Here is a 125,310-nt window from a genome sequence, read left to right as displayed (position 1 = left end):
CCTTCTCTTAGATGGATTGCCTGACAGGGCTGACGAGCTCCATCTGCCTGGGGGGACTGGGAATCGAACCCGGGTCGCAGCGGTGAGAGTGCAGCACCCTAACCACTAGACCACCAGGGGCCCTTTGATGTATTTTTGAAGTGTCTGATGATTTTAATTTATTTAGACATGTAATCAGAATTTATTTTTCAGGTTATGGGATTCCATTGTCCTGGGTCTGCTTTTCTCCTTATATCTGGAAATCTGCTCTTTTAACAGGAAGGATTTGTGCTTAAATTAGTGATATACTTCATTATATAAAAGCAGATAAATAGGAATTCGAACATGTAGGCATTATGTCTGACATTGATCTTGTACTTGTCACCATGCTGTGTCACATTTTTTGCTATTTTAAAATTCACTGCCTCCCTTTAAAAAGGCTGTAGGAGCAAGTGCTGAATTTTGTTACCAGGTTGGCTTTTAAGAGTGAAATGTCTGCTATATCAGTACTTTTTCCCCTTTATTTTACAGCTGAATTAGTAGATTGAAGTCTAATGTGCTCGTTTTCCTCTTCAAAAAGACACCCATACCTATTTGAGCTTTAGAACCTTTCTGAAGCAGTATAGGGTGAAGTGTATTACCTGTTGTAGCATGATTATGATTATTTTTTTAAAAGAAACCACTTATTTGCAACACCTTTACAGTTTGTTTTGCTTTGAGAGGACAAAGTCTGACAGGAATCCCACCTGTACTATTGCTTTTAGCCACAGCAAGCCTAACAGTTGCCCTCTGGGAACTGAACTGGCTAAAATACTTCAAGAATGAATACACAGATCTCTTGAGAAATCATATTGTTTTTGTGCCCCAACACTGATAGTGACTGAATCTGTGTATGTCTTGTTATGTCAGCGCTGAGCCTCTGAGTACTTCTGCAGATGATCCAGAAAGGAAGGGCAAGAAAATAGTCAAGTGCATAACAATCAGTGGTGAAGTATAAACAGAATAAAAATTTGCAAGTATATTGTCTCCACAATAGCTTCTTTATCACAAATAAGCCTTGCTCTTCAGTTTTGTATATCATCTTGAAAGTACTCCCTAATTTTAAAAAGTCATTTAGGTATCTACCATTAATAAAAGATGGGGAATGGAAAACTCTGGTACCATGAAATATTCCAGACTTCCATTATACTTCTTTCCTAGGACTGTGCCTCTTCTAGTGATACCCTATTCCTCTCTCAAATAGCCAACACACAGTGAAGCCAATGCCCTTAAATTGTGACTTATTATTATTCATTAGACAGAGTTGCCAGTAAGGAATTGTAAGGGATGTAATCTGCTTTCATCAATGCACAAGTGTAACAATGCTTTTCATGCTTATTGAAAAGAGGCTACATCCAAAAGAATACAACTGCCTGCCAAGTTTGGTAAATGGTATTAACATAAAAAATAATATATTTTTCACTTAGCTATTTTTCTAAAGCATTCTTCCTCCCTTTCTTCAAAGAACCATTTTTTCCCCAGTCGTGTACAGGTTGAATCTGACCATCCCAACAAATAGCTGCTGTTTGGGTTTCTTTCCCTAGCTGGCTGTTACTTCACATGTGACATCTTTGTAAAAGAGCACTTGTGTACCAGGCTGGTGCTGAGCTTTCTTGTTAAAAATAGGCTTATCCCAAAAGAACACTATAAACCTAACTTGTGTCTGAATTCACTTTGCTCTACTGATGTGACATGCTTGGAAACAAACCTTCAATGAATATTTTTGTTTTAAAATATTCTTTGTGTAGTCACCTAAAAGCTCTTTATCTGAGGTTTAATTATTAAGATATATTAATAAACCCTCACATTGACAGTATTCCTGTACAGTATGCTGTGCAGGGTAGAAGCTGAAGCACAGAAAATAAATAGCTGTTTCATGGTTGTGCATGAGTAGAGTTTGTTACTACACATTTCTGATCCTATGCTGTTTCTGTGTGAGTGTGAAGTGGGGAGTCTTGGTTGGGCTTAATTTAAGGCAGAGTCAGTGTGGGAAAAGAGGCTTATTAAAGGGAAGTGAGGCAACGGGAGTGTGACTTACTGATCTGAACTGCTCTTCAGAGAAGTCTCAATTCTCAGTGTAGGCAGATTAGTCTGACCCTCGGAGGGAAGATAGAGAATGAAGAGAGGTCCTAAATTATTTAAATGCGAACAGCACCCTTCTGGGAAATACGCAGTTACTGAGTTTTTGTTGTGGAACTGGAAGTAGGCTACTTTCAGAGCACCGTGTCTGTTCTACTTTATTTAAAACTCCAGCTCCTATCCTTGTCTGTTTTTACAAATGCTACTACCAGCTGATTTCCTCTCATCCCCAAAATGCCAGTCCTCTTCTGCTCTTTAGAAACACTGTCTGTTGTGTATTTCAGCTGTTGTGTAAGTGAATGGATGCAGAGTGCTTTAAAAGGTTTAGTGATGATCGACTGCTGCCACTTAAAGACCTCCTTCAGACAAACTACCTTTTTATTGGAAGCAGAGGTAGAACATTTTTTATCATGGACTACTGTATTCTGCGTGGAATCTCTTACATTTAGTAATAAGAAATTTACAATCAAACCTTTATGTTGGAATACAAGTAGAATTTTTTTTTCTTGAAATTCTTATTAACTGGATTTCTGGGACTGTTACTCTTTTGCCAAATGTAGAAATAGTCCAAAGTGTTTGGAAGTTGTGGGGAATATACAGCTGTGCACAACTACTCATATGCTGAGTAATCCATGAAAAACAAGACTTGAATTGGTAGTCACATCTCCAGTTAACAGTGAATAGGCTCAAACTAAACAACTGAAGTGGCTTTTGTAGTATGGAGTTGCCAATTGGGTGGACAAAGGAGTTGGCAGTTATTCTGTAACTTGACCCTCATTCATCTGGTTTTTGTCTGAATGATTCTTGGCAGGGATTTCCTCAGAGAAAGAGTCAAAACATGTTTTTGTATGTTATCCCATATATTTAATAAGTTTTTTTAGGAAGCTGGAGTGAAGAAAAAAAAGTTGTTTAAAACTATTCTCAGGAAGGAAGTTTATGACTCATGTAAATATGCAGTGAGAATGTTTTTTTTGGTCAAGAAAGGCATAGATGAGAAGAGCTTGTGTCAAGGCAAGAGTGGAGATAAGGTGTAGGTTTAGGGATAGCATGCTGGAAGGTAATTATAAATATGAATGTCAGAGTAAATGGTGATAAGGATTTTGGTAATACCTGTTAGATGACATTCTCTTGTCCAAGGTGTTCATTCCTCTTAACTATGTTTAAACCTCTCTTCCTGTTTGTGCTTTTGTCATAGGAAACCTGTCCTGGAGTGAACGTACATGTATATGTGTACAGATTAACTAATAGCTATCAGCTTTTCCCTCCCTGGGGGACCTGGTGGTTAGGTAAGGTCTTTAAGTACTGCAGTGTGAAGCTCTCTGTGTTTTCTTGGTGCACATCCCAGGGTCTGTGGAACACGTGTCTGTGAACCTCCTTTCTTAGGTCTGCTGGTTGGACTGGCAGGTGGGTAAGCCTGAGGACAGGGGTGTTGGAAATCAGCAGGCTCATGCTGGCTGTGTTGAGGCTGAGGGAGAGGGTATGGTTCCAGGTATGGCCGTGTTTCAGTAAAAGGAGGAAGCTTATTTCTTTGTCATTCATCTCCATAGGGCTTTTTCATTAAGTTAGTAACATTAAGGGGTAGTGAGTGGGCCAGTTCACACCTCTGTAAATTTGCCCATTTCAACTACCTAACTTGGAAATCTGTTTGCTCTTTTGAATTGCAGTGAAAGTACATCAAAAACATGAAGGTTCAGAGTGCAATGAGACACCAAATTCATGTTTATTTGACCCTGAGGTAAACAAATGAAGCACATATCATGAATTTTATAGACATTTCCCATTCCTTGCAAAATACTTTGATTGAAATGGTGGTTCTGCTATACAGGACTACATGGATGTGGTTGACAGAGGGTCAGACAGGAATATCTGTGCACGTTTAAGAAGGAAAGCTGGATGTAGATCAAATTTTGTGTTACATAAAAGAATGAGATAAAGCTGAAGGATTGCATGATGTCTCTTCTTGCATGCTTAGAGCTACAGTAATGTAATAAAACTTGGGATTTTGTGGTCCATACAATGTGAGACTTTTTCTTATTGGCTCCTGAGAGTAGGCACAGAGAGTGTATTTAGGGTCACACAAATGACCTTTGTACACTGTCATCTTCAAGTAATTGTGATCCTTAGTTTCTGTGACTAATACTTGCCTTGTAAAAAGCCAAAACTGTAATCCTTACAGCAAATTAGTCGTGTGTCTACTTTAACACATTTAAAGTTTTTCCAGGGTTAGTTTATGTGTCTCAGGGATTTAGTTTGATAGCAGGGAAATTACACAGTTATGTGTTTTGAAGCAAACTTTGTTGTATTCTGTTTGACCAATGTTATATATACTATGGCTGTCTTGAGGTTGTGCTGTACTCTGCTGAATTGCAGCTGCCTAAACTGGCTATCAAGTCAAATGCTTATTCAGCTCTACAGAAAGGATTAATTTTTTTGCAGTATTTTGCAGTTGTGGAATCACAGTACTATCCAACACTCATGTTTGTAGTTTCTGAGCATAGAAGATTGTGTTTATCTTTTCTAAATACTGGGAAGCCCTATGGCAAGAGGCTGCAGTACTGTGGGAAGTAGGATTCTGGCTGCCAGAAGTGCACTTGTTTCCAGTGCATATAAAGATGGCAGCAGTCTTAACTGTCTTTATGTTGCAATTACTGTATTAAAACTGATTTCACATAAGCTTTCCAGTCTCTGTAACTATCTCCAACACAATCAATGTAATTCAGGCTTTTCCAAATGCTTCACAAAGTTCCCACTTTGGGAAATAGAAAAACCTTTCCCCTTCGTGTTCAGAATTTTGAACTTTGTCCTCAATGATTTGGAGGAGAGAGGGGGAAGGTGAGGAACAATGAGTTATCATAGGATAGCTGTAAGTCAAAGTTCTGTCTCACTTGATGTTACTATCCTGTTGATCTTCAGTGTTTCTTTAGTACTGATAGCTTTATCACTTATTAACGTTACTCCAGTTTAGCCTTTCTTTCTTTTGTGCTTCCTGCCACCTGGGTAGTTCTGTCCATGGGAAACACAAAGCCATCATATTTGCTTTCTGACTCTGCTGTGGTTCATATAAAGCACTGCCAGTTGATTATGTTTTGGCACGTGGTGGGCTGGGATTTCCAGTTGGTTTATGTATCGTGGGGGTTTTTTTATGGTCCTGTAGCTGATAAAAAGTATCATATACAGTTTTTACAAAGTAGTGAGTAGGAATAAGAGTTGGTTTTTTTGTTTGTACAATTCCTGATACAATACAGCTATAATCATGAGAAAAGCTTAGTTTGAGCTGTTATGAAAAAATAAAAAGTCAATGCAGTAGTATTTTGAGTGTCATGAGCCAAGTAAAGAAGACCAAATTTTTCACAACTTTATTTTGAAAATTTATTTCCAAGACACTGCATAATGTTTGAAATAAAACAGGTATACTCATGCTAACATGAGGTACATTATTTTTGTGAGACAGGAATCACAAGATTGACAGCAGATAACATGGAAGGAAAAAAAAGACCTTTCCAAAGAGAGGGAGAGGGTTTGGGTCTTAAAAATATGCACCTGTTTGTCTATTGTTTTTTAAATTATATAAACACATATAGACTTCTATACTTCTTTAAAATATCTATGAGGCTCTCTGAAATTTCCTGTCTAGCATCAATGACTCAAAACAATGCAGTAGCTGTAGCAGAGTTTTCTCAAAGTGTACATAGGTCTTGCATAAAACACGGGAGAGAAAATAAGTTTCACTAAATTATAAATTTTATTGAATATTTCCCTTCTCATTTGTTTGCTTTGATGAAACAAATCTATTTGAACAAAAGAACATAAAAGTATCAAGGCTGTCACTCACAGAATTCATGGGTGCTGAGTGTAGCCATGCAGGTATGTGTGTACACATGTTCAAAGCAGGAGTATGCTTTAGCAATTTTATGATCTACGTCTTATTTAAAGAAGTTATTAATCTGAGTAAAATCAATTTCAAATCTTGCAGGCAATCTGTCTTCTTTTAATGTCTGTCTTTTTCGACTAATAGCGATTGGCAGTGCATTTTGAGGAATGCAATACATTATGACCAGCAAGTTATAGCAAGTTCGTCTCTTATTCTTCCTAAGTCCTGAGGATATTTAATAAACAGCATAGTTTAGGCAAGTCTAGAAAATTTGTGTAGCTGATTAATAGCCTTTACTATCATAGCAATTGAAAATTTCAAGCTGACAAATAACAGTAGGCCAAAAACTGTGACAATTCAATGTCTTTTTAGTAGTGAGAATGGAAGCATCTACACGTTTTGACTCCCTTGAAACTCAGTGATGTCTCCGCTTCTGTCTGTTATAACTTGATCAAGTAATTAATAATAAATAATGAAATTATTTAGCACAAGGTTGTTTGTGTGAGATTAACAAAAAGCATTGTTTTACAGATGTTGAAGGGACAGACAAAAAAAGTGCATTGCTCTCCCCTCCTTTGGCAGTGCCTTTCAGTGTGTTATTCCAGTCCTTGTGAATGATGGTGTGCCGAGTTACCCTATGCAAGGTTACTTTTACACATTAGTTCAGTAGAGCATAAATAAGAGACTCAGACTATGTCTTGCATAACTGTAAGTTAGCTGGGCAGTCACCATGACATTTTCTGTAAGTTCAGTTTCGGTGTCAGAAGGTGCATAGGGTCTAAAAACTCCAGTTGCCAGACTTTGCATAAACAAGTCTGCATAAGTCTTTGCAAGGTCTGTGGTTTCTGTGAACTTTTTTTGTGCATTAAAGAAAACAAGCTTTCTTGGGAACTCTACAGTGCTTTTTAATTCTATCAGAAAGAAAGCAAAACACCTTAAGGAGTATAAAAAGTTGTCAGAATCAAAGTTTTATTTCTAGTAATAAGTGGCAAGAAGGAAAGAAGACACAGTTTTATCTTTCAAATGGGAATATTTTTCCTAGATGCAATAAACATACAGTGCTTTTATGATTTTTATATTTGATGTATGTGCAAAATGTGCTGTAAATATACTGTTGATTCACTGCCTTTCCCAGTAAACTGCTTGCATTCAATTTAGTTATGTCACTACAGTGAATGCAGCTGGGATGGGTTGCAGTTAATTCTGATTTATTGTTGTTACCTTCATAAAGGTGGAGTTGAAGCTCAGCAGGTATATTCTGTTGACTCCAGTATTGCCTGGTTTGCTCAGGCCAATGTTCCAGAAAGACTATAGCAGATCTGGAAATTATGGCTTGATTTCTCAATCCCCTAGTTTAATCAGAAGTATGAAACTCCTTCCCTGATCCCTGTCTGGACTGTAACATCTTGGCCCTTCTGCTGAATAAAGACTTAAATAGATTTTGTAACTTTATTTTATTAATCCAATGAGCTTCCTGCATTTTGAAACCATTCTCTGGACGTATCTTAGGCATTTTTTTTTCTTCTTTATTTCTTTCTAACATGACTACTGTTTTTGTCTTCTGTTTTGAGTTGTTGGTCACATGAGATGTAGTTTCAATAATAAAGGTGCAGCAATGGAGCAATGTTTTTCTTCTTTTCAAAAACCCTCGTGATTCTCCCTCAACTATCAAGTACTCCTACACTACTACAGTCTTTTTTGGAAAAAAAGTCAGTTGTAAGTCTGAGTCATACTGTCATCAGGAACTAGAAGTTTGGATGTTTTTAGGGCTCCTGGTGGGGATTCATGGGGTAAGAGCAGATAATATTTTCATTTCTGCAAGCTTATAATAGATTCATGATGGTTGCAGTTATTATTTATTAATAATGATTTTGTTTTTTCTGTTAGCACTTTTTCAAGATGGTGTGGAATCAAATCACTAGATAGGATAACCAGCAGTATTATGTTTTAAAAATATATGACCTGAAGCTCTGCTGTTACCATCTAACTTGTGATAGAGGCATGAAATCTTCTGGTTGTTTGTAGATGTTAGGGGGTTTGATTTTATTTTTTTAATATAATATACCAGCTCTGTGTAGACTGTTGTGAAATGACATTTGTTCCTATAATTATAAGGAATTAAGATTAATTTAAACCTACATGGAGCAAAATCAAAACCAGTTTTTTAACTCAACAGTGATTTAAAGAAACTGGTAGGTAAAAGTACAAAGCATGAAGAGTATTAATCAAATCTGCAATGCTCTTCCCCCTACTGTATAAGCACGGTGCAGCCCACACATGGAAATTTTCCCCTAGTCTAGCACTTCTGAAATGTGACGTAGTTTGAAATTCCGAAATGGAATTTCAGAAGAAAAGAATAGTTACTGCAGCTGAACCCTGTACAAATGCTTGTAACAGTCTTTTGTTAAATGTATTGAGCTTTAATATTTTAAACACAGCTGTTTAAAATAACTAGAAACTTAGGGGTTTTCAAGTTATATAGCAGTGGAAGTTTCCACATAGGAGGGCAAATTGTTAGATTTGAATTAATGATAGAGTCTAATCAGTTAAGAATAGGCACCTAAGCCTTATTAAGGACATAGCACATTTAAAGATGGATAGGCAGTATAGTCTCTATGGCTTCCCCCACTAGTTTCTGATCTACTTATTTTTCTTCTCATTTCCCTTAATCTTTTTTTTTTTTTTTTTTTTTTTTAGTTACCTGAGATTTTGCTGTAATTTAGGAGACTGTATTTACTGTTTGAACTGTCTAATTTAGTTTAGTAATCTGGGTTTTTCTACTCTGTCTATTCTGAAATGCTCTATTAGATTACCACCTGAGAACATGTACAACTTGCAGGCAATGGTCAGTAAGGTAACCTCCTTTGTACCTGGCTAGGCAGAAGTGTAGGATTTGACATGAATAGAACTACTTATGTGCTTAAATTCAGGCGTCTTGTTGAAGCTGAGCCAGTGTCTCTGCTCGATTTCCAATTTCCACTGCTTGCTGCCAAGTATATTAGAACTGTCTATAAATAGTTTGTGGAATTTTTGATTGAGAATAAAAACTAATGTCAGGTTCTTTCCTGTCCCCGCCTTTTAAAACTACAACTGAAGAGCTTTAATTGTTTTTACTTTCACACAAAAATCCTTTTCTGAAGTCAAATTAGTTTAGTTATTACTTTAAAATTGTGTATTTTAATGACAGCATTCTCCAGGGACAAGGAAGAGTGGAAAGTGACCGGGAAGCCACAGCTACAGAGTAGGAATGTGACTCAGTTGTAGACTGCACCATCTTCCAGATGTTTGCTTGATGTGTCCCGATGGTGCTGTGGGCTCTGTTTCAATAGTTCAGCATCATCTGGCCAGCAGCATCTGTGCCAAATTTGCATCATGCTAACATCTCAGGTGATAGGGAATTTTGGAAATTTTCTTATGTGTGTTGTGACAGCGTTCACCATTGGTGTAGTATTAGTGAGGAGCATGTGCAGTGCTTAATGAATCCAGAATGAGAGCTGGTCTTGCTCACACCGAGTGACTGTGGAGGCTGAGCTTACGCCTGAGGTTGAGCCTCCTGGCAGCACTGGAGCTGTGGGGAGCAGAGAGCATGCTTGGGGTGTCTGCGTTGGCACGTCCAACAGCCTGGCAGGAGCAGATTGTGCAAAACAAGTCACCCTGAAGATGTATGTTTGTGCTGTGTATGTTTCTAAGGGGTTTTCCTTGGACTAGCTCTCGTGTGGCCAAAAAAACTGAGTACCCATTACAAGTAGGAGCATATCATCTAAAAGAAATCCAGTTTGATGGTTTCAAGGCCACAGTGTAATGTGAACCAAAGCACAGAAGTGGAGAGCATCAGGAGATTCAGAAAGCATGCCCCTTACCCAAAGTAAATGACTAATGTGGACAAGTGCTAAGTTAACACCATAAAGTTATCAGGAGTAAAGGATGTATTATGTTTTGTTAGAGAAGCTAATAGATCTGTAATGACCTGATCACTGAATATTCAAATTCAAAGCATTCACTGATGGAGTGAACTTAGATTTTTTTAGAGTATTCATTTTAATAGTCAATTTTTGAAGAAAGAATGCAGACTTTTTTGGTGTGGGGGTAATGTTACAATACTAAACAATGTAAGAGTAGTAGGATATTTTTCTTTGGGGATTTTTAATTCAGTGTTACCAGGATTATAAAATCATAGAATGGTTTGCGTTGGAAAGGACCTGAAAAATCATATAATTCCAACCCTCCTGACATGGGCAGGGAACCTTCCACTAGACTAAGTTGTTCCAAGCCCCATCCAACCTGACCTCGAACATTTCCAGGGATGTGGCATCCACAACTTCTCTATGAAGCTTGTTCCTCACAGTAAAGAGTTTCCTCCTGATATCCAAATTAAACCTGCTCTCTTGGTTTAAAGCTATTACCCCTTGTCCTGTCACTCCAGGCCTTTGTCACAAGTCCCTCTCCAGCTCTCTTATCTAAACCCCTTTAGGCACTGAAAGGCTGCAATAAGGTCACACCAGACCTTTCCCTTCTCTAGGCTGAATAACCCCAGCTCTCTCAGCCTTTCCTCATAGAGCAGGTGTTTCAGCCTTCTGATCATCTTTGTGGCCCTATTTCTATTTTTAATAATGTGAAAGTGTGTTGTTCATTCAAGTAGTGATTAACTTTGAGTTTAGATTCTATACAGCGCATGCAGATTTGGAAGTTTCATGACTGTTTTATTCAGCAAGACTGAATAAAGACCTGTTTTTCGAAAGTGTCATACAGCTGCATGTCATTTAAAGTCCCTACGTGAGGAGGAAAGGACTCTATAAGAACGAGAGAGTGATTTAAAGAAAACAGTGCTGGACAACATGTTTTAAGTATACAGTGCAGACTTTTAGCAGTATCATACCCATTATTTTATACCCAAGAAATAATTGTCTGAGCACAAAATGGTAGGTACTGGTTGTCGTAAAAGGTAAAAATAAAAATCTAAAACCTACATAAAATTATTCCATTGCAGAATTGATTCTCTAGTTCTTGTCTTAGTTTACTAAATAAAGCTACATCACAGTTGGCCCAAAATAAAAATGGTACCACATAAAATAACAGCATTGGGTATTGTAAACAAGTTCTGTGCTTTATCTGCCTTTACAGTTAAATTTTGTGGTTATTACTTGCTTTTGTATCATTAAACATTTAAATAAGCCACTATTTCAGTATAGTTTCATCTGTTAGTCATTTTTATTCTTTTCTTAATTAAAGAAATTAATGATGCCATTGTAGTATTGGAGTATACGGCACTTTCTCATTTCCTGTGAACACTTGCTTTCACTGTTTGAAATTTTAAATATATTTACTGTATTTTTTTTGTAACATATGTTCTTCTGTTAGGGATTTGGAATAAATCTTGTCACTATGTTGCTCTGCTTGCCTTTAGTAGAGAATTCTGATTGATGTCTGCACAGCAGTAAGGCTTTCTCTCAATGTTTCTGTGTATTCTTTGTGTTAAAAGAAATGATTATTTAATCCATCTATTATGTAAATGAGAATTTGCATCTTGCTGTACAATGTAATGATGATTTACAAGTGAGCACCTGAAATTCCTATGACTCCAGTACCTAACTCTAAGGAAATAAGGGAAAGAAAAAAAAAAAGCTGCACTTAACTAGTAAGGCCAAACTGTTGATTTAAAAATAAATAATATAAAATTTGTCAATAACTCTTGGGAAGATTTTGCAGCTAAACTGGAGATTATTGATCAGTTAATACCTAAAAGTCAGTACTGTCCTTTCTCATGGTGCTTTTTTAATTGTCTTTTGCACAAATTATGTGTGGCCTTTTGTCAAGGAAGTAGCAGTAGTTGCATATTGGACAAAAACTTGTGGTCAAAGTGCAATACACTATATAAAAAAAGACAGGAAAATATGAGATTCCTGTGAATTGTGAATCTTATCCTGAGAACTTGATCTAAATATGTATTGGTGCATAAACTAAGTTTATTTTGTGCATATCTCTAATTGAAGGGATGTAATGATTGCAAACTAAGCCATCAGAAGGCAGAAAATAATAAAATGATGGTACTTGTAAAGGCTGTGACTGGTAGAAATCTGGGAATGATATTGCTGCTTTTCCTTTTTACTGGATATAGAGATGTAGCAAATGATTGCCTGGCTTCAGTAGACTGTGTGCAGCTCTGCTGCACCTTAATTTGAAGCATTCCCTGTAGCAATAATTCTCTTTATTTCACAGGCTGTTCTGGGAGGGTAAGTTTCAAATGATTAGACTGCGGTTGGTTTGGTTTTTTTCTCCACTGTTTGCTCCACTTTCAGTTCCTTTTCTCTTGTAATTTGAAGTGCACCTGCAGCTCTTCCTGTCTTCTGAGGAGGGTAAAATTTGAATTTCTGTCATACGGTTTAGCAGTGGTTGGAGAACATGTTGCACAGATGGAAAAGAAAGTACAGGAGAAACCATATTCTCTGAGAGTCTTCTGGGTTATAAAGGAGGAAAAAACAAGTCTAGTCCCTTTTGTAACCTCACGTTCATCTGAGATTACAGACAGTGGTTTTTCTCAGTCGCATACTCTCAGTATACTGCTCCTGCAGAACAGGAGAGCTTGGCTGCAGTGTGGCCATGTACCTATGGATGTGTAGCTGTGCAGTTGTTACAGCATTAAATTCCTGCAGCTAATGCATTTAATTCTAAATGTATAGTAGTTTAACAAATATAAGTGTTCAGGAGATGAAGTTGTAATTGATGAGCCAAAAAATCTGACGAGGCTCCTACCTAATTTTTTTAGCTCATTAACTGCATGTGACCTACATGTAAATTCAATACAGTATTTTTGGTTACACACCGAATAAATGTTTTTGCCATAGAATGGTTTGCCATAGAAGGGGGGAACCTTTAAAGATCATTTAGTTTATCTGAAGGACGGTGGTAGTACTTGTTTTTCTGTTGGTCTTCTGCATGCCCTGCTCTGAGCTACATGTAACATCACAACTATGAATTGAAGGTAGGTATGATGGGTGGGCAGTAGCCCACTTTTCTCCCACAGACTGGTTCAGTGTGACAAAGTGGCATCTTCAGGGGGAGCTTGTTTCTGCACAGCTGTGCTTAGGTGTTTGCAGGAAGTGGGCTGGGACTGTGACAAAATGTGGTAACAAAAGAAGTCATTCCCAAAAAGCCTGGAATGTTGCAGAGGCATCATGTATCTTTCCAGCTGCCATTTCTGTAGATGAAGAAGGATATTGTTGTTATTTTTGAACTAGGCCATCAATTTTTAGTGAGGGAATATGGAAGGCAGCACCAAATTGTTCATGAAAGCATATAGTAACCTTTTTTTGGTGTCATCATCCACATTTGGTCAGTTAGAAGCAAAATTTGGTGAAGATTATTACAAAGTAACTTCAGCTGACAAGAGGCAGAGTAAACAAGTTAAGTTTACCCTTCATAAGGTACAGAGTGCAAAGGAATTTTGGGAGTAGGATGAAGAAAGGAAGTTTGGTCATGAAATACATTGTCTAAAGTAAAGCAAGTTGAACACGTACCGCGATAAAGGGTGTTTAGAAACACATTATATACAGGAAGTGTTGTTGATCTCTTGTCCCTGATAATTGTGGTGCAAGAAAAATATCCTGTCCAGTCTGCTTATGTAGCATTCATTATGCACCACAGTACCTTTTAACTCAAGGTAGTGTAGAAAAAACTCTCTCTTCACAGCCATTCAGTTAGAGCAGTTCTTCAATTTATACAGTTCCATTTGTAGGGGGATTGTAATTTAGCTGTTAAAGATAATGGCAGAGGCTTAATCTTGATAAAGAAGAATTTAGCTTCAATGGAGATAGGTGTGCATGTTGGTTTGTTTTGGGATTTTTTTTGTGGACAGTAACTACTTGGTGCAACAGCAGAAATAAAGGTAACTTAAATTGGCCTTTGCCACTGTGAATTTTTTCTTTTAATTTTTCATTTTAACACTTAAATTAATTTTTCTGTAAAACACAATCTGGATTTATCTTAGTCCCAAGATATATGATGTTTTGTCAAACCGAAGTTATAAAATTTGATTTTACAATCACAGTGGACAAAGTTGCATGTACCACATTTTCGTGTGTACTTTTGCAATATTCATCACTTCTCTGTACTAAATTAGTATTACTAATTTTAGTCAAGTCAAAATCTAAATGAGGCTTCATTTGAGAGTTATTATTTGCTATCTCAGATATCAGTATTTAGGTAAACTTGTTCTTTGTCTGAAGCATTCAAGTTCATATATATATCTGGAGTGCAGAATTTGCCTTTCTTAATCTGAATATTTTGACTAAGAGGGACACTTCATTATGGGAGCCTGGGGGTCTGTTTGCCTTTTTGAAAACCGCATGAATTTGAGTAAAGCTCAAAGGAGAAGCTTGTGTCAGGACTGTAGGCATAGTTTGGTGCTCCAAAGTTATATGCAGATAATCCTTTGAGTCTGATACTCATTCCATTTTTGAGAGAGCTGTGGTGTATAAGCTGTGGGGAAGGACAGATGTAGGGGATCACATCCTAAAATGAAGGCAACTGCATTATAGTAGCCTCTACACTGAGGCTGAGCATCACTGCTGCTGGCTGGGTTTCAAATACATAGAACCTGGTGGCCACTTTTTCCAAATATGTCATGTTTTCTAGGTGTTTTACTCTGCTGTTTGGAGTGTTTGCTGGTGCCACATTTTTCGTCGTGGCCAGCCCCACTCCCCTGGCCTGTGTTTAATTTCCTGCCTGTGATGAAACTCAGAAGTAGTTACTGAGTCAAATACCTTCCAAGGCTATGGGTTTTACCTTCTGTGTAATTCTGTTTGCCTCTGCAGACTCTGTGTAGGACTTTGGACCAGGTTGCTGGGAATGATGATGTGAGGGTGTCTCGCTTTTCAGGGTGGGGTGTGGGGAATTTATCATTGTTTCATAGAGAGTTGCAGAGGAGAAATGCCCCAACTGCTGGAAAACCTGAAGGCAAACCTAGTGTTGTCTTGTTTTCTTCTGTAGTCAGCCAGTTGTGAGGCATGAATCAAAAGGAATTAATTCAAGTGTCTGTGGAACTACTTGTCTGTTTCTGCCTGATCGTAAGGTGAGGTGGCATTGCAACCCAGGGGATTTGAGTGGAATAGAAAAAACTGATGAAGGTCAAAAGGACTAGCTTTGTGCTGTGAAGGTAAAATAAAATTTTACAGATGCATCTGTCAGAATCAACGAACAACTTTGACCAGAACCATTCTTTGACCATTTGAGAGATTGTTAAAGTTATCAAAGACAGAAAGGCAGAAATTGGAAGGTCATTCTATGCTGTAAAACACTCTATCAAGAGTCTTAACTCTTTTAGTAACCAGTTGGCTGGGTTTTTTTATATTGCAGTCAAGGAACCTTTAGGGGTATTACTATGAGTGGTGGCAACAAACTCATGTGCACATCAATAGAAATCCATTAAAAGTACTTTCCATGCTTTTGTTTAATCTATAGATTACTAGTAGTTTAATATATCTTGTATTCTATTTAGGAAATATTCTTTGGGGGTTTTTTTGTTCTTTAGAAAAAGCATATTAAGTACTTGTTTTTATCTTGAGCTTTTCCATTTGAATTTAACTTACATGCAGTTGCTGACCATATCTTAAGCTGCAGCGGTAAAGTTGACAAACATTTCTTGGTTTAATACAACTTAAAATAAGTGGCCTATTTCTGCTAAATATTTATAAAAGGATGTGAAGAAGATGGGTGTAGTCCTGGCTACACAAGTGGTCTCTTCTAAGAAGTCAGCAGAAAAAAAGGAATGAAGATGTTGGTTTTAGAAAAACAACCTTGATTTCTCACAGGCTGAATGGAAGGCAGGAGCTTCTCTGTGTGTCTTCCAGCACTGTGTTGAAATGGAAATCAATAGCAAATATTTCTTTAAACGTTGCTGGTGACCTAAGAAATTTTTTTTGCATACTCATCCTCTGCTGTGTTAAATAGACTAACAGGAATTTCAAAGATAATTATGTTCCCATATCTTAATGGAAATTACTGATCTGTTATCTGCTATATTGATATTCTAGTAGTCTCACTTTATATGTGACATAATTGTAGAGATCATATAAGGATCATTGCCTAAAAAATTCCTAAAAGTGTCTGTCAGCAGTTAGTAACACTTAAATGGCATCTGAACACACTCTGTTTCAGTGACAGTTTCCAATAAAAAAAGGAAGTAATAATCTGACAGATTTCTCAGATTAATTTTTCATGTAATGGAAGATTATTGGGAAGGAAAGAATTTTGGAAAAAAACCCACCTTATTTTGATAGTACAGTATTGGATCAGAAATCAGGCTTCATCATGACATGTTAGTGCTGCTTCTGACTAATCACTGAAGTTAGGTTGACAGTAAATGTGACATCAGTTTATCTCAAGAGATTAATTGCTAGATTGTAAAGCATATTTAGATGGAAAATAATCAAGTACTCTATATTTGATTATTTGCTTAAGTTTTCTTAACCCACTAATTCTGGGTCAGTGTGTACCAGATTTAGATGTGAGTTCCCTTTTTAGTATGCTTCTCATTATTACTGATTTATAGTTTCTCTCTCTCTCTCTCTCTCTCTCTCTCCTTTACTTTGATTTCCATCACTTCATTGTTATGTCAGTATTTTTCATGTTTTCTTACTATATTTTTATCAGAACTAATTTCATTAGTATTCTGAGGTTTTTGTTTTCCTGGTTGTTATGCATAGGGAGCTTGTCAGGAATTCAGATTCTGGGAGCATCAGTGGAGTGTCCAGGTATTGACTGTCTTCAGCATAGTTACTTGAGGTTTTGGGTTTTTTTTCATATTTCTAAATGTTTGTGAGTTCCTTCTTTTTTGTCATGCTGTTAATTTTCAATGTTCAAGAACAACTATAGATATACTTAAACATGCAAGTACCTCTTTTTGCAAATAAAAAAAAGGTTAACAGTCCCTAATGTATTTGAAAGATGAAATATCAGTAAACTATTTTTAGGTTAAAACAAAAGGTCTTGAAATCTGTTAATGTTTTTTTATGCTGATGGAAATAATAGAAAACAATCAGAAATGTGTTTCTATGGAATCAGTTACAATTAAAATCACTTTGCAGCAAAGATGCTTATTTTGTAAATTGGGAGCTGAGTTTACTGTAGGCACGAAATCAGAGTGACAGCACTCCTTGGCATGTCAGTGATATGCAAAATGGAGGGATTATTTGGAGAACAGGTTTTTAAAACTTAGAAGTATATTTTACTTAGAAAATAATTTAATTGGAAAATAGTTGCTCACTAATACAGTATTTGAAATAGTTCTCGTTTTAAAATACTTCAGGCTTTTGAACATTGAGGAGAGTTGTTACAGTTTGGATTTTTTTAAAAAAAATTGAGACAAAGCAACCTGAAAAGTAAATATCTGCAGTGAAATTTGTACATTGAAAAAGGGGTGGGAAACATGTAACTTTTGGGAGCCAAGGAATTTAGTTTTTTAAAAAATAAATAAATTACACTTGCTGTATTTCTACAAATTCTGATCATCAGGTTTTTAACTGTATGGTGTCTTTAAGAAATAAAAAATTATGTCTTTGTGCATTTGGTGTCAACCCTGGGAGCAATTTCTGAAACATTTTAATTTTAACCACTGCGGTGGAGGAGCACTGAGCTGTGGTTGCTTAGGTGTATTATGTTCTAGGTCAACTCATAACAGTCTTTAAATTGGTATAAAAGGAATTTGTGTTTTCTTTGTGTACTTAAGGTTTTTGTCGCCCAGACATACCACACTTACATTGCAATGCTGGTGCAACAACTGATTTCACGTGCATGAAAATCTGTGTGACATGGCAAATCTTCAATATTACAAAACTTTGAGGGATTAAGAGTTGTGGCTTTAAGATTTGCTTAGTGATGTATTTTATATTTTAGATTCACTGCCTATATTCAGAGGAGGAGCTTATTTATCAAAGTGGCTCTCTGCTCCTGAAATGCCTGAAAGACTTTATTAAAAATTTATTGTAAAGGTTAAAAGAAAGGGTGGTGAATAAAGGAGAGGAGAAATCTGTTCAGTGAGAGAAATGTGCACAAATACAACTTGATCTGTCGCACGTACCAGGGCTACCTCCTATCAGCAAAGGTATTTGCTTTAGCAGGCTGGTTTTACTCTGGAGAAGTACAAAGTATTGGAATCGGAGGGATATTCTGTCTGTAACTCTTGATGACCACATGGGTCTTGTTGTTAATCTTCGAGAGTGTCTGTAGTTTTACTGAACACTCACGGGAGTTAACTGGTGAAGGTCACTAGTTCCCTGCTGTGTTTGAGCTGTCTTTCTGCAATTCGTTGTGAAATAGATGGTTGTAGTAGTCCCCTGGATGTCTGTATTTGCGTAGCATTAACTTGCAAATCTTGATCCAGGAGAAGATGAGGAAGATGCATTGAAATAAATCCTTCATGAAAATATAATAGCATTTGATGCAGAATCATACAAGTCTACTATCTAAAAGGCATAGTTTCACAAAACTCTACCACTGTCAAGTCTCTTGTTCCTTAAATTTCTAGTATATTTAATTGTTCCTAGTAAACTAGCAATACTTGAGGTTTCTTTATTGTATAGTAACTTTTCTCTACGTTTTCTCTTTTAAGTTTTATCATAAATTAATGTAAGACCTTTAATGTTTAATATTAATTAAAATAACTTCATTTTTGTTCGTTCTGTTCTGTAAAAAGGTATCTGAAGAATTTCTACAAATTTTATCTTGGAAATTAGCTTATTCATTATGTTTAATTTTAGGAAATGGTGCTCTTGCAGAACATTCTGAAAATGTGCATATTTCAGGAGTGTCAACGGGTAAGTCATTTTTTGTAATGTTTAAATTTCATGCATGACTTAAATAGTAAATATTGAAAGCCACCTGGTATCTTATGAAGAGATATTTGGCTATAAAAATTATTACTGCCTTTTGCAGCATGTAATAAGGAATGAAGCAACTGGAACATGGAAAAATTCTCATAAGATAAAACTGATACCTGCATGCTCATGAACAGATTATGCCTTTCTAAGTGGACTGCTTAATTATTTTTCCATACAAACATTGAACTAAGAGAAAAGTTGGTTTAAGTTGAATTGATATTTTCTTTCCACAGTAAAGTTTTTGTGAAATGAAATTTACTGAAATGTAATTTTGGACATTGCTACTGTCAAATAATATAAATCCAAGAGTTATGCATTTCACCTGATTAGATTGAAGCAGTAACTGAAACTACTGTACACTTGACTGCACAGTTTCCTTAATACAAGAAAAAAAAAGAATTTTAGAATTCATGAAACTGAGAGACTGAGATGCTGGGAGAAAATGGGGTATAAAAGCAGCACACATTGCTCCAAGGTTGCTGTGTTCTCTTCCAGTCAGTCGGTCTCAGGCCTCTTCCAAGCAGCAGCCACGGTCGGGACTCCTCTGTGTTAGTGATGTGACTGTGTGGCCATTGTACAGTCTTTGTTCTTCAGATGTTGTGCAGCATCAGCCAAGCTGCTGGGCGTGTTTCATGATACAGATACTCAGGATATGTGCAAATGGGGAGATAAACACTCCTCAGCAGGTAGAATACAAGCCTGATTCTTTCCATAGGAAAGCTGGCACTAATCCCTAGAAATCAAACTGATTTTCACACACCCTTCTTCTAAAATGAGTCAAAATGCAAACTTGTCCTTTTTGAAAACAGCTTGCACATCTCACTGTAGTTATGCTTGCAGTATTGCTTCAAACATTGTATTTCTGCTTGTGCTCACAGTTAAGTTTTTGGATAAATGTACAGTCAGTGGATGGTCTCTGTTACACCCTACTGCTTTCTATTTCCCTTTCATTGTTTGCCACTCAAACACTGTTAAAAGTCTAATTATAGAAGACCTTTCATATCCTTTCTTGTGCTGCATCATGAAAAATGTTGTTGCTTTTTAACAGTAGTAATGCATCAAGTATCATATATAGTACATTTATGGCACACTGTAAATAATAAATATCAGCATAGTTACTTGCCCCTGCTGGAACAATAGTTGCTGGAATTGGAATGTATGAGATACACAGCCTAAAATCTAGCTATGCAGCTTTCAGGGTATGTTTTAACAACCTCACACCCCTTTGTTTACTGCAACAGTCATGTCACAGGTCACAATACAGGCAGAAAAGCATCTGCTGGGCAAGAGGTGAATGGAATTTTTGACTCTGCTTCCAGTACTTTGGCCAGCATGCTTGAATAGGCAGTGCCAAGAAGAGCAGAACACAACGTACTTTTTACGCAAGATAACAGCAGCTGGTAGATAGACCTTTAACTACTGAGAGGAAAGATCCATTTAAAAATAAATAAAGAAGAAAATTAAAAAAAAAAAAGAAAATATATATAAAAGTAGCTCTGATGTTCCTGCGTTCCAAAATAGCTTTCCAGATGGGAAAAAATAAATATCACACTCTAAAGTTTCTGTCTGAATATAAAGTGCAAATTCTTCGCTGGGGAATTTTCAGATAATGGATCTGGGTATGGTCTGTTAATGACAACCAAAGAAAGCATGTAGCCCGACCCAGTGTCATTTTCCTTACTGCTATTTGTATGTACATCTTAAATGTTAAGTGCATGGCCCAAGTATAAAAGATGGGGATGAATTACATGATTTTTTTAGTTCCTTTTAAATAAATTCGTTGCCCCAAACATATTTTTGAACTTGTAAATGATATGTTTTTCAAGCATACCTGGACAGCTTTATATTTAGCAGAACAGTTTCAAGCAGAGTTTCTGTAAAATAGAACCAAAGACGTCTGGCCTTTAATCTTTCTAAATCCAACTTTCACTTGGTGTTGAAACCAAGCAAGTGATTTTCTCGGACAGTTGCTACTGAGACAGGATTTAAAATGAAATGATTGTCTCAATGGTAGATTTTCTGTCATGCTGCTGCTGTAAGACTACGTGACATACCTTCCTAAATTATGTTTTAATAGCACAGACCTCTGTGGTCTTTGGTATTTATGCTTCTGCTGTATATTATATATTCAAGTTACAGGTACTCTAATATATGAGCATGCTTTTTCTACCAGCAGCAATAGTGAAATGTTGTCTTTTGTGTAGAGAAAAGTGTTTATGCTTTTAAAATCTGAAAAATTCAGAAATATTTTCAGGTCTGCCTTTGAGGGATGTTGAGCCATAATTGTCCCAACTGCGAAACCAGTTCCTCCATCTCCCTGGTCTCCCCTCTCACTCTCCATTTTGAAGAATTTCAGCACTGGTGTAAACAGTTCTTCATTAACAATTGTTTTTATATATATATATATAAACTATTTCTTTTTGCTGAGTGTGTCTCTGTATTGCTGAGAAAAGGGCTTTAATTTATAATGCTTTTTGGCTTGCCCTGGAGGTAAAGATTCCTATGCCTTTTTCCTGTAGTTCTGCAAATAAGACTTTCAGTGGCTCCTGAGAGTTACAATGCAATAATTACCCTCCCTATTCATGGTTTAGGCTTTATCACAATATTATTCTCTTTTTACTCTAAGCTGTTTTAAACACCTTCAGATCATTTATCCAGCTGCATTCATGTCCTTACCATGTCCAATATAATGCATACCTTATCATCATGTGGTTCACATTGAAAGCTAATTCTTTTATCTTTTCAACTAATCTTCTGGCATTACTGTGAAGATAAATCCCTAATCTCCCTCTCCCTGCTTTTCTGAAGTGACTTTTTTCCTTGACATGTTGTTCACTCTTACTTACTACAGGTACTTTACTTCTCTAGATCTTGTTACAGAATTTCTGCATAGGTTTCTTAATTATTTACATGTTATAACTTGCTAATTGAATTTGGTAAAGTTTTCATTGGCTCTCTTCTGTTTACCAGTTAACATCCCATAGGTAGTTTATGGTAATGTTCTGTAATGTGGGGTGGTAAACAAATTTTAGGAAAAAGGAAATAAGAAAAACTGTTGTACCTATTTTTAAAAACCTACAGGAAAATCCACACATGCCAGACAATGATGTGCACAGCTCTTTTGACCATTATTTTGCACTATAGTATGTGAAACATCTTCAGTCCTAATTGCAGTATTGTAATGTACTGAAGAGTAATAGCAAAGTAACAAACAAATTTGCAAATAGATTGTTAGCAAAACAAAGGATCTCAAAGGAAAGAGTTTAAAACAGGTAGGAGATGGATGAGCAGAATTGTACTCAAGAATAAAAGGGCATTGAAAGGAATGTAGGCAGAGGCAACACCCATGTAGAAGGTTCTCCCTCCAAATCTTACAGCCACCAGCATGAGACTTGAGAACATCTGAGACACGCATCACTGGGTGTCTTTGCTTTCTACGATGCAACCTTCTCACTTTCACTTCTGCTTCTGCCTGGGTTGCAATCCCATGTCCTTGATGTTGTTCACATTCTGCATGTTTTCAAACACATGAATAAAATGTATCTTACAGTTCCAAAAGATCTAGGAGAAACATCCTGGTTAGGCAGAGAGACAGGAACTGATTTTAAAGGCTCACTATTATCTTTATCAAATATATTCTCTTTAAAACTGTTCTATTTCAAAAGGTTATCCTTGATTTAAAAAATCTTGCTGAGAAATTATTCTCTCTCAAAATGACGGCACTTTTGAAGTGCAGCTTCTGCACAGTTCATCTTGACCTTTTAACATTTTTTTAAGCAAAGGGGAGATTTCTGTTGTCTCCTGAGTTATAAGTAAGAGATGTTTATTACATGAATATATGCCAAGTATGCAAGTGCATTTAGCATATGTAGCTAACCAGAAGTTAAGGAAGCTATAATTCCCTTTTCAAGTCCATTCTTTTTTTTTTTTTTCAACCCACACTTCGTCATATGCGTATTTTTTTCCTCTCTTCTACAGCATTAGCACAGTGCTGTTCCCCTGTTTTGTGCCTGCGATCATTCTTGCTTCTTCATGCCCTCCATCGTCTGCTTCTCTCTTCCCATATTGGGTGGTGCTGCAACTGGTCATATTTTGCCCTCAGCTCTTTAATGTGAGCTTTATTGGAAACAGAGAAAAAACCATCTTATTAAAAGAATATAGAAACTATAGGGATATGGCTGGCTCTGCAAACAAAGGATAAAAAAAAATCCTAAATTTGAGTAAAACTGGGAGTTTTCATGATTTTCTCGAAGTATCACCTTGGTTATACAGGATTTTAGTGCAGGATTTCTTCCATTCAAACTTGCGTTAAAGTTACTGTTTGTGCTGCTGCAGGGGTTGCATTGAGCAGATGAGAGTTGTTGGGAGTGCTGTGCCAGCACAGGAACTTGCCCAGCCAGTTGCATTGTAGTTTACAGTTGCTAGCAGTGTTTGGAGGTTCCTATTCAACAGACACATGCTGTACTTACATTTTTAGCATGTTTAAGTTTTTGGGGGTGAACTCTAAAATTGAATGAATATATATTGCATGGATCATTTTCGTGTATTTTAGTGCAAAGTTTCCTTTTGTCAGGCAAACTTAAAAGCTTCTTTAGAGGTTCTCAGTAACAAAAGCATGTCTGTCAGTTTGTAAATATCTAATATCAGGTGAATATTGTAATAGTATAAATTTCACCTGCAGGTAACTTATTTTAAGCTGAGCGCTATTTCAGTAGTAACCAAGTAGTATGTGGAAATGTTTGCCAACATTTGCAGGCTTGGCACAAAATGTTTTATACCTTCTTCTAGTTTTTTGCATATTTTTGTTCTGAAACAGTTAAAACTGCTATTTTACTTCAACAAGTGAATAACCAGTTTTTCTTTCCTGACCTTCTGTTTCTTGCCTGAACAAATGTAAAGTATCACAAGATCATTTACACAGGAGCTGTGTTCCAAAATATCATGGTCTTAGAGCACCACCTATAGGGTTTGCTCAAAATTTAAAAAGAAAGTGAACGATGCATGTTCAAGTGCAATCTTTCTGTATTTTGTGACTTTTTTGTCCCTAGATATAAGGGCAGGTCTTATGTTCTGTAGTTAATGTTAATACTTTGCAGCATGAATAAAACTCTAAAAAGAAGCATGTGAAAAACCATTTAAAGCAATGTTCTCTTACAGCTGTACAGGAAAGCAATAAACTGAGTTTATTTTTGCCACTGTATTTAAGCTAACACAGAAAATTCTGACATTTTGCCAGCACTTTTGTCTTTTAATACTTATAAACATATTTTTAGAAATGTATTTGTAATGCCATGCAGAAATATTTTAAAGTAATAATAATAATTTAAGAGTATAACTTCTTATTGTATTAGAGCCAGACAATAATTTCAGGTCTTTATAGTATTGCAAAATTATTTTGAAAGCTTGATTGTAAAAATAGAAAAAAAAATCCTCTTTACAAATTACTTTATTACAACTTTTGCACTGTTCTAAATGCAGTTCATTTTTCATCATGTTTGATTACTGTATCAGTTCTGATTTATTTTAATCAAATAGAAATTCTAAAAGCTTTTGGTGATTAGACAATAATGAAAATGCTTCCTCATTTGTTACAGTTCTTGTGTTTAAACTATTGTGTGTAAACTGATTGTGCTACCAGTAAACTTTAAGAGCTTGCAGGTTTTGGACTAGCAGTAAGAAAACTGAAAAATAAAAACACAGAGGGCAATTATTTTTAATGTGTTTTCTGACCACTGAAACTTCCTCATACTTTGAAGGTCTACAGTGAGAGTATTCTAGCCTTCCTACTACCTTGAAGGTTGTGAATTGGATATATGACAGGTGTTGTATATAAGGCTGCTAAGGGGAAAAAAGCTAGGAAAACAAAACCACAAACTCAGTAAATACATTACTTGAAATAAAATCAGCGGAGCTGAGAACACTCCTGTAAGAGGAATAGCAGCTGAGTTAAGGCTGATGCAGAAAGCTACTCTATAATAAAGAATACAAATGGCTCAGTTACTTCAGTTGCATATAATTAGACCTATAAATATAAGCTTTCTAGTCCTTTATCAGAAAAGTAGTAACACAAGTCTCTCTTAAGAATAATCTCTTATGAACCTAACTTTTCATACTTATAAATGAAGTGTGCTGCAGTAAGTGCTCTTTGCCTTTCAAACATTTGGAATCGTGTGTGAAGATCATTTCCATGTCAAGAACTGGGAGGCAGGTATTTGAGTGGTGGTCAAACACTGGGTCTACCTAAGACAGGAAATTTCAGCTACTTGATAATTTAGCTTCAAGTTATTTTGTACCTTCAATGCACTTGTCGGTTTAAGGTGTTAAGTTCATGGTTAAATTGAACTGAATCTTTGTGAAGGCCAAAAATAAAATTATGAAATACAAAATCTTTCACTTTATATTAAAGTTGTCAAAGTCTGTATAATGTTTTTTTTAATCTGTAATAATAATTGATATAAGTAAGAACTGCTTCACTGGCAGTGTTGAAAAGCATGTTTTGGCTCACATGTTCCATTACAAACTCTTTTAGAAGTTGGGTTTTTTTAATTGGTATATAATCTAATTAGTGCTGATTGGTTGGAGGTTTTTTTCTGTCCTATTGGCTTTAAAAAAAATGGAATTAATCAAATTGCTTTCAATATATATGTATTTTTCAGCTTGTGGAGATATTCCAGAACAAATTCGATCACCAAGTGGAACAATCACAAGTCCAGGGTGGCCCTCTGAGTATCCTGCCCGAATTAATTGTAGCTGGTACATCCATGCCAACCCAGGGGAGATCATTACTATAAGGTAACAGTGCTCCTGTTTTATCCACATGGATCAAAGAAGTACTAACTAGACATTTTTAGCTGCCAACTGTGTATACTGTTTTTCTCTTCCTTCCTGTAAGTGAAGGATTTCAGTTTTGTCTGTTTTCTGCCTTTCCTGTTATCTGATTTGCTCTCACTCAGCCATGTAGCCTTTGTTTTCAGCTGGAGAATTGGTGCCTAGCAAGAAGTTCAATGTGCTCATTTATTTGAATTCTTTTCAGTGTGTCTGAAATATAAGAATTTTGCATTAAAAATGTGTAGAGGAAGTTCTGTAATGCTTCATTGCTTTGAAGTCTCACGGTGTGCTTAAAAATGTCAGGGACAAATAGTGAGTCAGTAGCTATGACTGCAGTTTTGGAAAGGCTGAGTTTTGATGCAGGGAGCTCCTCATAGTTTCACAAATCTTGTCACTTTTCTAAAGTAGTAATGTCAAAAATTTGTATCGTAGATTGAAGTTCTTATCGATTCATTCGCCATTACTGGTTTATTTGAGCATCAAGATACAAGTTAATACCGTTTCATAGACTTGATCATGAAACTGCATTACCTGCAGATTTACTTCGATTTCCAGTACAGACTTGATGTGACATCAGTTATTCATTTGAAGTATTGCTTCTTAATTTAAACCATCTTTCTACTAAATATTCAACTGGCATAAATGCAATGTAAAGTGGGTAAAACTGTTTAGCTACTAGAACACTTTCTAAACTTTTTCGTACTGTTTATTTTTAATAAAACTAATTTTTTCCCTTTCACATTGTTTTCTTCCACTCATACCACATTTCAGTTCTGATAAACTTCTCTGTTGTCTGTATAGACCTGTTTTGCCCAGATTGTCTCCCCTTCACACTTCGTTACCATGACAGCCTGTCTTGATATAGTAACCATACCATGACATTCCATAATACAATGTTTGGGTAGCCGAGTAGTGCAATTGGGAGAAAGTCTTACCTGAAAACATAATTTTGACCAATTTAGCTGTATTTTTAATGTCAAATCATATCGTTGTCATAAGTGTAGAATTAGCTAAAATTCTGATGGAATTTGGGTTAAAGAGAACCACTTACTAATATATAAAAGTCATTAAATGAGACACAGAAGAGCAATTTCAATAACAGAATTTATTTTTATATGAAGACTTAATGTTTGTTTTTTGTAGAAAAACTGTGCTTCTTTAAGTAGTGGATGCAATATTTTATTTAACTAAATGGGTTCTTGTTGTCCTCATAATATAAAAGTATCACCACAAGGTTAAGTCCTATTCTTACCGGGATAGAGAAGCTGCTCTTTTATTTCGTGCTAAAAAAACTTACAGCTAATTTCCATTTTTATGTGTAGTAATTCATCAGCTTGGTTGTGTAACATCCAGTTCAGTAGCAATTTTGACCTTTTCTGTTTTTCAGCTTTCAAGATTTTGATGTTCAGGGATCTCGGCGGTGCAGCTCAGATTGGTTAACAATTGGAAGCTACAAGAACGTTGAAGGCTACAGAGCATGCGGCTCTTCCATTCCCTCCCCATACATCTCTTCACAGGATCATGTTTGGATCAGGTTTCATTCAGATGATAGCATCTCCAGAAAAGGCTTCAGATTAGCCTACTTTGCTGGTATGTTTCAAATGATTCCTAGTACAATTTTATGGTTTCACTTTTTGTTTCATCTTTCAAGAAGTATTTCCATGTAGGAGGATAATTCCCTTTACAGGAAATACCTGTAGTCACTTCAAGGTTTATTGAAATTAGGGAAAATATATGTTAGTTAAGGTATTTTGATCCCATGCACAACTTGAATATTCAAAGTGGGAATCAATGATAGCAATAAGCAGAGTGAATGATTTGGGGAAGAAAAAAGTTAGCTGTTAATACTAGGCACCTGGAAGTTTTTTTTTTAACATAGTTTGAGATTTGAAATGTTTTCGTCAGACTAAAATTAGTTGATTAAATTAGTTAGGTAGACTTCTGAGTATGATAAATATGGCGAGAGAGGAAAAAAATCATGTTTTGATACTGCAATATTCCCATCAATATTTATAACTCCATGTTATAACTTTCTTCTCAACCTCTTCCGGGTTTTGCAATGCAGAAGGATTGAGTTAGAATGTAATCAGTACCTGAACAGGTCTAATGACACATATTCTACTAGTATTACCTCCACCTATGGAGCATAGTCATTTAATTTAGGTAGGACAAGTCTAGTAGTTCAGTTTTACAAGTTTTGAAGTCAAGACCAAGGTTCTATTTGACATCCTAATTTTATGAACTGTGTGTGAGTGTACTATGTATATAAAAATATGTATATATATGTAACAGAACAAGAAGATGGTATCATTTATACTACATCTATTCTTCATGTTTGTTAGTGAAATGAACATTTTCTGTAAATTGATCACTGCCAGCACATACATTTTGCTCTCCTTTCACTCTTTGTCACCAAATTTGTTGACTTAAACACTCTTCAGCATGCTTATAATGTTTATCACTCCTGTTTTCCTGCACTCACTTTTTAAAAACCTTAGCATTTGTGAAATTTTAAAAATGCATTGCACATTTAAAAAAAAAATTATTTTAAGAAACAGTATTTATTCTTAATGCTTTCTAAGTAGAAAAAAGGGGAACAGAGGTATGATATGACTTGACCTATCAGAGCAGATTAGTTGCAGCAAGGAAAATTCAGGCTCACTATGAAGACTTTTATCATGTTGAATATTTAAGCACTGGAACTTTAAAAATACTTGATTGGAGAATGCCCTTAAGAGCCTAATAACTTCAGTTAGCCTTGCTTTGAGCAGGTGATTTGATTACAAAACCTTCATTCAAATCTGAATTGTTCTCTTGTAAAAAAAGAGTGAACATGCTTCTCCTGGGAACATCTGGATTTTAGTGAGTTCATCGTGCTGTCTTTCCTGTTTCCTTTTTAAAGCTTTAAGTATAGTGTTACTTAGAATGGGTATATATTTGTCTAATTTATTTTCTGAATTACTGCTGTGTAGGACCATGTGCATTGCAGATGGTTTTTTAAATTTTTGGGGGGATTGACCATGACAGTTTGTTTTATAGCCAATTTTACAGTCTGTACTGTGGTTTTTAGCAATAATAGTGATTTAAAATGATACCGTGGTATTTGACTCAGCTTAAATGTTGGAGAATTGAATTAGCTTGGTTCTCAGATATGTTTCTGTGTTTGACATGGTTGGAACTTTAATAAGTGAAGGCCTGAAAAATATCCTTGATGTTATAAGTGCGGTAGTAGCCGGTAGACCACATTTTCTTCAATAAAGGTGTCTCTTGACATTTTCATCTCCCCGTAATAATTAAAAAAAAAAAAAAAAAGAGACCATACCAGAAAACCCCACAAAACTCTCACCTCCACATTTTCTGGACCATTACCTGGATTCTTAACTTTTAAAGTACCGTTTTTTGTTCAGGCAAGCATGCATCTGCATTTGCTGCGCTCTCAGTTACCGGAGGAGAGGCAGGAGCAAACAGCGGGAGGACTTAAGGACAGAGGTTCCTCTTTGGTTGCAGTAATATGTAATCTTCAGCTGTCAGCTTTTCTCTTGCCATAGATTCTTTGGTACCAAATAGAAACCTATGAAAGCAGAAGAGAGAAAGCTTTTAATGGAAAGGAATTTGAGGAGGTGCCAGTACTGCAGCACAAAATGTTTCTGTATTTTGAGTGATAGAGAAGAGAAACAGTATTTTTCTAACTTATTTTTAGCACTTTAGAAGTCAGATTTCTCAATAGCTATAAATGAGCATTGTTTTCTTGATTGGGTTAAAGTTAATTGACTGAAAGCAGCTAAGGGTAAGGTTCATGCAGATTTGCTGATGGAAATTCGACTTGAAAAAACTGTTCTATCCTGAAATTTACTGAAAGTTGCTGTTTTTTACAGAGACTTCAAGTAGCTGGTTTGCCATTCTGGAGTACCTGCCGCAGCAAATGCGTATGCAACACAAACCATGGAAGTGCTAAACTCTTAAGATATTTTTTTTTTCTTTCAGGGAAATCTGATGAACCAAGTTGTGATTGTGACCAGTTTCATTGTGCTAATGGGAAGTGTATTCCAGAAAGCTGGAAATGTAATAATATGGATGAATGTGGAGACAACTCGGACGAAGAAATCTGTGCCAAAGCTAATCCTCCGACAGCTACTTCCTTTCAATCTTGTGCTTCCAATCAGTTCCAGTGTCTTTCCCGCTTCACCAAGCTTTACACTTGCCTTCCAGAGTCTTTAAAATGTGATGGTAACATTGATTGTCTTGACCTAGGAGATGAAATAGACTGTGCTGTGCCAACATGTGGGCAGTGGTTAAAATACTTTTATGGTACTTTCAGTTCTCCCAACTATCCTGACTTCTACCCACCTGGCAGCAACTGCACCTGGCTGATAGACACTGGTGATCATCGCAAAGTAATCTTGCGATTCACTGATTTTAAACTTGATGGTACAGGTTATGGAGACTATGTTAAAATATATGATGGATTAGAGGAGAATCCACGGAGGCTGTTGCGTGTACTAACAGCATTTGACTCTCATGCTCCCCTCACAGTTGTTTCATCCTCAGGACAAATAAGAGTGCATTTTTGTGCTGACAAAGTGAATGCTGCAAGAGGATTCAATGCAACGTATCAAGTAGATGGCTTCTGTTTGCCCTGGGAAATCCCATGCGGTGGAAATTGGGGTTGCTACACAGAGCAACAACGCTGTGATGGCTACTGGCACTGTCCAAATGGAAGAGATGAAACCAACTGCACCATGTGCCAAAGAGATGAGTTTCCCTGCTCTCGAAATGGTGTTTGCTACCCTCGTTCAGATCGCTGCAACTACCAGAACCATTGCCCTAATGGTTCGGATGAAAAGAATTGTTTCTTCTGTCAGCCAGGAAATTTTCACTGCAAAAATAACCGCTGTGTGTTTGAGAGCTGGGTTTGTGATTCTCAAGATGACTGTGGCGATGGCAGCGATGAAGAGAATTGCCCAGTCATTGTGCCCACTAGAGTGATAACTGCAGCTGTCATTGGGAGTCTTATTTGTGGATTGCTGCTTGTCATTGCACTGGGATGTACTTGTAAATTGTACTCACTCAGGATGTTTGAGCGAAGGTAAGTAGAACAGATGGTCTTGAGAGTTCAAATGTATTAAATGGTTTTGTGTCTTTTTTGTTTGTACTTGAAGCAGTTTTATTACCATACAGACATTGTTGTGCGTGATTTCTAAAGACATTGTTCCTTTTTCTTTGCAAGTAAAAAGAGGTCAGTTAATCATAAGAGTATCTCAAGTTGGAACCTAGAATCTGACTCCCTTCTCCTGGCAGGACATCTAAAACTAAACCTTGCTGAGACCTGTGGCTCAGCATCATCCAGATGCTTGTTGAACCCTGACGAGCTTGGTGCCATGACCCAGTTCCCTGGGGAGCTTGTTCCAGTGACTGACCACTCTCTCAGTGAAGAAAAGAGGATATATTCTGATCTATTGAGGGTTAAGCTTTCAGATGTTGTTACCAAAAAGAAAGTGTGGGACAAACTGCAATTAATTAAATTGCAATTAATGTTTCAGTTCTGTATTTGACAGCATGTTTCTTTTCTTCTATTGTAGACTAGCTCATACCAGGATTATGCATTCTTCAGTTTTTATAAAATAATATGAGCATCTCTCATGGTGCTTTTTATATTTAGCCTGTATTTTTGGGCTGGTTTTTTTTGTTTGTTTTTTTAAGGAATTTATTTTTGGGTTGATTTTTTTGTTCTTATTTCAGCTGGACAGACCCATAGCAATGGGACATAGGACCCATGGACAGACCCATAGGACTGAAAGGACATATTGTATATTCTTTGTCAATTAAATTTCAATTAAATTAACAAAACTTCTGCTGCTGAAATTTATTATTTCAGATTATAATAGTCTGATGTACTTTTAATCTTTAAAATATGTATAAATCAGTGTCTTATATATTCTGAAATTTCTTTTCTCTTCGAAAGATCATTTGAAACTCATTTGTCAAGGGTTGAGGCTGAGCTGCTAAGAAGAGAAGCTCCTCCATCCTATGGACAATTAATTGCCCAGGGTTTAATTCCACCGGTTGAAGATTTTCCTGTTTGTTCACCAAATCAGGTAAGCTTTCAAAACAGCAGGCAGACAACTTAAATTTTAAGGAGACTGAAATAAAGATTTTTTAACTTTCATCTACATTCTTTTGTTCTACAGCATTTCCTTTTCTTCCTTTCAAGTCAGTAACATTACACTAATGATTAACCATTGGACAAAATCACAATACAGTAACACCACTCAGGTTTTTTTGCAGGCCTTTCTGTTGATAATGAATGCCAGTAATGCACACTATAGAACCCCTCTTGCATGAAAAGTAATAGATTGGTAGATCTAATTGTATGTTCTCTATTAACGTTGTGTAAGTTAAGACTGCAAGATAGCACTTGGAAATTTGTGAAAGAAGAATTAAAACTTCTAATGCAGAATGCTAGTTGATATCCACATGTGCTTGGGTACAACCATGCCCATAGAAAAGATGATAAAAAAGGCAAGGCTGTAATATCATATAAAATTAACATGAACAAGTAACAAAGTAAAAGCCAGTAAATGGCAACTAATAGTGTCTAGTCATCCAGATTCTCATATATATGATTAGCACAATTCTTAACTTGGTTAATGAATAAGGTTTCTATCATAACAACTTTGAAAGACATTTTCAATTAACTAAAGTTACAAAGCTCCTCTCAGAAATAGAAGAAAAGTCCTAGTCTAAGAATCCTGCTGTGCAGTATTAGAGTTGGGATTAACTTATGTTATGTGTTGCAATTAATACAGCAAAGTTTACTGTTAGCAGATATTGCTGAACATGTAAGAAAAATAGTTACAAGACCATTACATGTTCTTTCATGCATACATGTTCACAAGCAGCTGTGATCTGCCGCAAAGGATTCGGGAGAGGAAAAGTTTGCATGAGAGGCTTTGCAAATGTGTCAGAAAGAAGATACTGTAAAGATTTTTCAGGAGCTAAATTAGCACTAAACTTCATTCACAAACTTAGTAATAAATGCCTAAAATGAACACCGTAGAATCCCTCATTCTTGTTGGATGAGTAGTTGTGGTTATAATAAACATCAATAAGTTTCTGTTTCAAAATGGTTCTGTACTTTTCAAATTTGGCTTGCTGTCCTCTTCTCCAAAATTAGGCTTCACCAGCTTGTGACGCATCTGTGCTCACAAGTCTCTTTAGGCAGGGTTGGCTGAAGGAAGTCTATTAAGACAGTGCAGTTGTCATGCCCAGATGTGCAAGTCCTTTAGTACAGGTAACTTGGAACAAACTCCTGCAGATCCCTACCCTGTGTGGGACAATTCAGGTTTAATGTACATGAACATGTGTAGTCATAAAGATTTGCAGGAAAAACCTGGCTAGCTCAGACCCATTTTTCATCATGAAACCTCACAAAGGTGACCTAAGATCTTGTTTTTTACTAAGATGAAATCTCCTCATAGAATAATTCTGGAAAATCCAGACATGTAGTGGCAGTCAGAGTTTGGTACTGGATCTGTTAAAAAGCTATGCAATTATTAAAATTTTCTTTTATCTTTAGTTTGACTTTAATTGAATTAACCACTGTTGCTTTGGATATATTTTAAATTATTTTTCAGAATTACAGTATAATGGAATCATATGGCAATCTTTCGTAATTAAACACAACAAAAGATTCATTGTCTTTCTCTGTAACTATGATTTAACACTCCATAAAAATATTGATGCCCATACAATAGTTTTCAACAATGAAAGAGTGTTACTGAACTCTCACTATGAAGACCAGTGTTTTAGATAAGACTTGTGGCCTTGAAAACTGAAGTAACTATACTGGGCAATTAACTAGCATAAAAATAAGGAATAGTAGTGAGCATGCCATCATCTTCAAAAGTAATAAAAAGTCATTCTGGAGTCATTGATGCTTCCATGATAAAAACTTCTACTTAACCAATGAAGTTGTACGATTTAAAAACTTTGTTTTTCAGAGCTGAGAACATCAGTAAAAGTAAAAGCTCAAGGCAATGTAAATGGAATTCTATAAATTATAAAACTCTAGTTTTTAATACAGTTAAGTATTGGGGAAGTCAATGTTAAGTTGTGTTCAACTTTGTTTTGAGCAATATATACATTTAAGATTGCAAATCTCAGTAGGACTGAAGATAGTTCAAGTTTTCTTGAAGTCTCAATCTAGAAGAATTTTGAGTGCTCTAAATTGTATGTAATGCTTTCCGTCTAAAACTGATACATGCCTTCAGAGCTGGATTTTTGAGGATGAGTAGCAATCTCTTCAGTAGCTTTTGAAAGTAAGGCTGCTGAACACATGTATTTATATGCTTGAATTCAAATGCCATCTTGTGAACTATTGGAAGGGAAGAGGTAGGTTGTGCATGAGGTATTGTTTGGATACTGTGTTGTATTGTCTGAAGAGTGGGGGTAGGGAGCTGATGGTGACAGCATGAGACAACTGAAGTGTTTGTAAACAAAGGGAAATATGTGCATATATGTTAAGGGTTTAATTGGGGGAAAATGGCTGTTCTGAAGAATATTCTTTATTTTTGCTGTAATCTTCATTAAAAGATGTGAATATTATCCTGTAATTAAACACATTCATGAATATCTTTAGAATCGTGGGCATATGGCAGATCTTCTACCCTATTTGAGAATTGAGCTACTTAGCTGAGGCAGTGTTTTCTGCTTGAGTAAGGGATCTGCAAGTCAAAGGTGTTATTGTGTTTGTGTTACTTTACAGTTAAAAAGTTATACAAAGTTTTAAAGAGGAAAATTCAGGCATGCATTCCTCTATAACTGAATGGCTGGAAAATACGTACTGAATTTGGAAAATGTATGATTTAGAACACATAAGATAACTTTATTTAAACAGAGGCATTAAAACATTTTGAAACCAGAATTAACTGATTATGCCAAAATGGGGAAAAAAAATCAAACTACAAGGCTCTGCTGGAGAAGATATTTAATTTAGTCCCTTTGAGGCAACCCTATAGTAGTGGCTAAGGAAAGGTGGTCACCTCTGTTAAACCTTTCTGAAAGATTTTGTTTTCAAATCCTAAACTTTTTGAGTCATGTTTTTATGTGCTTTTCTTTAAAATTTACGGTGACTACTTTACCTTCCTTGTAAGACTGTTTGTAACAGATCTTGTATGCCTGCTGTATTGGGTCTGTGGTCGTACCATATCCTGATTATAGTGCCTTTCTTTTCACTTTGCTTTTATTTAAAGATCCTTGTTTTGGGCAGAAATGTACCTTATATATACCTCATTGCTTTTTTATTCCCCTTCCATATGTATTTCCACTTAATTTCCTTGTTCATAATATTTTTTTCTCTAGAAAATTTAGACTTCTGTCATGCCGACCTTGTTTTTCAAATAGCATATTGCTGCGTTTACCAGATCCTTATTATTAAAGATGCAACATGTTTTAATATTTAAGGCTCTACATTCTACTTTGTGGTTATAGGCTGTTTTGCACAATCATTATCATTCTTTCTTTGTTAGAACAGTACTAACATACTATTAACACTTGCTTGTTGCTTATCTTCCCATTTAGGCTTCAGTTCTGGAAAACCTGAGGCTGGCAGTACGATCTCAGCTTGGATTTACCTCAATCAGACTTCCTATTGCTGGCAGATCAAGTAATATTTGGAATCGAATTTTTAATTTTGCAAGGTCACGCCATTCTGGATCATTGGCATTGGTCTCAGCAGATGGAGATGATGTTGCCAACCAAAGTACTAGTAGAGAAACTGAAAGAAATAATACTCACAGAAGTTTATTTTCAGTTGAATCTGATGATACAGACACAGAAAATGAAAGAAGAGACACAGCAGGAGCAGTTGGTGGTGTTGCTGCCACCTTGCCTCAAAAAGTCCCTCCTGCAACAGCAATAGAAGCGACAGTGGGAGCGTGTGGGAGTTCCTCTGCTCAGAGTGGCAATGGCAGTAACACGGATGGTGGAAGAGAAGTGACGAGTGTAGAGCCCCCGAGCACAAGTCCTGCACGTCACCAGCTCACGAGCGCACTCAGTCGTATGACTCAAGGCTTGCGCTGGGTGCGCTTCACTTTAGGGAGATCAAGCTCAGTGAATCAGAACCAAAGTCCTTTGAGACAGCTTGATAATGGGGTAAGTGGAAGAGAAGAGGATGATGATGTTGAAATGTTAATTCCAGTCTCTGATGTAGCATCAGACTTTGACATGAATGACTGTTCAAGACCTCTACTTGATCTCAGCTCAGATCAAGGACCAGGGCTTAGACAGCCTTACAGTGCAACGCATCACAGTGTAAGGTCATGCAGTCGAGATGGCCCCTGTGAGAGCTGTGGCATCGTACACACTGCCCAGATACCTGACACTTGCTTAGAGGCAACAGTGAAAAATGAAACTAGTGACGATGAGGCATTATTACTCTGCTAGGTACGGATTGTTTAGGAAAGATTGTGTACAAGTTGGAGCAATATCTGTCATTGTTTTGTACTTCACAGTTAAAACTAGTTTTTAGTTTTAAAAAATCCAGGACAACAGTATGTTAAAACTACTTTAGCCTGTGTGGTTGATTAAACTTTTCTTATACTGGATGACATTATGGAACTATTAGAGTGAACATTTTAATGGCTCTGAATACAGAGTGTGTATCCAGTATAATCAGATTACTCCTTAAACCGAAGTTTTCCCAGTTAGTTTCAAATTTAGTTTATCCTGGTACTGTAGTTCAAACCAGAAACGTGGCTGCTCAAGACTCATTTGGCTGCCTGTTTAACCCCATATTAACAGGTGAATTTGTACAGAATTCTTTTCATTTAGGAATTGACTCTGTTGTATTATTGCCAACATACTTGTAACTTAATATACTAAGTACTGGTAAGGATTGTTAATGTAAAATATGTACTTTTCTTTAAGTTTATACAACACTTTGTCTAAATATTCTTAAATTTCATCATAATGTGAACTTATTTAAAGGGAGGAGAAACTTTCTCCAGGAGCATTCTTTTTCTTTCAGAAGTACAAAATGCAATGATATATGAAATTTAGACATAATAGATAAACTGATGGCAAAAGCTTTTATAGCACTGACTTTCCTAAACTGCAGTCTAATATGGTACAGCCAAATTGTATGTAAAATCCCCAGTCATTAGTCTTTTCGATTTGAAGTAAAAAAGGGCCGAAGATATTTACAATATGTGTTAGTTCTTTAAATATCTGATATGTACAAATACACTACAGAATAAGTTCCAACTGGTAATAGATCTTTCCCTAATACTGTAGGGTATAAAGCTTGTTTGGACTCAAGGGATTTGCACTAAAATCATATTAAGGTCTCTAATGAGCTTAGTGCACAAGCACTATCACTTTAAGTACTATTATTGTCTAATATTGCAATGGCTATATATTTCCATGGCTCTTTTCTTGGGGTGTTGCATTTTTGTTGCAATTGAATTTGCTTTACTAATTCCCTATTTATTCGTTGTATTTAAAAACTGGTTTACTTGGTTGCAGACTGGTTGTTTAAAAAAAAAAATAAACCCCTTTTAGTGTATTTTTTTATGATGTTACATGTTGGAGCAAAACAGATCAGTGAGAAAAAAAGCTCATAACTTCCAATTTTGTGATAAGCAGGTTAATATGTGGCTACTAGTGTGACAACAAGAAACTACACTTTTAAAAACAAAAATGTCAACTACTGTTTTATTTATTCTTTGCCAGTCTGTTTTCAGTAGGCTTAAAGATCCAGTATGAAATGTATTTGTGTGTGATTGTATGCTATTTATTAAATTTTAAATACTTTGTTGAATGTCATTTTAAAGCATGTTTAAAGTCTTGTGCATTTCTGTCGTGTTATGCTGTCGGGCAGAACTGACTAAAATTTTAATATGTATCAAAATTAAATTGAATTTTTGTTATGTTTCTGAGGTACTTTTAAAGATAAATCCAAGGTCTGTCTGGCTTTTTATTTTTTTAAATCCTCATCTCTGAAGTACAAATCACATGCAGAAGAAACAAACAGTTGAACGGATTCCAAAGTGTACATATCTTCTCCCTCTTCTCTTCATTCACAGACACTGGGATGAGAAAAACAAGCGATTTTAACATCTGGTTGATTTTTTCATGACAGTTAGCAGGTAAATTCTGAGTTCAGGACACAATTATGTAGATTTGTGCTTTTGAGGAATGTTATGTGCAATACAGTTGTAAAAAATTTTATTATTATAATGACCCATGCGGTTTCAAGTTTCAGAACAGATCACATCACACTGGTACCAGATCAGGTACAGGTTGGCCCATAATTACACATACTCGAGTAAAAGTCATCAATGGCCATTTTTATTCACATTGAATAATATCTAAATCTGTGGGCAATCTTTAGTCTGATTTCAGTAGCATTGCTTTTAGAGCAGGCAACTTTGCAATAGGAACATGGTAACGCACCCTGAAATATATGTGAACGGTATGTCCTGGTATAAAATACTGGGTTTTTAAACCTTCCTAACTAGTTGTCATTAGAAACTGGTTACAGAAATGCTTGTCCCTGAGGCAGATAAATTTTGAAGAAAGTCTTCACAGAATACCTTTGGCGTTAAACACACATAGTGATCTAAATTTGTTCCATTAGATGCCCCAAATAGCATGTACCTATGGACTCCATATTGCAGATGTAAAAAGAACACAATGTTTAATTTGTTTTAAAGGAGAAATGCTACACATTTAACTGAGAAGTTGGATTTGATTGAGAATTTGGAAAATTGTAAATAAAATTCATATTTGTATGAGGCAAATTTGTTGCAGTGATTTTTTTCTTGGTGATATTAAAAGGAGTGATCATTTTTTCCTTTGAGTAATGTATTAGTGGTTGGGGTTGTATTTGTTTGGTTTGCTTTTATGAAGGCTTCTAATAGGTCATTATTACCCCATTTCTTTTCATTCTGGAGAGCTTGAATTAGTGTTTTGTTTAATTGATTCTTGATTTAGCTGTGCTACAATGCTAGAGCATTTTGAACAAAAGTCAGAATTATTTACTGTGGAATTACCTTGTTTTCTGTAATAAATCACTTTCATCTGAAAGCTTTGAAGAATGTAGGTTATTGTGAGGCAAGTTTTCTCCTCATGTAAAGCTTTTTAAGCATGGAAAGAGTTTGTCATTGTTCCTTTTCACATATCACACTTTTTTGTCATTTGATTTGCACTGAAACATTTAGGGCTAAGTTTCTGAGGGTTTGTTTTGTTTCCAAAGTAAAGTCCATTTTCAGTACAAGTTCAGCAAGTATTGCTGATAACTCTTCTTTCAAAACAGGTTCCTGGAGAGGATGCTGGAATTAGTTACAGTATCATGTGTTCCACTTCCCATCCAAATGCCAAAGCAAGAACTTGTGTCAAAACTTGCATTCAGTCTGAGAAAGTCACAGTTCAAGTTAGGACTTGAACAGTGAGTCTTTATTTTAAAGACTCGCAGCAGATCAAATCACGACTTTTACTTTTGGGATGAGTTTTTGCTTCTTTTCTGAAAAGTGAGTGTTTCATTCTCCTGCAGCTGTTTGACTGTGACAGTTGTCCTGAGGAAGTGCTGCACATATCCCATAAATCTTAAGTCAACAGCTTTAATCCTCCTGTAATTGGGATGAACCTTTTTGTGGAGTGTGTTCTGTTGGTTTGCAGGGTTTTTTTTGACTGTATCTCTTTCCTTCTTCCCTTGTGGGTTTCTGAAAATAAGCAATTGGTAACTGAACTCCTGCAGGACATCAGCTACAACTCAGTTGCCCAAAATGGGATATGTTCTGAAAGGACAAGGGAGGAGTCTGTCTTGTCCCTTTGCCAACTCACCGAAAGTATGGAGAGGTAAGCAGACTGATGGTTACAACTCTTTCCCTTCTATCCTCCATTGGGATTTCACTACTGTAGTTAGCTTTCCCTCATCGAAGTAAATTAAAATCCATAATTACTGGACTTGAAATAGAGAAGTTTCATAGCAGAACATTCAAGTCAATGTGTCTGGTTCAGGCATCCGCTCACATGCAGTACCTCACTGTGGTCTATCTGGTGAATAGTAACTTGAGGGAAGAGAATGTAGTATTCACTAAACTGAAGTATCATCTGAGAATTCAGAACGACAAGACTTGGAGTTAATGGGAGATGTTGCTCTATAAGCAGTCTTGGTTACTGATTCCTAGTCACGCTTTGTGAAAAGGCATTTGGCATTAACAAAATTTAGCTAATCTTTGTGAATATCCAGGTACAAATTAATGTTTGTGGTATTTCCACAGACACACACTGAAATCTAGCAGAAGAGTTTAGCTTTCAGCATTAATTCCTCCTTATGAGCAAGTGGCATCATACTATCAAAGAACAAAAGAAAAGATACAATCTGAAATACTTGCATTCAATTTGGAAGATTTTTTTTTTCAGATTACAGTTACCTTGTATGCTGCTTGTGCAGGAAAGAAAGGGATGGACACAGGAGGCAAAACGAACTAACATGAAAGGATGGGTCACTGAATTTTGAACTTGTCTGGTGAAAGAGTTGTAATAAAACGGACTAGAAACTCTAAAGGAATATAATTATAATCTGTTGCATTGCACAGAGGATTATTATTTTTTTTTTTTTTAGGTAAGCAATTGTAGGATGGCATCCCAAGAATGTAGAGCATGTCAAATCAGGAATGTATTGGAGAAAGAAAGGAGTTCTGGTTCACTGTGCACTTTCTAACAAATAATAATTTCTTATGGAAAATGTAAAGGACAAAGGAATAAAATTATTTTAAGGAACAAGGAACTGAACCCTGAAATAAACATACATTGTAGATGTTACCTACCAGAGGCAGGTGTCTGAATTCAGAGCAGAAATCTCAGATTTTGTCTAAGCATTGTTGACTCGTGGTTTATTAGAATTGCAATCATACCTTTGTAATCAAATAGTTGTGCATCTAAAGGTGTGCCAACAGAAATTAAGAAAACATTTTAGCACCTCTCCAGGTGTATAAAACTGAGGAAAAACAATTGGTAATATTTATTTTTTTAAAACTTGTCATCTTTCCTGTGGTTATTTAACAACCACCTTTGACAGCCACAGTTGGAGGAAGTGGTTCTGGTGCACCAGAGAAAAAACAGTCTGGAGCAATATACAGGATAGTGAGGACTGTCATAAACAGACATTTTTTTTCTGCAGTGGTATAGCAAGGAACAGAAATGTTTGGTTTTGCTTTATTTTGCCTAGTATGTTGGCCAGCAGTTATAGTTCTGTTTCCAAACATAGCTAATTTCCACTTTTGTCGTTATGTTTCTTGGAGTTGGAAAAATCCCACCTATGAACTCTTTCTTTGATATCATCCACCAGTAAGTAACTGACAGATATGATGAGTCTTTTTTTTTCACAGAACATCCTGAAATTTAGAACTTAAATGCCTGAGTTGAACTGCCTCACAGATATTTAGAAAGTGGACATTTTATTGATCCTTGTTGAGCCAAGGATTAGTAAAAAGAACAAAGACCACAATATTAGGGTTCCTTAGATGTTCCTCTCCTGGGTTCCTGGTCATTCTTTTCTCTTTGTTGGTTCTGCTGTCTGTGGTCCATCATTTATGTTGAGCAAGTTCAAGGAGGAAGAGGCACTTGGCCTTATGAAAATGAGAAGGAACAGTTACTACCTACTCTTGCTTTAGAAAGTAAGATGGTCTTCAGCACATGCACAGCTTTGGCTGCCTTCCTTTGTGTCACACATGTGGAGCCTGAGGCTGAGTGCTAATGGGCTGCACCATCACTTCCAATGTATTTGAGGAAAGACTGGCATTAGGATCTTGGATGTGGCCCAGTAGTTGTACTAAGGGGAGCATATTTATAATTGTACCACTTATGTGAAACTACAGGATTGAATTCCTTTCATAACATTTTTTTAGCCTTGTTTTTTAATAGAAAACCAGTAGAGTGTACTTTCTAGTTTTGGAAAACATTTACAGCTGAAGAAGGCTTTAGAGATTAGATTTTAAAAATCACCACTCATTTGTGTCTGCAAATCAATCATGAAAGTAGTCAGCACCAGATTGTTCTGAAAAATAGTTGAGAGGTTTTGACAAGGGGCATCTTGACTGGTCTCACAATTATGAAGACTTTGCAGGTGCAATTATGTGTAGACCATCTGGTTTTATTGAATGAGTATTAAATGCACACTAAGAAGTGTGAAAGTAAATCCCAGGTGAGATGGCATTATGGATTCTTTATAGAAGTTGCAGAGAAATGCCTACTTGACTATTCACAGTCCTTTTGACTTTCTGAATATGGGAAAAGATAACTATTCTTTCCCATCTGCAAATCCAGAGTTCACCTCAAGCTGACACATCTTTGCACCAATTCTCCAAAACCAAGTGCTTTATCCATTCAACATTACTGAAAATTGTTGGTATCCTTTATGTTAGTTTTATCTCACTGGAAATGGAGTGAATTAGGAGCCAGAAGCCTTGTTGCAGCAGCAACACATATTCAGTGAGCATTAAGAATACGGGACCAGTTGTCTTCTCACAGTGTTAAAAGAATTGTTTCTGTCCCACCTGTGGTATTTCAGGCTATTTTTTCAAGGGATAACTGAGCTGCGAAATATTAAATATGTACCAAATATATGTAAATGCAACTGAAGTGAGATTATCTTGCTGGTGCCAATAGATTAAATAAATGGACTGCTTAGACAGAATTTATGTGCTAATACAGGTGTTCAAAACCACCTGTGGGATAAATTTAGTTTTTCTAGGCACAGCATTGTAAGACCTGACACTCAGTTACATTGCCCGTTTGTTGGCAGCTCTGCAGATCTGCAGATCTGAGTTGGGCATGAAGTTTCACATAGGAAGGTTTTTGAGCTGTGCTAGTCTTCATGCATTTAAGTATCAAAGTCATATCAGCTCTTTCCTGTGCAACATACACAAAAAGGGAATTGAATATCCTGGTATGTATGTACCATGATCTGCTGTGATGTGGCTGGCTTGCCTTCAAATCTCCCTCTACCCAATTTGGCAGAAGGATTTGATCAGGAACAGTTTACTGCAGCCACTAGCCCAAGAGCATACTCGGAGGTGACTAAGTCTGTCATGTAGAAACTCCTTTCACAGAAAATACTAAGTATTCATTGGCCAGGGAGAAACGGTAGGAAAGTGACTATTTTAGGTTGGCAGTTTAGGCAGTGAGGTGGTGCCGGAACTTCAGCTTCAGAATGAAGTCTCTTTGTCAACATATACTGAAAATTTTGTTGAGGCTGTTCCACATCAAATCATTAAATATCCATTGAAGTAGGCATGTGAACTTGACTGCTCTACCCCCCATGACTGCACACGATCAAATGAACCTCTGACTTCGCTACCCGCTTTCCTCACTTAACAAAGGTCACTTCATTTATACAAAGTGAAACTTTTGCACCTGAGACATGTTCAGACCCCTGGCAGCCCAGCTATTCAGGTGCCTATCTGCATGTTGGGAAAAGTGGGTTCACTGCCTTAGCAGCAGCAGAGATTCAGATTATAGCCCCATTCTGGTGCCCACCTGGACCTCTTCTGTCCTCACTCTCTAATGTTTGCAATTGCTCTCTTACTTTGACTTCCCTCTTGCATCTTTATTCCCCAGCTCTTCATCTGAGTAATCAGATTGTTGAAACTCAGCTGTTCCTGGCTCATCAATGCCATTGTAATTAGTGAGCCAGAGTTCCTGCCTGAATTCCCATCACAGTACCTTGACTCTTGTCTGTTTAACAGTTTTAAATGCAGCAGACATGGTAGGTGCACGTTGCCATTTCCTGCCTGTTCAGCACTGCACAGCTGCCTCAGTAGCATTGAGGCATTTTGCTCATTCTCTCCTCTGCTTTTCCAAATGAGTTTTGACCTTTTCTGTTACTGTGTGGTGTGATGAGTCCCAGTGGGTCTTTGTCCCACCACACAGAGGTGAGGTATAAGACAAGATACTTTGGGATGAGCAGATAGAAAGGCAAATACATGGTACTGCTTTCCTACCCATCATGAGGCAAGGAACAAAGGTGACACACTGATGGGAAGGTGAATTTTTTCCAAATCTCATGTCATTTGTCAAAGTGGCTTTTTGGTAGCATATATGTGCACTCTCTCACAGCCCTCAGAGACAATGTTCTGCCTGCTGATTCCGTTGCCACTGAACTGGAAGAGGTGAGGGAATGAAGTTGCAGGTACTCAGCAGATTTAGGGACACGCTTGAGCAGTGTCACTGCTGAGTATGCACACATAGGGTTATGGGGGAAGTGGGAAAATTCCATAGAAACTGTGTCTCTGAGATGGTACAGAGCAGGTCTTTTCCTCTGCACCAAGCTTTTAGCTAATTTTCCAGTTATCTTCATTTTCCTTTCCTACCTCCCTTTCCGGGTCTATATCCTGAAACCCAAAAGGTGCATCTCCTCGCTGAGGTCATGCCAGCCCTGTGTGAAACCCACTGCAGAAGGCCCTACTTTCCCTTTCTCCTGGCCCTCAGAAGGGCCCCTATGGGGCAGGGAGGCATGAGGGGCCAGCACAGCCTGGGGGCTGCTGCCAGGGCTGGATGGGGCCAAAGGCAGTTGTGCAGGCAGTGGTACCGGAGGTGTGGGAGCACAGGCCTAGTGGGGCAGATGGAGCAAGGCATCTGCTACCGAAATCTTCACATGGACCTTGACACACACCCATGGCTTCCTCCTCAGGCCAGAGTGCTCTCCAAGTGGTGTTGTGGGGGTGGGGGGAGCTCTGTTTGGATCCTAAGGGCTGTGTGTCCCAAATTGTATTCTGAGAAACTGCTCGGGCACAGTTCCTGATGGACAGTGTCCTCCGGTGGTGGCTCAGTCCCGTGGCCCCAGAGTTGACCCTGCTGTCTCGACTGAGGAAAGTGTGACACTTGAACCACCACAGTGCTGCACTCTGACAGCCACTCTGCACAGGCAGGACTTTCAGGCTCCCTGGACATGGCTGTAGGGAGCTCAGGTTATCTCTGGGCTCCCCAGCCTCTTCTGTGGAGAGCTCAGGTCACACTTGGTTTCCTCAATGCAGGTGCAAAGAGCTTGGGTTACCTTTGGGTATCGCAAGGCGATGAAGGGCCACATTTTCAAAGCATCCCAGCATGTTGCAAACCCCCAGGTGCATAGGCCAGCCTGGAGCAAGTGCCATGAGAACCCCGCCAGACCCCCCTGTAAGCCTGGCTCCACTTTCCCTGGGCAGAGTCCAGAGCAGAAAGGGCCTGATGCCAGTGCTCTGCCCCCATCCAGCTCACTGAGCCACAGGAGAGGTGGGAGGTGGAGCAGCCAGGGGCACTGAGGGCAGTTCCAGTGTCCGTTTAAAGAGCACGTTGTGGTGTGTGTTTAGGGCCATTTGGAGATAACTGGTGCTCTGGAAGCAGGGGGGGCAGGAAAATACTCTCAGGTAGGAGCAACTTTCTGAGTTGAGGCCTCACTCTCACCTTCTAGGCTGGCATGCCACCCCAAAAACAGGCTCAGCAGAAACTTTTGATCAAGGGGGGAAAAGTCGTGAATGATGACCTCTCCATGGTGGCTGATGTGTATGTGGAAGATGGAGTGGTGCAGCAGGTGGGACCAAACTTAAACCCAGAGCCCTCGACTGGACTCATTGTGCTGGATGCAACCAACAAGCTGGTGATCCCTGGGGGCATCGATACTCACACACACATGGAGTTCCCTTTTATGGGTAGCAGGTCAAAAGATGACTTCTATACTGGAACCAAGGTGGGTGCACATATGTGTGTCTGTGCATGCATTTGGGCTTTCTCAGATCTGTCTGCTGGTTATTTGGTATTACTTCTAAATGAGAAAGAAGAGTGTGAATCAAGCACAGGCAATTGTTACTGTCCCTTGACCGGGACATTGTCATAAGAAGTTGGAGTGCTCAGAGGTCCACCTTCAACCAGTATGTTACTTAGGTTCCTTCAGAAACTAATCTGGCTGAGAGTGACAAGTGTTAAAGGCAGGCATTTACCCTCAACGTGCATTGGTACATGCATCAAGCTTTATACTTTTCTGAGCAAAGATTAACTAAAGCAACAGTTTAATTCCCCACCATCATTGGAGCACTTCTCTGGTAATCTGTTGTTTCTCCTCTGTTAGCATAGGGGAATGCACGCTTTTCTTCTGTCATTCTCTTCGGAGCTTAGTGTGTCTCTCAGTGCAAGTCCAGTTCAAATAAACTTTCTGGAGTTACCTAATTTCTCTCAGTTTTACCCTTGGCGTGTTGGGGTTTTTTTTAGCTTTTTAGCTGATCTCGTTATATTCCCTGCATGTGAATAGAGTATCAATTCCTCACATTAACAGTATTATGCATCATCTCCATACAGTTAAAATACAGAGCTCCCCAAAATTTTTAAGGCACTTTTCTAAAAGCTTTTGCTGTGAAGGTTGAAATCTTTGCTCACAGAAGGGATCACATTGCCCTGCTTGGCTTGTCTGGTAGCCAGCACCTTTAGAGGGCTTTTATATCCTGTTCCTCTCACAGCAGAACTGGGGTTTGCTAAAAAGCAGAAAGTAATTGTTTTTTGAATAACCTTTTGAGATACTGGACAGGGAAGCTGTGAAAAAGAGACTACATATACAAAACAGAGTGTCCAGATAGTCTCTTTGGTGCCTACAAGAAGATTCTAGATCCAGCTTAGTGATCAGATATCTAGTTAGATATTGTGGACCTTCTTAATCCAGGTCAAAGTGTGGAAAGCGTTCAGAGCCATTCACTGAAGGTCATTGTCTGACAAATATTTTGGCAAGAAATTCAGGGAGACAGAGTTGTGTTAAAACTATTGCAAAATATGCTACAATGATTAGCTAAGATTTACTCATTCAGTTAAATAAGTAAAGGCACCTCTCTTTACAAAGAGAGGAGAAAAGATATTGGGGATAAAAAGAGACTTTTAGTGGAGTTGTGGAACCCATGACATCTTTTTTTCTTGAAGTCTATAAATATTCTTTAATTCTAAATCCTGTTTAACAAATTAGACGGTCTTGTTGAAAAATATTTGACAGTTTGAAGAATTTTTCTTGGGGAAAATGTTTTACTGAATTCATCACAGATTTTCAAATACTTATGTCACTCTCCCAACCTCTCATTTTGCAAAATATGCTGACATATTTACAATTTTACTTCTGAGTGCTAAGTGAACTGCAGGAGGGAAGAGACTGATTGCTCTAGAAAGAGTAATATCGCATGAATTTGAACTATGTATATTTTGATCTGAAGTGGTTGTGCAAAGGAATATTGTTCAGAGCAATAGAGAGGACTTCCCTTTCTAATTTGGAAGAGATCAAAAATTTCAGAAAAGTAATTTCTATATTGAATCAATTTCTGTTATTCAAGAATCTGATTTCTCTGAGTAATTGATAAAAATCCTTCAAAGTAAAAAAAAATTAATAATTCAATTTTCCATTAAGGAGAGTAAAAAATTATTAGTTAAAAGCAATTTTTGATTCTCATGCATTCATAAAGTAAGGGGGGTTATTTATTTAATTACTTGAAAATATTTATATGAAATATGTAACTACCTCATTCTATTTAAAAATCTGCTATACAGTTTCACTAAATGATATCCTGCCACTAATAAAAATAACTGTAAAACACTTTTACAATCCTGTTGGTGTTAGACAAGAGTTTGAGAATTTTCACAGTGTACGTTCAAACTGAATTGGTTTTGGTTTATTGATTGTGTATCTGCCCTTTAATACTTCCCTGTCACACAGGCTTGCTTTATGGCCTGTATAGGTTCTGAGGAAGCATTTCTCAAGTTGACCTTCGTCTTCTGGTGCTCTTATTTCTCTGTGATTCCACACACTTAAGGAAACTCAGTGATGCATGAATGCTACAGGCTCATCTCCAAATCTAGGATAAGTTTTTGTACATGTGCGAAAGCTTTTCGTTTCAGTCTGAGAATTTCACTGTGATTCTCCTGAATACCTTTTGAGAACATCTTTCTCAAAGCAGATGAAATTAATCTCCACAATCATTTTGCAAGTTCAGACTTCACTCAGGGAAACTCTTCAGTGGCTTTTGGCTTTCCAGTGTATCAAGATTAATTGCTGCACAGGGAGTTGGAGAGGGTGGGAGGAAATTTGCATTCTCTTGATTGCTAAATATTGACTTTCTTCTTTTCAGGCTGCTATAGCAGGAGGGACCACTATGATCATCGACTTTGCCATCCCTCAGAAAGGCTGTTCTCTTACTGAGGCCTTTGATACATGGAAAAGCTGGGCAGACCCTAAAGTCTGCTGTGATTATTCACTGCACGTGGCGGTTACATGGTGGAGCAACAAGGTAGAAACTAGAGCTGATTATCAATTCCATGAATTGGTATCACACCTGCTTTGAATTAGTCCTCACATGCTAAATATAGCTTGCTGGCAGTGTAATGGTTAGCATTTTTGTGAGTAAAAACAGCATTTGAAATAGCCCTCACCATTCTAAAAGTACACATATTTAAAAAACTAAAGAAAGTCTGCAGACAGTCTATATTTTTGGATAATAAGGTAAAGGTAAAGGTAGCAGTTGTGCGAGACCAAGACTAGGCAGGCCAGAGGGGGAAAGAGGTTTTTGCAATAATTTTGCCTTTTTTCACTTGAACACTTGAAATTTTATGTTTCTGTTGAGTCTTGGTAGTTTGTGTTTGGTTTTTTTTTAATAAGGTATATCTGAAAAATATGGTACTTTACTTCATTTGTAAAGGAAGATTTCTATTCCTGGGTAACTGCAGTAACATCCCCTTAAAGTAAAGCAGGACTGGAGAAAATAATAAATTGAATGTGAGATTATCTAAAAAACCTTTTTGGAATTTATATATGGGAAAATCATCCCTGTTGAGTGAATGTTTGCTAATAACCTGGAAGCTTTACTGAATTAATTTTTCAGGTGCTTGATATCTATCTGAATGTGCCCCATGTTTTACAAGATCACTTTGGATTCTCAGAGAACTATGCATCAGTACACAGATATATTAAGTCATTTCCATTTTTAAATAACAGTACCAGAGTCTTCACTCTGCAAACAACACATCTTTGATATTCTGTATGCTGAGCGCTAAAATAGGCTGACCACAACTTCTAGCTTAAAGCAAAGACATAAAATAAATTCTCCAGTGAAGTTTGAGTAATGTGCATTTGAAACAGCCTTGGTAGAGAACAGTGAAATACTGAAAAATCCAATAAAACTAGAGAAGTGTAAATCAATTAGATGTTCTGGTCTATATTAAGAATTTAAATGTTTTTAAAGGCCATGATTGAAAGAAATAGAAAGGTCTAGTAGCTGTAAAGGACCTGGGTGAAGAAGACTAATATTTCATGCCCTTCTGATTAGCTCTCATCTCCTGAGGATTTAAAGTATTGATTAAAAGCATACATTCTTTACAATGTCTTCCCTTTTTTATAGTAAATAGGGAAGAAGAGAACAAATGACATGCCTCTATATTTGAGCCAGAGCAGGGCCTTTATTTGAGAATTCCTACTTAAAATATGCTCTCATTCCTTCTCTGGATAAATTAAAAAAAATTCCTTGAGTTTTATATAAATCTCTCCTTTCTTGGGCAGATCCAACCAGATTATTAAAGAGCAGATGAAAAGTAAAAAAAAAAAAAAAAGTACTTTTTGAAAGGAATTAATCCCATGGAAATTGTAATAGCATTACAGATTCATGTCAATTACTGTCACCATCATTTTACTGGGAAGGGAGAGCCAAAGTTACATAATGTATGTTACAGCTAACCAGCTGAGCAAGAAGCCTTTGGACTAAAATCTGTGTCTTTTTTTCTTTGGGACATAATGTTTTGCTGGGCTCCATAGACCCTAGCAGAAGCAGGGCATCTTATCAAGGACTGCATACAAGAAAAAAAAAAAAACAAAAACCAAAACCCACAAACAAACAAACAAACACACACAGTCCAGGAAAAACAAAACAAACAAGCAAAACAGGCTTGCATTTAGCATTTTGGAACCATTTTATTTGACAACAAAATATTTCAAAAGGCTGTGTGTTGTTTAGAGTTAGGACAAAGCTCTAAGAGATGAGATCTTTTCTGTCATTCTGTTGTTTGCCAGAAACTGAAGCCTACTACAATCCAATTTTCAAAATCAGTTTTGCACAAATGTATATGTTGTGTGAGTTGGATACATTGACTGTAATATTGGACTGGGTGTTTTCAATATCAGGAGGTTTATTTGGAATAAAATTCTGCTTCAGTATCTTTTGCAAAAAGCATTCCCTTCATGCTATTCGCTTGTGCCTCCAATATCTGCACTGCCATGCTACTCATTTATATACTTTGAGAATTAATTTATTACAAGAAGAATAGTAGAAGTCAATCTCTACATATGTGACTTGGGCTGCTTATACTGAACATATGCTTGATGAGTGAGTGAAGGCTCACCCTTCACACTTACAATTTCTTTATACAAGGTTACTAACATGTAAAAGATAATTGCTGTATTCTGAAAATTGCTGACTGTTTTTCAGGTGAAGGAAGAAATGAAACATCTTGTTCAAAACAAAGGAGTCAACTCCTTCAAGATGTTTATGGCCTATAAAGACATATACATGGTCAATGATGAGGAGTTATTTGCAGCTTTTTCCTGCTGCAAGGAGCTTGGAGCAGTTGCTCAAGTCCATGCTGAGAATGGGGAGCTAATTGCACAGGTGCACATATGACATTTTTTTCATCAAAGTCAGGAACATAGATGGTCCCAACCCTAGGTCTCTCCAAACATAGTCGGCTTATCTAACAGGAACAAATCTAGAAGTAAGGACAAAGTTTCACTGACAGGGCATGAAAGTCTCAACATCTCTCTATGTGTAATTAGCCTCACTTCACACTTGCCACTGTCAGTGCTATGTGGACGCACTGAGAGTATAACTGTCCTGGTTATACTAGATACCAGTTATAACTATAGTGGCTGTACTAGAATAGTTTCTTCAACTATTCTTGTCAACAGTGCTTTGACTCTGCCCCAGGCCCCAAAATGAAAATTAAGTTATTGCTAAATAATCTCAAATCAGCAAATCTTGGGCTACTGAAATATAGTAGGGACAAAATCTTATGCCTCTTAAAACCTAGGAGTTTTCAGAGGCTCTGAATATGTATCTTTGTGTTTAGTAAGGACTTTTCCTTTTTCTTTTTTTTTTTTTTCTTTTTTACCTGTGGGGGTTAGTACTGTAACACAGTTACTGGCTGTGATCATTGAAGAGCACATACTGAGAGAGGAGTAGGGTTTTCAAAAGTGGTGATTTACCGCTGCAAGCTAGTGAAGTGTGTTCTCAGAATTTACTTAGCTATTCTGAGACCTGCATTTATTGAGATATATTGGATTTCAGATAAAACAACAATAATTTATCTAGGAAAAAATTGTAACTGCCTTGTTTTTTTTTTCCTTGAACTGGCTGCAATGGGTGGTTTAGAATCCATTTGACTAGCAGCACATTCATGAATCCATGGCTACACTTTATTTGACTCTTACATGTTTTTGTGTGGTGTTCAGGGTGCAAAGAAGATGCTGGCAATGGGAATAACTGGCCCTGAGGGTCACGAGCTGTGTCGTCCTGAAGAGGTGGAGGCTGAAGCTACACAAAGAGCAATTACCATAGCAAATGCTGTAAACTGCCCCCTTTATGTAGTCCATGTAATGAGTAAATCTTCAGCAAGGGTGATAAGTAATGCACGAAGAGAAGGTAAAAGTCCTAATCCTTTTATGCTTGGACAGTGACACTGGAGAAGGGGTCATGGAAAACCAAACACAGCATTGGTGTCCTACTTGTCACGAGTGCCATAAGCCTCAGAACATGGGTGAATTTCTCGGAGTGGGATGTCGAAACTGTGTGTGTGTTCTTGGGCTCAAGGGGAGCACTGTGGAATAACAGCAACTGGAATTAAGACTTTCCTTTCTCTCCAGAGCAAACTGTTTTCTCTTCATACTGTACCTCCCAGGTCAAAGTGAGGGCCAGGACAGCATTATTGCATTAGAAATTACATCACCAGTCCAAGGCAATAAATGCTCTGCTATTGCCCCCCATTGAGTCTGCAAGACTTCATCCACTATTTAGTTGAGACATTCTACAACAGTGACCACACCATATTTTTACAGACAGTGCCATGACATGACTACAACTCCTACTCACTGGTCATTTAGAAGTTATGGTGATGATGACAATGCCTGAAAGCCTCAATTGCCTGTAGTGCAGGGTTTCTCAGGTTTGCATTGCAGCATTCATAAATAGGTCTGGTCAGCCAAGGGAGCCTGACCTTTTTGACCATCTGTTGGACAGAGTAGAAGCAGCCTGAAGGCTGTAAATGTTTAGGATGTTTTATCTCCTTATCTATAAGTTCATCCAGAGCAGCCTGTGGAACTACAGCACTATGAGGAGACATTATCTAGGTGGAAGGAACAGGAAAGAAGCCCGTGATTTGGAAAACCTAAAACTTTATGGAATATCTGTCCTCATTATCTTTTTACGTCTTTTTTGCTTCATTTTTACATCTTTTGCATTTACAGCCTGTTTTCACCTGACCTAGCATGAATTGCATACCGACCTCATTTTCCCTTTTTCTTTACTTTAGATAGTGCCTTCACAGGGGGCATAGATTATTAATATTAAAATGTAGAGTATGAGAGCTTGGCAAATCAAAGCCAGTGTGATGTCATTGTGTTAATATAGATGGATATGTTTATGCAGAATATGTGTTAACTATGACTTCTAGTAAGACTTAGAAGTAATTCAAGTTTATACAAGAACTCGTCAGAATGTATTTTACAAGCACATTTTTTAGTTCTGTGCTATATTAGATTCCTCCACTAGATGACAGTGCTGCTGGGAATGTGGATTATATCCATCAGTGCATGGTTATTTGTATGTTCACAGGCATGGTGTGAACATTAACTACAAGAAGCTGTTACAACAGTTAAAATACCCAGCTTAAAGATGAAACACTGGTTGTGAACACAAAAGGGATAAGATAGAAGATGGTGTTTTATAATACATTATTCAAGTACAGAATTTTATGCTGACAGTAAATACTGTAAAATACTGTTAAGCATGTGTTATAAGAATAGCCTGCAGTGCCAGTTTGATAACTGATGATAGATATATGATTCTTTGATATGTAAGAAGATGAAATTGAGACAACTTATGCTTATTGTGGTGCAAATAGTATTTTGTAGCTTCCTGGGCTGATGTAGTCAGAATCATTAATGCTTACCTTTGTGCACAGCAACATATAACATTTCTTCATAGTTAATATCTATTTGCACAGAAGTGTATTGTTTAGAAAACAGAAATCTCAAAAACAAAAATTTCAAAAGGTAAATAAAGGTAGTTACAAGAATGATAGTTTTTAATGAGACTGATCTGTATAAATTTTGGCAATTAGAAGTTCATTATTGTTGGTTTCAATAGAAGTTATTTTCCATTCTTCGGTGAAAAGTGATAGTAGAAAACAACGAGTTCCAGGCCAAAAAAAAAAAATAAATTCTCAAACTATTATATGAATGACATAAATAAAACTCAAATATTTTGATGAAAGACATTCAACTGGGACAGATTAAAAACCACAGGAATGTGAAAACTGTGTAAACTCTTAAAATACTGGAAGGCTCTCAAGCATTTGAAAAAAATAACTCTAATAGAGTTTATTCATCTTTCCAAGATTATTTCTCCATGTCTTGATGCTAGCTTCCTGCTATTTACAATTGTGACATTTTTCTTGGTCCTTTCCAAGCACTTAGCATGAAGAACAATATGTGTGCGCATATTCATCCCCGCCCTTGTTGGAGGAAGATTGCTATCCCTTTCCAATTCCATCACTGACCTCAGAAGGAGGGTCTTCAGTCAGTGAAATCTATTTTCTGAGTGACAGTGTGATACCAGAACTGAAACATTGCTTCTCAAGTTCTATGGGTGGTGATTCTCCTAGTCAAAAATGTAAGTCAGAGCCCAATTCTTTGTCTCTCACTTAGACACACAAGGTTAAAAATAATTTTAGAGTCCAAAGGCCTGATACAGCTTGCTGAACACAGTAGGTATAGTTCTGTTGTCTTCTATGATCTATAGTTCAGATCTTAAAGGCTAAAATCAGTTATACAGACTGTAAAGGGATAGTAGTTCTTATTCTAGATTAAGCAAACTTCAAGAGAATCAGGTGAGTGAAAGTCTTTCCTTCTCCCCTCCATGCCAAACTTCACTATCTATGTCTGCTCTGATCTCCAGCAACACCACTCACTGAAGGAAACCTCCAGACTGTAGCAGCAAGTTTTTCACGTACATCAGTAGCACCTGCTAAATATTCAACTTGAAATCCAAAATTCCCACATTGTGACTATGTTGGAGAGGGACAGGCTAACTCCTGACCCCATCCTGTTCTTTCTTGGGTACCCTACCAGACTGTTTGTAAAGGCAATGGTTCATTAGTTCTCCACTGAGAGGGCAAAGACAGCACCTCTCTGTGAGAACTGTCCTTGCTTGTGTCAGTGGGCTGTTTCTTCATCCGTGTGTGAAACATGATCTTGAATCTTGATAGAATAGGTAGAGGAACTGTATTCTTTTACAGAAGGGCAGTCTGATATATCTGTATGTAAGACAGTCTTATTCTCTTCAGTGGAAAACAAAAAGGATCATCATCCTGCTATTGTATAAAATCTTTGCTACAATGAGACGAGAGGGCTGTAGAGCACTTGTCAGGCAGTGCAGCTCCTTCTCTTCTTTGGACTAGGTGAGATAAACTTAATGGGGCCCTGTCACCCGTTCCTTCCACCAGAACTGCCTATGCAGAAAGCAAGGCTAATCAAATATGATTTAGGGATAGATGATTTATACTGTCTCCCCCTAAAAAATGCTTTCAGTCTTAAGTGCATGAAAGGCTGGAGACCATAGAATCACAGAATGGTTTGTGTTGGAAGGGACCTTAAAGATCATCTAGTATAATGATTAAAGATTATATCCCTTTGCTCATTTAGCTGTGCTGTTACAGCCAGGGAAGTGAGAATTTCTAGTGAAGATCAGAAGTGGAGAGCAAATTCTTGCTAAAAAAGTCGACCTTTAAAAATGTTTTTCCTTTTCTAAAAACCACATACAAAAATATGTACTTGGCCAGATTCCAAGAAGTTTGCTTAGATTTACAAGGTCAGTTCCTACCGTCAGTCACAGATTAGGTCTCCTCTTAGTGAGAGGAAGGGCATCTCCATACTTGAGGGTATACAGACTCTGAAGCTGATTCTGAGCACAGGAGTGCAACTGAAAATGCCAACTTTTTAGCTGTCTCATGCAGGGCATCTCAGGTCCAGACTGTATAAAGCCTAACTGGTGCAATGCTGTGCCTGATTTAATAAACCCTGCCTTGCAGTTCTGCACCTTTCAGAGCATAGCTTGTAAGTGAGTATCCTTGCCCCATATGACTTTAAGTGCTTCTAAAATTTCTACTGGACTAAGAACATACAGACCAGATTTTCAGGCTTTTAAATGTTTTTTGGTGTTTATCAATATTGTAGCTCTTTGTGAGTTCTGATAGGTGGTAAAATAAATTGCAGTTGAATGTTCTTCTCTTTTATATAGTAATCTATGTGAAAATAAATCTTGCTAGCCAGTTTGGGCATCTGATGAAGAAGTTGCCACATCCAGAGCTATTTCTCAGCATCTCAGAAATGTCAGCAAGACCAAATAGCAGAACACTTTCCAGTTATTTTTTTCTTTTTGAATGCAGGAAAACATAACAAGTGGAAAGACCCGATTTATTACTGCATTACTCTACTTTTCTGCCTATAGGCAGAGGTCAGTCAAGCTTGAATAACCTTAATGGAGAATATCCTTGTTGCCAATCGAGCTAAAAGAGTCTCAGTGCGGAATTTCCTTGTTATTTGGATTAAAGCAGAGTCTTGATATTATTTTATCCTTCAATCTGGCTAGTCACGGTCCAAATTAAATGCGAGAAATTTCTCAGTCAGCAGAACTGTCCAGAGGTAGTCTATTGAAACTGCAATGTTCAGATTCAAAATCACTTGTGGAAAAAACTCTACTCTTCCCACTCATGGGAACAAAGGAATCTGGTCAAGTCAAATTCTGACTGCAGAAATCAGCTGTGGTACATGAGTTAGAATCAACTAAGCATATCCAACTGGGAGATTGGAAACTTCCTTTCGCTTTGATGTTGTGAAACTGAGATAAGAAAATTATTTATGGAAGCTAAAAACTCAGTCTTTTACTGCCATTTCAACTTTAATCATTTACAGATATATCCTAATGATTCATAGTACAGGTTTACTTTGAATAGAAGTTTCTTCAGCTTGTTTAGATGCAGTAGGAGAGACACACACACTTCCCCCCCCCCTTCCCTTTCTCCTGACTTTGATCATAAAAAATCTGCCAAAAGCCTAATATGTAATTATGATAGATTAATTACATATACCAGAATTTTTCTCTCTATACCTCCATTTGTGGCAGCCTGCCCTCAAATACAGTGCTTGGAGTTGCCCAGGGAAGGCCAAGATCTCCTGCAGGAGCTCTGCATTAGGAAAACACTGATCTGACTCAAACCTCCTCATTGAATGAGTGGTCATATCACTTCCACGCCTGGCTTCGTAGGTCATATCACTTCCACACCTGGCTTCGTAGTCAGTGCTTTAAGACCTGAACATAAGATGCAAAAACCAGTAAATCACTGCCTAAATCATGATTTCAAGTCTGAAAGAGAGTCCAATGTACAATCTGCAAAGGTTTGCTTTGTCGCTTTCCAACAGTACCATGAATGTGTGACTTATGCACAGAAAGATAGAGAAAGGTCGCTGTCTTACCAAGCAATTACCAGCTGAGGCCTTGCTGGGTAATGCAGTGGTAGTTTTAATAAAAACTGAGCCTGGAGTGAAATCTGGGATCCATAGCAAAATGCCCACAGTCTGCAGGGAACAAGGGAGGGAGAAGACTCTTGTGGGGATCCAGAACAGGCTGCCTTTAACCAGAACCAAGCAGCCTATGAGTGGGTGTGGAAGGTCCCAGCTCACTCTGGTTCTGTAGTGACCATTGCAGTTGGGGGCATTGCCACCTGCCAGCTACAGAAGGGCAAAGTGGCTGGACAACTTCCTCAGGGAGTGAAACATCTTGTTCTGACGAGTTTCAAACCCATTTTACCCAGGAGGAAAAAATAGTTAAAATATGTTAGCTCTGTCCAAGGGCTAACAGCCAGTCTGGGTTGGTGTCCTCTTCCTAGGAAACTAAAATACTGTGCAGCAAAGGATTAAAGATTAAAATTTGAAAATTAAATTATTTATGATTTTTGATTTGGGAAATATTTTTATACTTTTCAGTTTATGTCTAGTGCCATATTGTTCTTCCTGGCACAATTGTAGCCTGATGATTAAAAGTAACACCTTGCAAAGTCTATATGTTGTATGTATTAACTTACATTGTTATATTGTCAGTAATTTCAGAGCACCAAATAGGTGCTACCAAGTATATGAATCTTGAACGTAATTAATGCAACTGAGGACGGTGTTCCTTTTGAAATCTCAATCACATGTCTTGTAAACAATGTGTAGAACCCATTATAATATATATGTCAACAATTTAATTAAAAAACTTGCCCAAGCAATGTTCTTATAAGGAAATATATTGTAAGATCACCAGCAGAATATTCAGAACAAAGATTCTGTGTTATAGCTTAGTTTATTATGTCCTTCCATATGATGGTGTTTAATTTGAAACACTCATTCAAATTTAAATTCATTGCCACCAAAAAGATCCTCAATAGAAAAAATACAAGGTGTGCATTTTTATGTTGTTTGATGATGACCCCATTGCTTTACATTTTTCAGGAAAGGTGGTTTATGGGGAGCCTATTGCTGCTAGTCTTGGCACCGATGGCACCAACTACTGGAATAAAGACTGGGCTCATGCTGCAGCATATGTGATGGGACCTCCACTGAGACCTGATCCATCTACTCCTGGTTTCCTCATGAACTTACTGGCCAAGTAAGCAGATAAACAGTGACAGCTGATACCCAAGTGCACAGCAAGTTCTGTCTAGATTATATAATAGCTGGTTGATGCTCTGGAGATTTTCTAAGTACAGAATGTTACATTATCAGGAAGGAGAAATAGAAGGTGAAACCATAGAAGAAAAACATTTCAGTTTCCAGATTTTGTTTCTCTGAACTCTTGTGGCCTTCTGTCCCCATGTGATTGTATTCAATAAGCCTTGCCTTGCTAATACTGCAGCAAAAATTGCAACATGCCCAGGAGGACAGTAAGGCTGTAAGTCAGTGGGAAATGTGTAAAAAGTGAGGTCACATCTAAGTTTTCTGGTTTTTGTTGTCAGCTGCCTTAAAAAATAAGCCTGCTAACTTCTGAAAGTGCATATAAGTTATGCACTTCATAACATCTCTGTCAGAAGGAAGTAAAAAAAGAAATATCTTTCAGACACCTGCAGTTAATAAGATGTGTGGTTTGCTGGTATTTCATTAACAATTAAGGTTAACTCCACAAAAGGGTTGAATTTGACCAAAGAGCCTGTGAAGGTGTGCCTGAACACTCAGTGATGGTTGTGTGGATCTGTAGTAATTTCGCAGGGCATATGGAGTAGCACAGACTAAAATTGCCCAAAATGAGGATGAAACTAAGCTGCTTGCTGTGGGCAAAGTGGAACAGTACTCCACCTGTGGGACACCTTTGACATATCCAGAGTAAAAATGTTAGTGTTGGTGCTTGGTTTCTTCCGAGGGGTTTCTGAAGAGGAAACTTCATAGGGGAACTGTCTGTTACTGTGGAGCTGCTCTTGGAGGATGGAACTGAAGACAGGCTGGTAGGGCATATTGTTTTTTCCTTGAAGGATGTTTTCCTATATGCCACTGCCTGGTACATGCTTTGATTCATAATGAACTTTGTTTCTCTGTAGTGATGACCTATCTGCAACAGGGACTGACAATTGCACCTTTGACACGTGCCAGAAAGCTCTGGGAAAAGATGACTTCACAAAAATCCCTAATGGAGTGAATGGTGTGGAAGACAGAATGTCAGTCATATGGGAAAAAGGCGTTGTAAGTATATCAAAATGTCAGAACATGGAGGTAGCCGATTTCTCCAAAAAAAAATAATCTCTCAGCAGTTTTTATCTGTCCATTTTTATCAAGTTTGTTTATCATAGGTTAACTCATTTTATTGAAGACTGTAACAGAGTCATTACTAACTCTCATTTTATGGTCCTGGAAGATGGAAGAAGATTCTTGCTGCTTAAAATACATCACTAAAGAATCATTTCTATCATTCAGCAGTAAGGCATTGCTATTGTTTTAGTGGTAGTGCACAGTACAATTCCTTGCAGCATTTTTTTCAACTGATGAAATGAAAATAAAAAGAAAGAGATACTCACAGTTTCAATTTGATCAGCTCTGTATTTTTTCCTCTTTGATCTCTCTCAAACTTAGCTGTTGGAGGAGTTTCTTCACTGGGTATGTGCCTCTCAACTTCTAAACTGAGTTTTAAGAAATGCCTCAGCTGTGTGATATGATGAAATGAGCACTTTCAGATCTCACTGAGTTCAGATTCTCAGCATCAACACAAGAATGCTCAGTGCTTTTCAGGACCATGTTTGATTTGGGGGACGTGAGGCAATCTATTGAGGGATCTGGTGCATACTGGGTGTTATGATTGTTCTGGCTAATAAAAAACTGTTCAGTTCTGGAGGCTCTAGTTCTATTTAATATTAAGTTCTCTTGTGGTAATGAAGTCATGTTGATAATGCACTGTGAAGCATATTACACTGGTCACAGTAGAATTATCTACCTCACACACTTGGTAAGCATTTGCTCCATGATCTCTCTTGTTTATTGTTTTTGGGATGTTTTATACAAAGGACACACATTTATGCCTATGTTCAGGTGTAGCATAGCTCTAGTGTGATTTTTTATGATGTAAACTGAAATTTAGCTTCGTAGGAAAGTGAGACATGAATATGTACATCAGTGTGGCTTTTGAACAGTGTATCCTGTTGGGCAAGATAATTTTTAAAGAAGTTCTTCAATCAGTATTATCCTCCCTTTTTTCACTTGTAAAATATTACACAGCTGTGTATGTTCATCTGAGAGCTTCCTCCCTTCCCACACACCATTATTTAGAAGAGTAGTGTTTAGCATTTTCATTATGCTTTTCTTCTCAGATGACTGCTCACAGACATACAAACATGTTTTTGTGACATTCTGATTCCTAGACATTCTGACTATGCACAATATTACTGCCAGTGTAACTGGCTTTCCAAGCAAACAACAGTCATGGAGGCTGGACTAAATTAATTACATAGCACTGGACAGTCCCAAAACACATATATATCCGTTACGATTTTCCATTTTACTGATGTGTCACATCAGCAAATCTGTTTCTTATACTACTTGATTTCAACATTCACTGAACAGTACTATCCTCTCTGTTATTGCTGAAGAAATTTGCAAATCAGTTTTCCTGTATTACACACTGTACCTCGCCTCTTCTTCATCATCTTCTAGACTCTCCTTTATCCTGTCTCACTATTTTCCAAAACCTAGATACCTGGGACATGTTTCCTGAGGAAACTACTGAACAGGAGTATGGATTTAAAGCCAGCTGAAACATTTGATTTCAGTTGACGTATGACTGGATCCACAGAGCATTTGGATTTAAAGTTGTCTTTTTTTTTTTTCTCTTTGCTGTGGGATAAAGTAAGATAAAGTTATGGTATTCAGTGAAAGTACATTGCAGTATGGGCATCTGAGACAAATTGTTATTTTTACTTCTTTTAAAGTCTTCAGTATGACATTGAAAAAAAAATTGATGTGATGTCACTCATTCTAGCTTTTTCAATAAGAGGAACAGTTTTTTCATTCCTTGTTTAAAAAAGTAATGAGTTTGTTTTTGTGTACTCTTTTGCAGTACAGTGGAAAAATGGATGAAAACAGATTTGTAGCTGTTACCAGCACAAATGCAGCAAAAATCTTTAACCTTTACCCAAGAAAGGGGAGAATTGCTGTAGGTTCTGATGCTGACATTGTAATTTGGGATCCTAAAGCTACAAGGTATGTATGGGAAATTATTTTCCCCCCATCCAGCCTTTCTGCAGGAAAAAAATATCTCAAAGCCTTTGTAAAACAACAAGCCTTTGGGTGAGGTTATGATGTCTTTCAACAACACCTCACAGGAATTAATTATAAGTTTTTTGTCTCCTACAATAGTGTATGTAAGGAGAGATCTTTAATCCCCAGATGGATTAAAAAGTATTCTCCTAGATTGCTGACTAAGTGCAAAAATTAAAAAGTCTGTACATTATGCAACCAGGGCTTGATATCCTAAGAGTAAAAATAATCATTTTGAGATTTTAGAGTAACTCTGTTCAGTGTTGGAGTATGTTTGTCTTCCTCCCACTACAAAGAGCATGGAGAAGAGCTTGTGTTGCTGCAGGATGACCCATTAAAAGCTTGTGTTTTGAATTTACAGCTACTTCAGACATATTTAAATCTGGGAAACATTTCTGAAGCTCAGTCTGTGCATGCTTATGCTTTTATTTAAGTTTTCTGATTGTGTGCACAGTAATTCTGCTAAAATAGAGTTTGTCACACCAAAAACAGATGCACAAAAGGTGTCCTTTTTTCTCACCCTGCATGACTTGATGCCATGGTACATTTTTGCTAGAAAGAGCAGTGTCTTTCTAGGAGCCTTAATTCACACAGTGTACTGTGCATTACAGCTGATTCCTGTCTTAAGGTGCATTCACAGCATCAGCCAGCTCCTTGCTCAGGACACTATAAATATTTCAGGAATTATATGTCTTAAGTTTTGCTCTGGCTCTTGTGCCCATTCTGGTCTTGTTTAAACTGCATGGACATGGTCTGGCAGCTGGATGTCACAGGGCCAGAGCACCTGGGGAGTTGTCCCTCTTAGCTGAGGTGCCTGTGGGCTGTGTGAGTGCATCTCCACTGTTCCAGTGCTGAGCAGGATAAGTTAAACCTGCAGGCACTTTAACAACTGAGTCTTACCTCTGACCATTCATGCACAGAACAGCAGCAGCAGGTCAGGAGATGTGCTGGGCTGGTGCTTTTGTCATGGGGTCTACTTCAGGAAGCAGTGTGAGCATCCAATGGTGCTTTCTAGCCATATTTTTTGAAAAAAAAGTTGATGAGTCTGCTTATGGTTGAGGAAAGTTTTGAAACATAACTGGGCATATCTGATTTTGGTGGCCAAATAGATTAAAAAAAACCCCTAATCCTAGATTTACCTTACAAAAACAAAAATTTCTTGACCAATCTCCTAATTTTTTAATTTTTGATAAAGCAATTCTCATGTCAGTATACTAATGAGTACCAAAAACATGTGAGAATGTGAAGAAAAGTGTTCTTTGCCTTAAGCTGCAATGTTTGAAGACATGGAGGTTGCTATTCAGAAGTCCCACAAAAAACTGGCAGCACCAGCAAAAGAAGTTGCAGGAGTCTCAACAACCCAAATAAACATAGAGGCCTGCCCAGTGCTGGGTCAGGGAGATTTTTGTGTGCATTATGCCCTCCGGCATGTTGAGCAAGCATATTTTGAGATACCAGCAATGAGATATTTCAGGAGACTGGAGCTATGAACTCTGACTAAAAAAACCCCTGAAGGATTGTTTTCTGACCTCACTTCTGCTCTGCCTGGGGACAAATAAATCTAGAAGGATAGCAGAGTTCTGACAATGTTCTCAAGGTGCTTTGTCAGCTCCTGTAGTTATCTTTTTTGCCTCCCAAACATTCCTTCTGCTTCTCTTCACTCTCTCCTGAGTACTCTAATTGCCTTTTTGCCCACTGCAGCTGTGAAGGTGCAGTTTTAATTCAAGTATTTTTTTTAACATTAAACTGTATTTTCTTACTGAACAAGCTGGTTTTAAGTTCAGACAGGGTTTTTTTTTCCCCTAATCTGGTGCTGTTCCCATCGTTTATCCATTTGGCTTTGTACAATTGTGTGAACTACATAAGTAAGTATAAATAAATCTCACTGGTGCTTGTCTATTCATTTCACCACAAATCCTGAAGAGGGCATAAACAGCCCAGCAGAAAAAAAACGGATCTCACTAATGGACTTCAGCCATTTAAGATGTTACACAAGGTGCAGCCTCATGTGCTTTGTTGACTCTGGGGAGTGATTTTCAGTTTCACAATAGACTTGTTCCTCTTTCTTGCTTAGTCCTTCCTCTTTTATGCATGCCTTTTTTTCTTGTTTGCAAATCTAAATCTTGTAAGAGAAAAATGTAATTTTCCAGTTCTGGTTTGATGTTGTGCTGGTATAGTCTTAAAATACTGACTGATACTAGCCTAAAGAATTAGATAATTACTGGAGTATTTCTGTGAGGAACTGATATTATTACAATCAGAAGAATTCTATAGGGAAAATTCTAGAGTAATTCAGAAAGGTAGTGAATCTCTTCAAAACACAAACACTTGTATCCCTACAAAATTGGCTGCATTTCGCCTCCCACATCATTGCACAATAACAGCATGTTGGGTGCTATTTGGGTATTCAGAATTTTCTCTTTCTAGGTTGCAAAAACCTAGTGAATTCAATGTGACAGCTACACAAGCTGGGAGCAATTGCAATTCAAGGTTCTGCTTCCAGCACTCTGCCACTTCAGCTGAGGCTTTCCTTTTAAGGGTCAGCTTCACTGACCAGTCTGTTTCTGTAGCAGTTTCTGGTAATTTCTAGAGAAAAGACTACGTGAACAATTATGACATCCATTACTCTATTTAAAAGCATCTAAATAATGGTTTTAGCAGGTCTACATGACAGCAAGCATTATTGGTAAGAAACATTAAATGTACAAGTTGGTTAGAAACTGCATTTCAAAAGACAGGTTGTGGATCCGGCCAGATGAGGTCTATTTCTTATTTACCTTATACTCATTGCATTCATAAAAGATCACACAAATACCAAACGGACCTGTTGGCTTATTGCAAGCCATGTCCCACCAAACATCATCTTGCAGACCTCAACACCCTCAGCATCCAAAGTACAGCCTGTGCACACAGGATTGTTCTGTGAAAACTCCTTGGGAAAATGCATGTAGGCAGCAAATGTGTGCTCACTGTACCATCTTATTTTAATCTGTGCTTTGATCAAGAATTGTTCATTGGCTTCTTTCAGCTGCACACAAATAATGTAACAGCCCCACGTCTGTGAAACAAAAGCAACTCTAAAGGCTTTTCCAGGAGAGAGCAGAGTAAGCAAGGAAAAGGGAATATCACCTGTCAGCAAGTCAATGTCCTCTATAGCTGATGCCTTTAGCTATTTGAAAGCAAACAAGAGTACAAAATCTCCAGGGCTTGTTTCAGAAATGCTCAGCAAGGAATCTGAATACTGCAGTACCCAATTCAGGCAGTGAAAAGAGCTCAGCATCCCTTGTAAAGTAGGGGCAGAAGATCTCAAAAATCTCATAAGAGACGTTCAGCCCCCAACAGATATTAGGGCTCAATAAATTCACTGTAGCCTGTTGGAGCCTTGCAAATAAATTCTGGATCAAGCCCCAAAGGCAAGATCAAATGGGAAGATAAAAATCTTGTCTCAAACAGAGTTTAACTTTCTAAGTCCAGCCACTTCATTACAACAATATGCAGTTTGGGAAGCCTCACTCACCAGTTTTTTTCCCCCCCCATTAAATACAGCTGAAAAGTTAGATACTTCTGACTGAGGGAGCTGAGCTGGTTGTGCAGGTAGCACCATCCTCTTTCAACTTTGCTGGAGTGTCCCTCTTTGGCAGGCCCAGTGTGTGCCTCACGTGTGCTGGTGGAGATGGGCTCAGGCCCTGAGCACAGCAGTGGTGGCTGCACCCCAACTAAACAGCTGCTGGAGCAGGGTCCCTGGTCAGCAGGGACACAGGAGTCCTGAGGCAAGGATAGGAGGAAGGAAAAGGACAGGTTACTCTGTAATCTACCTGTTATGAAATGATAGGAAGCTGTGTTTTCTACCCTGATTCCAGTGTTTATGCATTTTGGGGGAAATAGCGACTGGATGTGAATCAGTGAGAAGTCAGAGTTCCCCAGTCTGCTGGCATATGTTTCCTCAGTGCCTTTGTTTGCATGTAAATATGTTCATGGATAAATCTTCTGCATTTATCAGAACCAAAATCTGCAGCCTATGTCTGCCTCATTTGTAGTCAAGTCTTCAGCCTCAGAGGCTCAAGTAGGGACAAGTTACAACATTTAAGCACTCTACCAACCAACTGCCTGTAATTTTTAGTAACATGAGAGAGGAAGAAACCAAGATGTTAGCGAAAGATTAGAATAAATAATTCTGCAACTGTCTTACTCTTTTGATGAATGAGCATAATTTTGAATACTGAGTGTATGGATAACTGCATCTAGTCACAATGAGGCAAAACGAAATACTGTGGCATACAAATATCTACGCGTAGCTCAAGTATGTTCTGGCATTTTCAATAGTCCCATATTCTTTTGCACAAGTGAAACTTCGTGTATGCGTGAATGTACACTAATTCACTAGAATCAGAGTTCCTGTCAAAGGCCTCTATCTCAAACTAAGAAAACACAGAGAAAGAAACAATAGGCAGAAATTAAAATGTAGGAAATTCCATTTAAACATAAGAAATATTTTTTTTTGTTGTGGGGGTGATCAAACACTGGCACAGGTTGCCCAAAGTGATTGTGGATCTCCATCTTTGAAGGCACTTAAACCTCAATTTAACATGGCCCTGAAAAACCTACTTTGGCTGACCCTGATCAGAGCAGAGGGTTCGGAATAGATGATCTCCAGAGATGCTTTCTAACCTCAGTGACTCTCTGGTTCTGTGAATTGTAACAAGATAAGCCTCTCTGAGAACACATGATGTACGTCTCCCTAGTAACTTGCTGTCTCCAAAATGTCAGTTGTTCTCTTTAGGGAACTGAATCTGAGAAATGTTATGAAAAAAAATTAAATCTTTCTTATATTTCTCTTATATAATTTTGATTTTTTCTCCCTGGCCTCCAAGATCTTCTTTAGTCATTGAATAGACTAATCTGTGTTTTTCTCTCTTTGTATGATTTTCTACAAGCTTAATTTCTCAATGCTGTTTTTCTTCTGCTCACAGTTTGATATCAACTTGGAGTGATTGGTAGGACCAGACTGATAATTTTGTTGACAAATGAGTTACTTACCATAATTAAAAAAAAATAAAATTGTTATCATTCTCTACCTCCCTTAAAATAACAAATTTTAGAAGATACGCTCACGTGAAATAAAGATCTTATTCCTCAGATAAATCACTTTGACTTGAAGCTCCTAAAATTAACTTCCTGCATTTTCTTGCATCTGTTGTTTTATCCACAATTCTTAATTCATTTGGTTACTCAAAAGCAATGTTTATTGAAGATGTTTTCTAAGAGGCTAAGAATACAACTTTGCAAATAGTTGCCTGAATATATTTGCATGTGCAGTTATTGCAATTCCTTAATATAAAGTAGAAAATGAGTTTTTAATCCTCATATAGGCTTATAGCCAGTGGTTTTGCGCACAGATTTTAAGACTTTCTTATTTTTCTCTTTTTTTCCCTGTTCTATGCCTTTCTTTTTAATAAAACTTAGTCTTAATTATCATTATAAATAACTAATGACTCAGAAAGCACAGAAAATGAAAGATTTATTTATTTTTTTCTAGATTTTAGAAAAGCAGGTTAACAGGAGAGAGAGTTCAAAGGCATTTGAAAGTGGTGTGAAAAGGCAACTTGCAAAGGCTGGTACTACCCTTAGCAAACTGGCATTTCTCACCTACCCCCAGCTCTGAAAAGCTTAGAGTTATTGCACTGTAAGCACTGAGAGAAGTTGCTTACAGCTCAAATAGTCACTCTTACATAAGCTGGTTTTCTAAGGCAGCTGTCAACAAAGCAGTTGTTTTCAATAATGGACTCATGTAATTTTAGCTGACTTTATTACTATGTTTTAAATGAATTATTTAATTAATTATAAAATAGGTGTCCTCCCTTTACTGAGGCATTGAGCTCTGTTCTTCCTTAAGGGCTGTCATCTACAGCTTTCCTTCATACTCCAGTACCTGAAATTTTAAAGAAAGCTGGGTGAGGTATGTATTTAGTTTCTATTGAAAGTAATGAAATTCTTCATTTGCTTGTGTCATCTTGAAAAATAAAGGCATAATCCTCATGGCAGTCAAAGTTTAGGTTCTAGAGGTGATGAAGCTTCCTACATCATCTATGCATTATAAAAGGTAGAAGATCACTTCTAAGTCTCAGTCAGAGACCGAAATGCTAAATAGTGAGTTACAATTGGGCAGGAGGGGACCTGGATGAAGGGAAATCATTAGACATTGATGTTTGTTGAGATGAAAACTGGTACCTCTAACTCCTTAACAAAGCTTTAGGTCATAACTTTTGAGCTTACTACCTGTAGAGTCTTGAATTTCATTCTACATGTTGCTGCATTAGTCTAATCTGCTGCTCTTTTCCAAATTTTCAAGCTGCAGTTTGTAGTTTATTTAGTTATAATATTCTAGGAGTGTCTGTAAAGCCCTTTATCACTTAAAGTATAAATAAGGACAGTATTACTAGCCACAGAGAAAATCTGGTAGTTACTCTTAGACTAAATTACTCTTTGACTCTAAATTAGTTTGAAAGAAGCACTCTGTTGAGAAAAAGACAACTTCAGAAGCATGTCTTCCTCTTTGGTACTAGAGGAATATCAATATTTATATTAATAGCTTCAAATATCTTTGCAAGCCAGCTATATCAAAAGCTGCTGAAGTGAACTACACAGAAACACTGACGTGAGTAGGAACAATAAAGGACCTGATGTCTTTGCAGTATCCTCTTTCTAGAGGAGAATGTTCTTTTAAATTATGAAATAATCATTCTGTTCTGAGTCTCAATTTGAGAGTTGTTTGAAACAAGAGCCACTGTAAATTATAACCAGAAATAGAGATTTTTACAAATTTTATTTAAAAAAATAAAATACATATTTTTAAGCCTGGGGTAAGAATCTGCTCTCTCACACTGAGTAATCCTTTATGTCAGACATCATTTAGGATGCTGGAGACAGCTGGTAAATTGTACTCCACTATGGTGGCAGTCTTGATTTTTTGGATTATTAATAAGTTACAACTGTTCTTGCCATTAGCTGAGAGCAAACTTTAGCATGTTGCTAAGCTGCCTGCTACTGAAATTGGTGACACAGCAGTAAACAGTTTGTTGCATAAGGTTGCTGAGTTGTAGGCTTCAAACCCAAGCACACCGTCTAGTTCTGTTTTATTTGGTTGCCCACTTGCTACCTGAAACTTTCCCTCACACTGATAATGTCAAAGGGTTAAATCACAGATAGATTTTGGTGATCTCCAGCAGGCAACTTGATCTCCAGAAAAGGCAACTTGACCTAAGGTTTGTTTCAACAGAAGAGTTAAAAATGAGTTCTATCCAGGTTTGTTGTTGAGACAAGCTCTGGAAATGTATCTTTTAATATTGTGAGGTTTAGCTGTACAAATGGATATTACTTTTAAATGTGCCAACTTCCATTCATTTTGTATCCTTAAATGAAGGATGTACTTATCTCTGAGGTCTGTTTATCTCTAGTGATCCTGCCCTAGAACATTTAAACAGCTCACATATTGAGTTGAAGGGTCTCACTTATTTTTATGTTTGTTTGCTGAAATTACCTTTTGGATCTTTCTTTTTGTGTCCCAGTGCTATTATGCAAATAGATATGATGTATACCTAGAGAATTATAAAGATAATTATACTACAGTTGTTCTTATTTACTGTTCTAGCAATTGGACCCACAAGGGTAATGCAATAAGCTGGAGGAATATGGGAACATATTCACATATGTTCACACATAATAACCTTGTAGGGCTATTATAACACCCATGGATAATGTTGTTTGATAGTATTCATAGGACTGAAATTGAAAATGAGATGTTTAACTCTTTCCACTAAGAATCTACAAGGTGATGCTGATACTGGTGAGCAGGCATGTATAAGCTTTCTGTCCAAGGTGTGTTGAATAAGGAAAAGTTTTTATTCCTATGGGCAGATTGGTCATAGAGAGTATTTCTACATACACAGCCTTTGAAAAGTCAGTTGCCATAAGATTTAAATGTAGCCTTTAGCAAACCAATTTCTCTTAGTTCAACAGAATGATATGAAAGGAAAACTAAGTATCCTTCCACAAATTCTTTTTTTCCTCTGTATAAATAATTATTTGAAATATTTAATATGTGATAACTTTTGAAAATTACTATAATTCAAGTAAGATATAGAATTTTTTTGTGGTTTTCTCATTTTGATAAGTAAAATAAAGTTTTAGAAAATTCTTCTCCAAATAGATAAATACTTTTATCTATTATTATTTCATATTGCTTTTGACTTTGATAATTCCTTTGCAAAAGATGTAGTCTCTGGAATAATATGAATCCATATATATGTATTATAATATAAGCATGATAAGTTTTTGATTGTGTGAGCACCTATACTGGAAAAAGTCTGACTGGTAGCCAAAAGCATGAAGCTTTCTTCTTTTCAGAAATTACAAATAATAAAAATAGAAACTCTCCAAACTATATATATAGAAAAACTCTGTAGATTGGATACAGGAAGTTAATAAAATAATTAACTAAAATTCAAAATCGTTTGACCTGTTGTAGATACAGTACACAGTCATTAGCTCAGTAAGGAGAATAGATAATAAAGGAAGTATACACAGCCTGTGCTTCCAGATGCTAATGTCAGCTCTAGCACTGACTCTGCCTTTAATGTAGCCACTTAGGGTTGGAAAAGTTGTATAGAAAAATGGTAATCATATAGAATGAGGTCTATATATACAAAAGCAATAATATCATCACTCAAACGAGTACTGTTGAGGTCTGAAACTATAATTTGCTTAATACCCTTGAAGGAAAGGTATGTAGAAGTGTGCTGTTGTCATTAGTATTTAGCAGCATTGAAATATTTGAGCTGTCAATCATCGAGTCAATCCAACTCACACTAAGAGTTACCAAAAAATCATTATCCTCTGCTGACTTTCCAATGGAATGTTCTTTGTGCTATTTGTGAGTCTCAACACATGAAATATTGCAGCCATGCTTTTCAAATTTGAAATTGCAAGTCATTCCAGCTAAGAGGTCAGATTGACTGAATTGTGCATAGATATTTGCTTGACAAGGCAAAATGAAATCATGTTATCCAAAGAAAATATTGCAGCCTGATTTTTTTTTTCCACTAATCTCTTTTCTATTGGAAAATTTTGCATTTCAAGGCTGCAAAGTTGTGTCTTTTTGACTCCTTCTTTATTCTTTTGAAATGCAATTACTGTTCAATGAAATGTTATTTCTTTATCCTATTTTTAAAGCTGTTTCATGATGTACTGCGCGGTGTCATAGTTTAATAATGTTGCTAAATTTTCTTCCTGTATAAATTTATCAAAAGCTTATAATGAAGTGAAATGCAAGGATCATAGTAATTTTGAGTGTTGTTTTCTAAACACAGGACAATATCTGCAAAGACGCACCACCAGGCAAATAACTTCAATATATTTGAAGGAATGGTCTGCCATGGAGTCCCAGTTGCGACAGTTTCTAGAGGCAAAGTGGTTTATGAAGGTGGAGTTTTCAATGTCACAGCAGGAGAAGGCAAATATGTCTCCCGTCCACCGTTCCCTCCATATGTCTACAAACGAGTCAGGCAGCGGGAGCAGGTTAATTAAACTAATAAATCTCTGTAATGCCTTGTACAACATGAGGATAACTAGCTCTTGGGAAGAGAGGTTTGGGGATTCAATGGTAATTTTCCTTACTAATCAAAATATGCCAAGGTGGGAGGAAATGAAACTAGAGAACTCCATGTTTATTGCTCTTTATCTACAGAAAAATATCATAGACTAGTTCCTGCTCTTACGGTAGTCTGCACAACTTGTGAAATAAGCCTCAGTACTTTCTAAAATAGACATGTCCCACTTACAATAAAAGTGGACAAAGTTTTGCTCCTGAGTAATCTGACCAGCTGCTGCATTTCATCACTGATTTCACTGAAAATCAGAGAACCTTAAAATATGTGGCAAGAAATCTTGCACCAAGGAAGAAATCAATAATTTTCTAACTCTTTCATGGATCGGATCTTTGGAGCTAAACCCTGTAGAATATTAAACACTTTGCTGTGTTACAGCAAGAGTGTGTTAAAAGCTGAACACGTACAAAGCACACTGATGGACCAAGCAAGATAGCTGTGTTCAAGCTCTTGTTATTTATTTTTTTTAAGAGAAATATTGCAAATACCTGAAGGTTGAATTTTCAGTGCCTATTTACGGTGCAAGCATTCATGATGCTTTTATGTCCTTAGCGTTACTTACTGTGAATAGGATTTTCAAAAGCACCCAGAATAATTAAATTTTAAAGTGTACCTAATCAGTGGAATTCACTGCAGGATCTAAAAGTTGAATCAGACTAACGTCCATGTGAGAAATGGCCTAGTGAAAAGCTTCCAAGATAATTCTGTATATTTCTTTCTGCTATTGTCTTTATGGACTGAGAAGAGCATGCAAAAGTGGCCGAATGGGGCTTTCCTCTAAAGACCACGATTTCTCAGGAGGTAATGGGCTGCCTACAAGTTCATACACATAATTAGTAGATAATTAGTATCAAAACTGAACTAAAATTTATAAGAAATTTGATAATTACACAATTCGTAAGAATTCCATGAGCATAGTGTTTTCCATTTCCCATCAAAGGTAGGAGAATTTTTCCTCAACCCAAACATCAATTGCAGCATGTCTTCAGAAGTGATTTTTCAACTAGCTCGGCCTCCTGTAGCCAGTGGCTGGAATAGTGGATGGTAAATATCCACACAAGGCAGAATTTGCTTTGTTTCATTGATATTTATTAACATCTCTTACCTGTATTAAAATCGTCACTGGAAAATGTGAATACTTTAACAAAGAGAAGCATCCACAAAATCAGGTGGAACAGAGTCATTTGCTTCTTTAAAAAAATGGATTTAGAATTGCGTTGTTACAATGTTGAACAGATCTAGCCACCCAGCTCCTGATGAAAGCTGAGAACTGAACAGTTTAATCCCAGTGCAAGGGATCTTTTTCAGAGAGAAGTTTGGTGAAAGTATTGGGATGCATTACATAAAAAGCTGGGTCATCATAGGACTGCTATTTTAATTGTGTCCAATTAGCAATTTCAAGGGGAAGAAAAAGTAACAAAAAATTTAAAATATTTTATTGCAGGTCTGTCAGCCTGCTCCTGTCAAGAGAGCACCATATACAGGCGTGGTCTCAGGAATATCCATCACGCAAAAATAATGTGCTCATTCACCAGTTCTGGCTCTTGCAGGTAACCATCTCTTTTGGTTAGTGAAAACTACTTTACTTAATGCTACTCTGAAACTTCAAGAAATCAAAAGTGTAGCAGGCTGCCTAGGCAGTGACAGGCTTGTCTGAAATAAGCCCTCTCAGAAGCTGAGTTGTCCTGGTATCTGTAAATTTGATGAAAAAGTGTGGCAGTCCAGGTATGGAGAGCATCTTTCTGACTGGAGCATCATTTAAAAAGTTAAGCTGAAAGAAACAGATGGAGTTTAACTGCTAGACTGAGCCGTGGGTATAAAGGCCCATAGAAAACCTGAGTTCAGTTATGAACAGGAGTACAAACAAAGCATGAATGTTTGGGTACAAATTTACAGAAAAAAACCAGAACCACCAACAAAAACAACTTGATGTAAAAAATTAAATTTGTTGGTGTCCCTGTGTTACAGACAATAACCCTCCAACAAATGTGCTGTTTGGGTTAAGCTGATAGATTTGTTTTGCAAGGACGAAAGCTGTCTTCATGAAAAGAGAGGGCTCCAGAGAGACCTTAGAACAGCCTTTCGGTACCTAAAGGGAGCCTATGAGAGAGCTGGAGAGGGATTTTTTTTACAAGGGCATGTAGAAGTAGGACAAGAGGGAACAGCTTTACACAGAGAGTAGGTTTAGGTTAGATATTAGGAAGAAATTCTTTACCATGAGGTTGGTGAGGCCCTGGCACATGTTGCCCAGAGAAATTGTGGATGTTCCATCCCTGGAAGTGTTTAAGGCTAAGTTAGATGGGGCTCTGAGCAACCTGGTCTAGTGGAAGGTGCCCATTCCCATGTCAGGTGGGTTGGAACCAGATGATCTTTTAGGTTCCTTCCAAGCCAAGCTGTTCTACGATTCCATGAATAGTGGTGCTGCAGTCAATGACAGCAGTGGTCTAATGGCTGGCTGAGTTAGTGTAAGCTCATCTCTGCTAACAAGGCAATAACACCTGGCATCTCCCCTTCCCTCCTCTCCGGTGTTCACAGTGTGTAGCTCGGTTAATGACAGTCTCTCACCTGTATATGCCCTGGTGCTCGGCAGACCTTTGAGCTGACTTCCTTGCTAAGCGAGCAGAAACCAACTAGCTTCTTTTTTCTGGGTTAGTTTTTGGTTGCCTTGATGAGTTGAAGTGTCTCCTAGAAGAGCCTAGCAGAGATCAGCACAGTGCAGCATATGGATGGGATAAGGCAGCTGGGGACAAAGACTAGGTGACAACACTTAACTCTTTAACAGTTCAACAAGCAGAGGAAATGCTTCAGGAAGAGGTAAAAGAACTAGGTAAGACCTTCAGCAAGCACAGTTGAGCCATGATGTTGCTGTATGCCAACTGCAGCTTTAATGTTTTCTGCTACAGCAGAGGAGTTGATTAATATGTTTTGTGGGAACAGTGGGTGGCAGTAAGCATGACAAAATCCAGGCTGCGGTTTGGGGTGCGTGTGTGTACCAGCAATGACACCAGCTAGTTTGAGGGATGACTTTCCAACAGACAAATATAAAGCCCCAGCTTGCACCTCACATAAAATGGGCCTGTTCTTAGTGTTAATTAATATGGACACAGGAACAAATCTGCTATAGTGGGAGGGTAAAGTCAGCTTTTCCACATTTCATTGTATCATTCCTTTAAACCTCATCCAGGGCATCAGTAGCAGCAACAGAGTGCAGCATCCCATTTGTTTTCTCTGTCATAAGGGAGAAAGGTTTTCTAATAGAGAGGACTAAAGGCTAAAGCTTCAATAGAGTGAGGGAGCAATAACCGTTTTTTCTAGCTCCTAGCACTGTTTCTCCATTATTACCTCTCTGAGTGACAAATTGCAAAGAAGAGATTTTCTTTCGGAAGATTATATCATATTGTATTTTTTTCTCTGTAGATAAAAGCAAATGAAAATGACCCTGCTGTCCTCAACAAAGCAGTGCCTTCTGGGTCCAGCAGTCAATCTACAATCAACTTCTCAAGAGCCAAGATGAAACAACAGTAACCAATAAGCATTATACTTGGCTTCCTACATAAAAGTTGTCATTGCAATTTCTCTGTAAAAGTAATTTTGTTATAAGAACTGGAAAATTCTTTTTAGAAAATGGAGTAATAATAAAATAATAACTACAAATATAGTGTGGCAACAGCTCTGTACATTCTTAAAAGTAAGTAAGTTTGGGGATGATATTTCTTACTGTTTATCTTTAGAAGGTATCAGCTACCCAGTAAAGTAAAAGCAATGAACAATGGTCTTTAAGCATTTTCTAAATTATTGCTCTGTTGAGTCACAGGACATGAATCCTAACTCTCTACTTTCATGTATTAGGAAGATCTCTGTTGTGCTTGGCAATGTGGTGAATTCTGTTAGCAGATGCTGAATTTTAGTTTTTAATTTTCCCTTCCTGGAAGGGGTCAGGTACAGAGAAATGCTGATTCAGGAGAATACTCATTATTTTAGAGCTGGTGCCACATCTCCATGTCACTGTCTTTAAAGAACTTTATATATTTTTTCCCTACCAACTACACCACAAAGCATTTCTTGGTGTGTTCAAGTATTCCCTTTGTTGCACCCTAGGCAAACCTATGCTAACCATACTCATAAACCTACAATACTGTTTTGTGTTCTGGCTCTATGGAGAGACATGCACCCATCACTTGAAGGCTTATGAAGTGGGATCACCAGAGCAAAAACATAATGCATTAATGTCAAAAACCTTTTTTTTTTGTTGAAAATGTGAGTTTTTTCCCAATGTAACTCATACTTTGGGTGTTTGTAGGATAGGATTCCTGATGAAAAAAAAAATCTCATTTGCTCAATTCATTTGATTTCCCTTTTGAGACGTAATTGTGTTTTTAGAAGCATGATTCTGTTACCATGTCTAGACAAGTTTTGTCTTGGAGAACTTGAATGTTGTTTAAAGTTGCATTTTCATATGTAATAGCTGTTCTTTTTAAGCAGCTGGCACTGGAGAATATTTAAGGGAGTGTCATGGTTTAATCCCAGCTGACAGCTAAGTACTACACAGCCAATTGCTCAATCCCCCTCAGTGAGATGGGGAAGAGCATTGGAAAAGAGAGACAACTCGTGATTTGAGACAAAACTGGTTTAATAGGTAAAGCAAAAGCTGTGCACGCAAGTAAAGCAAAAAAGGAATTCATTCTCCACTGCCCACTGCCAGGCAGGTGTTTAGCCATCCCCAGGAAAGCACTCTGAATGTCCCCCCTTTCTTCTTCCCCCAGCTTTATGTCCTGAGCATGGTGCGGATTATCCCTGGGGTCAGTTGGGATCAGCTATCCCAGCTGTGTACCCTCCCAGCGTTTTGTGCATCCCCAACCCCTTCTCTGATGGGGCAGTATAAGACGCAGAAAAGGCCTTGAAGCAGCCTAAGCACTGCTCAGCAATAACAAAAGTATCCTTGAATTATCAACACTGTTTCCAGAACAAATCCAAACCATACCAGCCACCATGTAGAAAATTACCCCACCCAAAACCAGCACAAAAAGAAATGAGGGCAACACAAAATTGCCTATACAGTGAGTTTATTGTCTTATGTGTGGAAAAAGTATAACCTGTACTGTGCAACTCACAGACCAAACAGACACAGAAAGTGTTGCATATTTTAAGACAGATACATTAAACGTATGCTAATTACTATAACTTTTAATTTGATAGTGGAAAGTAGACTTGCGGTTCCTACTATATTCATAGGCATCCAGTGATGTATGAGTTTGTATGAGAGAAAAACTCCTACTAGGTCGGTAGTTCTTGTGTCTCTAAATAACAAAGGGGGATTTTCTCTCTAAGATGATTGAAGATAGTCATGGGGATGGTCAGAAGATCTAGCACAGGTTCCTGTTTCTCAGTTTGTCTTTGGGGTTGCAGAACAGCAGAACCAGGAATCCAGTGCTATTACAATGACTATTATAAGGAGACAGTTCATTGTTCAGTATAGACTTCTGTACTGCTATGTTCTGCATCTCAGTTTATTGTCCAGTGTCCCTCTGCAATCAACAGAGAAAGAGGTGCTTCTGGAATTTTATTCATCTCTGCATCAAGATCTAACACAGGTTAGATTAATCTATCTGGAGCTGTTCTCCTTTGGGATGAGATGGGTAGTTTTCTTGCAATGTGACTTTGTCTCCTTTGACTATAAAAACTGCATAGCATATCTACCAATGGTGCAGATGTCTCCTTTGCAGCTGCCTTCCACCTAGCCCACCTTTGCCTCTCAAGACTGTAACTTTCTTGTGTGAAGGATGCCTGTCCTTTTAATGTTTTGTCTCATCAAGAGTGCAAGTCAACCATGAATCCATTCTTTCTAATTAATCTTTCGCCACCTTGGAAGCAGAGGAGAAATCTGGTAAGAGTAAGGGGGAAAATGGGTAGAAGAAAGGATACATTTCTACCTTTAGCAATAATTTATATTTGTGTGGAGTCTTTCATCTGAGACTTCAGGTTTTAACAATCATTAGAACCTTGCAAGTGCATCATATACCTGTGAGACAAGTAAATATCATTAGTAGAAGTTTACAGTTGTGAGAATTATGGATACTCAAGGACCTGATATCACTCAAGTGGTTGAATATATGTTGTTGCCTTATGTTCAACATCCAGTGTTTGCTTAAGTCAGTTGCTCAAGGCCAAAATGACTCAGTTATGACAATGATACCCTAGAGTAAAGGATGACAGTCCTTTGGATACCGTGGGTATGCCTGAGCCTTTCAAATGTCCTTTGGGCTCTTGTGATACCTACTAAGATCTAAATGATACAAAAGATTCCAGATAATGAAAGGAACAAAGTGATCTTTCTACAAACAGGTGTTTTCACAGTGTGCTAGCAGCAAGTAGTTTTATCAGTTATATAAACACCCATTTTGTAAATTGAAATCTCCAAAGTATGAATGTGTGTTGTCTATGGAAAAATGTATGATGTCTTTAGGTTTCCTACTGATTTTTATTGGATTAGAAATGACTAAGCATCTTTCTGTATAATTAACAAAGGATTCCTGATCCCTATGTTGGTACTTACTGCTCTGTATTATGGACAGTTCTCCCAGTAGGAGTTATCCTTTGGTTTTGTTCTTAACAAATACCAATGTTTTTAATTCCAATGTCTCTTTAACTATTGTGCAGATGTCATGAAAGAAATCACCTGTATATTGTGAACTGGGATTTACACAAAATCATTTGTGGTATTTTTACATTCTTAGTGCAACAATTTATTGAGCCTATCAGGTTTGTGATATTCATGAATATTCGCTTTGCCTCGACACATGCTGGCCCTAGTACCTGAATCCTGCCTTTAGCCACACCGTGCCAAGTAACAGCCCTTGAGGAACGGTGTGACATCGAAAACATTTCAGTGGTGCTATTCAATAGGCACTCCTACTAAAGCTGAGACTGTTAGACTGCAAATCTCTGTTGTCCTTGTTCTTTTTGCATTTACATGGGGTATGCTGTAATGGTGGGATCTTCACAGGGATGTAATGTTGGGGCTGCCTGGGTCCCTATTCCAAAACACCAGTAGTGAATGACAGCAGAGCCAAATACAGTAGAATGGTTTATTTTAGCAGGCATATAGTTTGGGATGCAATGGGATTACAGTTGTGTCAGCACAGGTCCTGAACTGGAGCACTGGAAGGAGCACGAGTGGTCTTTCAGTTCTACCTCAGTCGCTAGAATCTGACAAGACTTCTGAATTCATCCTGCAGCCTCATCCCAGCTATCACTTGCTCATTACATTCTCAAGTTCTTGATGGGTCTGTGCTATAACTGTTGTGCTAAAACAACTGATGCCACATACTAGGTTGAAAAAGTGGCTTAGGGATGACTTCTGCAGCCCACACAGTTGTCTAGAGCCTTTCATGGGGAAGTAAGATAGTAATTGTTTCCCAGATGCTTGAATATTATCTCATTTAACCATTATCCTCAGGCTTCTCCACTGCCTACTGAGAAAAATATTTGCTTTCTTTGATTGTTCTTTTAATCTATTGGTCGCTCAGTTGGAGTAGACTATCTCTGATTGCTTTGAGAGGTGACACTGGTGCATTAAACTCCTTTTTCTCTGGAGCAATACATGTCCATACAGAGGAGCCAAGGACCTGTTTTGTCAAGCATAAAACACAGAACAGCCTTTCCTTGCTTAGTCTTCCCTTTGGGATCCTACTGGTTTCCTCCTATTTCTTGTTTGGAAAGGTTGAGGATTCAGACGCATTGTTAAAGTAAGGAAAAAACTCTGTTAACCGTATTTTTATCGCTCTCCACAGCTGCCAGACAGAAATTTGGGATCTTTAGTACTCCATTCTCCCTGGTGATGTGGATTCCAGGGGAAGGAGCAGAAAAGGAATTTGGGAGATCTGATCCCTACACACATAATACTGCTTTCATCCTCATCATTTGCCAGAGAAAGCCTCATATAGGCAGCATGTGTTTATTGCCCAGTTGTTAGCTATCAGTTCACTGCCTGTGAAAGCTCATGGCTGTGGTGCAGCTACATCTGCAGTGCTTCTCTCCTCAGCCTAAAGTAGAGGGGATGGATCTCTGCAGAGCAGCGGTACTGGGACATGTGGCAGTACTGAGCCACTGGAGGGCAGGGCAGGTACAATGTATCAGGTATGAAACGAGGAGATGCTCTCATGCACAGCAGCACCCGTGAAGCATGTTTACGTGTTTTGGAATCTGTGCCCCTAAAGTCGACAATAACATCCCTATTTTGAGGCTTTATTTCATGATCATCAGAGAGTGATCCTTTCATCCTTACTTTCCACTTTTGCAATGTAAAGCTGAACAGAGGAAAGGCTTTGCTTATTCATTTCTTCTTTAATTGCACCTCTGAGCTATTTAAACTGTGATGAAAACAGAGTGAGTCAGTGTGATAATATTGACAGAGCAGGAGTCAGGGAGAAAGCAGTTGTAAATCCAGCATCCTCTGACTTTACACACCCAGCTGCTCTCACAAAATGCTGCAACAAAACTAGAACAACAGAAAAGAAGCCTTTAGCTTGGCTGTGAAGCCAGCCAGGTTTGGGGGTATGCAGTGGTGATAAGGAGAGTTCCATAAACAAGGTTGCTGAAAGGAAATGTCCTTGTTTGTATTGTGCTCCAGAAGGGTCAGGAGCACTAACATGTCTCTCTGAATTATCTTCACAAGACAATTAGGTCAGCCTTTCATTAATTTTACAAACTAGATTTGATCCAATTGGAGGATTTTTCACAGTAAATCAAACAGCTTCTACACTAGTGAAGGACGTTTAAAAAGGAAGTTGAGCTCTGCTGTGAACCGAGGGAAGGAGAGAGAGGAATGAGTCAAAACCCAAATTCAGACTTCTCCTCAGACTTTCTGAGTGCAGAGCGCATTTCTGACAACTTTTACAGAGGCATTTAGAGAAAATGTCCAGTAACATGAAAGATATTAAAAATTTCTATTATACAAACAAATGAATAAATAAAGTCCCTAATTTCAACTGCACCTTTATTTCAGCAGAAAGAAAAGAAATACATGCTTTTATGTATGGAGAATAATTTTCTATTGGACCTGAAGAAAAGATACTAAAAGAGGAAAGAAGACCATGAATGACAAAGACAGAGGAAAAGAGCCAAAATAAAATGTAAGAAATCTGAGGAGATGGTAGACAAGAAGAGGAACAGAAATAATTGTGAATGGAATGCTGGGGGTTTTTTGTAACTCGTAGACTTTTTTTTTTTTTTAAGAAAAAGGAACAATGTAATCCTGAGGTTGAGGGTTATGGTAAACAGAGAGGCCAAAGAAATAGCTGAACAACTTGCAGAGGAGACAGCTGAAGATAAACAAATCCCCAGACTTCCCCTGCTCATGAGACAGAAAAATATGGGAGAAAACAAAAAGCCAATAAGGTCTGCAGAGTCTCTGTGTAATGCCAAGGGAGAGACAGACCTACCTTTTCATCTGTACAACTAAAGAGGACCACTGGGCAGCTGAAGAAATAGGACTAGTACTGTAGGTAAGGGTAAGAATTTTCCTACCACTGAGATAAAACTCAATGTCTTTGAGACATAGAAGGTGAATTTGATTTAGAATTAAAAAAAAAAAAAAGTGCAGAATATGCCACTTTCCCCGATAATCCAGGTTGAGGGAGATGGGGAAGAGCAAATTTATCTCCTTTGTCTGCCATTCAGCTCATCTCCGGCACACAGATATGCACATGCATGGTCACACAAACAGAGTGCATTAGTCCACTCAAGTATGTGACTCTAGTATGAGTGTAATGGTAACAATATTTGTCCGGTGGCTCCTTGCTGCTGGCACAGCATATTCACAAATTAAAACAAGGTTTTGCTGTGAATGTCCAATATTTTATCTGCAAAGCTTTGCGTAAAAGTTACTAAATCACAGAATGGCTGCAGCTGTCAGACACCTCTAGAGATATTTGCTCCAGCCCTGCTCCTCTGAGTTACTCAAAGCCATGTCTTTGAGTATCTCCAAGGATGGAGATTCCATTACCTCTCTGGGCATCCTGTTCCTGCGTTTGACCACCCTCACAGTAAAAACGTTTTTCTTGTGTTTCAGTGATATACCTGTCAATTTACTGGCCCTTATGTTTGGAAATAGCTTCCAGGGGAAATTGCTCCATCACCTTCCCACAGATTGAGATGAGGCTGACAAACCTGTTAGTTAGAAGATCCTCCTTCTTGCCCAGCTAGAAGGTGGGAGGGTCATTTGCTTTCTTCCAGTCCTCAGTAACCTCTCCTGATCACCATGACCTTTTACAGATAATTGAGAGTTGCCTCACAGTGACATCATCTAGCACCCTCAACACCCATGGGTACCTCCAATCATGTCGTATGGATTTAAGTATGAGCTGTTTGTTTAATTGCTCTCTAGCCATATCATCCTTCATGGGGAGTAAGTCTTCCTTGCTCCAGCCTTTCCCTCTGGTCTGAGGGGCCTGGTATGGCTAAAAACCAGTACTACCTGTAAAGACTAAGACCAAGAAAAAGCTTGGGTTTTTCCATGTCTTCTATCACTTGTAGTGTGATCAATCATCTAGGTAAAATGTTTACCAGAACTGAACATATTGTACAGAATTACAATTAGCTTACCAAGAAGGATTGTCTTTTGTCACTGTCATGAGTCTTGCCAATTTGAAGGGCAAACTAAGCAGTACTTAGTTAACTGCCCTGTCAGGTAGTGGTGGGAGCCACAGAATTCACACAACATTGTTCTGTGATCCTGCAAGGCTCTTCTTCATAGTAGGCTGAATTTCCTTAAGTAAACAAAAAGTGCAGACATGGCACTGTCCTGAGAGTATTCTCCAAGACTCAAAGTCCTGACAGATTTAGGCATCTCTCCCAACTATTGACCGTTATCTGAGTCATTTTGATAAACCCATTCTCATGGGCTGTAAAGCTTTTGATTGCTCCTTGCAGAACAATAGAGAGAAAAGATATGCTGGGTGGCAACACCATCAAACAGGAAAGGCAAGAGACTCCCAAAAAATTTTGCCTCCTGATGCCATGTGAAGCAGGTGGTGTTTTGCAGTAGTGCTTTTATTCAGACTTGCCCCAACCTTTGGGCACAGTGTTCAGTAGGAGATTTGGGCTTCTCACCAGTCTGTCCTTTGGGACTGAAAGGAGCACATCTAACTCCTGCCAGCAATGAACTTGCCCGAACTCTGACTAAAATGCTCAGTTCCTGCTGACATTTAACTCTTCCCCTTTAATCTGCAATGACAAGAGTGTATCCTCTTGTCAATAGTACCTGGATAGCTAGCCTGTAAATCCAAATTTAGAGCAACCTTCTAATTGCTTCTCTTTCACCAGAATGCTTCTTGCTACTGGTCCTTGACAGTAGTACCTGAGATACAAACAGACACCCTGCTACTATCCAGGGCTGTCCCACTTCAGCAAAAAAGGATATACTCAAGCCTCTCGGAGACATTCAGCACAACCCTCAGTAATGCTTTGATTGAGCACCATTTTCTAGAGACAAACTGTTGTCACACCAGCAACCTGAACCGCCTGTGTCCATGGAAGAGTGAAGCTTTGGAAGGCCCAAAGAAAAACAGACTTGGTGTTTTTCAGTTTTTTAGGTGGAAAATAACTTCTGACGCTTGCTAGACAGTTTTAAGTCAGTCTTTATTCATTCAGATAACAGAGACATTGATCAATGGCTGTCCTGCCACCACGCATGTATTATAGAGGAACAGAGTAGAATTTCCTGTTATGCAACCTAAAAAAAGGAGCTGGCTGTGGCTGAAAATCAAGAGTACACTGCCTGCTGGATAGATTTTTAGCTCTATGTTAAATTTAGCTCTACATTAAATCTCTAGTACTTTGTCAGTCGTTCCTGTGTCTTTAGGGTTTTTATATTTGCTCCTGTGTCATATGAAGGTCACATCACCAATGTCAGTTGAAGAGGTGAAGCACTGAGTATTGCACTTCAGTATTGGCTCAGTTTTATTTCACTGAAGGCAATAGTGACTTAGGCAATGTAATTAAGCCCATTTTTGCCACTTATGCAAGCTTCCTCAGATTTCAAGATTCGAAACATTCACCTTTGCTTATATCTCCTACACTTCAAAGCCATCTCATCTGCACCCACACCACCTGATTCCTCTGTATTCTAGCTCTCATGAGTGAGCATTCTTGCTTCTGCATGTTACATCACCTCTCTCATGATCATCAAAGACATGGTACAATCTGGATTAGTGATATAGTCTATGGATATGTGGAAGTAGGAGACTAAGACCAAGTGAGGAATTCTGGGTAGGAGACTAGGTAGGAGACTGGGAGCTAGGGATGGCAAAGAACCAGGCTGAAGGATTTGTGGCAGTTGAGGGTTGAGAAATAGATAGAAATTACTAGAAACACCTAAGGCCTGGTTCTTGTCCATGCCAGAAGGAAATAGCCTCTGCTGTGTCTTCTATCTTCAGTCTCTGGCAAAGTAAAGAAGACAAACCTGCTGCTGTCATTACATCTTCTGTTAGCTCAACCCAAAGAGGTTTGTGCTGTAGTTCTAAAAGGTCCAAACTGTTTGATTGCTTTTAGATAGAAGAACAGATTCTCCATGAATTCGTAAAGTACTAGATAATGCAGACCCAAGGTTGAAAAATGAGTGTTAATGCAATCCAGAGCAATCTGTGATGAACTGCACAGTATCTACAATGGCTTCTTTTTAACACTTTTCAAAAATACTGATGCTCAGCCTTTGAGTTTGATATTTTTACATTTTCAAATTGACATTCCATAGGAAAGATGGTGCAAAATGCACGTCCCTGTGGAGCTAAAGCATTTCAGCCATATCCAAAGATTCACTCGGTCTTTTTCACACCATGTTGTCATTTTGCCACACTCCTTTCTTTCTTCCTCACTGCCTCTGTTGCTTTGAGTATTGGAAACCAAAAACTGACCTGAAAAGAAAGAAATATGATCATAGTGTTACTGAGTTAGAGATCACCCAAACACTAATATCTTGTATAGTCAGTATTGAAGGCTGTAAAAAAACAAAACCTAAACAAACTATATGTATCTGCAGCTATCTATCTGGACTTGCCATAGGTAAACATGTGTGTTTGTTATTTCCATTAGTGTATATATACATATAGATACAAGATAAATGTTCTTGCAGGCAGAAAAGTTCTGTTTTCTAATGGTATTTGCAATCATACTGTGTTTTAAAAAGAAACATATCACCTTCTGTTTTTCTAAGCATTAAGTGAACATCTTTCTCAACATTTAGAGGCTGCTCTTACTGCCTAACACTTGCTATCTGTGTCACAGGAATACTCTTTGTGCTTTTCATATGTTCATGAAAATGAAGTTTCTTCTCTGGAGAACTCTGAAACTGAGAAGTATTTTCTTACCAGCACACAGTCATTTACGTGTACTGATGTCATGTCTGAGGCATGCGTGTTGAAGGACAGAACAAAACAATTAGATGACCTAATCTCAGTATTAGGTAACTTGTCTCTGCCCCCTGAGCAGGACACCACTGGGGAAAGTCAATTATGTGCTAATAAATAACTGAAGTTAACAAGTGTTTAAGTATTTCCTGGATCTGGCTACCACCCTGCAAGAGAAAGATTTATTTTTTCCCTAGAGCTGATGGCTTACCCTTCTAGCAAACATGTTCTTCACAGTTTTCTCTTGTACCTTTGCTCTTTTCTTGAGTAATTTTGCATGCAAATGATGTATCCGTTTCATCGCAGCATCAGGATAAAAAGAAGTTGACACGAGTATTTTAAGTTGGGTCAGGAGGCCAGAGAATAATCCAAAAGTTATTAAGAAGAAGATGATGACCCCGAGGTGGATCCATGCCGTGGAGAGAGCAAGCTCTGGATGAGGGATGCAGTCACGCTTAAACAAAGGGATCTTGAAAGAATCAGTCTTTGCAATATGCTTTGCGATATGAATAATAATCTCATTCCTCTGCACAAGAAAAGGGGGAAAAAAAGTTGATTATGGTACTGATTGCCTCCTTCCTTAATATTTCTGCTACTGGACATTCAGATTTACAAAGGAACATAAGTCATCTAGTCCATCTAGCATCTGTATATGGTGTGCTCATAACAGTATATTTATTAGCTATTTAGAAATGTTTCAGTCTGTATTTTCACCATTTCTCTTGGGAGACTGTCACATATTTTGGACTATTAAGAACTTATCTTCTCAGTGGCTCTGATAGAGAAATATTTAACTAATCTGGTTATAATGGTTTAATATTTTCCGACTCTCACGACTCTGCTCAGATCCTCTGCTGGAGGGTCCTTCCTCCAGGGTAAAACTGCAGAGCAGAGTGTTACCATCCCTTTGGTTGTGTCTCAGCATGTGATCAGCAGCGTTTCCACACCAACCCAGGCAGGTGCTCTGACCACAAGGTTATCAGGCAAACAAAGCCACCTCTCTTCCTCCAGTAGGCACCTTTGCTTAGAAGACCTGATGACTTTCACTGCTTGTGGACTGAAATGCTGAATGAGAGAGAGTAAATTAGATATGCTGCTGGGACCAGTATTTCATACCAGCAGGCAACTTTCTGTTCTGCCTGTAGGAACACTGCTGGGACACTGAGTCACCCGGCCCTCTTTTCTGACCATCTCAGGGAGATGTGTAGCTCTGCCTTGTAGCTCTTCTAATCACTCTACAGAGGCCAGGCACTTCTGCTAGATGCTCATTGGAAAAATAAGGTTCCCAAAGCATGCTACCCATTTTCAGCCTGTTAGACTTTCCTGAATATTACCCTGTTTGAATCTATCTCAGTACCTTTTATTCCTAAACTGAACCAATTGCATTAGGGACTCAATATGAAAGAGGGGTACCAGTGCACAAAGAACTGGTACCCCTGGTTGTTGTTCATGCTAATTAATAAACATCTCAGGAGGTTGTTCAGTCTGTCCTGCTGACCCAGCTTCCTTGACTCCCTGAGATCAGCAGCCCTGAGGCTTGTTATGACAAATCTGTTGAGACTGAATTTTACATTTTAATGTAACTAGCCTTCCTTGGGGAACTAGAAAAAGTCTGATGATAGCATCATTTTCTGGTTTTGGGGAGTCAACCAGCTTTCCACAGGAGTGAACAGTGAACACAAAGAGAGCAAATTCATAGTACAAGACGCATGACATGGTCAGGCTCAGGCCTTCTGTCCATGGGTAGTGGGACTAAACTCCTTCTTTGCCCCGTCTGGGGTCAGACCCAAGGCAGGCCATGATAAGAGGCTACCCTCAAGGTACGAAGGATAGAAACACAGGCAAAACCACACATAGCAGTACACAGTGAATAGTGAGGTTACAACTGGTTGCTTAGGGTTGTACTCAATTGGGTTTTTAATATCTCCAGGGACAGAGCCTTCTCACCGTGACTCAGAAACTTGTTCTATTGTTTGATCACCTGAAGAGTAAATAAAAAAATTATTTCCTTTATTTTCTGCCAATTTCCTCTTCTCCCAGCACATGAGAAGGGTCACAGAATCATAGAATCATTAAGGTTGGAAAAGACCTCCAAGATCACTGAGTCCAACGTGACCGAACACCAGCATATCAACTAGACCATAGCACTAAATGTCACATCAAGTTGTTTCTTGAACGGATGGTGACTCCATTACTTCCCTGGGCAGCCTGGTCCAGTTCTTGACAACTCTTTCAGTGAGGAAATTCTTCCATAGTCTGACTCCTCTTTCTTACACCCAACCCCCCATCAGATATTTTTGTACACTGTGATCTCCCTGAGCCACCTCTCCTTCAGACTGAGCAGCCCCAGCCTCAACTCATCTGACAGATACTTCAGTCCTTTAATCATCTTTTTGACCCTTTCTTTGACTTCTCACTCCAGTATATGCCCCTGTTTTACTGGGTCTCACCAGTGCTAAGCAGCAGGGAAGGATCACCTCCCAGAGCTTGCTGGCAATGCTCTACCCAATGCAGCCCAAGGCAGTACTTTCTTTGCCATAAGGGCACATTGCAGACTTGTGGTCAACTTGGTGTCCACCAGAACTTTCAGGGCCTTTTTCTGCAAGGCCGTCTCCTAGCCAGTTAGTCCCCAATATGTATAGTGCATGGAGTTATTTCTCTCTCAGGACTGTAAGACATGGCATGTTGCTTTGCTGAACATTGTGACGTTCCTCTTGGCCCAATTCTATAGCCTTTTCAAGTCACCCTGAATGACAGCACAATCCACTGGTGTTTCAGACACTCTTCCCAGTTTTATATTGTCTGCAGGCTTGTGTGGCTACAATCTGTTCCTCTGTGCAGACCTTTAATGAAGAGGTTAAACAACACAGGATCCCGTGTCTACTCCTGGAGGACATCAGAAGTGACTTTGTACCACTAGTCAGAACCTTTTGAGTCCAACAGGTCAGCCAATTTTCAGTTCACGTCACTCTCCATTTACCTATCCCACACTTCATCAGTTTGTCAATAAGGATGTTATCTTCCAGTGTTCCAGCACAGGAAAACTTCATAAATGCACAGTCAGCATCCACTGTTCTCCCTTCATCCAGCAACCCAGTGTTTGTATCATAGGTTGTTAGATTGGTCAAGAAGATTTAGCCTTTATAAATCCATTCTTAATACTCTTAATATGTTCCCTGACCTTCATGTGTATGCAAATAGCTTCCACGATTATATTCTCTGTTACCTTCCCAGGGATCAAGGTGAGGCTGACCCAGTTGTAGTTTCCTGAATCCTCCTTCTTCCTCTTGCTGAAGATGGGAATAACATTTGCTTTCTTCCACTTTTCAGGAACCTTTCTCAGGCCCCATGACATTTCAAAGACAATCAAGAGTGGTCTCACAGTGATATCATCCAGCATCCTCAGCACCCATGGGTGTTTCCCATCACGTCCCATGGATTTACTTGGTTAAATGCTCCCTAACCTGATCCTTCTCAGCCAAGGGTAAGTCTTCCTTGCTCCAGATTTGCTCTTATCTCAAGGGCCTGGGATTTCAAGTAAAGGAAGAACTGAAGATGACATTCAGTACCTTAGGCTTTTCTGTGTCTTTTATTGCCATCAGGACTCCTCCTGCTATTCACAGTGGACCTACATTTCCCCATGTCTTTCTTTTGCTGCTAATGGACCTGTAGAAGCCCTCTGTGCTGCCTTTCACCTGCCTCACCTGATTCAGCTCCAGGTGAGCTTTGTCTCTCCTGCCCCCATCCTTCTGCAATAGAAAGTGTATCTATATTCCTCCTGGAACAGCTGTCCCTTCTTTCACCTCCTCTATGCTTCTTTTTTAATGTTTGAGCTTTTTTCAGGAGCTCCTTGCTCACCCATGCTGGCATCCCACTGCCTTTGCTTGATTTAGTTGGGATGAATAATTCTTGAGATTGGAGTAGGTGATTTTTTAATATCAGCTAGCTCTTCTGAACCCTTACTCTCTCAAGGACCCCCAGGGGACCAGAACCATATCACAAGCTGGGCTACTGATGTTAGATCACAACTGCTGTGCAGCAGTAGGGTTCACAAGAAGTATAAAACTCCCTTAGCACATGTAACAATCAGTCTCCTCAACATATTTCACATTAGACAGACTGACCAGATGATTAAATCGTCTTTGCTTTTGCACAAGAATCTGAAATCTGCAGGATGGATCTGATTTGTTATATGTGTGCGGATTGCACAGTTACAGTGAATCCAATGGCTTTTACATCTACCTTCCTTAAAGAAGGTTCAGGTAACAATTAGAAAGGTAATAATTAGAAGTTCATGGCCTCCATCCCCTAGGAAAGATGTTTTTTCACTGAAACAATCTGTGAACATTTGGCTTATGACTGCCATACAGATATCAAATTTTTCTGTTCTTTGCTAAGGTAAAACTAGTCAATAATTTAATTTTCATCCCATGGAAGAGTTTGATATTTTGATATACAATACAAAATATTGACAGAATTTCACCAGCAGCTTGACTTCATTCCAGCTGGTTTCATTTGTAGCTCACATTTGCTGGAAGTGCTCTCCTTCCTCAAGGATGCTGTGCACTATATCCCCTCTCCCCTTCCTGACACAGTCCCAACCAGATGAACATCCCATGACACACTGGGACAGCCAATCTGCCACAACACTGTCTAAGCTGAACCTGCAGTGGTTTAGCAGTGTGTCATAGAAAATGTGGCCTGGCTGAAGAAGCTCAGAGGTTCAATATGTTACATATGGAAAAGTGACAAAGAATCTCTCTGCCAAATATTGTACGTCCTGTTCTGTATGCTTGTGATTTCAAGTAATGCACTTATTGCATTGTTCACCTTAATAATCTTACTCTGTGAAACTGATTAATTTTTAGGGGATGGAGAAAAATGGGAATGAATGCTCATTATTATGAGATTTAAGAAGTAACCGAAAATGCTAAGAAAAAATTATAGAAGAAAGAGCATATACCATACTGTACTAACAGTCAAGCATTTCCTTGAAGCCTTTTTATCTTGAAAGTATCAAAGGGTTATATACTTTCAGAAAGTGTTTTAAACCTGATCTTGAAAGCTATCGAACTGGACAGCTTTTCTTTGCACTAAAAGCACCACATGGGTCACACATTCCAGTGGCGGAATCTCCACCTTTAGAAGCATTCAGACAAGACCCTGAGCAACCTGATCTGCCTCTGAAATTGTCCTTGTTTTGAGCAAGAGGTTGGTCTAGATGGCCTCCAGACTTACCTTACAACCTAATTACTCTATGGTTCTCTATGCCACTGCTGCTCCTGCTAGAAGAACCTTGAGATTCCAGTAATGTGCTATTATTTTGTGTGCATGCACCACACATACAACTGACTAGTTCCTCACACTACTCAGCTAAAGAAAGGTAGGCATCCATTGCATCAGTGTCACAGTGAGTTTTGACTATAAAAGTGGTGCTTCACAAATGTCAGCATTGCGAGTGTCCCATTTTAAGCTTCTGGTTTTCTTCATATATATAAATGGAAGAAGGAAAGTCCTTCTAATATTTACCATTCTCTAGAAAATTGATGGTGCTCTGGAAAGTGCAGAAAACTGTCTGGTTCCATCCAACATATGTATCTGTAACGGCAATGTCCCTTTTTGAAATGAATGATATTCCATGAAAGAACTGATGGCTCATTGGCTATATTCTGCTCTTGCAGCTGCTGAAGATGAAGGGAAATTTTTCAACACTAAACTAAGAAATGTACAGTACTGATAAGTACTTACATTCTGAGAGAGGCTGAGTTGAATCTCTAGATCCGGTACTTCTTGGAGATATTTATTCACAGAAATAATTAACCAATAAAACAAATAGTCTACTGCAGCAAACAGAAGCCAGATGCAAAGATGAATAATTACAGGGAGAAAAAAATACAGCATTTTTTTCCTGTCTTTTCTTGTGAAGCAGAAAGATGGGATTGTCACATAATCTTTTCTTTCTTTTCTGTTAAGTGGCAAAAGACATGGTTTTTGCTGTTGCTTTTGGTGCTCATCAAATGCAATGAACTCTTTTGTGATATAAGTATTTTTAAATTTGGTACTGTGAGAACCCAAAAATTTTTTGATAAAGAGGCCAGTTCCAAAAGAAACTAGAAAAATCCCAGTGACAGGCAACACTTTCTGGCCTATGTAGGGTAGTATAGTCAGCATAAAATATATCTGGTTAGCAACTCTCTGGATTTCTTGCTTTGTGTCATTTAGCTCTTGTTTTAATGCATCATCTGAAATCGAATAAGATGGTGTGAATTCATGCTTTAAGATCACTATATCTTTAGGTAGTACAGTGGAAAGCTTGGCTGACTCGTAAATCCATTTCACTGCCTCAACATAATATTTTATCAAGGCAAATTGCTCATGCTTCAAATGACAGGTTATGGTGTCTGCCAGAACCTTTAGGTTGTGAAAAATATTTTGGATGTTGTTGGCCACCATGACACCTGTGCCAGCAGTAATAAGAGTGTTCCTGCCATTTTTCAGTCCACAGGAAAAAAGGAACAGGACACTAAAACAGCGCAGGTGCTTGAAACAGAAGAGCATGATAGAAAACAAGATCCAGATGAATCCAGAAATCAGTAAGGGACCCAAAGAGTGGTGTGCCAGGGAGAAGTGCATGCCAAGGAAAAAAAGAAAGCTGGAGAGGAAGCCAACTGCAAAGCAAAGTCCAAAAAGCTTCATCCAAGACTTCCAGCCAGGCTTCCTTTCAGATATAAAAATTTCCCATGTGTTCTGGGCTATTGAGACAAATGTTCGCATTTTCTCCTGATTGTTGCTGACACTGCGATAGCTCAAACTAAAAGGAAAGAAGAAGAAAAATACTGTTAGTTACAGGATCATGCTATTGACAATAATGTGCTTTTAACTGGCTTCACAGTTTTAACTGTACTTCTCCACACTGCAAAAAATGCAGGTCTGACTTATGTGGGGCCGAATCTCCGCACGTGAAATCCAAATATTTGTCCTCGATATCACACATATAAACACTAAAGAGATGACTCTAAATGGTTTTCTTTTTTCTTTTGTATTTTTCACACTTTGATTAGCTATATAGACATAATGGTTCATATTTATGTGTGCGCGTGTGTGTGTATGAGAGGGATGCAAGTCTCCTGTAGCACCCAGTGCTCCCCGCCTTGTAGGGGCACCAGGAAGGGAAAGAGGGAAGCATGGAATCTTCCCATTGGTACCCCAATGAAGGAGAACATGGCTTGATTCATGAGGAGCAGCCAGAGCAGCTGCCAGGGAGGAAAGAATGGGTGAAGCAGCCTGTGCACACTGCCCGGGGATGGGGAGTGAAGCTCTGCTTTTTCAGACAGAGGTAGGTTAGTACAGAGGGAAGAAAGTGTGCCTCAGGAATCATTCCTTCTTTACTGTGTGGGTGCCCATGCGCTGGAACAGATTGCCCAGAGAGGTTGTGGGGTCTCCCTCACTGGAGATACTCAAGAACCATCTGGATGCAATCCTGTGCAATGTGCTCTAGGATGACCCTGCTTCAACAAAGGGGTTGGAACAGATGATGACTCACTATGGTTCCTTCCAATCTTACACATTCTGTAATTTTATGTCATATACACTTTTACCCCTTTTTAACCCTAATAGCTTTTGTTTGTCACCATCTCATCTGACTACCAACATGCCCGTTATGTAAATTACAGGATATTTCTGTGATTCAATTCAGTTTGATTGAAGACAGTCCAGTGCTCACATCTTTCCTTCTTCTTTTGCAATATAATATTAATAGTGCTATTTATCCAAAGATTCAATTTATATGCATATCAGCCTTTTAACATAGTAGAACAAATAAGATGTTAATTAAATAAAATAAACAGTTGTAAGTTTATCTTCAACACAGAACACTTGTCTTCACAAGGTACCTCCTGAAGATGCTGCTTTGAATTTTGCTTAGCTTGAACACAGCAGATAGCCAGAAACTAAACTATGATTTTGTACATACATTGTATTTTACTAACTTTATGAATTCTGCTAGCATTCATGGCACCATTTTCTCCTTCTACTCATTGTAATTAGCTACTAGATTTGTCATTGGTGGCTTTGCCATGAGATGTCCTCTGCTTATGTGGATGGTCTGCTTTGTCTTCTTTCTAGTAAAAGACATTTTTAGGAAACATAATCAAAAAGGAGATATTCATGATCCTGGAGTCAAGCAGAACCAGATCTAACAGCCAGCAAACCTTGTCAGCAAATCTTGTAGTTCTTAGATTGGGTCACTAAACAGCATGTGCCACCACAACTTCTTTCTAGATCTAAGAAAAATTGCTTTGTACAGTGAATACGTCTGGCATTCTGTTCTTGATTTAAGCCATAAAAGAGTAAAATGCAGAAAGGGTAGCATTTCTGTAATACTATGCAAAAACATCCGTGTGGGAAAATAACACATTTTGAGTTTTCTTGATCAGCACCGATTTCGCAGTTGTTATCGAGCAGAGTTTTTGCATTTCTATGTATGGGTATAGTGTATTGGGGTTAATGCTTATAAGCATTCAGTAAATGGCTGCAATATGTGACTGGGAGTTTGGCATGACTGAATCTAAGAATTGGAGAGAGTCAAGAACAAAGCCTTAAAATTAACAAAAGCCATACTTCTGGACTGGGAGGCTGGAGACTTGCGAAATATGGACAGAACTTGAAAAGAATCAAAAAGTGTCATTTACTGGGCAGACTCAATGCTGTTACACGAGATCTCTGCAGTACTCAGAACATACATGGTAGGTTTGTCCCTAACCGGCACTAATCCAGAGCTTTAAAGCAGAAAAGGTATTGTAAGGACCCAGTGGACTTCCAAGCCTGTGGCATGGATACTCAGGTGTCTCTGTGTTCACTGAAGATTGGGAAGGAAGTATTCCCATCCCCTCCAGAGCCCATCTCTGAGCTCAGACTTTCCCAGGTAAAAGTGTGCATCTCGGTGGCTTGTCTGACGCCCAGGTTTTCCCACATAAGACATCAGCAACAGGCATAGATATTCAGCATTCAGCAAGGGAGAATCACTCAAAGGATGAAAACTCTAAACATACAAAAAATGTAGAGGCTGAAATGTCTTGTATTAGCAGGCACTTAAACAGCTGCGAATGCTTGGGAAAGGAAAATGACACTGTGGCTCAAAGGTAGAAATAAATCTTCGGCTCCACTAAGGAGGCTAATTCAGTGCTTAAAGAAATAGTAAACCTTGAGAGCTTTCTGGAATGATCCTTCTTAAAAAACATAAATCACAAAAGCTCTCCTGAAGCTGTTAGGTGCAGTTATAAATTCTAACAGGAGGTTGACAAAAACAAAACCTTCATTTCAATTGCAGTCTGAAGCGAGGTACATTTTCTTCTGTCCTGTAACATGAACTAATGTGGGGGCTGTTACCATTATTTATGTAGCATAAGGAAAGAATTATTCTTGGAAAGCAGTTTCTTGCTCTCAAGTACCACTTTCTTTCCACCATAGTTTCTCATGATGAGAAACTCCCACAGAGGGGAGATGGAAACTCTTTGCTCTAGTTCTGCCTCTGAATCTGATTTTTTGTAAAGTCCAAGGAGAACCTCTCTATGCCTTAGTTTCCCTCTCTAGGAAATACTTACTCCACTCTGAAAGCATGGTATTAATCTACCATATGGTATGCTGGTAGCAGTAATTATAAAAACAAATTCTCAAAAAAAGCCTCTTCAGCAAGGAGATTGGGCCATAATTCTTAAGGCTTGTGATGTACTGAAGGTAAAGTAACATAATTAAGAGGTATTTCTCTATTTTCATTTTGAAATAAAAGAGAACAATTTAAAAGCATTTTTATGATCCTGCTTGTGATATGTCAGATGTGGCTATAGATTTGAGTAAGCGGAATACAAGTGCATAAGATCAGGAGTCCCTAGAAAATGTCTTTCCAGCTCAGCCATGAGCTCTGTGCAAGAGCTATGTAATTTTTATACACTATATGTACATACCATGTATGATTTCTTCCCTGCCTTCTATGGATACTCCTCTGTATTCATCGTCCAAAAAGTTGTGGCTGTCCTTACTGCCAGTTTGATCCTGTCCTAGTCCCTTGCTCACTCTGCAGCTGCTGATGGCTTGCTACATTAGAATAGAATAGAATAGAATAGAATAGAATAGAATAGAATAGAATAGAATAGAATAGAATAGAATAATTGAGTTGGAAGGGGCCAACAGCGATCATCTAGTCCAACTGCGATAGATCAAAAGGCCTAACATTTGTGGGAAGCATCTGTGAAACATTCTCTACCCAGGCTACTGCTTGCTTAGACGTGATCAGCAGGCCTACATTTCTAGTGTATGAATTAGTCACCCATGCAAACACCTCGCCAATTTTTAATATTAATGGAAGAAGCAGGTGTGTCCTAAAAGTGTACAGTGAGTAAAAGAATGGGATTTACTAAATAGTTAATTTATTTTTAATAGAGGCACAGCTGATTTCACAAAGCATGATAAACAGTCATATACCTAAGTCTACTTTCTATTTTGATACAGACCTGACTCAGACAAAGCTGTAGGACTACAAGCCATTGAATTAGGACTGAGTAGTACCATCCAGTTTTTGTGCCCTTGCACAAAGTCTGACACAACTTTTCTCTGCACAGATGATCTCAGGAGGAGTATGGCAGTTTGGCAGGCCCTTGGCCCTCCATGTTGTGCAGGATTCTTATATATAATAATAAAGTCTTATTAAGAGAGACTTTAGGTTAAATTGGAAACTTATATGCCATTGATGCTAAAGCTTCAATGATCTTTGCCTCATAAATCCTGCTGGGATTTTATACAGGAATTAAAGAAGCGAAAGCACACAATAAGAATACAAAAACAAGTATTTCCTTTTTTGGCAGTTTCAGCAGTCTTCTTTTCTAGCCTGGATCAGTTACATTGAAATGTAAGAGAATTACTTCCCTTTTTTGGATACCGTCAAAAAATCCAATGCTGAACTACAGTTTAGTAAGAGGAAAAAATACAGGAGGGAGTCTTACATTGTTTCCTTTGGTCAATGCAGGACATTCAACAGAGAAATAAAAGCTCAACCAAAAATCCATCAATGTTACTGTAACTATCCCCTCATCATTTCTCATGTTCACATTATTTGCTTTTAACTGCAGGATGAAGAAAAGTAAATGGTACTAAACACATTAAACAGGAGCAATGGCTAAAATGTCTAATCATATATGTGTCCATAGGGACATGAAATACTAAATAACACAACAACGTGAATAAAACAACAATTTATACACGGGAAAAAACAACCAAACAAGCAAAAATAGCAACAGATTGAGACCTCTTTCTCTTCATGTATTGAAAATAGATGGCTCAGGAAAATTGTGAACACTGTAATATATTAACAAGTCTTTAGGATGCTACAAATTGATTAGATGTCATCTAATATCGGATGTCTATAGCACTGGAGGTTGGACAAGATGATCTTTAAAAGGCTCTTCCAACCCAAGCCATTCTGTGATGTCCACATCTGAGCTGTCTATATGTCAATGAGGAGAAAAGGGCAGTCCCCCAGAATCATATTTCAGACCTGTTTTAGAAGTCCATCCCCACATCGGATGGATTGCATTCTAGAAGACCTTTTTCTCTAGCTCAGCTATGAAAAGTGTCTGGATTACTCAGACAAAGCTATCCAAAGCCATGTGAGATGAAGCTCTTCCCTTGTTTCTTCGTTGCTAGCAGGTTATATTTGCCTAAGCTGGGCACTAAGAGCAAGACACAGAAAATGTGTTATGGGCATCTGTAGAAAATGGATAGTTATGGAAGGGACAAAGAACAAGAAATCAAATTTTCGCACATCACTATGGGCTGTGTTAGAAAGCTGTGATGCAACAAACTCACAGGCATAGTCTTTCCTTAAAGCACCAGCAGGAATGGAGGCACAGTTTGGGAAATCCAAATGGTAGTTCCCCTACTGCCAAAAACAACTCTACAAAACACATAAAATTCCACTGTGAGGGATGGACGGGAACATGAGAGACTACACAGTCCCTTTTCCTACACAGAATAACTTTGCATAGTCATAGTTTTGGAAGAGCTTAGGACTAAATTGTTTCATGAACTTTAAGAATACACCCTCCAGGTGACAATAATTAACATAAAGCAAGTCCTTTTACCTTAGAACAGCTAACTTAGTACATGATTACTATCCCAAGTTCCTTGATATTAACCTTAAAGTGTTACTTACAGGCACTCTTGTAAAGCATTTGAAGGTTCTTTACAGCGCTGTGTGTCTCTTGACTTTGGTGAGGAACCAAGATGGGCACTAGTAAAAAAATTCACATGAGTAATTTGTTTCCCATACCCTCCCTCAGTGAGTCAGTTACACTACAATTTTGAAATTGTTCTGGGTTTGACAAAGATTCATGAGGAAGTAACTTATGCACAAGACCAAAATAGCATATAATTTGCAAGTGCCACTTTCCACCTTTTTTTCTGGCAGAGTAATAGATATCAGCAAATGAGTTCAGGACCCAAATTTCAAAGATTTAATTTTATGTTGAATAATGCCTTAGGTCTAGAACATTTTAGCTATTTTGGTACTTCCCATTCAAACTAGCAGCAATTCAGTACCCAAATAAATTTAAAGCTTTAATCATTTTTACCCTATCAAATGTTCCTACTGAGATCTGTAAAAATATTTTTTTAAACAATCTGTCAGAATATGGCCTTTAGAATAAGACCTACCTTAAATATACAACAAAGACACTCAAGTTATGTACAATAAAAATAACTGATATACAGGAGGGTAGAACTGTTATGTGGAAGACCTTTTGCTTTAACTTTGGCACTTAAAATTTTATTTTTAATCAACTCTTTGTTTCTGCACAGAGTACAGTTTGCATGCATATTTTTGTGTACAGAGGAGAAAGATAATTTTGGACACCCATACTCCCTACTTGAAATGGGTCACATACATCCTACCAATTATTGGATTGATCCATTGAAGCAGTCAGTCCTTTTATTCAGTTGTCATCAGGATCATCCGATAAAGAGGACAACAGACTCAAAGGGAATTAAATGCTGATACACAGCTTCACAGGGACAACAGTAACAAAAAGAGTATGAGGAGTGTTACACACCTATGATACCTTTTCAATAATATCCTTCATGAAAAACTGCCTCTTTTCATGCACTTTCAGAACTAACTCGCAATTATGGTTTTACTGTTTATGTTTAACCTTCCAGATCCATTTTTTGAATAAAATGTATCTATTGCTTTTCTCAGAAATGTCATGGGTGGTAGGGGCCATTGCAGAGATGCTACCTACTACTCCTAAGAAATTCTAAATTGGAGACTGACTTTCATTTAGACTCCAATTTCAAAGATCCAGAGCTGTACACCAGTCTCAGTTCTGCCCTTGGACTCTACATTTGTAGAGTCCAGTCAGCAACTACCGGAGTGCTGGCACACACATTATCTGCCCTTGGTTGAAATGTCCCGGCATGTAATTTTCCAGACAGCTGGTTTTCCAGCAGGTACTGATAGCACTGAAGTAGCAGGTCTCACTGACTCACTGCTAAGACCAGGTTTCACTTCCACAGAGCAGCCATAATCCTGCTCTTTCAAAAGCAGCTACTGAACAAATTCAGAAAGCTGGCAGACAGAAAGATGAACATAGCACAAAGTTCATAGCATCTAAATTATGCATAATGTAAGGGTATAATTAGATACAGTGGACCATCAATAATGGGAAAAAGTCTCTGACTAGTATAGGAGGAATGGATGAAATGATTTTTTAGCAGAACATATCCTTCATCTTATTAAATAAGGGAAATTTCTGTAAAGGGATGCAGGTAAGCGCATATTAAGTTAGACCAAGCCTCCAGAGCAGATGACCTCCAGAGGTCCCTTCTGACCTCAACCATTCTGTGACAGTTGAGATTCCTGTTTTCATTTCTCCAACCTCTGAGTCCAATCTGAATGGCAGCCCAACTATGTGGAGTATCAGACACTCCTCCTAGGTTACTATCATCTGCAAAGCTCCTGAGGGTACACTCTTCGCAGGTCATTAATGAATGTTATACAGGATTGGCCCCAGTAGCAATCCCTGGGACACACCACTAGTGAACTCTGTATAGCTGAACTTTGTGTTGCTGATCCCTGGGCCCAGTAGTCCATCCAGTTTCCAATCTACCTCCTTGTCCATATATCTACTCCACAGTTTGTCAGCTTGTCTATGAGAATATTACCAGGGACAGAGTGGAAAGCCTTTCTGAAGGCGAGGTAAACAGCATCCACTGCTCTCCCTTCATCCGTCAAGCTAGTCACCTCATTGTAGGCTGTCACATTGAGTAAGAATGAATTTCCCTTTGTAAATACATGCTGAATACTCACTGCAAATGGTTTATAGGATTGGTTTCTTTGTCACCTTCCCAGGGATCAAAGTGAGGCTGACCAGTTCCCTGGATCCTCCTCCTTAGTTTTGTTGAAGATGGGAATAACATTTCCTTTCTTCTGCTCTTCAGGAACCTTTCCCAGGCCCAATGACATTTCAAGGACAATCAAGAGTGGTTTCGCAGTGACATCAGCCAGCACCCTCAGCACCCCTGTGTGCCTCCCATCACATCCCATGGATTTACTTGGTTAAATGTTCCCTAACCTGATCCATCTCCACCAAGGGTAAGTCTTCCTTGCTCCAGACTTGCTCTTGTCTCAAAGGCTTGGGATTCCTGAAGACTAGTCTTCCAAGTAAAGGCAGAACTGAAGATGATATTTAGTTTTTTGGGCTTTTCTGTGTCCTTTGTCACCACCAGGACCCCTTCTGCCATTCACAGTGGACCTACATTTCCCCATGTCTTTCTTTTGCTGTTGACAGACCTTTGTGCTGGTTTTCACCTGCCTCACCTGATTCAGCTCCAAGTGAGCTTTGGCTTTCCTGTCCCCATCTGTATACAATCAGACTGTATCTGCAACCACTTGTGCTGGTGTCAGTGGGGGGTTTGGGGCAGTTCTTTTAAAGCAGAATATTTTAGTGACCCCCTCATAGCGCACTCTTTTAAACTGTTGTGTCACTACAACTGTTCAATCACACTTTCTGGGACCAAGGTGGATGCCTGCTGGCTGATGGGGGCCGAGGCCACAGGATCACAAACTATAGCACAAGCCTCTGCTGGGGGAATATTACCTCTAGCTAATATCAGCTGCTGGGGCTGCCTAATTCCTGGATTTCCCTGCTGTTGTTGTCATCTACTGGCCACTGTAAAATGGGAGGAACTGACAGTTTACATATTTGAACAACAGTACAGTAATGGCTATTGTTTCTTTCTTCTGCTGTCTGCCAGTGCTGTACAGATGCCTCCGCCTGCACTGAAAAAGTAAGGATGGTTTCAAAATTAGTGCATTTCTGACCTCTCTTCCCATTTTTCTTAATCCCTACAGAATGACTAGCAAAACTTGCTTGCACATAAAAAGTATTAAAAATGTCACTGCTCAAGATCCTCCTGTTCTGTTAGTTCCTTAATGCATTTCAACATATAATGATGCTGAGATTAATGCAGTTTGCATAACACTGTGCTTCAACTACTGTAACATGCAAGCTTGGATGCATGTTTCTTTGGGTTTTTCTTTAGGATGCTGAAAGTTGCTTCCTTTTGTGGCATCTGTGAGCGGCAAGAACAAAGCAAGTTCATAGCTCTGAGCCCCGTGTCGCATTGAAATCACTCTGTATTCTGCTTTGCCTGCTCCTGCCTAAGGAAGACCTGCTAGCAACTAATAGTCCTTCCTTGTGGCTGGCTTCCAGAGAGGCAGGAAAGAAACAAAGATCAGCATTTGTAAATATTTTTGCCCTTGTTTTTGAGTCATGGCTTTAATTATTGTTTCTGGTTTACTGCTATAGCAGAAATTTAGATTAAAATAAGACAATTGCATTTTATTTTCTAAGTATCTGAGGAAATGAAATAATGACAGTGGGTTGTAACTCCCAGTAATCAGAGCTCCACTGGATGGACAGTATGTCTGGAGCCAGCAACACAGCAGCTATGAGTAAAAGGTTCTCATATTGAATCAGGGTTGCAGAACCTCGGTTCTGAGGGGCCTCAGTGAAAAACCCAATCCAAACAATGCTGAGCTTGGGTGAAGGTTGTATGTAGTGCTGGCAGCTGAAACTAATCTTTATCTGATACAAAGGTTTTGTTTGAGTTTTATGAAAACACTTATGGGATGTTTGCTTTAGAGAACTATTCCTGTAAGTTGAGCTGGGGAAGGTTCCTAAAAGTCTCCAGGAAAGCAGTTTAGAGAGGAATTTTCAGCTGAATAATTTCCATTGATGGCTACATAAATGCTTCTGACTTGGTCCCAAGAAAATGAGATCTTTATATCTCTCTATGGAGTCTTGATTGAGTGCCTAACAGATATCAAGAAGTGACTACCCAAGGCACAGATTTATCACATCCTTCTTTCAATGGAAGCTGGAAATGCCTCTCTTCACTATTATAAGGTACTTTACTTTGTTTATGTTTCATAACCTCTTCCATGTAGGAGATGCCACTTCCAACAAATTATGCAGCCAGCTAGCTACAGCTGCTACCTCCAAATGCACAGAGAATAGGCATTTCAAAAGGAACATAAAATCAAAGTTTAAAAAAGAACTGGTAGCAGTTTCACCATTATAATGAGGAGCTGCACCTGCCCAACTAGCTCTTCTAAAAAGCAGGATGCAGCCTCTGTGAGATCCTGAATTAAGAGATCTGTAACAACAACCTTATTTGGAAATAAATGCTTGTGGGCTCATGGCTGCCTGTGGGATTCCTGCTCTTCACTCCACAGCCTGAACTGAGGAGCAGATTCATGGACACATATTTTTGGGCTGGAGTTTTGCCTGGTGCAGTCATGTACCTTGTTTTGGACTGATGTTAGACCCTGATTTGAGCATTCCCACCCTCCAGCTGCTCATCTATTCCTGCTCTAACTCATTTCAAAATCATACTGCTTAGAAAAAATGTACTATTAAAACCCCCTGAGATATGTGGTATCACTTTGACACTCTTAGACTGGCTAGAGATTGTACAAGAGGCTATTCCAGAAAAACTGAGAGGGGAAATATTCTCTGCTGAGCCACAACTATGGGAATGGGGTGGGAAGAGCACAGCAAGTTCTCAGGCTGAAGATGCTGTGTACACTCACAGCAGGTAAGGGGAACACCTGGGGATATTCACAAGGCACATTTCCCAGAAGTGGGTTCCAGATAATTTTCAGCTTAAAGTGAACCCAAGCTATTTGTGCATTGGTAACTGATTTTCATTCCTTTTTTTCCTTTTTGTTTTCATCGAAATATTCACTCAATATCCTATTATCTTTTTCAGCAAAGCAAAAATACACTGGACATAAGAATTGACTCTTTTAAAAGAGTCCAAGGAAATGAAAAACAAATAGGATGTGCCACAAAAAGGTTTTGCCCCAAATAGTTACACTGTAATGAAATATCAAACAATTCCAACCTAATTTTTCCATAATATATGCTATTCCAGATAACTGGAGCCAGCATTGCTTCAGTGAAGATGCTCAAACAGCAAAGACTGACAAAGTGATAAAGGAAAAAGGTTACATGGGAAAAAAAAAAAGAAAAAACATAATAACAGCATTTGCTGGACCATATCTTACCAGGAAATCTGATACATTACTAAAAAATTTCTTACTGTATGCTATGAATAGAATCAGGGAGATAAGGAAAAAAATAATGTAGCCAAGGAACAGCAACTGGATAGCAATCTTATCTTAGAATAATGGAAGTAGGATTTATAATGCATCTATCAAAGCATATAACATAAGTCTGGCATTTCCATCTGTACCCCTCAGTTACTTTGAAGGAGTTTATAACTTTGCTTATTTGATTGAAACTCACAGTAAAGTATTATTTTCCAGTCTTGGATCCTTGGGAACTGTTAATGATTAATAAGAAAGTTCCTTCTAACAAAAAAAGGGGGAAAAAAAAGAAGAAGAAAAAATAATGCAGCCTGAGGTTTACAAGACAATACTTGCCAGAGCTCTTTACAAATCCTTTATTTTGCCTACTTCTTACGAAAGACTGAATTTTCTGTCCTCTGTTTTCTTACTTTCACATGGTTTAACTAAAGAATGCCTTCTTTAAATTAAAAGAAATTATGAGGGGGGAAGTGGTTAATGCAACAAAGTTAGTTCTTGTGCACAGCAAGTATATTATACAAAAACCAGTACAGAAATAGAGTGTTTTGAGGAAGAAGAAGTAGTAAAACAAAGGGGAAGGCACAGAATGAAACCCACAGAGCATTGTAAAACAAACCTCAACACACGTGTTTGTAGAATTATGGAAATAGAATTTCATGAGACATTAATATGCAGTGTTATGGGTTCCCATCTGCCCTGTAACTTTACAGGACATGCTATCTTCCCAGACAGCCATAGCCCATATTAGCTACAAAAACATTGGCAGTTCTCTACCTATTAGATGGTTAACTGCATAGTTCATCTCCTCGGAGGTGTAAAAGAAAAGAAGTTTTGAGCCTTAACCTCTTAGGAACTGAGAACATGCATTATCCAGCAGCCTATCTATCCCAGCTAGTTAGGGCAAAAAGCTGTAGTTATGCATGGATGTGGAAAGGGGTAGTGGCCCTTCTTGTTTTGCAAGAAGAAGAAAGAAAAGAGAAAGAACAGAAAAGGGTATACATGGCCTGAAAAATTAAGTCTGACCCCCCTGTGACAATCCTTCTCTGCCAGTGGACTCCTGGGAACCTCTGCAAGGAGAGTACTCCCAAGCAGTACCACCATTAAAATAATGCTCCTCTTTCTTTCTCAGTAGGGCCCTGAATTGCAGGATATCCAAGGGCACAGAGAGAAGATGATTATAAACTGAGCTATCCTGGGAAGGACCCAGACTAAGGATGATGACAAAGTGAGATTGGAGAGATGGAAAGGTTCATACCAGCACATTATAACTTCTGTAAGGAAATTTTTTTGTGTGTTTTATTTTTGTGGGGATTTTTTGTTGTTTTTGTGTTTTTGTAGTTGTGGTGGTGGGTTTTTTGTTTAGTTTATTTGGCTTGTCTGACTGAAGTAAATTATAATCATGGAATCATAGAATGGTTTGGGTTGGAAGGCACCCTAAAGACCATTTAGTTTCATGTCTTCTGCCATGGGCAGGGACACCTTCCACTAGACCAGGCTGATCAAAGCCCCATCCAACCTGGCCTTAAACACTTCCAGGGATGAGGCATTCACAACTTCTCTGGGCAACCTGTTCCAGTGCCTCACCATCCTCATGGTGAAGATTTTCTTCCTAATAGCTAACCTAAATCTGCCCTCTGTCAGTTTTAAATAAATTATTCTTTGTGGAAACAAGCAAAGAGAGACTACACAGTCTACCAACTGGAAGTTGCAGCTCATGACAGTTCTGGTCAGAAGGAAGAAGATAACTCAAATATGGAGAAGTTAAATGTTTATTTATTAATAATGTTATAACATTAGTAAAAAGAGAGCTCCCAGTGTTAAAAATGGAAAGGTTGGATCCTGCTTTTCTTCTGACCTATACAGAAATTTTTTGACCCCAACATTCATGAATAAAATCAGAGGATTATCTGTATGACATTTTCAAAGAAATCTGGTTAGTGCAAAAGTAAAAGAAAAGTATTTTCTTATTGATGATAGCAAACACAGCACAATACCACTATTTGTGTGCAACGAGTGAAAAATGAAAGAAATTTTCTGTGGTTATATATTTTTTTAAAAAAATCTTAAACTGATTCATTATAAGTTTTTAAGTAGGTCTGGTATAATGATTGCAGCAACTTATTATTTAAGTTGTTGCGGGTGAACACAGCATACAACTAATGAAGCAAAATATAAAAACCAACACTAAATGGTAAAGTATATGATTTATAAGAAAAGGAGTTTCTGTTCTAACAGATGTACTTCCTTCTGCATTTCTATGAAAAGCAAAATTCGGGTTTCCAGTATGTTATCCTTTCTTCAGTAATTACAACTTCAATTATCATTTGTCAACATTTGTACTTTGTTAGGAAGGAAACAGCTTATCAGCCACTTCCTTTCCTGCAATCAGGCAATGATTGTGTTCAAGATGAGATAAGCCACTTTGGAACTACAAAACTTTCTGTAAATACGGCAAAAATCAGAGGAAACAGGTTGCAGTATGAAAGATTTCTCAGGTAATAGGGCATTTGACAGAAAACAAGGGTGTGAGGAGGCTTTGAGGAAGACAACTTTCCAGCTGAAGTTAGACAACCAGAGCCTGAGTTTTTCTCCAAGTACTCAAACAGCACAGATCATATGTCAACACCAGGAAAGCATGGTTGAAAACTGATTTTAACCAAAAGATTTATAGGAAGGGTAGCTGTCCTGAGGACACATTTGTGTTGAACTGTAATTACTAATGGGCTCAATTACACTGTGCTGAAAGAGCTCAGTAATAGCTATGACACTAATAAGGATTGTTTAGACACACCAGCCAAACCTTCTGGAAGCAGGACAGGAAGAGAGCCTGGTTCCTCCATCTACTGTGAGAACCTGTGGCAGTAGAGAGTCTGAAGAGAGAATTAGCCCGGGATGTGCTCAAAATCTGAAATGTAGATTATACTATATTTTAAAAGCTCTACCATATGATAATTAAAATCAATAAAGCTTGCTGAAAAACTTGCTCCTAACTGGAAAATGCCCTATTTTGTACTTTTCAATATTCTCAAAGAAAATATCAGTGCTATGACAGAATTATTACATTTCCTTTGCTTCTGGCATGCTGTAAATGTTTGAATCAATTGGATGGGAATAAAGGAAGATGCTCAATACATTGTAATTACTTTTTCTTGATTTACCAGTTCTCAATGGATCTTCCCACTTCATCACAATTATACTGAAAGCTTTTAGTTTATTTCTATATCCTATCTATGGAGACTTTTTAAATATGAATGAGGTGAAATGACTGTAAAAGGAAATGCAACCAAGTCTTCTCAGTAACAGTGAATTTCCTCCTTGTTTCACTGATGTTTCATAAGAAGATTTATATTTAAGTTACTGGAAAGAAAAAAACCTTGTCATAGCTTTAGTCAAATTGATTTGATACCATTTATTCAGAATATCAACGCCATAGAAAGTTTAATCTTGCTCCAGTATAACAAACAACTACTGAAGACTATGTATTAACTCTGTATTTCCTATAACTTGCTAAATGTTCATTCACTTAGGAAAAATCTCTCTCCTTAAAAACATGAAAGGAGTTAATTGTATTTTAAGTGTCACAGCCTTAGTGTCCTTACCAAGAGAAAAGACCTAGTCAAGGTCAGTGAAATTTTTGTAAGATGTAGTTGGTTTGAGTCAATTGGTTTGTCCTCTTTTTGGCAAAAAGTCCACCTTGGAACTTTTCCTACAGCTCTAGTCCTCCATTCAAGCAGAAAATCTAGCTTTCGATTAAGACACATGATGTCTCATAGTCATACAAACTGTGTTAACATTTCTAATAAACATTTCTAAATGTGAAATGATCCAGGCCAGATCTGCCATGGTAGCACATTTCCTGCTACAGGGTCAGAGCTGTTACAGGCAGCAGAGGACCACCTGGACTTCAGATTCATCACAGATGTTGCCCTTTCTACTTCTAGCCAAAAAGGAGGGAGGGAAGGAAGGAAGGAAGGACCATGGTCACTCCCTCTCTTCCTTGGATTTTGGGTTTTTTTGGTATATTTTTTGGGAGGTTTATTTTTTCTTTTGGGTTTTTGTGTGTGTGTTGTTGGGTTTTTGTTTTTTTGGTTTTTTTTGGTTGGTTGTTTTTGGCAGTGGGGTTTTTGATTCTTTGTGTTGTTGGGAATGTTTTTGTTTGTTTTGTTTTGTTTGTTTATTTTTGTTGTTTTTTTAAAGTCTCAGGCTGCCTCGGCTATCAACATCTGGGCTTGTGCTAGGAATGCAGACCTGTCTTTCAAGGGATGGTTCAGAGGATTTTACCTCACCCATGTGTAAAGCTGTATAATAACTCTATGCCCACTCAAAGTTTACTTGACCTTTTGTCAGTAAAATAGCTACCTACCCTTCTGGGCTCTTCTTTGATGGTGCTCTCATAGTCTTTGCATTTAATGGGTTGGTTTTCAGTTTCAGAGTGGCAGGGTGTGCCTGCGTGGGGGGGTGTGTCCAAAGAAACATAAGACTCTATCCACTTGTCAGTGTTATAAGGAATAAGAACAGCAAGCACCTCCTCAGCTGATCATACATGGTGGATACCAATGTGTGGATGTCACACACTAATGAGAGTGCCCTAAGGTGTGTTTGAGAGCGCAGACAAGGTCTTCCTGGGTTATCCAATGGCAATGTACTTCCTATCCAAAATCAGGGTTACTCAGCAGGTACCACAGAGCTTGCTGGTGATCCTTCACTCTAATGTGATTGCAAAACATGCTCTCAAATGACATTAAGATGATTTAAAAACTGTGTGCAGGCACAAGTTCAGGCAGCTGGCCAGGATATGCTCTGCCCAAAATCCAGGGTTAAATAGTATTTTTAATATAACTGTAAAATTTGGGGGTTTTGCAGAATATTATAATTTTATTTATTAACTGAATGAAATTATGACATGAAATACTTAGTTTATTTATTTAACTCCCTTTAAACTGCAAAGGAATACTTGAAAGACCATATAAAATGGCCTATGAATGTTTTTCCATCAAAGTTTTTTACTGAAAAAGGTTGAGGTAAATGGCTTCAATGACACAAATGCAATATATTAAAACCAGTTATTAGCCCATGTGGCAAAGAAGAATAGAACTTGTTTCTGTTTCCCAAACTCAGAATAATTGTGTATCTTTTATTTTGTTTTTGTTTTTAATTAAAACTCTAGTACAGCATCTTTTGTGTTTGTGGTAATTATGCTGGACTTTGCATCCCAAAGGAGAAACGTGTAAATGATTCACTCTTTTGTGGCTATTTGTTCCTGCCATTAGCTCAGGAAATGTGTTTTCCAAGCTCTGCATTAGTTTAGCCAACTGGTGGCAACAGCAGTCATTTGTGTTAACACAAGAGCAGAGTTAAACAACAGAATAGACTACATTTCTGGGTAACATAATATGACCATCTGAGCAAGCAGCAATTGTACAAAATCGTTTGTCTTAAGTTTATTCTTTATTATTCATGTGCTAGTTGTCAATGTGGATGGAGAATGGCTTACAAATCATTGACAGCTGTCACTGGAAATGTTTATATTTTGAGAACTTTTCAAGCCGTCCTGCTGTCCTTGAAGCCAATGTGGATACTACTCTCAATTTACACTGTAACAAAAAAGGGAATTTAGGCTTTATCCAAACATACATAATACTATCTGCTTTGGATTTGAAGTATCCACTACAGGCTCAGCCTTAAAAAGTGGTTGATGCTCTGTCCTGAGCCATCAAGGCTGCAGCACTTGAGCAGTGATGCTGAGGGCCACTTACCACCCATCAGAGAGGAAATAACTGAATGACCCTTCACCAGCACAAATGCAACTGGTAGGGCAGCATGGCACAGGCATCTGTAAGCTACCAAACCAAGGATTTTGCAGTAAAAGGGGTCTGGATAAAGCCACATTCATCCAGGACAGAAGCTCTGAAGTCAGTTTAAGTCCATCAATTTACAGCAACTCCCCGTGGAGGTAAAAGTTACAGTACAGACAGTCTGCACTCTTAGGGTCCATGGAGAATGCAGGACAGATCTGGATTCCAGTGGTAGAGTGGGAGTCAGGGCAATGATACCTGCCCAGTGATGGGGAGCCATCTGCAGAGCTGCTCATGGTTAGTGGAGAGCTCCACGGTCCTCCTTGATCTCCACCAGCTTACTGGGACACAGAGACAGACATGGCCCTTACACTCACACTGTGTTTACAAACTTCCATGGGACTCTGAAATTGAGACAGCCACCAAGCTCTCCTCCTGACCATCCTCCAGCTCCACACCCTGCAAGTCCCTGCTCCTTCCCCAAGTTCTTTCCATCTCCCTATTTCTCCCTTGGAGACCCCAGGCCTTCCACTTCTGCCACATCCACATCCAGCCTTCAGTCTTGGCTGATCCCTGATGAAAAGCTAACCTGAGTTTGGGCTAGCAGCACCCACATCCCTGCAGGCATCCTGCCAACACCCCGAGCTCCCAGCCCCATGCTGTGCCAGCCCATGCCTGGCAGAGTCTATGCCCCATGCCAGGCAGCTGCCTACTTCTGCGGAAATGCTCTGGAAATACCTTTCCAAGGAACTTCCCAACTTAACATCAAGAGCTGGCATGGAATGATGCCAACAGACTATTTAGAGTGTCTGGCATGCACTTTCTCTTAAAAATACCACCACTAAACCCTTACTGCTCTATAGTGTTTCAAATACTCCTGTTTTTACATGTGCAATTCCTATAGCAAACTATTAAATCCTGCCACGTAGATTTTTGCAGTAATCCCATAGGTTAAAATTTCACTCCAGTTTGCACTTCAGAACTTGAATCTCATAAAAGGTTTCTCAAACATGTGCTGTGTCAAACTGAGGACTCTTCCATCCCAGCTCACTCCACCAGGCCATATTACCTGGACACTGACGTCCATACCACCCCATATCTCCAGCAGGAGGCCAGACTAAAGCCCTGCTTATGTCCTATCCAATCTGAATTATCCTGTTATGATTCTGTTGTTCCTTCCCAGGTACATGACTTTCCATTTGCCTTTGTTACATTTGTCCTCTTGGCCCATCCCCCAGCCCCACGAGGTGCCTCTGAATGGTGGCAGCACATCCCTTGAGCGTGCTGGCTGATTCCTGTCCCCTGGTTTAGTGATGAATGCAAACTTGCTGAGAAGGGACTCCACCACTTCCTCCAGGTCATCAGTAAAGATGTTTAAGTTGACAGGTCCCAGGATTGACCTGTGAACTCTACTGCTGCAGCATCCAGAATTCCATGGATTATGGGCCATTAACCACTGCCCTGTGATCCTGACAGTTTTTTACCCATCTAACTATCTATACATTCAGACTGTCACATTCTAACTTTGATACCTGAAAGACGTAATGTTTGGAAAATAGACCATAGACTCTGTCAGCTCTTACTGCTTGAGCTTTCTAAGAACTGCCATGAGGGTCTGTTCATCCATTTTTCACGTCAACTCTACAGTCTTTGAGAGCTTCATCACATGTCCCTTCCTTATCTTGAATCTGCCTCAAATGAATCTGATAGTGCAAAATCACTGATCACCCAAACTTTAGCTGGAGTTTAAAGTCAGAGTAATCTTATGTGTCAACTAGATTTAGGAAGACATTACATTGTAAACACCCTAAACAATAGCTGTTTCAATGAATGTTTTGTAAGATGCAGTTGACAGCTGACAGTTTTCTCCTGTCTGACTGTTACCATTAACCTGCAATGCTTGTATTTTCTGTAATAACTCAAGGACAGGTGAACAAGAGGGTATTTTGTCCCTCACAAAATACTGGTCTTTATAACAGTGTGCTAAGGAAGTGAGACATTTGGAAACTAAAAACAAGTAAGGCTTGGCTGGTTTTCTGCTGCTCTGGCAATGCAAACATGGTTTTGCTGGCCAGTGTGCTCTGCCTGTTATGGTCTGTTCTGAATCTCTCCTTAAAAGTTGAAAAAATTTGAGTGGTTTTACCACCAGACTCCATAACAGCAAAATATTAAAAATAGCGAGGGATGTTGTTCAGTGTTTATTTATGAACTCCTTGCTAACTGTTAAATCCCAAAGACATTTCTAGACAAAAATGGAGATAAAGCTGCAGATCAGCAAGATAAGGGTAAGAATGGAACACATACCCCAAATCACCTATACTGAGACCAGATAATTCAAAGTGAAGCTAACTGAAGTGAACCATGCTGACTGTTAGTGATGTATCACTGAGACATCCACAAAAGCTTAATGCTTCTCAGCAGTGACAATGTAAAGAAAAAGTATTTTAAAAGCAGGTCTTTAAAAAAATCACAGAATTAAAGAGTACTTGAGGCTGGAAGACACCTCTGGAAACAATCTAGTCCATCCTCCTTCTCAGAGCAGGGTTGGCTACAGCAGGTTGCTCAGGGTCATGACTAGTCAGGATCTGAATATCTCCAAGGATGGACAGTCCACAACCTTTCTGGGTGATCTGCTCCACTGTTTGATGAACTGAACGGTAAACTTATTTCTTTCTTATGTTGAAATGAAATTTCCCTTATTTCAGTGTGCCTCCCTTGACTCTTGTTCCTGCAGTGGGCACCACTGAGAAAAGTCTGGTTCCTCTTCTTTATACCCACCCCCCATCATATATTTACACACACTCTGTGTATGTATGTGTATGAGATCTCCCTGAGCCATCTCCCCTCCAGCCCGAACAGCACCATCTCTCTCAGCCTCTTCTCATTTGACAGATACTCCAGTCCCTTTATCATCTTTGTGACCCTTCACTGGGCATACAGTATGTCCTTGTCTCTCTTGTTCTGGGAAGCCCAGCACTGCACATAGCCTTCCAGATGGACCTCATCAGTGCTGAGCAGAGGGGAAGGATCACTTCCCTCTACCTTCTGGCAACACTAAGCCTAATGCAGCCCAGGATACATTGGTTTCTTTGCTGCAAAGACACGCTGCTGGCTCGTGGTCAACCTCTAGTCCACAATTTCTGTCCAGAAAAAAATTAGGGCAACATTTAAAATTATTTTGGCACCTCAGAACAATTAGGCGGATCTTACTACCTGTGGTCCCAAGAACCCAAGGTGCTTTAGGAATGTGACTGGCCATATCTGCTTTTACATCTCTGCTTGTGCACTTGCCACTCACAGTTCTCTTTATGTACAATGTGCATATGTAGGGTACAACTTGTCCTGAACACTTTCGAATGAAATGGTACAGCTGCTTGTATCCTTCCATCTGCTGTAAAGGCAATCTAGGTGAATGCTTGGGTCAAATGAATCCATCCCTTCTTCTCCATGCTTTCACAGGAAAATGCATCTTCCTTTTTCTGTGATCCTCAAGTGATTCTTCACTGCCAAGTGAGGACATCACACTTGAGAGTCCAGGTGATGAACAGAGAACTGACCTGGGCTGAAAATAACACATCTGAAAATGGTTACTTTTTCAACTGAGTTATGTTTCTTCCAAAATAGTTATATCCTCACTTGGGAGAGTGGAAACCAGCAGCTGCATGAGCAGGAGCAGATCTACAAGGAGCTGCAGCTAAGCAGATATTAAGTACACCCCATCAAAGTCATCTCAGGGGCCTCCTTTTAGCAGTGCACTGAGCATCTGACACACGCTGACAACACACTGTCCAAAACCCACAGGTATGATTCTGCCTCTTACTGCTGTGGCTGTAATGATCAGGCCTCAGGGGCACCAGAATGTATTGCTTCTCCTTCACTCCTCAGCCCTTCCCCAAGTTGCCCAGTGGTGAAGACGTGTTATGGGGAAGAAAAAGAAAAATTGCTTTTAATCACCTTAACTGCAAGAAACTGGCACAAAGTCTCCCTCCACTGAACCACTGGGGAAAAGATACACACCATGGCTTCTTTCTAGCTCACTTTTTAGGGAAAGAAGTGTAAACTAGCCATTTCCATCCAAAGAATGTGGCTGTCCAAAATCCAGTCCCACAGAAGCACCTCAGAGCTGCAGGTAGGCACTTCTGCCCAGGAAAGAAAGAGAGAAAGAGAAAAAAAAAGTCAGTTGCTGCTTCAGAGTTGTAATTTCTTTATCTCTCCTTTTTCCTCCCTCTCTAACCTTGATGTGCTAATGCCATCTGCCTCTCAAGACAAATGGTATGGGTCTGGGATTTCGTCTTTGCAGGGCAGAGGTAAGGATGCTTGAATGTTTTAAGTATATTTCAAGTTAATTCATTTCAAGCTACAATCCAAATACCATTTTCTAGGTTTGTAATGAACAGTTTTAATAAAGTTATAACTTTCTGATGCACTGTGTTTCCATCGCTGTCTTCCTTCAATGCCACCTTAACACATCTGGGACCACCAACAAGCAAACTAATTCCAGTTTTTCTGCACCTCACTCTATAAGCTCTAATATAGATACACATTCTGTGTATCTATAATCTAAGAAAAACTTAGATTCTGACTATTCTTGTAACAAAGTACTTGTGTTGCTGAAGCTATACATTCAAGAATATCCAAATTTACTGAAGCAAAATTAGGTGGTTTTTGTCTGGAATATGTATGAACCACTGAGCATTGCAAAACCTGAGGGTCAGGGTAAGGCTCCAGCAGTGTTGTACCCCCTTAGAAAGTAGAAGTTTCCCCCACACAGAGGAAACTGCAATGATTCAGCTGCAGGGTGCACAGTGACTGCAGTGACTGCGGGTTTTAACAGCAGCTTGTCAGGAGTAATCCAAAAATATCGTCTGAACCACCAAGGGTCCCAAGCTGTGTTCACTGTGACACCACAACAAAGCCAGAGATGATGTGGCTTGTTTCTGTTTCAGGTCTTATCTGAGTGTGGACGAAATTCCTAGTGTGTTCTTGACATGCTGCCTGACTATGTAATGGCGGTTTTTTCCTTTCTTCAACTAAAAGCAGAGAACATACTACAGTTAATCAGAGCAAATATCACAAAAATCAAAATGGATCATGTCCATGGATTTTTAAATTCTGTGTGGATTTCACTTTCACAGCACCTAATCCTAAGTCTGTTATAATCAATGAATTTCACATAAAGACTAAGTATAGAAAACAATGTATGGAAAATATATAATATAGAAATAGTATAGTAAAATAATAGGCTAATATATTTTATAAACAGTATATTAGTAATATACTATAAAAATTATATATAAAAATACAATATGACCTATGAGAACTATACAATTATAAAAATAATATAGAAAAAATATATAGTATAAAATTATAGAAACGTCAGGTCCAATACTATGACCTAATTTTTAACAGAGCTTACTGAAGTGCTTATACTAGTGCTTTATATGTGAGATACAACAGACACAGGGGCATAAATCAGCTACGTACCAGTGAGGTTGCTCAGTAAGAGCAATAAGTGACTCCTTAATCACACCAACCTCTTCATATGGAGACAAGCAATGCAAAACTCCTTTTCCAGCTGAACCTACAGGAATCCCTCTGTAAGGAAGATACAATTGCCTGGGACAGCAGAGTTCCCATCATGTATCTTACATAGTACAGTGGCCAGAAAGGCTCACCTTCAAACCCATAACCCAACCCACCCCTTTAGAGGAATGCTGTGTACAACTCCATGCATAGCATCAGTTCAGTGGCTCTCACTGGGAAAAGGCCACATCCTACTTTTACAGTGCTCCTTCTTGTCTCTATTGCTCAGAGTTTTCCTGCCAGCCTTCTTTCAACCCAGAGATACCCCACTCAAACAGGCACAGTACAACTCAGGAAAGGAGGATGAAGGCAGTGTACACAATGATACAGCTGGAGACCATCTGCTCTCTAGACTTAGCTCTAGGCAACAGGAACTACAGATGTATTACTACAAAGTACAGAACAAGAAATTATGTGTGCTGTGAGGCTGAAGATGTGAATGGGAACAATTAAATAAGTGCAGAGGCAGAAGTAACTGTAGGATTTGTGGAAGCAGTGACTACAGCATGGATCTTCATGGTTTTGTAGCAGTGCCCTGGTCTGGTGCTTCTCTCTGGCCAGTGAATATCTCATTCTTATGCACCTTATAGAGGACACTTAACTGTATGAGTAGTATATTCTCAAAACACTTCTCATTTTGTGCCCCTCTGCAAATGCAGACAGAGAATCTAGTTAGGACTTAATAGGAAGCAGGCTTAAATAATCATCAGATTGCAGTAATAATCATCAGTAATGCAGCTTTATTGCTTAAAACTTGACACCTCTGATCAGTGAGGAGAACTGTAGGCAGTTGTGTTACTGTAAGCAGCGAGATGGAGGATTCAGTGTTTACAGAGGCTGTTAGCAGAGACTAAGGCTACACATGCACCACGGCTCTGCTGTATTGCTAAGGAGGGGCATGCAAGCTGCTCCAGCATGTTGCTTGAAGCCAGGTCTCTGGAACAGCACTGAAATCCCAGGGCAGACCTGCTCTTAGGAGTATATCTCTGAAGCCGGGGTCCAAGCTGCTTGCAGGGGAGGCAGTTCCTCCCTGCCCTTACCCTGTGCTCATGTACTCTCAACACCACCTTCTGCCAGCCCTGGACTTACGTAGCTCAGAGAACTAATGAAAGCTCCTCCTGGGCATGCTACAGGTTACTTTTATTTGCAGTATGACACAGCTCAGCCTAACTCGACCTGAAATCCCACTCAGATGTATACGCTTTGCTTTGAGGGTTGTTCAAACCCAATGTCAAACTCAATATAAAGTGGGCAAAGGTGTTATCATTCCAAAGGGTCACTGCATTAATAGTAAGTGGATTCATCTTTTCACACTACCAAAATAATTACCAAGGGAATATGCAGATTTCTCATATGAGCTCTCTTTGCCAGTCCTTTTCTCAGGTCTCTGCTCAGGTTTTTATAAGGCCCCTTCTGGGATGATTTTCCTCCCTTTAACTTATAAGTAAAACTTAGCTTTAAGTTTAAAAGGAACTGAATAAGGTCTGTATGGCACAGTTCCTCAGGTAAACATAAAACTACAACGATATAGGTAAAAAATTCCAGGAAGCTCTTCTAGTGGCATCAGAACATGATTTTGAATAGCATTTATCTGCTAATGATCCCTTAATGGTTGTGCTTGACAAATAACACAATTAGAGGAACTTAAAAAATGTCTCTGCTGATAGCTATGACTATTGTGGTAGGAGATACAGATCTGTCTCGGATGAGTCAAAGATTGGGTATGGCAAACATTACAGTGACAAGTACTTGATTCTCATAGTCTATGGAGAAACACCAGTTATGGAAGTGTTGCATTTCATTTGACCTGACACTGTAGGAAGACAAGCTTTCACAGATCGCAGTGGGGATTGTGAATCTTTGTCTCTTTGCTTTAAAACACAATAGCTGGCTCAGAGAGGCAATCTTCACATTTTTGGTCTGGCTGCAGAACATGTTTGGCTGAAAAGCATAGCTGTGGTTTTCCTTCCTATTAAAACCAGGATATCGTGTATTCAGTTATTACATTCCTTTATTTTTGTTATGTAAATGCATAATACCCAGTATTACAAGAGGCTGTCCCCATCCTACAGCATGAAATGCTGTGTTATTCAGAAACCTTCCCACGACCATGAAGGAGAGCTGACAGCCTTGGGAGTCACCTCCTGTATGCCAGTGCCTGTCTGCCACCACCATGGTGCCAAGCACAGGGTGCTCTCACAGCCCTGGGGAAGGCTGGTGATAGTAATTCCTTAAGCCAGGCACATTTTACATAAAACATGTATGCGAGAGATAAATCATGGCTTTAGGGATAGAAAATAATATATGCATGTGTAACATTTTTTAATTAGATTCTGATTTTGGGCAGTACCCTCTAAGCACAAAAGCAAGGTACACAGAAATGCTCTGTGCACTGAGGTGTGACAGTATTATTTTCATTATTATTATTTTCTAAATTGGGAACTGAGTTTCACAGAAATGTTTAGTGTACTTAGATATGACTTCCATGATTTCACAAGAAGTCTGTGAAAGGCAGGCTTCCCAGAAAGGGTCACTGACTACAGTCCTTCCAGTTGCAGGCCCCATATCAATCCTGTTAGATAGCTCTGAAACCTCTCATGGTCTATCCATATAGAATTACTTCTCCATTTACAGAAAATCGACCTAGTTATTCCTCCCTCTTGACATAGAGCTTCAGTTCTTTCAGTGAAAGTTTATACTTTCTCACTTTATATTAATTTTATTGACACCATAAAATATATTCTTGGCTATGTGGACAATACTTTTTATAGTTAGTGTATAGCATCCAGAAATCTTATGTTTCATGTCTCTGCCTTTACAATTCATAATTGCATTCAGTTCCTCAAAAAGACCCAACAGGCACAAACAGTCCTGTCAGCTTCTGTTGCATTTAGGATGTCTGGAGCCAAAGTTATAGTGCAAGACTGCTTATGAGATGTTTTCTGGAAACTGCACAAGCGGTTTAAAGTCTACCAGCATTTAGAGGCCATGTGGGGATGTTTGCATTACTACTGCTTTAGTGGGTGAAAGGAAGACTTCAATGCCCAGGAATATCGAGCTGGCCCTAAGTATGTCTTCAGCAGCTTCAGTTCAGTGTTTGTACAGGAAAGAGTTTGTGAAATGAATTTTCATTATCCAAGATGATCCAATAAGATGGTGAAGGGACAAAACCTTCTGCATAGTGAGTAAAAATACTCATGCAATTTTCAGTGATGAAAGTCGTGATTTGGCATTTCCTTTCCAAGCAAAGCTAAGCAGCCGCTGATATTTATCAGTCTGACACATATAAAATTGAATGTCCATACTACAACTGCATTTTTAGGTTTTTGATACCCAAATCCTTGGAAGTTAAAAACAGAGATGAAATCCAATCCAGTACTGCGTGTGTTGTACACAGTCACCCTTGTCTCATAGGTCAGGGAGACACTGCTGAGAAGTGAAATTGGTTGCTGCAATTAGCAGAGGGCAGTGATTGAGAAACAACTGCACCATCTCAGCATCAGTGGTTTGTAGATCTTGGGATTTAGTTTGCTCTGTGTGTGAGATTAATAACTAAGTAGAAAATAATGCAGTCTGAGAAGACTGCAAAAGTTTACCTTATTTTTCTTCCCTCTTTCTTTTATCTCATTATTACATGGCCATCATTTATAAGTATTGATTCTTCAAAAAATGTTAATATGGCATTATCTTCCAAGGAAAAGGTCAAAATATAAAACCATGTAGTTTAGTGGTCACATAACAGGGTTAGGGGGGAAAGTGATGCATCTTATATTTACTTAAGGGAAAAATGCCATCAGAGCTAGATGATGGAAAAGAAGATGTCAGGACCCCATTGAACAGACCTTTTTCATTCCATAGTCTGTCTGTACACTGTCATCTTCACTGTCCCTGTGTGTGCATGTCTGGCTTCTGACAAACACAGTATATGCATAAAGAGAATCTCAGAATCACAGAATATGATGAATTGGAAGGCACCCACAAGGATCATCAAGTCCAACCCTTAACCCTGCACAGGACCATCCCCAAGAATCACACCATGTGCATATCATCCAAACACTTCTTGAACTGTGCCAGACTTTGTGCCGTGACCACCTGAACATCAGAGAATGGTAGAACAGAGAAACCATGGAGACAGGCATAAAAGCCCATTGCTAAATAAGGCTCTGTTCTAGCTGGAAAAAGCAGTGGATATAGAACAGTTCAGCAAAAGGCTTTTCATAGAAGTGCTGCGATGACCGAGTGTCTGGTTGCAGCCGCACTTTCCACTTTGCACTTGAAGAGTGAGATAATCCAACCTGAAGTTCATCTCCATCCTGCACATCACATGCCTGTGAGCGTGACTGCAGAGTCTGCCACAGACAGGCAGCCAAGTCAGCAAGGGCTGTGCATGTGCTGCCAGGAGAGGCTGCTGCCAGCCGATGGGTCTGCTGTCATGTGCCAGTAACACTTAACATGAGCATCTAATGTAGAACTCTCTTTTATTATTATTGAGTATGTTGTGATCTGCAGTGGAATAAATTAATCCTCCAGTACAAACCCACTAATTTCTACAAAGATGAGAAGAAAAATTTCAATTCTTTCTCCACAGGTGAGGCAAAGCCCTCAGCACTAATTAGCAGAGAACAAACTACTGATAGATAACTCTCCATTTTTCCTTTTTTGGGCCAGGGAAAGCAAAAAAGATTCAGACCAACATTAAAATTGAAATTTGTTATAGGGAACAAACCTTTTAATGTAGGAAATTAGAGACTTTAGTAGAGATAAAACCTTTTATGTTTTGGTTTTCTGCCACTCTTCAGTGCACAAGGCAAGCCTTTTATCTCCCACCAGTTTCCTTGGACTCTGCAGGGCCCCAGTGACTCAGAGCAGAGGCTGCACATCTTCCTCCCATCAGTCACCCTCAGCTGACTGCTTCTTTCCATGTCTCTGTCCTCATCTATCCTGGAAATTTTCTCTCTTCCCAGTGTAACACTATTTACCATTCTTATATTCTGAAGAAACCCAGCATTTTAGAAGATACAATATATTATATTCAACAGCTGTTGTCAATGTTGGTTTATTAGCATTTAATAAGACTGTTATGGAAGTGCCTTGCAGAGCACTGTCCTAACCTAAATGCATCTTTAAGGGCTGCTTTTCAAACTCTGGAGCGAAGCCAGCAAACTGATGTTGCACCACTGCTGACTCTGTCCCCTCCTCTACTCAACCTGACTGGTACCAAGTCCTTCTCTCCTTTCTCTGCTACACCTCAGTGGTAAGTTTTAGAAGTGAGAATTTTATCAGAGGGAAAAATATTCAAGAAAGTGTCTTTTTGTGTTCTAATCTTAAACCTCCCCAACTTTGCATACTTTTTCCCACTCCTAAGTTCCCAATCCTTAAAAGTCAATAGACAGACATCCATCAAATACACTATTAATGGGATCGATCAACAATTTTGTTGTTGACTTTGATGAAAGAAGAATCTGCAGGGTGAGTTCCTCAAATTTAAACAATAAATTGTTTTAAAACAGGGAGTACAATTCCTCAGTTGGTTTTCTATGTTCTCAACTTGTACTGAAATCACAGAGGCCACTTGCAAGTTGCAGTACCTTCCTTTACACAACATCTTTTCTGCAAGCTTGGGTTCAAAATAAAGTGTAAGTTAAATAGTAGCCTGTCCAACCCAAGGTTAATAAGAGAGACAGAAGACAGCCAGAGACAGTAGCATAGGTAGAAATAATGGCATTCAGCTTAACTTAATCTGTTTTAGAGATAATATCTAATAATAAAAATAAACCTGAACAAATCTGCTCGCCAAGGTAACAATTATGTTTGTTTGCCAGCATGCCTGCACAAACCTGGTTTGGAACACATGATCATTTCCTCTTCCTCTGAGTGTAAAGGAAACAGATGAATGTGAGAATGGATGAGTATATTTAGGCCAAAGAACCCCCCTCTGAAATTCCTTTATAAAGTCAGCAGTCTCCTCTCGTGCTGAAAGTAATCTTTCAGTACAACTGGACCTAAAAAACCAACAGTGATACTGCAAGCACCATATCTGTAGGTTAGCAGCATCATTAACTGATAATTGTTCAGTGTTAAAGAAAAGAAAGGTTGCCATTTCATCACTGGAAAATGTCAAATGCCTTAGCACCTTGGTGTTGCTAAGCCTTTTCTGTGGGCTGGAGACCTGTCAATTAGCAGAAGTTTTGTTTCTGAGCAGACCAGGTCTGAAATTTGGAAGGGAAGGCCAGGAGTTATTGGTAGCATACAGAGAGAACTTTAGGAAATACAGATAATGTATTTCCCTCAGTGTGTTCTGGCCTGCTTTCTTCAGGAAGCACCACTCCTCTTAACTGTGCTCTGTGCTCTGAGTGTTGTACTGTCACTTTCTTGGACTGGACTGGCTTCTTGGTGTCCATAAGACTCACAAAGAAACCTTTCTTACATGTTCGTGGTTTTCTCAACTAATGTCATATATATATTTTAGGCTATGGTCTGTCTTACAAAAATGGTCCACTAAAATCAGGCTCAGCCTGCAAATGTAGCACTGATTTCTGCAGCCCATGCACAAACCAGATCCCCTTTAGCAAAACACCTTAAGACAGCCTCACAGCACTGGGACCATCAGTTTGGGCAGTATCAGCACCTTCCCCAGCCACAGGTCTTACTGGTGTTACCGGAACAAGAGGAGAAACCCAGGCTCAGTTGATGTGTGTGCTGTGTCTCTGTAATCAGGCTGTGTCTTTGTACTTTGTTGTGAACCTCTTCTGGACCTGTTTTTCTTGCGTTACGGCATTTTCTTCAGGTGCAAGACACAGACTGCTGCTGAGAACTGCAAGTGAGCAACAGTGTCAGGAGACTGGCTGAAGTGACATCATTCTCTTCACCATTTCTCCAGATGGGGTGACAACTCAGGTGTTTTGTCTCATTTCAAGTGTTCTCCATGTCTATTGCATCCAGAGCCTGGGTACCTCATTTAGAAGCGGAAGCCCATCAGGCAGTAGATTCAAAATACAATCAGGTTAGAAACTTCATCAATATACCCTAGAGATGTCAAATAGTATCATAGCTTTACTTCTCTCTTCTATGTCTTCTCCAAAGTGCTTTCCGTCTGATAGTTTTCCTTCAAAAGCATGTGTCTTGTCCCTTTAGAAAAGGAAAGGGGGTTTCTGAATGAGTGACTAAATAGTAATTGTGATTGAGACAAAAATTCAGGAGGTTTTCCTGCTGAACATCATTATCTCCAAATAAATATGCATCAGAAAGATAAAATTGTATTATATTAGGATTAAAATAATAGTTGATGGTATAGAAAAGAAAAAATGGAAGATAGGGAGATTAAAAGAAGAGGTATTCTTTCAAACAGCAGATATAGGCTGCTTATGTGTGAAAGCCATGTCACTTGTAGGCAGCATGGTGAAGACGTGGAGTTTAGTCCACAGCAGGGGAAATGAAAGGAGTTGAAACTTGTTCCTATGTTGTGAATAAGGTGGTCTGTGAGAGTTGTACAGTCCATACCCAGGGTTGTTGCTGTGTATTTTGTTCAGCAGCTGTTTAAATCCAAAATACAGAGTGGTTCCCCAAAATCCAGGCATGCCTAACTCCTCAGCTCAACCAGCACTTCCTATCCTTTCCTCTCTGCCATGGCTGACCAGCTATGCAGTTTCACAGAGGCTGTGAAAGACCCTTTTCCACTGCATGCCTCACTGCATCCTCTTTCTGCTCAGCAAGAGGTGTGGGGATGTGGGTATGAAGTCTTTCAGGAGTAAGGAGAAACTCCATCACACTCCAGCATCTGGGACTCATGCTACAAGGGAAAGACTGAGCAATCCATCTGCCTTGCAAGCTTTTGAAAAACAGCCTGAGGCAAAATTAGATACCTGAGAGAAAAAGGGTTCAACCATCTATCTGCTCTTTCTCTACACCCCAGAAACAACTCCTGAACCCCTACAATTTCAAATATATCCAGATGTCTTTGCTGTCTCTATTTGGTTGCCTGAAGGCACTGCTTTCCCAGTAACCACTGAGGTTATTTCAGTTGCTGTCCTACAGTGCTCAACATATATCTCTGGTGGCCTCAGAGTGGATTCCACAGTGGTGTCTCTTCTGTGCTAGAGCCACATATGAGGCTTCAGTCAAAAGTCCATTTGAGTTGATAGCAAGACTCAATTAATGGGTTTCAGTGGACTAGATGTACAGCTGAGCTATTCCCTTTATAGTCAGTGATGAGAATAGGTACAGTTAAGCCATGACTCATTTTCTTCTTAAAGGAGATGCCTAAAATATGTTTTAGAAGTACAGCTTCCACTGTCTATAGAGAGACCAGAATACACATGTCAATCTGACTAACCTCTGAAATTAGGTGAGATGAGTCCTATTCCTAGAGGCTTACCAGACAGCAGAGCACCCTCTAGCTTCATTGAAGACGCTGAAAAACACAGGGGAAATGGTGACACACTTAGTGTTGTAACACATGGACCATGCATAACCCCAGACCAGACATTTATGAAACTCATGCAGCAGGGAATAGAGCCTGGTGCCAGTGCAGGAGAGCCTGATCTCTAAGAGGGATCCACCACCACAAAATCTGTCCAGTGCCATTAGATGCAAAAGCTTGAAGAGTCATTTCTCAAAGAGACACCTATCAGGGGGAGATAATGCCTCCTTTATGCAGATACCAATGTGTAATTTATTTACCTGCTATAAGAAGTCTCAGTCTTCTAGAGTGGTGGAGCACTTGGCAGAGGGCACTTCTCAAACCATGCACTGAAAGGGTTTGCTGGGTATAACATAATTCAGCACTGACTGGAGCAGTAATTAGAGGGCAGGCCCTGTCTCACAGCTATATGCTGATTACCATCTAACTCAGCCATGCCCATCATCCCTGAAGATCTCAAGGGATCTGTGTGGTTTCACAATCCCAATGAGAGGTTCCTCTGAGGTTGGCTTGAGCTCCCCTCCCAACAAAGGAAAGTTCCAGAGAAAGCTCAGTGGGAGATGACTGCATCGCAGTTTCTTCCAGCTTATTCTCCCCCTGTGGAGCTTTGGGTAATAGATCTTCTTTAAAAAAAATCATTTTTGCTCATTTCCAGGGGAGATGATGTATATGATTTGGCATTATTTGACAATGGCCCATTGTGAAGCCCTGCAAGGCAGGCACTTATTCCTTAACTTTCCTTTTCTGCATGAATTGTGAGCTGTTTACATCCAATTTTCTTCTTGGCCCCTACTTAAGAAAACACTTTTTTTTTTTCTGAGAAGAATTTGTCTTGAACAACTCAAGCTGTATTAACAGTTATGACCTAGATACATGTGGTCAGTAAACAATATGATAGTAAAATAAAAAACAAAATCACATTTGAATTAAGGAAACTTGAGAAAGAAAGAAGGTGTCAACTGGAGACTGATAAACAAGTCATGTCATCTTTGTGCCATCTCATTTCAATGTTGTTTGGCATCCTTAAAGACAGACCAGAAGCAAAATTAAGGCTGACTTTGAAAGACTTTGGGAATCACCATCCCGGATCTCAGCCTCTTGTTTCACTTTGGTTTGACAAGTATCCCAGCTAAATGCTTCACAAGAAAGTACATTATATTCTTTGGATAGAAGCAGGATAATCTGACCCACTAAAAGAACTTTTCCTTCTCTCTCATGCTTGGAGACCAGCTTCAGCCTGAAACCCAAGTAACTGTATCCCTTCCAGAAATTTGTTAGGAGTGATTGTGGTATTGAGATTAATGATGTCTCTTTGTCAGAAAATACACCTGTATGTTGGTTGGTTTATTTTACCTCTTGAAACGATAACGGGACAGTATCACAAGTGCTGGACTAGACAAGACAACACCCTGGTTGCAGCCAAGGGATGGAGCGGAAATAATTAAATTGCTTAGCAGGTGTTTTGGGTTTTTTCCCCTTTCCTCAGGCTTTAACTACTTTGCTTGGTTCATTCATGTTATCCTTATTGATTACGATTAACTGGCTGGCCAAGAATCTGTTCTCCTTTTGCAAACTTGTGCAAGTAGGATCAACTCGAGCAAGGTAAATTGCCACGGTCCAAGGGGGTGATGGGAGTGGAGCTGTGACACAGCATGGACGGGTCCAGAGTCAAGGTAGGGGTGCAAATGGAATACTTTATTGAGGTGTGCCAGGGTTTTATGAGTTCAGGCGGAGAAAGGGCTAGAACATGGGGTGGAGCATGAGACAGACAAACGGGGAAACAAATCGGGGTAGGGACATAGGCAAAGGGGGAGGAACGTGGGAGGAACCGGGGACGGAAAGGGCAACTGGTAACTGTCTCCTCTCTGCAGCTTTCTCAACTAATCACAGGGAGGAGTGGGGAAGCAGGGAGCAGGCAAACTCATAGCAAGCCCAGGCATGCTCAGGCTGTGCACCGTGTAGTGTGGATACAATGCAATACACATATCTGAAACCACATAATAACGGTCAAGTCCATACAATAAAGTCCTGTCAATTGCTGTATGTCTTTCTCCACGCCTGGAACCACTCCCATCCTGAATCTTGCTCCTTCACAGTAAATATTTGACAAGAAGAGCAGATTTCTGGAAATGTGAATTCTTACTTTTCCTGAAGCAGCTCCTCAGCAAGTTTGTTGGCTCTTGCCCTTCTGCTGATGGGGAGCAGGGTGTGTGCTGCAGTGGTTTTTAGTACCTCCTCCAGCTCCCACACCTCCCATCTCTCCTCTGGTCACAGCAGCACACTGTGGTCCTTAAACACAACTCAGATGTTTCACAGAATCACAGAATAGTGAGGGTTGGAAAGGACCTCTGGAGATCATCCAGTCCAAACCCCCTGCCAAGGCAGGGTCACAGAGAGCAGGTTACACAGGAATGCGTCCAGGTGGGTTTTGAACAACCTCCAGAGAGGGGGACTCCATGGGCAACCTGTTCCAGTGCTCTGCCACCCTCAATGTAACAAAATTCTTCCTCTGGTTGAGGTGGCACTTCTTGTGTTTTAATTACTCCTTTTTCTGTTGCTGGGCACCACTGAAAAGAGTCTGACATAATCCTCTTGACACTGGCCTTTGAGATATTTGTATGTGTTGATGAGATTGTCTCTTAATCTTCTCTTCTCTAGACTAAACAGGCCCAGCTCCCACAGTTTGTCCTCATAAGAGAGATGCTCCAGACCCCTCGTCATCTCTGTGGCCTCCACTGGACCCTCTCTCTCGTAGCTCTTTGTCTGCTTGGGACCAAAACTTCCGATCTTACTCTCAGGCCTAGGAGCCTGGCCATCTTACAATAACTTTTAATTTCAAAATTCTTGTTGACTTCAGTTTTTCTAACTTAACAGATTTGTATTCATGTAGAGATTTATTTAAGACCACATGGAGCAAAGGAACAGCGTTCAAATCTGGCAAGAGAAGTGCTGTGTTTCCAGTCTGAAAAGGACTAATCTACCCTTTGCTCATCCACTTGAATTCCCATCTGGCTCTGCCTCCCCACATGAAAAGGTAGCCAGGCTGCATCAGTAAGCAGGGACAAACCATGCCTTAAAGCCCTGGCTTGTACCATGCTCACTGTGCTATTATAAACCAATCCTCATGCCATGACCTGTCACTGAGGCCAAGGTCATCCATGGTGTTAGTCCGAAGTTCTGAGGTTTGCATGAGAAAGTGGAGAAGTTTCAGTGGTCCATTTTACCCTTCCCCACATTTTTGACTTCACAATATTCAAATTCATTGTCATTTGGGTCTCAGAAGGAAGATTTTCCCAGATGTTTTGTGGGAACAAATAAGCACCTGTTATTCTTCTATGTCTTATCCAGGGGGTGGCATCCTTATTCTGGGAGCTATTTGCATGGCCTGCCTTGGAAGCTGAATGGCCTTAGACTGCAATGTAGCTGTTAATGAAAGTTGCTCAAAATGGCTTTCCAGAGGATCCTAAATTAAAATTATCGTGGAGGGCCTCCTGTCTCTTTCCACTGAATGCAATTAAATAGACTTTTAAATTTGGCCTTCTGAGTTTCACCTAAATTTGAAGCCTGAGTATAGCCTGAGTATCCGTCTTGGACTGTAACTGTGGTTTGATGAGCGATATTGACACTCAGATGTCACAATTAAGTTTGTAACTCAACTGGTTAAGAAAGCAAAGTTGCTGAGGGTGAGAGAAAACGACATGCTAGATTATTCTGAATCTCTTGCCTAAAGCATCTGTTCACATTTTAAGTATCCACCAGACACACATGTGGTGGTTTGGACCTTGGTTTTTCCCCCAGAGGCTGAAAAGTGGTAGACCCCAAGGGGTGGTAACCCCTGGAAGTTTTGAAGTTCTGTCCAATGGGCGCTCCTGCAAAAATGTAAACATATCACAAGCACCGGAAGAGACGAGTTGTAGTTGGTTGTGGAAGGGTGGTGGCCATGTTGTAGAGCCACGAGGAAGGGGCTCTGAGCCCCTCGGGGCCTCTGGACTCTCCCAGCCCTGGCTGGGGGAAGACTGC

At 38.8% G+C, this 125,310-nt stretch overlaps 3 protein-coding genes across 4 annotated transcripts in view; 2 read left to right on the top strand and 1 right to left on the bottom strand.

Moving 5' to 3' along the window:
* Window positions 1-38,468, top strand: part of LRP12 (LDL receptor related protein 12) — a 48,807-nt gene extending 10,339 nt beyond the window's left edge. The window contains exons 2-7 of the mRNA XM_017806395.1: window positions 18,721-18,777; window positions 25,497-25,632; window positions 27,056-27,258; window positions 29,653-30,754; window positions 31,631-31,763; window positions 35,248-38,468. Of these exons, the coding sequence (XP_017661884.1) occupies window positions 18,721-18,777; window positions 25,497-25,632; window positions 27,056-27,258; window positions 29,653-30,754; window positions 31,631-31,763; window positions 35,248-36,111 (2,495 nt within the window). The 3' untranslated portion in view covers window positions 36,112-38,468. The remainder of the gene's footprint in view (window positions 1-18,720; window positions 18,778-25,496; window positions 25,633-27,055; window positions 27,259-29,652; window positions 30,755-31,630; window positions 31,764-35,247) is intronic.
* A 6,483-nt stretch (window positions 38,469-44,951) lies between these two features.
* Window positions 44,952-74,086, top strand: DPYS (dihydropyrimidinase). Of its 2 annotated transcripts, XM_017806396.1 has the most exons (10): window positions 44,952-45,394; window positions 47,802-47,960; window positions 50,148-50,327; window positions 51,167-51,356; window positions 57,482-57,638; window positions 58,561-58,702; window positions 60,567-60,709; window positions 70,132-70,339; window positions 71,873-71,978; window positions 73,846-74,086. In XM_017806396.1, exons 1-9 carry the CDS (start codon window positions 45,125-45,127, stop codon window positions 71,945-71,947), a joined length of 1,524 nt encoding a protein of 507 aa, XP_017661885.1. In that variant the 5' UTR covers window positions 44,952-45,124; the 3' UTR covers window positions 71,948-71,978; window positions 73,846-74,086. The 2 variants fall into 2 exon arrangements, with proteins under 2 accessions (XP_017661885.1, XP_017661886.1); XM_017806397.1 differs by lacking the exon at window positions 50,148-50,327.
* A 9,130-nt stretch (window positions 74,087-83,216) lies between these two features.
* On the bottom strand, window positions 83,217-90,605 carry DCSTAMP (dendrocyte expressed seven transmembrane protein). The gene is made up of 3 exons (XM_017806346.1): window positions 89,580-90,605; window positions 84,043-84,357; window positions 83,217-83,339 (listed from the first exon to the last, which is right to left on the bottom strand). The coding sequence occupies exons 1-3, from the start codon at window positions 90,603-90,605 to the stop codon at window positions 83,268-83,270; spliced, it is 1,413 nt and encodes a 470-aa protein (XP_017661835.1). The 3' UTR covers window positions 83,217-83,267.
* Window positions 90,606-125,310: the final 34,705 nt, after the last annotated feature.

The sequence above is a fragment of the Lepidothrix coronata genome, unplaced genomic scaffold (assembly GCF_001604755.1).
Source record: "Lepidothrix coronata isolate B3197 unplaced genomic scaffold, Lepidothrix_coronata-1.0 Scaffold15, whole genome shotgun sequence".
In the NCBI taxonomy this organism is placed as follows: Eukaryota; Metazoa; Chordata; class Aves; order Passeriformes; family Pipridae; genus Lepidothrix; species Lepidothrix coronata.
The sequence above is the reverse complement of the archived record's forward strand: the minus strand, read 5'-3'. Positions and strand labels throughout refer to the sequence as shown.

Excerpts from the sequence above, each read along its gene's own strand:
- DCSTAMP (XM_017806346.1), bottom strand. The coding sequence starts at position 90,605 with ATGCGAACATTTGTCTCAATAGCCCAGAACACATGGGAAATTTTTATA. Across the intron at positions 84,358-89,579 it reads AACTCAGCCTCTCTCAGAAT|AGGAATGAGATTATTATTCA; the intron begins GTAAGTACTTAT and ends TTTCTTGTGCAG. Across the intron at positions 83,340-84,042 it reads AGAACATGTTTGCTAGAAGG|GTCAGTTTTTGGTTTCCAAT; the intron begins GTAAGCCATCAG and ends CTTTCTTTTCAG.
- DPYS (XM_017806396.1), top strand. The coding sequence starts at position 45,125 with ATGCCACCCCAAAAACAGGCTCAGCAGAAACTTTTGATCAAGGGGGGA. Across the intron at positions 58,703-60,566 it reads TCATATGGGAAAAAGGCGTT|TACAGTGGAAAAATGGATGA; the intron begins GTAAGTATATCA and ends ACTCTTTTGCAG. Across the intron at positions 70,340-71,872 it reads GAGTCAGGCAGCGGGAGCAG|GTCTGTCAGCCTGCTCCTGT; the intron begins GTTAATTAAACT and ends ATTTTATTGCAG.